This window comes from Canis aureus, chromosome 12 (genome assembly GCF_053574225.1).
Source record: "Canis aureus isolate CA01 chromosome 12, VMU_Caureus_v.1.0, whole genome shotgun sequence".
Taxonomy (NCBI): Eukaryota; Metazoa; Chordata; class Mammalia; order Carnivora; family Canidae; genus Canis; species Canis aureus.
In genome coordinates this window covers 56,438,610-56,582,788 of record NC_135622.1, presented here as the reverse complement: position 1 = coordinate 56,582,788, position 144,179 = coordinate 56,438,610, and the positions used below count along the sequence as shown (strand labels likewise).

At 45.1% G+C, this 144,179-nt stretch overlaps 2 long non-coding RNA genes across 5 annotated transcripts; one reads left to right on the top strand and one right to left on the bottom strand.

Annotated features, from left to right (window-relative positions):
* Positions 1–41,175: 41,175 nt before the first annotated feature.
* LOC144281232 (uncharacterized) lies at positions 41,176–124,637 on the top strand. 2 transcript variants are annotated; one of them, XR_013349752.1, is made up of 3 exons: positions 41,176–41,438; positions 48,977–49,146; positions 123,684–124,637. It is a non-coding gene; the product is annotated as an uncharacterized LOC144281232 (long non-coding RNA). The 2 variants fall into 2 exon arrangements; XR_013349751.1 differs by lacking the exon at positions 41,176–41,438 and adding an exon at positions 47,398–47,551.
* Positions 121,535–130,305, bottom strand: LOC144281231 (uncharacterized). 3 transcript variants are annotated; one of them, XR_013349750.1, is made up of 4 exons: positions 130,155–130,244; positions 129,927–130,017; positions 122,169–122,323; positions 121,535–121,878 (listed from the first exon to the last, which is right to left on the bottom strand). It is a non-coding gene; the product is annotated as an uncharacterized LOC144281231 (long non-coding RNA). The 3 variants fall into 3 exon arrangements; XR_013349749.1 differs by lacking the exon at positions 130,155–130,244 and adding an exon at positions 130,248–130,305 and having other exon boundaries at positions 121,536–121,878; XR_013349748.1 differs by having other exon boundaries at positions 121,537–121,878; positions 129,927–130,241.
* Positions 130,306–144,179: the final 13,874 nt, after the last annotated feature.

The window sequence follows — 144,179 nt, the reverse complement described above, 5'->3', positions numbered from 1 at the left end:
GTTGATAGGCTGAGACATCCTGTTGATTTACCTGCATCTGCCCAAGCGTTTGGGATAGATATTTAAAAGCACAGGCCCCTAAGTGCATAAAAGATAGCTACCCGGGGCCCCAGGCTGAGCTGCTCCCCAAGCCAGAGCCAAGCAGACCATCTGGGTGTCTTGGAGTTACTGCTTCTGTATCTTGAAAACAAAAACAAGCGCTCTCATGTAGTTGAATATCACAGATTTATTCCACCCCCGATTTCAGATTATAGACACTCTTATCTGTTGAATAAAAATCAGCCTGAACTGGAGTCTCTGGCTTGGAGATCCCACCTGCTGCCGCCCTCATCTCAGTGGTACCACTAGGCTATGCTGTTTCCATTCGGTGGTGCAGGCGGCTCTCACGCGGGTGCAGGAAAGCCAGCTGGGCAGCTTGAGTGTCCCCACTGTCTCAGCTGTACTCACCTGAATGTCTAAACTACTTTCTACCTTGGTCTTCGAAATTGGCACACCTGGCCGGACTCACTGGCCCTTGCGCTTGGACCCCAGGGAACAGGCACGGTGGGGCCACGGCGCCGGTGTTGGGCCTAAGAGTGCCTTTTCCTGCTGGAGGTAATGCCAGGCGGCCCTGGTGCAGCCCTGAGACGGGGCAACGGTCCTGGAGGGCGGTTAAGCCGGCCTCGGGCTCCTTAGAACTCAAATCCGAACTTCTTCGGAATCTGAATGTCCTAGTTGCAGCAGGAGCTATTCCAGGAGAGCTGTGTCATGTCACCCATCACTTGTCCCTCTTCCTCCTTGTGTTTGTACTTTGTCTTCCCACGAGGGGGGCTGAGTGGGAGCAGCACCGCCTGCTTCCACGGCCTGGGGCTGGTGGGAGGGCATCCCGTCTCTGCACCAAACGCAAGTGCTTTAAACGCCAGTAGCGCCTCCCTCCTCTTCTGACCCCCTTCCCACTCCTGTTTGTCACTGCTGAAGTAAGGGAGCATCCTGCTATGGCCCAAAGGAAACCTGAATATGACCCGATCCAGGCGGGCCCTGGAAACCAGCGGGCCCCAGCGGCCACCTGGGGGCACAATCAGTTTTGCTTTGGAGGCACAGCCTTTAAAAGACATTATCCGGGCTTGACAAGGCCCCTCCCATGGTGCTTGTCTTGGAGACCAGCCAGGTGTGTTGAGGGCTTGTGGGGAGGGGGAGGAGTGGCCCCCGGGGACTGTGTGGGTGCCAACGTGCCTCCAGTTGGCACGGCCCAAGGCCAGACATCACTAACCAGCTCAGAGGAGGGAGCGGTTTGTGGGTGATTGTTGTTCAGGTCTAAGAACCACTTCGGATCTGGGGTTCTCCAGAGCCTGCAGCTCCAGCACCAGGGCTTGTTAGGAATGCAAGTTCTTGGGCCCGAGCCCAGACCCACCGACTCAGACTAGGGGCGCGGGACCCCATAACCCATGCTAGTGAGTCCTCCCCAGGATGCTGATGCTGATGCATGCCCGGCTTCCTGATGACACAGCTGCGGCCCACATCTTGTTCCCAGGGGCTGCTTCTGCACTGAAGCAACCTGGTCTGGCTGCAGCGGGGGAGAGAGGACCTGCTGCAGGAGGGAGGCCCCTGGAAACCCTCTGAGTCACGAGGTGCCGTGGTAACCCTGTGATGCACAGCTGCCAGCCTCAGCCCCTTCCCGGCATCTCTGCGGGCTGCTGGCGGCCGGGAGGGGACCGGGCAGCTGGGTGCGTGTGAACAGCAGACCTGGGCTGTACCCAGATTTCCGATGGCTCCTTTCCTCCCCCAAATTGTGGGAGCCTGGAGGGGCTGTCCTGATGCCAGCTATCTTTTCACTGGTGCAGGAAGTCCATTCAGGCCTGCATTGCCTTTAATGAGTTTTGCAAGCAAGTGGCCTCTTCCGGTGACTCATTCTGCCTTTTGTGAGCTGCCGGAGATTGTGGTTTTAAGTTTCACTTTGGAAAGTAACCACTACTTCTGCTGCTTTCTCCGCTGCTGGAATCCGAACAAGTTACATTCATTTTGCAACAAAGAAATGTAAATGTCCTGAGCGCCAGTCATATTTCTGCTCTGATTGTAAAAACATCCTTTTCCGAGATGGATGACAGAGCCAAGCTAAGAAGAAATGGTTTATATGGTTTTCAAGTAACACGCTCGCTTGGGAACTTCGTAGTTTTCCTTCCAGAAGGGCTTGATAGTTTCGTTTTTGTTCTTTGTCTTCCTGATTCATATTTCAGGGATATCCTAAAAAATAATAGACGGCGCTTGCTGATTGAGCGAGGTCGTTAAGCTCTGATTTATTGCGAGAGACTTGGTTCTGGACAGAAGTTTGTGTTCCCGGTTTCATGCCGGCCACAAAGGATGATGATAATACAGTAAAGTCAGCCTCATCCGACTTTGCACAGAACTTTAGTTTATGGGATCTGAACAGATGTGTTTCTTAGGATTAGAGGGGGTACGAAGTGGACAAACCACACGCGGTATTTGTTTTCCTCCAAATAATATGGTCATCTTCCAAACGTTGCTTCGAACTAAACTCTTTCTATACAGTGTTGTGTAAGTGTGTACGCGCATAAAACCATGGCCCTTATACGATAATAAAACCAAAATGCGTTTAAAATTAAGTGCAGTTAACACTGTGACACTAATAAAATTCAAATGAACGTGAATGTTAATGTGATGGGAAATGGGAGCGGGTGAAATGATGCTGGATTTGGGTTTAGAACAGAGGTATTTGTGTTTTATATTGCATTTGTCAACTTGGTTCTTCCAACTGTTGAGCACGATAGATCACCCTTCAAAGCATTACTGACACTGACTTCCACGAAACACAGCAACTGGAAAGTTCTTATCACGTATTTCCGTCGACGCTGGCTGCTAATGAACTGTTGCAGATTCTTCACCAAGGGCGCAATATCTTCAATAAGCCATCTCACAGGACACGTGTGACTTGGAAATGGGGACACTTGAATTTAGCTGGGGACTGCACTACCCTGACTCCACTGTCTTCATTTTCTCTTTGAAGTGCCCTAAGGGCTCCGTGTGGACATTATCTGCCAACATTTTGCTTAAAGCATCAGCACGCTCGGGGATTGCGATTTGGGGTGCTTATCACACTTCTCTCCCCCAAGACTCTGATTGATGGAACTGAGTCAAATGGGCACGCTAGGGTCAACTTTACTGCCCAAAGTGATAGAAGTCACTGAAGTTGCCCGAAGCCAAATTGGGGCTTTTAAATATCTCTTTTCACCCCCAAAGTGGGAGAATGCCTCCCCTCTCTGGCTCCATGGAGGTGGGGGGCTTTCCAAGCAGTCTTTACCCTGGTGTAAATGCAGTCTCCATGCCTGAGTACCTTAGAAGGGGGGAGAGCCTGCCTCCTGCTTTCAAGTCCAGTCTTCCTGTACTCTGGTCACATGGGAAGAAGCTCTGGGACCCCACCAACCAGAGCTGCCTCTTTGTGGGGAGAAGAGGGTGCTGCTGAGCAGAGATCCTGGGGCAGCTGCTTGCAAACCCACACACGTGTGGTCACTCTAATAGTGCGGAGCGTCCTATGGTCTGAAAGTACATCTGCTAACACTGAGGAGGCCAGTGGGCAGTACGGCTCCTAGGGAGCCAAAACTATTTTGAAACTTTGAATTATGGTTTTGTTTACTTGGGCAGGAAGTTAGGATGGTCAGGTGAGAGGCTTTGCATAGAGTTAGGGGGACCCTGGGGAGGTGGCTTTCTCTGGGGACTGGGGAAACTGGCCTGGCATCTCTCTGCCCACAGATACCTCCTTTTGGAGGAGCTGTGGCAGGATGGCTGGGCCACCTCCAATGCCCCAGTGTCTGTTCCCATCCACTCAGCACCTGGAGAAAAGGTAGGGGGAGGGATCTTAACACTTTGAGATGAGTGGGACCTTGGGTCGCACCTTTCCCTGAGCTCCCACCCCTGTACCCCTGCAACAGCTGGCTGTTGAGAAAGCTCCAGACCTGAGTCCTCCTGAGGTACCCCTGGACATCCCCATGGAAGGGGAAGAGAGGACGATGGCTTCAACTGGGGCTTCAGAAGAGTCCCAGCTTTCGTCCCACAGCAGCAGCACCTGGCAATGAGCATTCTCTCACGGCAGCATCAAGTCCTCAGCCCATGTACAGGAGTGGAAATTCAGACACGAGGCGTAGTTTCAGGCTGTCAGTGTACAACGTATGAAAACACGAGCTCTGATAAGAGCAAACATTGAAAATGAGCATGTCCTATGTGTCCATGGAGTATCTCACCCAAGCATGTGAATAAAACATGGCTTTTGGGAGGCAGTTTACTTACAAAGGGCTGATATGCTTGTTCACGTGTTCAGTGAAGCAAGTCCTGTAAGAACGTCTCTCAACCGGCGGGTCCGAGGCCCGCGTCCACAGTAACGCACCTTCGAAGCGCATCATTCTGCTTTACCGACTGCTGCACGTTCTCAAGCACCTGTCGGGCCTGGCCTCCCCCTCCCCAGACCCTCTTCTAAGCTGGCCAGCGGGAAGCTCCCTGGATGGTGGCTGAACATCACATCACTCAATTCGCCCAAACTTGCTGAGCCTGCCCGGGCCGGGCCAGGGAATGGAGCTCGCCCATTTGCCATGCGTCAGTCCCGAGCACCATAGGAGGACGTGCTCTTATATTTCTTTTCAAAAGCAACTGGTGCAGTGTCTGGCACCTTCTACATTCCCGCAGAGGTTGATTTGAAGCAATCTGCACTGTCCCCTGTTCTGTTTGCAATCTCTCCCTGTGGCCACCAGCATCCTACCTGGGTGTCATTTTTTTTCATCAGTTAAGTGGGGATCATCATCTTTCCTGCTGGTTCTATTATTTGTCACAAAGCAAATAATGGCATACAACAGTGGAGTGTCTGTGCTTTGGAAAGCGTAAGATATGGCACAACTCTGAGTGTTTTGATCATTGCTATTTCAGATCACTTTTCCCCATCATTCCTATTTTATTGGGAAAATTGAAGTTCAGAGAGACGGTGATTTGTTGAAGGTCCTCTGACTAGTAAAAGGCAGAGCTGGAACTCCGGTCTCCACATCCAGCCTAATTTGAAGTGTGATAACTTGGTCCCACCGCCCCCACCAAGAGTGGTGGTCGTACGTGGCCCCTGGGACGATGGAGGTGAAATGCGCAAAGGTCAGGGCAGTCACCACACCGTGTGCCCAGCACACCAGCCAGCCTCCGGGACTCTACACGCAAGAGAGGCTCCGACACCCACTCGGGCTGAGCTGATAGAGACAAGAGGACAAGAGTGGGGAACAGGCCGTGGGGCAACTTCCACATTATTACTCAGGGTGGAATCATTGTGTGCATCACAATGCATTTGCTTTTTTTTAAAAAAGCTAACACATTTCATAAAATGGGGTAAACACTTCCTGTGTGGACCAGGAACAAATGCAAAACCAGACCCCTTTTCTCTCACCAAACAGAGCTTGACCTTTCAATTCAAAAATACCTTCAAGGGGACGCCTGGGTGGTTCAGCAGTTGAGTGTCTGCCTTCGGCTCAGGGCATGATCTCAGGGTCCCTGCAGAGAGTCTACGTCTCCCTCTGCCTATGTCTCTGCCTCTCTCTGTGTGTCTCTCATGAATAAATAAATAAAATCCTAGAAAAAAATACCTTCAAGAACCCGTTATGCTTGGATGAGGAGCTAGAACATATTAATGAAGCTCTTGCCAAATGCACCCTCTCCTGGCTGAGCTGCTGGGTTTGCTGGGGTGCCTGAAACCTACCAATTGGACCCATGGGCCTATAAGCCATGTGTTTGGCAGGGCGGGCGCAATGACTTGTATTCTGTTCTCTGTTTGCCACTGATGTTTGACAACAGCTTAACAGTAAAAAGGAATGACACTCATGTGCTTGCTGAATTCTTGGTGTTTGATATCCTGGTGGAAATGTTAATTGGTTTGGGGCTTCCTGTGAAAATGGTGCAGGACCATTGAGTCTGGAGACCCGGAGCCTTAAGAGTGAGGCAGAGGTGCTCAGCTGTCCTCCCCCAGAGTCCTGCTTTCCTGTGGAGTCATTGCTGAAAAGTGACTGCCTTCCAGGGACCGAATTTCCAGCTTCCACCCCTGCATCTAGATGGGGCCATGCCACCTCACCTTGGCGATGGGGAGCCCACTAGGATTGCCTCTGGGCCAAAGCAGTTAAAAAAATAGGTGTGCTTTCCCCCCATTCCCCTCTCCATCCATCAGCTGGAAGCAAAGGTCTCTAGGGCAGAGCCACAGGATCAAAGGCACCTGGGTCCCTGAATCACTGTGTGGCTGCCAGCCTGCCAAATACTAAAATGGATGCTGTAGGGTGAGAAATATGTTTCCATGGTGATGACCTCTGGGATTCAGAGGTTTATCTGTGACAGCAGCTAGCAGACCTAATGGATACAAGGAGTGAGAGAACAGACGAAGGAAGAGATTCACACGGGAGAGGGACGCGGGGGCAGAGCAGCCTTGGGGAGGGAAGCAGCCACCCAGACCTCCCGTGATGAAGAGGGTCAGGGTGCTTCGGAGAAGTGGCGCTTGAGCCTGAGTTTTATGCCCTATTTTTTTTTTCTGTTTTTAAAAAGAGGGAAAACAGGAGATGTATATTTGACAACATGCAAGATGCTTCTGGAAAGCCTTCTTCTCCTGTACCATGTTGTGGGGAGAGGGAAGTGTTAGCAATACTTTTCAAAGATGATGAACGATGAAAAAAAAAATGGAGCAACTATCAGGCCCAGGAGAAGTAAAAAGTTACAGAGATTGAAAATATCATGTGGTCAGACTAGGAGGTTGGGGGATGGAAAAAGAGGGCACATGGATGATAAAGTCTTCTACTCTAAGTCAGTAAGTAGTATCTAAATTTGATTAATCAAAATACAATGGCACATTCTTATCATTCAGAAATATATAAGCAAACACCCTAATAAATTGTGGAAAGGGCCAGTCCTGGGGGGGCTGGAGGGGGCTGTGGGCGGGGCTAGATTTTGTTCTGTGTCTTCTGGTTAATCCTCTTTGGCTTTTAGAACTATGGGGATATAAGATTTTGGTCTCAAAAACAGTGGAATGAAAATGATAAAGGGATGCCAACAAAGTATGTTGAAGAAAAAACAAAAGAACAACAGAAGGAGGAGACGGAGAGGAGGAGGAAAAGAAGGAGAAGTGGACCAACAGGAGGAACGGACGAAGATCTGGCCGCTCCTGTTGTCCACTCTTTAGTACTTTCCAAGGGACGAGTCTTCCTCACCAGTCAGACTCCCCAAGGACAATCCCTTTTATTCCGTCTAGTGGCCAGTTTTGAGAGTACCAATCCATGTACTCATAAGCTGCTTTATGGTGGAGCAGGTGCTTACAAACCAATCACCATTGTGGCCACAGGGTGTCCTCAGGCCTAGGACCTGAAAATGAAAACAGACATTTGAAGGGACAAAACACCTTGAAGGCCTACTGTGTGACCAATCAAGTGCCAAGTGTTGGATAAAGGGTCTGAGGAGCTCATGGCCAGCGAAGATGGACGTCTAAGGAAATTGTGGGCCTCAGTGGGACAGGTACAGTGGCAGAAATGTATCCTGCCTGGGAGGGCCAAGAGGGAGGGTGGAGTCCATCTGCGGGGGAGCCTGGAGTGATGACTGAACATTTTCCAGCCATGGGATGGGGGCAGTGGGGGTGGGGTGTACGGTGTGGTATGGTGCGTTGGGAGCAGCTGTGAGCAGCCTATGGTCAGAGGAGTGGCCCAGAGTGTCACTGGGGTGTGACTAGAGGGGTCAGGCCAGGGCAGGGAGGGGGAAGCGTGGACAGAGTATCAGGCCACCAGGGGGACTTTGTGTAGACCCTTGCAGGCAGTCACAGGGGTGAGGCTGAGGGCCCACAAGTAGGTAGTGACCCAGCACAAGGGAGCAGGACCAGAGGGGAGCCCAGGGGGGAATTAGCACCACTTCCCAGTGGCCATTACAGAATCTAGGTGCCCAGGCAAACAGGTGGTCAAGGACACAGACTGGGCAGATGTCGAGCCTGCTCGAGACATGAGGTTGACCCTTGAGGAACCCCCACCTGGTGGCGCGAAGCAGCCGGTGATGAGTCCAGCTTGGTTATAGTTGGTTGTCCCCAACAAGGTGGACAGGAGAGGTTCAGACCCAGGCCCTGCCAGAGCAGCTCTGTTCCGGTGAGCTCCAGAATGGCTCTTCTCTCAGAGTTGCTTCCTGCCCTTTCCCTCCACCACAGTGATGCCTGGCTGCCTTTTCACAGGAAGGGGAAGGGCAGATCTGCTTCCTGAGGCCTCCGCTGAGCCAGGACAAGTCTCACTTCTGGGTTGAGCAAGTGGCGGACTCTCTTGGAGCCCCCTGGGCCCCAGCTCTGAAGGCCTGTCTGGGGCCCTCTGCCTTCTGTTCTCTTCCCCTCTTAACTTCTCGGCCCAGGTCTGATGGATGGGCCCTGGCATCTTCATATCTGAGGAGAAATAGGCAGGGAGCCTCAGCTGGCTTCAGATCCAGGTGTGCTCTCCACCCCGGCTCTCCTTCTTCTTCTTTTTTTTTGAAGATTGATTGATTGATTGATTTATATTCATGAGAGACACAGAGAGAAAGGCAGAGACACAGGCAGAGAGAGAGGCAAGCTCCCTGCAGGAAGCCGGATGCAGCACTCGATCCTCAGACCCCAGGATCATGCCCTGAGCTGAAGGCAGACGCTCAACCACTGAGCAACCCAGGTGCCCGCCGGATTCTCCTTCTTTATTCTAGTTCTTCTGTGATTCCATTCCCAGCATCTACTTACTGTTGGTTCACCATGTTGATCCATATTATGATTGTGGAATGGAGGGGGCAATGATTGATACATTTTGGTGAGTTTTGGTCGGGCATCTTTGAGAATAAACCCTATGACTTATACATGAAGAGGAGATTCTTGGTGGGGAGGCCAAGTTTAACAGGTTCCCTCTGTGGGCCTTGAGTCATGTGCTCCCATCAGAACCCAGCTGTCACTGATGCTGGTGAGGATCAGGAGCTGAGAGCCTTCTAGGTCTCACTAGCAGGGATTCTCTACCTTGGCTGTACATGAACATTAACATGAGGGGGATTTTTTAAATCACTGATGTCTGAGTCCCATCCCAGCCCCACTGAATTTGAGTCTCTGAACCCCCACCCTTCAGTGGGGTCAGCCTGGCTCAGAAGTGCTTACATCATAAATTCTGATTATTGTAGGTTTGAAAGACCCAGACTGTGGGTTCAACCACAACAGCGTGACGGTGGGTTTTATCTATAAAAAGATAAAGACCTTTGTGAGCCAGGGGAAGGAGTTGTTTCATGAGAGATGTTCCATCTTCTTGGGTAATGCAGAGCAAAAAACCAAAATGGAATTATCAGGAAACAAGAAGCTAAAAATAAATGTGACGTGCTCTGCTGGCAGGAGGGAGGGGAGACAGATCGGATACTTGGTTCAGCATCAGGGTACCAGAGACATCTGGGGAAATAGAAACGAAGAGATTTTAAGAAGGAGAAGAGAGCCTCTAATAAGATATGGAGACTTCAAATTTCTCAAGTTTTCAGGAAGATAGAAGTGTCTCTAATGTCACTTTCTAGAGAGCAGTCAATTTGCAACTATCACCATGAAACTCCTCAAAGGTGAAGTTGTCCTACTGGATTTGTGTTTATAGAAAAATCATGTCAAACAACCGGCCAGACATACTGGTATTCGGATGAGGCTGAAACCAAGAATATGTAACTTTTTCATATATTTCCCATTTATTTTCCTCCTCCCAGGAATTTTCAAAGTCTCTGTTACAGTGCTTGGCTGATCTCTGATCTCTACGAGGGACTGGTCCCACCATCATAATTCTCCAGGGCTTGGAATTTGCTAGGGTTTCTAACTTTCGTGGGTGAGGGGGGCTGGTACTGAGATAATCTGGTGGCTCTTAATGGATGGGGGAAATGGGACATATGAAATGGGACATATGCCCAGATGGGCATTGGATTTCGGTCCCTTTACAGGTACTAAAAAAAAAATCACATCTTTTCCACTGCAAGGGGGTTGGTAAGTGGAAGCTTCAGAACAAACCCATCTGAAATCAATTCTATCAGGAACCTCTCTCTCCATCACTAAGCAGAATGAAAATTTTGTTTGAAAATGTTTTTAATTTTTAAAAATTTTAACTCCAATATAGTTACAGTCTTGTATTAGGTATACAAGAGAAATGAAAAACTTGAAAGAATTATTTTAGACTTCAATTTCTTTGGCTTTTTAATTTCCATGTTGAAATTTAAAAGTGGGAGTTAATTTACAGTGTCCATATTTGGGATAATGAAGAATGTGTGTGTGTGTGTGTGTGTGTGTGTGTGTGTTGCCAGACAGAAACTGGTTCTGAACTCCAGTTCGGCTGCTTGCTGCTCAAAAGCCAATACACGAGAAGCAACTGTTGGTGGGAAAGGAAAGGTGGCTTTATTCAGGAAGCCAGCAACCTGGGAAGATGACAGACTAATATCTCAAAGACCATGTCCCCATCCAGGTGAAGCAGGAGGCTTTTAAAGGGGAAGTCTCAGAAGATGGTGAGAAGGCTATGAGCTGGAGAACCTGGTGCTCAGTAGTTCATCATTTGTCCTTGCAATGCTTCCAGAATCCTCCACTATGTCAGTTATCAAGCCTCCAGGTGTCTCTCAGTGAAGGATGGCCATGCAGCCCAACAAGCTGTGTCCTGGCAAGGCAGTCACGTCTCCTTCCCCCGTACCAGGAATCAAAACTCCCAGGTACGTCTTACTGAGGACTCCATGGTCAGTGGTCACTGCTTTCAAATGTGGTCAGTTCTTATCTTCTGGAAAGTCTGGTCTTTTTTTCCCTCAAGCTCAGTGGTCTGCAGGATCTCAGGGGAAGTAGCTTAGTTCTGCTACAAAGTGTGGGGTTTAGGTCAGCAAGCAAGGAATGCGTAAGATTGAAGCAAGTTAACCCATAAGAATGGTTGGAATGTTGTTACGTGTGTGTATGTGCGTGTATACACTTCAATATATATTTGGGCTCACCACATAATCTCTCCAGGATTGTATTAGACCCGAGGGCCCAACTTATTTATCATGTGGAATAGAATGGAGGTGAATTTCAAAATAGAGGAAATGTGACCTTGGGGTTAATTAAATTAATTTAGTTACTATCCTGTTCTTTTCCATTTCAAAACCTTTGGTGATAAACATGGAATAGTAGGAGGAATTGAGGGAGTGGCTTCACAGCTTGGGGTGGTGTCCTTACAGGGGGACAGCTGCATGCATAGACACACTTGTACAGCTGATCCAGGTCCAGTGAATGAGTGCATCCCGGGTCTGGTGACATTAGCCACTCTACTGGTTTTGGTCTGCATTTGATCTCATGGAATAGCATGGGGTCTGTGGGTGCCACCATGAAACATTCAAATGCTTTCCAACAGCATACTCATGAACTAACCTTTCCGGGGTTCATGAAATGTCCCCCAAAGGTATCGAATTTTAGTAAATCATCTTTAACTGTTTTAGTTGTGCCACACTTCTGGTAGATTATGGATTTGAGGATTTGACACTCCCTTATCCCAGGCAAATAACCACTTTATGATCCAACTGAGTTATTTATTTATTTATTTTTAAAGATTTTATTTATTTATTTGAGAGACAGAAAGAGCACGAGCGAGGAAGAGCAGCAGGAGAGGGAGAAGCAGATTCCCTCCTGAGCAGGGAGCCCCACATGCGGCTCCATCCCCGGACCCTGGGATCATGACCCGAGCTAAGGCAGATGCTTAACCAACTAAGCCACCCAGGTACCCACCTGAGTTTTCTATTTATTCAGCCAAAGATGCAGACATGTCCTGGAACTGAGGTGGTCACACAGAGCAGAGAGGAGGAGGTACACTGTGATGCCTTATAGTTTCCCTTGGCCTTTCCATTTATCTGCAGGGCAGTAGCCAGGTAAGTAAGGTAGGCTCTTGCTGGGACCACAACATCCCAGAAAGCCCAGTTCTTTACAGTCCACCCCAGGGGGTTGGGGAGGGATAAAGGAATCAGTTTACACAGTTATGGGGTTTATAGGTCTGAGATGTGCAGCCAGCATGGCAGGCTGGAGACGCTGGGCAGAGTCAATGTTATGTGTCGAAGCTGCAGTCCAGGGGACCTCACTCTTTTTCCCTTAAGGTCGTCAATTGAGCAGATGAAGACCACTCACATGATGAAAGGCCATCTGCTTTGCCCAGATTCTCCTGATTTAAATGTTAATCCCATCTAAAAATACCTTCACGGCAACATCGGGATTGGTCTTTGACCAAACATCTGGGCACCATCGTCTAGCCAAATTGATGCATAAAATTAACCATCACAGGTGATAAGATTTAATTTCAGAGAAGTATTGAAAACTGTAGCTAGGACTGGAATTGCGAGCTGACTCCAGAATTTGTTCTGCTATCTCCTTAGTGTACATGTGTGTTGGGGGCGCGGGGGAGGTGGTTTGCATTGGGATCATTAGCTGACAGTCTGCTCATTACAGCAGCTACTCTTTCTCCCATCACCTTATAGGGGAAAAAAACCTATACTGTCTCTGGAACACTGTTCCCCAGGACCTGGCATTGGGGGAGGCAAGTATTCATGGATGGATGTAGGAAACTAAGCTCGGTCCAGTTCAGTTCAATCCAACCTGCCTTATTTAGCTTTGATTATGTGCCAGATTGCTCTGGGCCACAGTGTAGTTTAGGAAGAAAACACATGGAAACACATGGCTCATGCCCTTTGGATCTGGCGGAGTTAGAGGCAGGCAAGCACAGAAATTATTTGGAACAAAAAGGACTAGAATACATGCTATAGCAGGACTCCAGGGCTCTCACTGATGGCCTGCCATATTATTCAAGTCAAACATTACTGATTCAGTTCTTATTAGGCAATACTGAAAAACGCAATTTTAAAAAGATCAATTTAAATTTGTATTGCTTTTGTGTTTTGACTGAGCTCAGTTTGCCTTCGACAGAGAAGCTGATGATGAAGCAAGTGTGATCAGCAGTGATGTGTGCATGTGTGTATTTGTGTATAATTAATTGGAAAGAACCAACAGCCTTGGATTTGAATCCTAATTGGTGCTAAAATTGAAATAAGGTAAAATTATGACTCTCATGAAAATACATAATGAATACATGCCAAGGATTTTATTTAGCTCATTAATTAATGAGGAAACCAGTAAAATGTAGAAACAGATTCGGTGAAGAATTTGAGGAACACACACATATAGGCAGCCAGGAATCTGAAATGAATTTACAAGTAGATGCAAAGCAGTTCAATGTCCACAGGGCAATAATCAATTGTGTCTCCAAGGACCAAAATTCATTTGCATTTCCGTGGACAAGAATTATTTGCATTACTGTCAGTTTTCTACAAATTACGGAGTAGTAGACTAGCACAAAGATGTGCAGGAGGTGTAGTTATCTTGACAAGATGCTCTAGAAAGAATGCTCAATAATCCATTTTTTCCCCCATTTCATAGACTTTCAAAATGTTCTTGTGACCCTGGGGAATATTAGGATAGTAGCTTTGGGCGTGTTATTTACCTCTCTGAGTCTCAGCTTCCCTATCCATAAAATAAGGCTGATATTTCTTCATTGGGCTGTCTCGCATATTCAAACATGATAACATATAGAGCGTTTCTGACACAGACTACATTTGATCAATATTAGATTTTCTTCCATTGTGTGTGTGTGTTTGTGTGTGTGTGTGTTTTAAACTGATGTGTGGATTTGTTCCCAAGAAATCTCTTCATGCATCTGTCCGTTCAACATTTGCCAAAGGCCCGTCACACCGGGCGCGTCCCAAGCTTGCGCATAGCTAACAACCACACCAAGACCGGATCTTTGGCTTCGAGGAGCTTGTAGACTGGTGGCAGGGGTGGTTGCAGAGACAGACCAATAAATCAGTAATTATGATTTCATGTCACATGGATGGGGATAACTAGAATCCTGGGAGTGTGGTCCCGGGCCACATAAGTAGTGATTTAGAGCCATCACTCAGGAGCCAGACTCCCTGGGCTCTTTGTGCCTGGGGGCAAGTTACTTAACCTCCTTTTGCCTCAGCTCCTTTGAAATGGGGACGGTACCTATAGGTTGTGGCGTAGGTCAAATGAGTTCATGTTTGCAAACATTTGGAGCAGTACCTGGCTCCTGCTAAGCGAGCACCCTCTGGCTCTAGTTGTCTGTGATTCTCGCTCCGTGAAGAGGACAGATTGTACCTGTTACTGATGATGCCCAGGATGAGGATGGGTGGGACCGTGGGCTCACACACTGAGCGTGGATCTCAAATACGTGGCGATACACGTTCCTTTCAAGACATCACCTGTTATCACAGTTACTTGGCTTCCATTTGCTAAGTTATGGAAGCAGATGCTGGGAGGGGAGCCGTGGGAAGGTCCCGATGGCCTGCAGTGAATGTGTGAAGCACAGTGCTTGGTTGTCCCCGAAAGGCCCCCGACAAGGTTCCCCGTGGGCAGCACCTGGAGAGAGCGGCTGACAGCAGCTTTGTGCATCTCAGAGCAGATACTGTTCCTCCCCTGGTTCCTGACACAATTGGGCAAGTGTGGCCTGGCCTGGCGGGCCTCCAGCTGCAGCTGTGCCCAGCGCTCCCTGGAACAGTGCCCGCAGCCCGAGAAGGGGCGATCTGTTTCCATGGGAGGCATTCCCGGCTCCCGTTGACAGGTCTGTTGTTCACTCAAGGAAAGGTCTGCTTTCTGGGGCTGGCCTGGGACTGCGCCAGGACGCGGTTATCTCAGGGCCTAGCGTGCAGTAGGTGTGGTGCACATCAGCTGATGGCAGCTTGAGGCTTGTCGGGTCATTTTAAAAAATTGCTTCGAGGCTCAGTTGGAATCCCAGAGTCCATTCTGGGCAGCTCCTTATCTCCCCGGAGCCGTAGGAAGGGGCCTGCTGTATCAGACGCCTGCTCTCCCAAGCTCCTGTCTGATAGGAGAGCGGTCGAAGGAAATGACATTTTGCACATGGCACTGCTCCATGGTTTCACATCCATGACACTGCATTATGCTCACTGCAGGATTGCTGGGTAGGAGCAGTTTCTAATTTCTAGATGAAAAATCTGTGGTCCACAGAATGAATATCCTGACCAAAGTCGCACAAGAATAAAAGAGCTAGAGTCAAGATACTAAATTTGTTTTATTTATTTTATTTTATTTTATTTTATTTTATTTTATTTTATTTTATTATTTTATTTTCAAGACACTAAATTTACTTTCACTTGGCGAGTGCCTGCTATGAAGCCAATAATATACTCATTATATGATGGGTTTCTGTTTCTAATTATTCTGTTTCTCTACTTGTTTTACCTATGTTAATTTACCTACTTAATTATTCTCATTCACGCAGTAATGCTTCAGATAGGTATTGTTGTCCCCACTTCACAGATGAAGAAACTGAGGCCCAAGGGGGGTAAATGAACTTGCCCTCAGTTACAGGGCTAGAAGGTAGCCAGGCCTGAACTGCACCCCCACACGTATTTGGGTGAATGGACAACCTTACAGCCTGTTCTCAGCCGTATTCCTGTGGGGTCTAGAAGAGCCCTGCTCCCTGTCAGGGATTGTGGTGTCTGAATTTTCACCATTAGCAATTTTCAGGATTTTACTTACCTCAGCCTCTGGTCCCAAGAGATTAGTTTTCTCTGAGAGCGTGGATATTCCTGAACAGGAGAGCCATTAGGTACATCACACGCTGAGACGCTCAGGGAGGCCTTGATCCTATTACAAGCCCACATCGTGAGCCTGTAGTTCATCATGGAGGCTCTCCTTCAGATAGAGGCACCTCTAGGAGCGTAAGATCCATTGGCACTTGGGCCGGAGGTGGGCATCTCACCAGGGAGAATTTCAGAGAATGTGACAGAAGCTGATGGAGAGAACCTTCACTACATTTGGCTCATGAGGTGATATGGTCGCCATCTTGCATGAAGAAATGGGCTCACAGAATTTGGCGGGCGGGTTAGTTCAATGGAAGTCATTCATTCCGTGAGTCATTGACCAACAGCCAACTTATTCCGAGCATCTCCTCTGTGCCAAGGACTGTGCTTCCACAGTGGAAGACTGTGGGGACCGGGAGCTGCTGTCTGAGATCTGAGGTCTCATGTGGCTGCCAGCCTCAGGGGAGGTGAGGGGAGCAGCTGGGACAGCGGGAGGCCTTATGTCCTCGGAATAACGGACAATGATGCAAACGCTAAAGGAGGCATCATTCCAGCACGTGTCCCTCAGAAGCCCCAGAGCTTCAGACCAGAGCCCAGAGCAGGAGGAAGAGGTAGAGAGGTCTTCTCTTCTGGAACAAGTGAATTGTTTTTCGAGATGTCTTTAGAGGAAGGGCAAGGAGTAGAGTTATTTCAGAGACAGAAGGGAGCTGGGCCAGCTCGCCACAGGGTCCTACAGTGGCAGGTGGGGGAGGAAAAGTGGGGTGAACATAGACTGATGGGGTGCCAAATGTTGTGTGAACGTGATCTCATTTCATTGTCACGATGCAGGATCAGGATATTGCTCGAGGATGAAGGGAAGTCTTGGCTTGAGCTCGCCTTGTTAAAGTGTCAGAGGTGGGTTTTGAACTCTGGTCGGCTTGACTCCAAATCCATTCTCTTCCCCACCTCCCACCCCTGCGTGCTCCTTGCAGCGGCACCTGTCTCAGCTGTCCTGTGCCGCCCATTACCTCTACGTGCGCCCACACACAGCAAGTCATCCGCTGTTAACACACATTAGCTTTAGCGTTAGGATCTTACAACCATCTAGCGGGGTAAACTGATATCTATTGATCTTAGAGGCTTGATGTAAGAGACTCACAAGGGAAATATAAATTTAAAGGTGTAGTGCCAGCTTGGGAGAAGTGTTTGATTCTAGAGAAGTGGTGAAAAGCGAAGCAAGGCATCCAGGTCGGGGGGTGGGGTGGCATGGGTAAGCAAAGGCCTAAAGTGGGCTTGCAGGGTGTCCTGAGGCTTGTGGGCCATGAGCTGGTGGTGGGACAATGGCGCTGGATATGAGGGTGTGACATGCCTGTAGGTGATAAGGAGCAACCGAGGGAGTCAGGGAGGATAGTGAAACCAAGCAATGAAGAATATTCTTTGTCCTGTTTTTTGGGGGGCAGGAAGTGGAGATACCTGTGGAGGTGTAGGTCTTTGGTTGGGTGGGTCTTCCCCAAATGCTGAGAGGGAGACACTTATCTGGGAGCTGGCTGGAGATGTGCTGTTGGAGCATCTCAGATAGCTGCAGCCAGGACTGAAGTCCTCCTGAGACACCTGCTCTGAGCGGCCTCATGAGGCTGGAACATTCCTAGGGTTGAACAGGTGTATTTGTCCAAGATGGTGCTATGTGAGCACTTAGACCCTAAGGCTTCCATCCACATCTCCTCGCCATGTTTTTGCTCAGCTGTGGCTCCTTCAGCCATGCTCAAGTCAAATTCCCTGTCACTTGGCATTGCTGCCACAGTTGAAAGCAGAGTCACCCCAGGAGCAAGAGGAGGCTCTGAAGGAAGCTATCTGGCAGGGAGGCAGAATTATTTCAGGGGTGGATGGTGGGGAGGTGGGCTGCTCTGGCTAGGTGATCAGGGAAGGCCTGTGTTTAAGGTGAGCACTGAGGATGACAACAATTCATCCATGAGCTGAGCTGGGGAAAGGGCCTTCCAGACAGAAGGAATGGCAAGTGCAGAGACCAGGCCTGGAGGAGCCAGCTGTGTTCAGAGTAGTGAAGGATGGCCAGTGTGACAGCTGTGGAGGGGAGCCACATGTGACAGGAGGGAGGACAAGAGAGCAAGTGGCAGATCCCTGTGGACCTTCCTAAGCTGTGGTGGGGGGGGGGACGGGGCTGTCACTGAGGTATGTTCGGGACACGAAGATGGTGTGAGATGAATGAGTAACGAGGAGGCAGTGGTGGATGAAGGGATCAGCAGGATGGCCGTTGTTAAAGTCCAGAACAATGAGGACGGCGGTTCGCTCTAAGTAGGGGACAGTGGAGAGACAGGAGGCAATAAATAGGTAGATTTAGGAAATATTTTGGAGGTAGTTCCAGGGGGACTTTTTGGTTATTTAGATGTGTGAGTCTTAAAGGACAGGGAGAAATTAAGAGTGTCTCCTGTGTTTGTGATTCAACCAGCAGGGTGGTGGTGGCAGGTACACTGAATGAGGGAAGACTTAGGGTGGGGCCCATTGAACGTGTTTTGGACCTGTTAAATCTAAGATATACAGCAGGTGGTTGGATGTGAGGGTCCATCAGACCTGGTACCATGGGAGCCTTTAGAATACCCAACAAAAAGCATTTTCAGAGGAACAGAAGTGGGGCAGTGGGAGCAATGAACGTGGAAGACCCTTTTGAGGAGTTCAGCTGGCAAGAAGAGTAAATGCATGGGGAGTGGTCAACTCCCCAGTTTTTAAGCAACTTCAATCTTTATTGGAGTCTCTCACAAATATCAAAGAGGATCTAATCTGAAACCCTCAACAAATTTCTTTGCATTTTTTCATCCTTGGTTATTTCTACTTTGTATTTTGAAAAATTCAAAGTTACCAAGAAGTTGAAAGAACCATACAGCTAAGGCCCATGTGCCCTGTGCCTCTCCCCCCTTGCTGAAGATTGAAGACGGGACATATGTGGACCCTTGTGATCACTGGAGGCAGTGACCCTGGAGAAGGGGACAGAGTGATGGAGAGGTTTTTTGTTTTTTGTTTTTTTTCCTGGTGGCTTCCCCTGCTGGGAAGTTGGAGGTAGGACAAAAGGAGTTACACGGTGTCTCAGGGAGGAGAAAGAGGTGGCAGGACTGCAGGGCAATGGTGAGAACATGTTTAGAGATTTGTGGTCACGAACTTGGAATGAACAACAGGGGTCGTTGCATGGATTTTCTTCAGTAATATTCAGGAACTTGGCTGTAGGCCTCGAGGGTTGTTGTATTGATTGGTTGTGTTTCACAGGGGTTGGGGAGTATCTGGGAGAGAACAGTGGAGGGTGGACGTGGAATGGGCTGACTGCAATGAGGACCAGAGAAGCAAAGCTGGGTGGCAAGGGAAGAGGAGATGGCCTGTGGGAATGGGGCGTCATGGGATTGGCAGCCTCATCGCTGCAAGAAATGTGCTCCACTGGGAATGCTATAGAGCAGCGGGTTTGGGAGTGAAGAAGTGGTGGACAGTTCGGGGCTGCAGAAGTTGAGAGTTCACAGGGGGTGTGGTCCTTGTCAGGCACACAGCCCAGAAGGTGCTTGCCGCTGGACGGTTGAGGTTGATGGGGGCAAAGATGGTCCTCGTGAGGACACACACCAGCAAGGAGGGTACTGACTGGTCATCCCCTAGGGCGGCAGCAGAGGTGGACAGGGACAAGGCGAATGGTTGGGAGGTCAGGAGGTGCGGGCGGCCTGATGCAGGCTGGTGGGAGGAGAGTCTGTACCCCGTCCCTCTAAAGCACGCTCCCAGAGAAGGGGGACAGGAATAGGGCTGGCCTGGGAGGCTGGGACTTTCTGGAAGGGGAGGTGTGGGGTTCGTGTTCCTCGTGATCTCCGAGAGGAAGGAGTGCAGTCAGGCCGGGAGACTGTGCCGCGGATCTGACTTCAGCTCCTCACACCGAGAGCCCCCGTCATGCAGCTGAGGCGGGCGAGTGTGCAAGTCACCACCACTTAGCACTTAGGAGACGCGTCATCTCAGGCAAGTCATTTTACCTCTCCTCATCCATAAAGCCGGGCTGGTGAGGGTCGCTTTGAAATTTAAACAAGATAAGAGAATGCTCTATTAGCTATTATTGTTACAGTGGGAATCATATTTTCCTAACCGGAAGCCGTGCAATTTTCATGGCTGGTCATCCCCAGATCCGAGCCGCCTCCATGGCCGACAGGACGCCGGGTCCCACCGCAGGGAGCCTGGGCCTTCCTCCCTACAGGGCGGCCGCGAGCCCTGGGGAACTAGGAGGACGCGCCCAGTCGACATTTTCTCCAGCTGGAAGAGGTGGAGAGTCTGCCCCGCAAGACCCAGAGGCCCACGGCGGGGTGTGGGCGTGGCCTGGCGTGGGAAAGGCGGGTGTGTGGGCGTGGCGAAGCGTGGGAGTGGCCGGGTGTGGGCGGGGCCTGGCGTGGGAGCGTGGGCGTGGCCAAGCGTGGGCGGGGCCTGGCGTAGGAGCGTGGTGGGCGTGGCCGGGCGCGGGAATGGTGGGAGTGTAGTAGTGGCCGGTATGTGGGCGTGGCTGGGCGTGGGAGTGGCCGGGGCGTGGGCGTGGCCAGGAGTGGGCGTGGCCAGGCGTGGGAGCGTGGGCGTGGCCGAGCGTGGGCGGGCCGGGTGTGGGCGGGGGCCGAGGGCTGGCGGTGGGAGGTGGGGCAAGCAGGTGGTTGGAGCATCTTCCCGCCCTTCCTGGCCAAGTGAGCCGAGTGGCGGGTGTGCGGGTTGCGTCGGGAGGAGAGGGCAGCAGAGGCCTCGCTGTTGGAGCCCTGGGAGGAGCGTGCAGCCCAGGGCGGCTGGGTCAGCGTGGGGGCGGGAAGGCAGCGGCCACCGCGGGAGGAGTGTGGTCTGGGTGTGCCCACCCGGACCGGAACACACCCCGCACCACACACAGCCTTGTGACCCAGGGTTAGGAACTGTTTCCTGGTGAGCCAGGGTTCTGGACTGAGTCGCGTTTCCCCTAAATGCATATGCGGGAGGTGTAACCCGGGGTGCCCCAGCGGGTGACTGCATTTGGAGACGACGAGGCCTTTCAAGAGGTGATTTCGGTGAAAGGAAGCTTTAGGGGTGGACCCGAATCCAGTATGACTGGTGTCCCCATGAGAAGAGACAATCGGAACATGCAGGGACACGGGGTCTGCGCCCACAGAGAGGAGGCCCGGGGGAACGGCCCCCCCAGAGCCGAGGAGCAGGCCTCCAACACACCACACCTGCTGACATCTTGACCTTGAGCTTCAGCCTGCAGAACTGGGAGGGAATAAATGTCTATTGCTTCAGCCCTCCCGGTCCGGGGTGTGTCGCCACAGCAGCCTGAGCAGACCAAGGCGCTTGGCTAGTCATCACCCCAGCTGCGCTGGACCCCCTGCGCCTTTGACTCTGGCTTGAGGAACCACCTGCTCTGCTGGCTGTCGGGTGACCCCCCTGTGGGAAGCCGCCTCCATCTGTCCTCTCTCAGCAGTTCCTTAGGGGACAGGGAGGACAGCGTCCTCAGACCTCCCACAGCACTGCCTTCTCAATCCCCTTGTCCACTGCCTTGTCTCTTCTCTGTAGAGAATGTCCTCTTCTGCCGCCTGGGATTCACTCACTGGCTTTGTCTGGCTTCCTCCACTGGTACGTAGGCCGCATGCAGCCGGGCGACCCTGCCCGTTTCGCCCCCACTGCATCTCTGGGGGCTGGGACAGTGTCTGGGACCTGGTCATCACACAGTACATTTTTGTTAATAAAATGAATAGACGAGAAATAATGGTGCGGTGATCTCTGACCCTGCTGGGGCTTTTGCTCTCCGAGGGAAGGTCCTGCACCCCTTGTTCTCGCTGTCCGAATCAGACCTCAGGGTTTTTCCTTGCCTCTGTGTTCCAAAAATGAGGCAGGCTTTGGCTTATACGAGGAGTGTTTCTGTCGTGTTCCGTGACAATATAGGAAGGCCGAACAAGAGTTTGCTAGCCTGCAACTTCATTTCACATCCTGCAGAATATGATCTTGCTTCTCTGCCTTTGCCAAGTTTTAGTAGAAAGTGGTGGCATGCCGATTTACAACCCAGAGTTAGTGTTATATTCCCAAAGCCTGAGGAACTGTCTTCCCAGACAAGGTATGGGCAGCTCTGATGTGCCGTGGGTGGGACAGCCGGAGCCCCTGGTCTGCGAGCCTCACATCCATCGGCCGGCCCACACCTGGTCCACGGTGGGTAGGCGGTAGGCACGCTTGCTGAATGAAAATCAGGGGCTCTGGGGCTGCCTTCCTGTCTGCAGTTTCTGTCCCAGTAGACGGAGGCTTTTCTTCAACCCATTGTGGAGTTCACATCATTCCCAACTGGGGTAAAGACTTGCAAAGGGGTCATTTAGAGGACAAACACCAAAAGAAAGCAGCAGGCTCTGTTATGTGGTCTTCAGCCCCCTGTGTGCAGCAGGAGGTGCCATGTGGTGGGCAGGGGCGCTGAGGTCAACCCCCTGGGATGGAGACCTGCTGCCCCACTGATAAGCTGGGCACCCTTGGGGAGGTTTCTCTGCTTTTCTGAGCTTCTGTCCTCCAGAAAAGCATGGTGCCATCTACCTTGAAGGCACTTTGTGTAGGTCAAGTGGCCAGGGCACAACAGATGCTACTAAATGTTGACATCTTTTCTTGGAGGGACCATTGCAATCTAGGATGTAGGGTCTTAGGATAGGGATGAAGATCTCAGATCAGTGGATGTACCCGTTGGTTTTGATCATTTTTATCCTTTCATTTAAAAACCATTCATTTAGTAAACAGCTAAAATGCTGTTTCCTTAGCTTAGCCGCTCTGGGAGCCACCTTTGCCAGGTATATGTTAACCAAAATCAGGCTCTGAATGTCCAGAAATGAATGTCCAGTGCTGGACCAGCTTCGTACAGGAGCTGTGCTGGAGGCTGGGACTCTTGAGTCTCAGTCTTTGTGACCTGCTGCTGCCTGCAAAGACCATTTTTCTCTTTGACTAGCTGCACATTGTTCTTCCAAAAGTTAGGGGCTTCCCAATTCCCTTTCCCCCATAAACACAGTCATACCTGTTGAGAGGCTCTGGACCCAACCAAAAAGTTGAGGGCTGCTTGTGCCCAAATCTGGGATTGTTAGTGGCTGATGGCATGCAGCTTCCCTTTCAAGTCAGCTTCGACTCCTCTTCTCTTTCGAAGAGGGATTATAAGAGGCATGCGTAGATGAAGGCACAGCTTTATACGTTGTTGTAAAGTATGAAAAAAGTATCTCTGGGTATTCAGAGAAGGGAATGACTAAATAGTGAATGGGGTTGGGGGGAGCTTTCACAAGGCTGTAATATTGGAGATGGGTCTTGGAGGTTGAATAGGAGTTTGCCTGAGAAAGACAATCAATCCAGCCGGAGAGAATAAGAGGAATAAAAATATTGTGATGGACCCCAGCGTGTTGGAGGATGTTGAGGTTTACCGTGCTAGAGTCCACGACTGCTGCTGTTTTTGTCCATGTGGGGGAGTGTCTCTGTATTTGGGGGGAAGTGTGTGTTGGGTGTGGAAAGGTGGCTGGGAGGGGGTGGATGAAGGGATAGGTAGGGCCCAGCATGAAGAGACTTGAAATACCTGAATATCACTAGACCTTTGAGAGGAAGGAGGGTTTCTAGTCTGAATAGGAAACAAGGGGATGGCTTGAGCGAAGGTGTCACAATAGCAAATGGTTTTTCAGAACCTTCTGTGGTGGCCTGCCACCTGTCACCTTGGACCAGTTCTAGTCCCTGAAATCTGGCACCTGCCTGTACAGCCTGATGTCCTCAAGTCTTCCTTCTGTGGTCTCTCCAGGATGGCTCAGTGCGAGGGAGAGGTCAGAAAGCAGTACAAGGCATCCCAGGCTTCGAAGGAGTTTGTGGTCTTGGAGGGTGGTGAGGGAGGCAGCAAATGTCCTGGATGCTTCTGGAGCACCATCTACAGACCTAGCTGTCATCTTCAGCTTTGCATTTACTTTTTCCTATTCTGTTGGGTTCATACAAACAAATTTAAAAAAGAAGAGTTACTCAGGCCTTACTTGGTCGTTTGCTCGGCGAGCATTTACACTCCAGAAACTGTTCGGCCCTCAAGGGTTCACAATGAGCAATGATTCTTGGAGGACCACAAACGGGTCAATTTTAGTCCTTGATGAAATCAATCCCCTCTCTGAACCTCAGTTTGCCATCTGCGATTATCACCTAAAAGGAACATAACATTCAAAGGAGATGGAAGGTCTGTGGAAGCGTCTGGGTCATCATAGGTGGAAACATGTTTTTTGTTCCTCTGGGGTTCAGATACCTTCTCTCAGAAAGTGTTTTACTTGGTTAGACCTGGGAGGTGGCGTGGTTCCCCACACCACCAGCAGATGGCGCACGACAATGCCGAGTCTGGACTAAGGCCACCCCCCCCATGCCCCCCCAACCTCTGCACTGCAGCCTCTTTTCCTGTCTCCCCCCACCCCTTTCTCTGCGAGCCCTAGTCATTCCAGGTCCCAGGCAGAAAGTCACACAGAACACTTTGTGTCTGTCAGCAGATTCCTGGAAGGTCACGCTGAATGATGAATGCTCCTGGGTAGGATCGGAGAGTTCTTTTTTCTTATTTTCCTACCCCCCCACCCCCACCCTTCTTTCTTTTTTTGTCTCCCTTGAATTGCATCACTGGGCAGACTCTTGGCTTTATTCATCAGACTCCTGTGGTTTTTAGACCTTTCCCAATTGTTCTGAGTCTGCTTCCTTTCCAGGCCCCTTTTGGCCAAGGCAGGATATTCGGGGTTGGCTGTGGCCAGGGAGCTTTCCATCATCACCCGTCCACCCATCCTGCCCTCACTCCCAGAGCCAGAACAGATGTGGCCTGGGGACAGAGACCTGACATTGCTGTGACCCTTTTCGGCCCTGATTCCCACATAAGGGAGACTTGCCTGGCAAAGAAATGGAGCTCATCTTCCAAGTCTGATTTTCTCCAGGGTCAGGATCCTTGGAAACGCTGGCCTTTGGCATCTCCCTCCTTCTTCCAGACCACACATACACTGCTAACCGTATTTTTAACTTTGCTAGCTCTTTACAGAACTGCCCCCAAATTGGGCGTTCAGTTGTTTTTCAGGTATCCCGGGATGGTCCCAATTTAACATTTTGACCCATTGTCCCTGTATTAGGTATTAGGACCATATTCTTGATTCTTTGTTAGAGGAATATGAGTCAGACCATCCAGAGGCATAGTGTATATGGTATGAGAAAGCATTTTTTTCTGTTCTATTCACTGGGCAATGTGAGTTGTTATATGTACAAAGATCAATAAAAAATAGACCTTGCCCTCAGGGAGCCGTTGGGCAAGGAAGCATAGCCTCTGGAATGACTGAAGCTGTAGAACATAGGACACATGGGTCCAGGAGCTATGAGATGGAAGCAGGAGTAGCTCTGCTTACCGTTACACCTCATGTCCCACCTAAGGAATTTGTGCTTCCTGTCAACTCTGCAACTTGAAGCTCTGAGGGTCTAGAGGTCTTGGGTCTAACAGTGGAAATGTTACCACCAGGGAATACAGTAAGGGCCCACTGAACCTAAAGCTACAGCTGATGCTGGTCATTTTGGGCTTTCTGTGCCAATAATCATCAGGCAAAGAAAGGAGCTGCCATATTGGTAGTGGTAATTGGTTCTGGTCATCATAGAGAAGTGGGGCTGCTGCTTCATAATGAGGTTGGGAAGAAGTATGTTTAGCATTGAGGTGATCCTCTGGGCATTTCTGGGCATTGCCACGCTCAATTTTAATAGTAAATGGGCAAGTAAATAGGCTATGGTCCAATTAGGGCATGGTAACTAGGGTCTCAGACACTCTCAGGCAAAGTCTATGTCTCCTTGTCCTTCAGGACATCCACATAGATGAGTAACATAGATGAGTAGAGGTGCTAGCTAACAGAGAAACTCAGTGTGGGTTTGGAGAAGGGAAGTGATGAGTTTCAAATAGGATCTTGGCACCAATGCAATGGCTTCTCTCTTGTTTCTCCAGAAATTATGACCCATCAGAGCCCTGAAGAAGCTGTACATACATGGAGTGGACTTAATGTGAGTGGCAAAGGCATTTGAGTGGTGCAGAGTAGACCAAGGTAGGTGTTGCTGGAATCCATCTAGATTCCTTTGGCTGATGGTTCTTTCTTGACCATGGCTGTTCACTCCTCTTGAGAATTGCCTTGGATAGTGGGCACAGCCCTGGAAATGCTTGGAAGGTTAGACCCTCTCCCTGAGGATGTCTTCTAGCCAATGGTTGACTCAGATGGGGATACAGAAGACCAGAAAGACCTCTTGCCTCAAGGTGGGACAACACTGGTTTCAGTTATGTTCCACATAGACTTTAGCTGAGTCCAAATCTTCACTTAGCTTTGCCCATTGTCCTATTATGCTTCTCTCCACTCCCCCTCCTGAGAGCTCCTTCATAAATCAGGTGCACAGGCATCCCTGTCTTAGTTCTTACTTCTAGAGAACCTGGCCTAAGATAAAGAGCTATAAGAACACAAAGGAAGGAGATACTTTTGTCTGGGAGCTCAGAGGAATCCTCCTGGAGGTAGGTCTTGAAGTTGACTATAGGAAAAGATATTCTAAGTAAAAGAACAGCATAAGCAAGGTACAAGAGTAATGTACTCTGTCTTGAGAGTATTAAGCTATTTTATTTGGCTGGAGTGCTGGGGTGGGCTGTGAGTGGCAGGAGAAGTAGGTTGATACCAGTTTGTGCAAGCCCAAGCTTTACATCTGAAATAACCTGCTCACAGCTCTTCCTTTGCCCCACTACAATGGGCTCAGACATGACGGACAAACACTTTGGAATTAATTGCATTAATTGACATAAAAGGCACCCAATGCCATATGCCAAGTAAGTGCAAGAGTTAGCGTATAAAATTTAGGTTCCTAAATTCCAGCCCAAGGCTTTTTCTGTTGCTCATAATAATTAAATCCTTTGACTAGTAAAATAATATTTTTAACCCACTCCTAGGCTGTGAAGATGGATGTATCCTGATTCATCTGTTCTTCATGTTCTTAAATGCTTCTTTCCTCTTAACAGTTCCTAACAATTAATGGTAATTCAGACTCTTTGCATATTTATTTATCCTTACTATATATCATGTCCAGGAATTCATTTTATGCTTACAACTACCCAGTGTAGCCTGTGATATTATTCCCAATGTTGCAGATTGAAAAAATGGAGGTCTGGAGAGGTCAAATGCCCCCAGTGGAGAAAACCAGGATTTTTCCACTTTACTACTGGAGTACATTTCCCCCCTGTATCATTTCGTTTCTGTTGTATAACAACATTTTAATCTTAGTGGATTGAAATGACAACAATTTATCTGACAATTCTCTGGCTTGGCAGTTTGAGCTGGGCTCAGCTGGGTGGTTTTTCTGCTGATGCTGTCTGGGCTCACTCATGCATCTGGTCAGTGGCCAGTCGGCTAGAAAGTTCTGTTTCTGGAGTCTAGCTGGCATATGGCTGGGGCAATGCGGGGTACCTGGGCCATGTGTCTCTCATTACCGAACAGGCTAATTCAGGGTCTTTTATGGTACGGTCATTATCACATTCCAAGAGCAGCAATTAAGAAAGCTTCAGGGTGTAAGTGCCTTGCAAGCTCTGTTTGCAACACTGTGGCTCATATCCCTAGAGGGTCAAGTTATATGCTAAGCTCAGAATCAGTGGTAAGATATTACCCAAGCACAAGGATGCAGGGAGATAATTTGGGGCAAAATTTTCCATCTATCATATTCTGTTTCAAAAACCATTTTTATTATAAAAATGTCTATATGTATAATATATATTTTACATATTAAGTCAATACACATAAATTATTAAATATATAATATACAATACTATATATCATATAATGTTAGTTTGGAAAATTGGAGAAATACAGAAAAATCTAAAGAAGGAAAAAAAATCATTCATAATATACCTTTCAGAGATAATAATCATTGTCAGCATTTTAGTGTGTTTGCTCCTGTCTTATTAGCACATGAATGAACATAGGACTATATACATATATGTTTGTAAAATATTTTCCTTTAGGAGAATTTTACAAAGCTTTCCTTTGAACTGACATTATATTATGAATATTTCCCATGTTATCATATAATTCTTTCAATACTTTGTTGTAGCTCCCTGCCATATTTAATTTAACTTTACCCTTCCTTTAATTTATTTATTTTTGTTCTTTGGGTTGTCTCTATTTCTTTTTCTTATTTTTTTGTTTTTGGTATTGGTTATTATAAATAACCTTGACAATTCTGGGATACAAATCTTTACATTTTTGATGATTTTCCCAAGACAGATTCCCAGAAGTCAATTACTGGGTCAAAGACAATAACATTCACAGGGCTTTTGATACATATTGTTAAGTTGTTTTCCTGGAATTTACACAGCACTCTCTACAGTGAAAGGGACTGCATTATGGCACTCTCAAGAGCACTAAGTATTATCTTAAAAAGAGAAAAAGATCAATTAGGCGAAAAATGGTATCTTATTTTAATCTGTATTCCTGATTACCATTAAGGATAAACATTTTAGAAATTGTTACTGACCAGTTAGAGTTCTTCTGTGAATGTCCTTTTCCTTAAAAAAAGATAAAAGTACATTTTAAAGCAATTAGCATGAATTACTCTGTATTAATGTGATTGACACATTATCATCGAAGTTACGAATATGTTCCCCTCGAGGTTGTCATTTGCCTTTTAATTTTGTTTGGGGAATTTTTTTTGACATGTAAGGATGGAAAAATTTTCATTCTTCAATCTATTTTTCTTTCTTTCTTTTTTATAACACCCTTTGCTTTGATGCTTACAATGTCATTTCTGATCCATCTCTTAAAAAATGTAAGATGCAGTGGCTTTGTCACTTAGCAGCACCGTGTTCAGGAAGGCTGTCTGTCTTTGGAAGCAGAACTGACAGGTGGAGCTGATCTGTGTGCTGATTCCCCCTCCAGCTGAGCCCCTGTGAATTGCCCCCAAGGTCCCTGTTTAACTGACACAAGGATGATCAGCCAAAGCCTTTTGTAGCTTGGTGGTGTGGCTGTAAGCCCATCAGGAAAACTGCACCGCACATGAGCCCACTGCTCTGCTTGTCACCGTTGGCCCCAGCCCCCCACCCTCCTGACCAGGAAGTGAGGTCTTCTATATACAATCCCAGGGGGACCCGGCACCAGGCACTCCCAGGGCCCCCATGGCCTAGGACTTTGTGCCTTCCCTGTATGCGAATTTTAATCCCAGTGGCTGCGAGGCCAATGTGCGACTTATGAGTTGCTTAGCGGATTGACGAGCAGAGCCGTGGTGTTCAGCCCCTGTATTTCACTGGAGCCTCACGGTGCTACCTGCGAGGTAACAGTGCTGTTTCTTGATGAGCAGCACTATTTGGTTTATCCCTGAAAGAGAACAAACCAAGATCATACTCTAAGGACAGAAGGAAATGCAATGGGTATTGTGGGTTCTCTTTTGTGTTGATGGAAATCTGAGGTTGACTTCCTAGTGAAGCTAAGTGGTTGTAGTGGAAAAAGATAGGGGGGGATTTGGAGCCATTCAGAAGAGGGTGCACATTCCTTCTCTGCCACTTACTGTGTGGCTCTGACAAACCACCGACCTTGCTGAGCCTCTACGTCCTGTCATTAGTGGAAACCACAGTCATGCTGTGCCTTCCTCAGAGAACCGTTCTGAGTTGGGGATGACATAATGTAGATAATGTATGGAATCAGATAGTAAGAGAAGGGCTGGCACATAATACATTCTCAATAAATGGCAGTATTTTTATTCGGGAAAAGAAAAATGATCAGGAAATGATGGTGTAGAGATTTTTGCCAATTTGTGAAAATTCCAAGAATAATCATCAGGGATCTGTTACCGAGCTTTTGCAGGAGCATGAGGTGATAGGTTAGTGGTAGTGCAGAAACAGGGGGTAAGCACGGCACACCTTCCATGAGCATGGACTTTGCTGTTAAAATGCACAGTGCCGTGTGATGGACTGGGATGCAAAAACCACACGAACTAATAAGATGAAACCTCAGGTGTCAGAGAAACTGCGCATCATTGGGAGGTGTCTGTGGTCTCAGATGCACAGAGGGGTGAGCTCTGTCTTCTCAGCCACTAGGGCTACTTGAGTGGAAGTGCTTGGGAAGCTCTGGGGAATGTTGAGGAGCTTTCCAGAAGGGAGCAGAGCCTGGTGGGCTGCCATGCTGATGGTGCTCAGAGGGAGTAGCCCTCCTGGAAGAGAACCCCCCTCACCCAGGGAAGAGAGGTGGGTAGGATCGCTCCTCTCCTGGCCTGCGCCGAATCTTTACAGACTCTTTGTGGGAGTCACTCGAGAGGTCCATCATCTGTCTCTTGTTCTTTTGGGGGCACTGGGTAGGAGCACTCTTCCCTGGACTCTGGACATTAGGTGTGGCCATGGATGACACAGTGTGGGCAGAGGTGATGTGCATCATGTCTGAGCAGAAGCCTCAAGGACCAGCATTCACTTTGTCATTTTGCTTTGGCCAGTCTCCGTCATCCTGGAAACAGCGATGGAGCTTCTCTCAGCCTGGGTTTTGGACTTAGGATGACATACATTGGACTCTCCCAGTCGGGCATGGTGACAAGTAGCATAAACCTTTGCTGTTTTAAGTCTTGGGTATTTGGGATTATTTTTTCCTGTTATGGAAGCAGAACCGAGGTTATTTTGACTGATCTCCCATTTGAGGGCAGATACTGGAAAATAGATGGCATTATTTTTGCCCACATGGCCTCCACAGTGCTGTATTTGGAGCAGACACCAGATTTGCCTTATTTCAGACACTTACTGAGCAGGTTACATGCGTGGCCACAAAGATTCAGGTGTGAGAGTGGCTGGGCTGTAGCATTCACATGGACACCTGCCCCACTGGCACCACAGTCCCAGCACCGATTTGACTGACCCGGCTAACACGAAGGAAAGGCAAGGACAATCCTTTGTTCAATATCTACCATGTGGCAAGGACTCAAGGTGCTTTCTCTATATTTCTTCTATTTTTTTAATATATATATATTTTAATTTATTTATTCAGAGAGAGAGAGAGAGAGAGAGAGAGGCAGAGACACAGGCAGAGGGAGAAGCAGGCTCCATGCGGGGAGCCCAACGTGGGACTCGATCCTGGGTCTCCAGGATCACACCCCAGGCTGCAGGCAGGGCTAAACCACTGCGCCACCGGGGCTGCCCTCTATATTCCTTCTAATGATCACGGCTACCTACGACATCCTTATAATTCCCTCTTATAGATGAGCAGATGGTATCTCAAAGAAGTTACTTATCAAAGCCACCAAGCTAGTAAGGGTCCAAGCTCAGACACAACCACAAAATCTCAGGAAATGATCAGTGGAGATAGAATCGGTATCACTCCCATGTGTCACTCAACGTTTCTCCAAAGTGCTGAATCTCATCCGATTGGATCCAGGAAGCATTTTCGGACCACTCCGTCTACAAAGGAGCTTGTCTGCCACCTATGCATCACCTGTAGTAAGTGTTTTTCCTTCATAGTTCTTGTTTAATATCTGTCTCTCCCATTACGCTAAAATTCTAGCACAGAAAGGACCACACTCTCGTTAGCTCTTGGGTGCCCAGGACCTGCTCACTGCTCACACACGGGAGGCAGTTAGTAAATGGTTGCTATGTCAGTGAAGAAACACCTCTATGTGGCTGGAGGAACTCTCAAAGCTGAGTGGTGTGGAGATTAAAAAGTACAAACTCTAGAGCCGCATGCTCAGACCTGAATTTCAACTTTGCTACTCTGCAGCTGTGTGATCTTTGGGAAATTACTTAACACCCTCATGCCTCATTTTCTCATCTGTTGGATGAGGATAATATTAGTAACTTTCCTCATTTTTGTCATAAACATTGAAGAGGGTGGAAACAACCTGCAAGCACTTATGAACAGCAGATTCTTTTTTTTTTAATTTTTATTTATTTATGGTAGTCACAGAGAGAGAGAGAGAGAGAGAGAGGCAGAGACACAGGCAGAGGGAGAAGCAGGCTCCATGCACCAGGAGCCCGACGTGGGATTCGATCCCGGGTCTCCAGGATCGCGCCCTGGGCCAAAGGCAGGCGCCAAACCGCTGCGCCACTCAGGGATCCCTGAACAGCAGATTCTTGCCAGACTTTGAATCTGCTGGCATCTTGACCTTGGACTTCCAGCCTCTGGAAACATGAGAAACAAATTTTTGGTGATTATGAGGTACCCAGTCCCTGGGATTTTTGTTATAGGCAGCCTGAACAGGTAAAGACAGCAGGTGATTTGGGCAAGCACAGTACCCACTCTGAATTTGTTTTCCCCATCCACGTTAGCAAGCACATGGATCAACATGGCTGGAAGGGAGTGAAGATATGGAAAACAATGACAAAACCAGGAATGACATACAGACATGCCATCAGTATGTGGACGAGATGAGATCTGGTCTGTGAAAGTCTTCTGCGCAGTGCGGGCAGGGTGCCTGTGAGTATCTATAAATGCTGTCTGAATAAATGTGTGAGTGAAGACAGATTTTGCTCAAGAAATGGGGAGAAGAGATAGACATTGCCCATCCAGTTTAAGACTTAGCAAGCTCATACTGGGGTGAAGGTAGGAGAGATTATGGAGGTGACAAGGATTTCTTGGTGACTGGGTGAAATTCTGGTGTTGCGAATCACATTTTGATGACTTTGCCTCATCCATGGGGTTCGCTTTACCTCCCTTATGGGGCGTGCCTGTGCATGAACGACTCCTCGCTAACATGGGCCAGTCACAAGATCAAGTCTTTCACTTACCGTTGACTACGTTGGAACAAAGAAATTAAAACTACTGCTCCTAAAAGATTCCCTTAATAGCCGCAGTATTTTGGTTTACTGAACAAGGCTGAATTAATTCATGGTTCTCCTAGAATGGGAATTGAATCTATCGACCTATGGCTCTGTCATACTTGTTTTGGAATTGTGCCAATTGGTTAATATTCATTCCGGGAGGAAATAGTTGTGAGCCAGTCTTTTGCACCTCACCTGTGCAGTGAAACCTTGGGGGGTCTTTCTCTCCAGTTGAATAGATTAATCTGTTCTTTGCATATAGGGAATCATGAGCTGAAACGTTACATCAAACTGCTAGTCTGCACCCGACACCATGAAATCTTGGCTTTATTAGTTCCATTCTTCAAGACATTGTGAAATAATGAAAAGCATATTGTGTAACCAAGATAGGGCAGATTCCAATGCATACATTTCCAAATGACCTTCTTGCTTTTCTAACTAAGTGTAAATTAGTGGGTAACAATGGAGTTAACGAAACTATTATTCACTCAAAACAGCATTGCTATTATTCACTTAATATGAAGCCCACAAGATGCCTCTAGTATATAAAGTACATTATGGGTAATTATGCGATTGCTAAACTTCTCTGAAGCATTGTTTTGGAAATTCAGGCAATGGAAGCATCAGCAAATGTAGATTTTAACTAACCTCCATAGTGAGTGCAGTGAAACTCTTTTGGTAATTAAGAGGGGGAAAAGTTATTATTTGGAAAACGGGAGAGAAAAAACTTAAAAGGTTAATAAAGTTGTTAAATTATCTGCCAGCTGCTCCCTCATTACAATCTGCTCCCCACTTTAGAGAGACTCTGGGAGAATTTTGGATCAGAATCTTGTGAGTAAATGTGATGCTCCTTGAGAAGATGAAGAAAGTGGTTTGAGGTTGTCTGGACTAGAGAGTATGTTCCCTCTCCTGGTCAAGGTCATTGTAGTGCCATGGTGAACAAGGCGGAAGGTTGTTAAAAAAAAAAAACAAAACTCAAGTGTCTCCGGGATTTTGCCTAATGGGAACCTTATCTCTGGTGCCATCTGCAATTTGTAGACATCTTCTATTAGCTGCCAGGTAAGAGGAATGCAAATACTTAACTTGAGGGAAGATCGAGGAGGAAAACGAGGTGGAATATTCCTAGATTAATTTTAAAAATCCCTTCTATTATTTTTACCTTTTATTTCCTTTTTTCATAAAATGTTATAATATCACAATTAGAAGACACTTTATAAGTCATTGAATCCATCCTTGACATTGGATTTCCTCTAAAGCGTTGCTGCTCACTGGTCTTCCAAGCTTGACTTGAAGTTCAATGTTGGGGCTCTCAGTCATCTTTACAGAAACATTCCTTCTTAGTTCAGCTCTCTTTGACTGTTAATCTCTTCCTTTCTTATGTTAAAATTTAGCTAAAATTCATTTTCTTGTAGCATCCCTTTGTTCCTAATTCTTTTCTTGGTCCCTCACCCATTCTCGATCTCACACCGTATCTAGTTCTTCCACGGAACAACCATGTCTGACGTTTCCATTTGTCCCCCCAGACTTGCCTTCACCTTCTCCACTCTGCCCTCTGCCCTGGGGGACTGACCTGGAGCATCATCCTTGGGATCCTGTATGCTCTGATTTCTGGTTGGATTTAGCCACAGAGGTGTCCTAGGAGGACATTGACAGGAGAGAGAAGAATGAGTTTTAGTATCTATATTCCCTAGGCTCTTACTTGTGAGGTTCCCTTGGCCTGGCTTTGTCCTTATTGTCCAACTGATTGTCACCATTTCTTTTAGGGACACCCTCTCTCTGCATGACTTTCTTCAGGTTTCAATGACTACTTCCTCTCGACATCCTCTGCGTCTAAGCAAAATCGCTTCTCTGCTACCAGCCTTATCCTTTTGGTTCCTCTATGTCTGTACCTTTTCAAATAGTTCCCCTGTAAACAAATCTTCCTCTGATTAACCTAATTCGCTATAGTCATCTGTTTCCAGTCGGGACTTTGGCTGATACAATAGCCCCTGAGATAACTCTGAAACAACACTAGGTACCCACTATGTCTTCCCTTTTCTATGAGAGTGACCCAAGATGCTTCAATTGTCCCTAATATTACTTGGCTTTAAAAATTCTCACCATCCTCTGGAACATTCCAATTGAGCAATTTTCCTTATGAAATGTGGGACACAGAACTGCAAGCTGTGGTCCTGAGGTGGTCAACACAGAACACAGCAGGGCTCTCCTCCATTGCCTCTAAAGACTATGTTTGCCAGGAGCATCACAGAGTGCATGTGTGTGGAGCTCCTTTGGACACTACATCAGCTCACCGAGCTTGTGCTTGTGGTTGTGTGATATGAGGCTTGCTGTCAGTCAGACCTTGCTTTGAATCCTGGCTCCACCAACTTACTAGATGTGTGGTCATCTCTGAGTCCATAAAGGTGGGCTAAAAAGCCCATCCCCGCCTCCCAGCTTTGTTCTGAGGGCTAACGGAGCCAACTACTCTGTAAACCGCAAAGCGCTATGCAGATATTATTATTATGGTTATTATTCTGCTCCTCTTTCCCCTTCTGTCCCTACCCATCCTCCCTACTTTCCTTTCCTCTCGTCTTCAGCAGCAGTAGGGGTGTCATCTGTTTCCTTTGACAAGAATGTGTCTCAGACATTCTTCACCTCCAGATCCACCCACATCCTGGGCATTCCACAGAGACCAGCACATGACTGCAGCCTTTCCAGCACTTTCTCGGATCAACCCAGGGAGAACCACTCTCCTCATTTCTGCTAGAACATTTGTTTTTCTCCTGGAACATTTTGCTATTCTTTCTTAACTCTTAGAAAGCTAGAGGTAGAAGGAATCTTAGTTATGATCTGGTTCTACTTTTTTGTTTTGTTTTGTTTTGTTTTAATAGATGAGTAAGTTTAAGCAGGAAGCCACTTGTCCAAATGTATGGAGTACATCAGGGATGCTGAAGACCAAAACCCAGGGCTCAGGTTTCCCAGCCTGGAGCTGCCCAATACACTCCTGCACTTCTGAGGACTGCCTGTCCACCCTCTCGTGGAGAGTATGTCCTTTCGTTATTCCCTTGTGAATTCTTAGTTCTCACCTGTAGGACATTCTTCTAGGGCCTGGCACCAGCTATCCATGGCACAATGGACAGCTGAAGAGAGCAGAATAAAACTGAGAAACCGGGGTTGTTTTGAGTTGAATGCTCACTGTAGACTTATCTCCTCTGCCTCCTTCCTCCCCCCAACCCCAATGATATACCCAGACACTTTTTAAAGATATCTAAGGCCAAGATGAGATGATAATTTTCCCCATTAATTTTAAGCGAACATTTTAGAGATTCCTGTGTATAACTGGTGAGTTTTGCTGAATAGGGGTTTTGGAACACTGTCTTAAATTAAAAAGACTTAGGAGTACATGAAAAGTGGAAAATTCGGTTGCTAGTAAGCGACTTCCTTGGCTTATTGCAGTGAGAAAAGTTAGCTGACAAGAGTGAATCTTCAAAGAATTAATTTACAAAACTACATGTTTAACATTGCAGCCTCAGCTGAAAGAGCCAGAGAGTTGGAAAAATTGCTGAGCGTGGGGAAAGTTACGGATGGCCTTCGCACCTTTCAAGGAAGGCAAGCCAAGTCAGCATCCCCAGAGAGGGAAATGTGACATCAAGGGGGATGAATCTTTCGAATGAGCTACATTCTGCAAGGTAGCATCTTGCTTCCTGAGGTTCTGTGGGTAGGGCTTTCGGATGGCATGCTACTGTGTCCCAGAGCCACCTTTTGGAGTCACAGTGAACAGATTCTTACCATGCCATCAAGTTCTTTAGTTTCTCAAGGAGTGCGATAACCACTGAAGTAATGCTTGTTGTGGTAGCTACGTGCAGGAGAGCACAGTTTTTGAAGAACCACGAGAGCAGGGACTCTTCCAAGACCTGCCCCTCTACTTACTAATGTGGTCTGTTCTGCACTCAGGTGCAAGGTTGGCACGGCAGCATGCAGGAGGAATTAGAGAGAGGATGGGGCATCCTAAAGATGGCACCAAGCTTGGAATCAGTCCGAACTGGGCTTGAGTCTGAGCTCTGTCACTTACTTGCTTGATGACCTTTTGTAAATAATTTGTCTCTTTGAGGCTCAGTTTTCTCAACTGTGAAATGCTGACAAAAATCCTTACCTTGGCAGCCGTGTGTTTAATGGCAATTGATAACTGTGATTATAGCTTATACTAGTCCCCAGCATATAATAGATGCCGCTACTGATAATGATGATAGCAGTAGTGGTCATCATGGTGGTGTGGTAGTGGTGATCCTGGTGGTGTATGTTGTCATCACGGTGAAGGTGATCATGGTTGTGGTCATCATGGTGGTGATTGGGGTGGCAGCAGCAGTAGCTGAGCATCAGTGTTTTTTTTTTTCCCATTCAATGTTTTGAGGTACATGATACATCATGATAATTAGGAAGTAGTCCCCAAACAAAGCAGAATTATGGGCTTCCCTGGCTGGAAGGGATCATAAAGACTTTATTCCCCAACCTCTCACATATGATGCCTAAACCCATTTAAATTGGTTTTCCTGATGGGGCATTCAGTAACTCACTGCCCTTGATGTTGATCAGACTGTTTCTTTCTGAGTAATAGTTTCCCAATCTGGAATAAGGGGGTTGATGATGCCCAGGTATGAAAATTGTTGTAGGGATGAGAAGTCATACTTGTCAAAGATCAAGACAGGAGAGCTCAACAAGTTTTTCCTCCTTTCCTTCGCTTTCTCTTCCCTGGAAGCTGCTTATTTCATCTTTGGATGGTTTTACTCTTTAGTGAGCCCTGACTCCCAGGCCTTTTATTAGTAGCTTCAGTTTTCCTCTTTGTGATTGAACTGAGTTGGTCTTTCCTAAGACAGCACCACAGACATCACTCTTGTCCCCCAGTGCCTTCTTATTTCCATCCCCTGGTTCTTTGGCCATTCATGTCATCAAATTGTTCCTAGTCCTCTTTCCCTAGTTGTTCTTCTCTGAGTGTGTGCCTACCTCCTACTCAATCTGTGGTGCCTATGAGGGTCAGAGGTGAAAGAGAATTTATATAGTAACTCACCTTTAGTTTCATACCTGGAAAAACTGTGGCCCAGTGTGAGGAATATGAATAGAACAAATTCTTTCTTGGTCATGGACATACCCCCAATAAGTGTATTCTAATTCATGTAGGTTACAGCTATGATGTCCTTGGGTAAGTAACTTTTATGCTTTCATTGTTATGTTTCCCTACTCTTTCTAGAAAAGGATTCAGATATAGCACAAAGAGTTTCTTCGTGGTAAGAGCATCTGGATTCTTTAAGAACATTCTTGTCTTTAACATTTTATATCCCACGCCAGTTGGTGTTCCTTAGTACAACTGCTTGAAATTTGGATGAGAATCCACTCTTTGAACTCCATGCAGCTGTGATGTAGAAGTATGGAGCTGGTTATTTTTACTCCACGTGGCAACAGAGATGGTGAAGAAGAAGGCAGGATTGCTGGGCAGCCCGGTGGCTCAGCGGTTTAGTGCTGCCTTCAGCCCAGGGCCTGATCCTGGAGACCTGGGATCGAGTCCCATGTCAGGCTTCCTGTGTGGAGTCTGCTTCTCCCTCTGCCTGTGTCTCTGCCTCTCTCTCTCTCTCTCTCTGTGTCTCTCATGAATAAATAAATAAATAAAATCTTAAAAAAAAAAGGCAGGTTGCCCCATGTGCTTGAGCTAAAGTACCTCCTCTGGTAACATTTAGGGATACAGCTGTGCATACATGAACACATCTCCCTAAGGCTTGGTTTCCTCTTCTCAAAATGAGGGCATGGCCTCTGCATTGCCTAATAACAAAGAGTGGTGAGAAGATTATGTAAAAATAATACATCAAAGGACTTTTTGAACCATAAAGCATGACACACAAGCACATTTTCTTGTTGTCTAGACTGAATTAATTTCCTACTGCCCAGTTATCTTCTGTGGGTTCATAGCCATCTTGATCATGTGAGGCAGGTCGACAAGTTTGGAGTATACTCAAGTCCACCATATTGGTTGTCTTTCTTCAAGTTCAAGTTCAGGGGTTCAGTTTCCCTAAAATGTCTTCTTTGACTACCCTAGTCCATGGTGAATTTTCTGTCATGTTAGTTTAGTCCTACCTGTTGTATTTTTTTATTGCAGGGTGCAGCTATGTTATTCCACCTTGAGGTCTTACCAGGCTCTCCCAATCAAAATTTCCCTTTTGTGTCTCTCAAATGCATAAAAATAGAGACTATGAAGCAAGAGATTGAAGCTGAGAACATGTGAAGAGTTTCCTTTAATTTATAATGCTTTGATTATAGTGAAGGTAAGTGTTTTTCTTGTTTTTGGCCATGGGTATCTCTCTTTCTCTCTCTCTTTGGTGACTTTCCCATTGGTATCTTTCTCTACTGCTTTTGGTGTTTATTTTTCTAATTGATTTTCATAGACTTGAATTTGTCAGATTTTACATTATGGTCTTGAATTTATTTGGTGAAATACTTCAAAAGCCTTATAGATGAAGATTATATAAATATTTATTAACTTTTTCTAGATATTTTTATAATTTAAAATTTTTAAAATTAATCTATAACTGAAGTTATAAAGTATAAGTCAAGGTTCTAGCATGGTATTTTTCCCCTTTTGCTTAGCTAGGAGTTTCATTGCCATTGCAAGGTAGAGTCCTTTCCTCTCATAGCTGAAATGCCTTCTGAAGAATTAACAAAATTATACCATTCCCTTGATTTGCTGCTTAGATTAGCAATGGGCTACCATTGTTTTTGTTATTTTATAACAAACTCAGTTTAATATCTTTTATTTGCTGGCTGTGTCTCTGGTTTTAATTTCTCCTATTCCCCACTTCCTTCCTGGTAATGTCCCATTTCATTTTATAGATTTGTTCTTATAGATAAACTTTAGGACATTAAATCTCCTAAGATGTTTCATTGCATTTTGACTGAAATTCCATTCAGTTATTGGGATAAAGCAGCTGCCAGAAAATAATGCAAAGCCACTCATAATAGCAGAATTCAAATTCCAAGTCATGCAGAAATAATGGTAGAGCACCAAATCATGAGTGAAGCTTGAATGGAGAAAAAGAATGACAAAGATACAAGATGATGAAAACAACATTCAGAATCGTATGGAATAAAATGTTTCCGTAAGTCATTTGTGAACCTGTCACGAGAATCTTATCAGGAAGAGTTAAGTAAGTCTGACAAACATACTGACATGGTCTGTGAAAATATTGAATTCCATGGATAATAAAAGAATAGTAAAAAAACTTCAGATGAAAAAAAAAAAAAACAACAAAACCACACATATGCACACACACCCCAAACAAGTACACTGGAAAAAAAATTCAAGGATCCCTCAGACTTCTTTCTACAATGTTGGGTAAAGGCAGTCAATGGAACAACATTTATAGTCTGTGATTAAAAAATTCTATACCCAGCCAAACTGTCATTAGTAATTTTAATAATTATCATGCATTTTCCTATTACCCAAGAAAAATGGTTTCTTGTAGGAAAAAAATGCGATTAAAATTTAAAACATCTTAAAAACTTAAAACCACATGGAATTCATTTTTTTTTAAAATTCTAATTTCTCCACTGCTTCCTTTTTCCTGTAGCTGCACACAGTGAGGTTTTGGGACTTTGTGGCTGTGACTTATTTGTGCTCATTCTGCTCCTCAGCCCTTGCAGTGATGACTGGAATTTGGCTCTGTGTTTGTGCAACCCACCAGGCAGAAACATTTGATTTTGGTTTTGGTTAAAGTGGAATTGAGAAACAAGTTAGGAATGAATGCGTAGCATTGCAATGAATGGATTCATGTGCCTGTAGATTCAAGATTCAAGAGTCTCTCCAAGCTTTGGGTGAAAAACAGGCAAACCCAAATGGTTTACAAATGGGATAAACTCTCAGTCACTCAGAGTTTAGTAAGCCAGAGTTGTCAAGGAGTTCATTTGAAACAAATGCCACCGCCTGGGCAGAATTTGGTAGACACAAGTTCCTATGTGCAGTTTTTTATGTAATTTGTGTGACCTTGGCTTTTTAGGTCACAGAACCTTTTTTTTTTCTTTAAAAGCACATATAAAATGATGATAATTATGTCCATCTTATATAGTTGTTGTGAGAATTCAGCAGAATGGTGAGTATAAGATCCCCAGCACAGCAAGGCGCTGGATATTAACTCATTAGTAAGTGGTGGCTGTTTGTTAAAATAATGATTTAGTAAACACAATAATGTTAGCCTCATTTCAAAGCTGTATAAAATCAGTGGATGTTTGAAACAAACAGCTCAAGAAATTTAGCATTCCTTCAACATCTGGTGCAAGTAATTAATTCTCATATTCATAAGCTTTGGTGATCCATTATCGGGTAACGTAGGCCTCTTGTGAATTATAACTTTTTAATTAATTCACCTCACGGGTACTGATTAGTACTAATTTATAGCTTAGTTTGCATATATTTGAAAGAGGTAAAACCACGTGTTTTCTGCATACATATACATAGGTACTCTGATTTTGCTCTAAACTAGCCCATGTCCTTCTTGGTCTGTCTTGCTCCTTATGCATATGATTTTCCTGCAGTTTCTAATGATCCTGGCCAAATAGGCAGGTTGTATAGTAATCTGTTCTGTTAGCAGGCCCTTGCAGAGAGCCCTTCTCCTCACTCCGCCTCTCCATCAGCTCCATCTTTTGCTACCGGTTGTCCTCGTGGGATCGGAGCCAAATGCCATCAATGTGGCTTAGCGGAAAGATCTTCAGGTTGGTGCCAGAAAGCTTGGGTTTAAGTCCTGGCACTGTTAGCTATTTGCCATTTATGTCATAGGAGGCTAGTATTTATTCTCATTGCTGATTCTGTTTCCTCTTGGGGGAAGATGGGTTGCAGAATATCTACTTTACCAGGTTGCTACAAGAATTGGAAAGATAACATATGTTAAAGTGAATCGCTGTGTTTGTGACTATTTCAAAGGGATGGGTGTTGCAATGTCAGAAACAATGAAATCATTTCTTTGAACCTCAGGAGAAGAGATAAGTTCCTTTCCTTCCTGACTTCTTCTAATCAAGGAAGAAGAACTGTGCTCAGAGAAGCAGCAAGGACGCCAGGCAGGAGGTGGGTGTTCTGGCTCTGTCACCCCACCCTGCATGTGATGGGTGCTGGCCAGCCTGGAGAGGGTGTAGATGATTCTGACCTTGTTTTACCCTGAGAAGTGGTGAGTGGGGTTGGTGACACACCCTGTGTGTGTGTGTCGGGGGGGGGGGGTGTTGAGGGCATGGGTCTGAGGCCCTCCATTGTATTTGCTGTGTGAGCTTGGGAAATCCACATCACCTTTCTGAGCCTCATTTTCCAAGCTATAGAGTTGAGGGTGATGATAATAGTACCTCTCTTATAAAATAGCTGCAGAGATTAGATAAGAAAGTGATTTATCAAGTGTAAAGTGCTGCGCAGATGGTAGTTATTATTGTGGATGATCTCAGTTATCCCTTTCAGTCCTAAAGATTTGTGATTCTAAATGCAGCAGTGTGAGCAAGAGGCTTATTTTTTCTCAAGCAGCTATGGATATTTCCTCCAAATTTCTTGTTCTTCATGCACAATCAAGGCACTGCCTCCTTGGAAGGAAGTGTCCTTCCTTGGGGGCTGTGCCTGCTGCAGGGATATCGGAGTGACCTGGGGGAATGAGTTGAACCCCTCCCTTGATCTGGGGTTGGTAGAGTTGCAAAACGTAATCGGACCTTTTGAGGTTTAAATCCAGTTTTCTTTAGTCAGATTTTTTCAAATACCACCCCCCCCCCTTCTTTTCAGCTCAAAAACTTCCCCGAGAGCTAAGATGCCCTTCCTGGACATGAGCTCATCCTTATGGGGAGGGGGATGGGGCCATTTTGATGAGCAAAGTGTAAATGAATCTAAATCGTATGGATTTGATTTTCCCCATGATAAGCATGTTTAAGTGTTGAGCAGAAAAAGGCTGGGGAATGTGGATTTGGTGTTTCCCGCCTAAACACTTATAAATAGATCAAGATGCACCCTTCCTGTGGTTAAATATCAGGCTTGGAGGGGCACAGCCAGAACTGGAGCTGTCAGGTATCCCGAGGAGCCCCTTCAACTCTCATGTTCCTATGCCTTTTGGACAAGCCACTCTTATCTGCACGATGCAACACTCTGACGTCTGCTTCTGTAGTCACAACTCAGATGGGCCCGGTGCAAGGGGAAGACACAGGTGTTCAAAAGTGAAGAATTTCAAGTTGGTGGTGGTAGAGACCCTTAAAGCAAGCAGGGTCCCTGTGTGACCGCAGAGGTGACATGTCCAGGCAGCTGACTCTGCTTATCTGCCTAGCACATAATTCGTCTCCTTCCTCTATGTCACTCCCAAGCTCAGATCCACTGCTTCCATCTCACAGAGCCTTCCCCGACTCTCCAGGAGAGGGAGGCACCTCCACCAGGCTCCTAAAGCGTCTTTCTCACCTCCGGTAGTGCCACCTATGAACTGTAATGGACTGTTTATGTATTCATTTATTCACTCAGCACACCCTGATGCATTGGGCCCTGTGCCAAGTGCTGGCAGGGACGTTCTGGGGGCCGGGATGAGGGGAATGTCGCTCAGCCTGGGAGAGTCTAGAAAACTTTCCTTTAGGGGCACCTGGGTGGCTCAGTGGTTGAGCATCTGTCTTTGGCTCAGGTCATGATCCCGGGATCCTGGGATTGGGTCCCAGATCTGGGTCCCTGCAGGGAGCTGCTTCTCCCTCTGCCTATGTCTCTACCTCTCTCCGTGTCTCTCATGAATAAATAAATGAAATCTTAAAAAAAAAAAAACTTTTCTTTAGGAGATGGTGCTTGAATTGAATCTTGAAGGACAAGTAACTGAAAGAAGAGGATTGGAAGGATCAGAGTCAATAGGAGCAAAAGCCACGGGAGCAAGGAAGAGCTGGGGATGTGCAGTGTTGATGGTGCATGAAGCTTGAGGCAGAGTCTGAAGTTAAATGGGGCAGGAGAGGCTGGGCAGGCATGAGATTACTGAAAGCCTTGTAAGCCACGCATCACACTCTGTCTCATCTAGGAAGTTGCTGAGAGGTAATAAGTAGGGAAAAATAGATTTTCCACTGCTGATTGAATTGTCTGGTTGCAGTGGGAATAACAGATCAGCTCACGTGGAAGCAGGTGGATAGATGAAGAGGTGATTACAGGAGAGAAGTCATGGTCACCTCAAATAAAAGAACAAACACAGAGAATGAAGAAAAATGTATGGATTCGAGAGATAGTAAGGGTGCAAGACTGGCAAGACTGGTGGGATACGGGTAACCGAAGGAGGGGTATGTAATCGACGATGAACCCTGGGTCACTAACTTGGTGACATGCTCCATGTTGCATTGCAACCTGAGATAGAGTAGCACAAGGCTCTGGGGGTAGGGGAGGAGGGTAGAGCATGGGCAGGCAGTGGCATTGAGTTTTGTTTCAGACAATTTGAGTTTGAGGCTTCTCTTGGGTGCCTATGTGGAATCGTGCTACTGGCTGTGGATGTGTGGTTTGAAGCTACAGGGGGAGGTCTGGCTTGGAGATGTAGATTTCAGGATGTGAGTATGGAGATGGCAGGCAGCCCCTGCCCTTCCAAGCAACTCCTCGAACATTCTCAGCCTGGAGGGTTCCCACTGCATTGGCAATAAATTATTCTAACCAATAAATTATAAAACCCATGTCAGTAGGGAGGGGATGGGAAGCAGTAGGTTGAAGACTAAATGGGGGTTGAAGATGTCTAAGGAAGGGGATCAGAAAACTAATTTTAAAATTTTTGATAAGAAGGAAAGGAGAGTTTTGGCTGGTGGCCTAAGGAGGGATATAGACTGAGGGAGATTATTTTTAATATGCATGTTTGTTGCCTATGGCTGCTGTATCAAATTATTACAGATTAAGGGGTTTAGAACAATATAGATACATGCTTGTGAAGTGATAGAGATGAGAAGTCCTAAGGGCATCAGTAGGGTTCTGTTCCTTCTGGAAGCTTTCAGGGGGAGGATCTGTTTCCTTACCCTTCTGGCTTCTTGAGGTCATCTGCACTTCTTAGCTCATGGTTCTCTCCTCGCAACACCCTGACCTCTGCTTCTGTAGTCACACCTCTGACTCCAGCCCTCTTGCCTTCTTGTTAGGACCCCTGTGAATACACTGGGGCCCCCTGGAATCCAGGCAGAGTTTCCCACCTCGAGGTTCTTGATTTAATCAATGTGAAGTCCCTTTTGCTGTGTAAGGTAGCATATTCTGGGCTCTGGGGACTAGGACATAGACATCTTTGGGTGGAGGCATTATTTCACCATCACATGGTGGGAGAGAATTAAGCTGTTTGAAGTTTGAGGGAAAGGAAGCAGCAAGACGGAGGGGAAGAGAGAGGGAGAGAGGAGGGAAGAAGAGGGGAAGAAGAGAGAGGAAGGGAGAGAGAGGAGGAAGAGAGAGAGAGAGAAGGAAGGAGGAGGGGGAAAGAGAGAAAGTGATAGTAATAAAGAGTGGGTAGAGAAGTTTGGGGAATTGAGAGAAATGAAACTATGACAGGTAAGAGTGGGTGTGTTTGGATTTACAGTCAGGGAAGCATGAGGCGGCAGGGCCATGGGAAAGGTCTAAGTAGGGGTGTTGAGAGGGCCAGCACATGTGTGAAATCACTGAATAGGAGGTTAGAGGAAGTGAGGAGTTGAGAGGAGGTGATGAAGATTCAGCTGGCCATGGAGAGACAAGTCTGTGGTTGTTCAGAGTCCAAGGTATGCACTTTTCCCCAAGAGCACTGAGCCACTTGGGTGTAGAAATGTAGAAGATGTTGGATCTTAGCAGGAATCACAGAAGCCCTCCCTATGGTCCAAATGATCAACCCCGGAGTCTGTGCTAGTTAATCTCATGTGTCAATTTGACCAGGCCAGGGGGTTGCCCAGAGATTTGGTCACTCTTCTGGGTGTGTCTGTGAGGGGGTCTCTGGATGAGGCTGACATTTGAATTGGAAGACTGAGTAAAGCAGATGGCCCTCCCAATGTGGGCTTCATCCAATCAAAGACCTGAATAGAACAGAAAGGCAGACCAAGAGGGAACATTGCCTCCCTGAGGGCTTGAGCTGTGACATGGGTCTCCTGCCCTTGGGCTGGAGCTTAAACCGCTGGCTCTCCTGAGTCTCCACTTTGCCGACTGCAGATCTTGGGACTGCATCTATAATCACATGAACCGAGTCCTTACAATAAATTTCTTTGTATGTCCTGCCGGTTCTGTTTCTCTGAAGAACCCAGACTAATACAGACTTCAGGCTGTGCCAGAAAGGAGGAGGGAGAAGGAGGGTATGGGGAAAATGAAGGGGACCTGGAGGTCTCTTCAAGTTTGAATGGAAGGAGAATGAAGGCAGGAAATTTATGGAAGAATCGGGGGTGGAGTCAGAAGATTGGGTAATGGCATTTAATATTTGTGAAATAAATATTTCCAGAGTTCCTCGTTAGGCAGGGCTGGGCTGCACTCAAGCATGTTTCACAGGTGATTGCACAGGCCCCCAGGACTGAGAACCTCCATAAAAGGAGTTACTGGTAACTAGTATGGCCAGCGATGGGAGGACCGACCCCTCTGCCCATCATCTGAGAATATCACACCGGTTACTGTGGCGTGGCGGGCATCTTCCTGCACAGGACACCTGTGTTGGTGTCCGAGCCTGCACCTGCTCCATTATGCACCTGCATTTCCTTCAGTGCACCCATTCCCACTGTGTCTCTGAGCAGGGTAGCTCCCTTCCTCGCCCTACAGAAATGCTGGCTGCCGGCTCTCCTTGTGAATGCAGGCATGGTTCCCTTTCTGTTCTTAGCTTCCCACCTCTTCTCTCCCAGTGTTGAATTCCACCACTCCGTGGAGGAAGGAGGGACGTTGTGAACGCCTTTTGGTAGCAAGACTCCCTTCCTTGTTGGTGGATGAGCTGAAAACAGATTCTGCCGTCAGGTAGAAACATAGACACCATGACTTTTTACAAGATCACACTATTAAAAAGAAGTCCTGGCAGCAATAGTCAGAGGTGAGGAGGGGTGATGCTCCTGAACTGGTTCATGCCACATATCACATGGGCTGCAGCCCGCACCCTACTGGATACTGTATGTTGTAGAGCGATGAGTGTTCGATGGGCCCTCAATAAATAGCTCTGCTCCCCCAATCAGGTGGATAATAAGAACAAAAGTCTTGAAAGACCTATTGAGCTCACCTGAGAAAAGCATGAAAAAAAATGACGAACCTTTTCTTTCAACAGCCCTGATATGTCATTATTACCTGCGTCTTAGAAATCACGGAACAGAAGCCGAAGAAATGATCTGGGCTCTTGAGATTTTAGACAACACGCTCATACCCTCTGATTGTCCTAAGAACCATAGCATTAGAGGTAATAGTCACGGCTGTGGGCTTTCATTAGAACTTATTGCTCCCTTTGTTAATTTGGACTTGATTTTTCTGTATGTGGTACTTTGGGTTGTCCTTTCATAGGCAACATGGGATTAGCACCCTCTTGCCGCATCTCTCTCTCTTCTTTGTTAACTGTTTGTACTCTGGCTAGGACAAATTCTACATTCAAATAAGATTCCTGGCTCAGGTGTTTTTTGTTGTTGTTATTTGTTTGCTTTTAATCTTATTTCATTTAGGAAAACTTGAGAGGAAAGAGAGCATATTTTTACAGTCTGGAGCCACCAGATCCAGAACCTCAGTCTCATAACATCCTTTTTTTTTTTTCCTTAAAGATTTTATTTATTTATTCATGAGAGACACACAGAAAGAGGCAGAGACGTAGGCAGAGGGAGAAGTAGGCTCCCTGTGGGCAGCCTGATGCAGGACTCGATCCCAGGACCCCGGGCTCATGCCTGAGCCAAAGGCCGATACTCAACCACTGAGCCACCCAAGTCCCCCTCTGATAACATTCTTAACACTTTGGAATAGAGAATGTTCTCTATTCCAGAAATGACACTATTGTGTGACATCACGTTCAAAATTTAAAGCTTAGCTGCCCCCCCAACCTCTATTACTCAAAGATATTAGTTTTTTCTTTGTAAAACATTAGATATTCTAGACCACCGAGGAGAAGCCACTTTTCTAAACAACAGGAATTTATCCTGAATCAGGAAGGGTTAAGCTTTTTATCCTGGCATCTATCTGAATAAACAGTGTGATTCTGTGGCATCGGAATTTTGCATTCAGATCAGCGTTCTTAAGAAAGCAAGATGACCTGATTTTTATTTTCCCTTGTAAGCATGTTGTGATGAATCCACAGAAATAATTATGCCTTTCCCTATGTCTGGTGGATAGCTTGTGTGGTGGTGTTATTTCCAACAAGGCAGTAGTTTATGAGGAAATATGGGAGGTTCAGGAAGGGAAGAGATAGAATCAGAGAAAGCTTTAGGAGAAAAAAAAAATAGTGAGATTTAGAAGTAGCTGGTTGGGGATGAGCCCAGAACCTGTAAGTCCATACCCACTCCCCACTCAGCTCCTCATCCTAAAAGAAGTGCAGGAGGAGTGCTCAGGACAGGAAAAAAAATAAAAGGATATTTCCAGTATCTCCAAGACAGGACATTTGTGCGTGGTACGAATGTATTGGCTGGAAGAAAGGCCATTGAATTGGATTTCTGGCAGGACATGGTGTGTTGCAGAAGTTGGGGAGGCTGGTTCACAAGAGTTAGGGAGAAGGCTAACATTGACTTGGTGTGGGAGAGAGGGGATGGGGCTGCAACCTGGCCCTTGGGAGGCAGAAGGCGATAGGTTTGAGAATCCAAGGTACAGCTTGCTACAGTGGTGCAGTGTCACATTAGGGCAAGAGGATAGGTATATTTGGAGATCAGGACCCTGGCCTCAAGTTGTTTTATCTCTATGAGCCTCAGTTTTCAAATATGTGAAATGGGCTCAACCAGGATTTGGAGAATTAAATGAAGTGATGTACAGGGCATAAAGGGATAATACAGAGCCAGGGACGGGGGACAGAGCAGGGGGCATGTGCACTCTGCTACTGTCCTCTCCCCCTTCATGGAGGAGGGGTTAACTTTGAAGCAAAAGAATGGAGGAAGGGGAGCTCACAGAGGAGAGGAAAGAAATCAGAGGAGCTTCCTTCAGTGGTTCCCAACTGAAGCCCATTCGGATCTTTAATGCGAATGCTTTAATGCTAATGTTTGCATTTATAAATTAGCTCAGCACTTAAGAGTGGGGAGAAATGTCAAGTTCATCTGACCAGCACTCTGCCTCCATCCAGGCAAGGGAGCTAAGCTGTATTCCATAGTATAACAGAGGCCCGGAGAGGTTGGGGCTTGTCTGAGATCTCACAGACAGTGAGAAGAGACAATGAGGTGAGAATAGTATGGGTAGACTCCCAACTCTTCCAACCAGCTCCTCTGGTTGGGACAAGACACCCCTGGCTGGCTGGACCCCACTGTACCTGGCGTGGATCATAGCCTCCCAGTGAGGGAGCCTGGTGAACCCATGATGGGATTCGGAGCCTCCCCATCCATCCTCCTCCAGGATTTCTACTGTGAAATTTCTCCTTAAATCCAGTTAAGAGTCCAGACCATTTCAGGGAAGGATGAATCACTAAGCCTGAATCTGAGCAGATGAACGAGTGCATTTAAGTCATCAGGTGAGCGGATGGAAGCCCTGGATGCTATTTCCTCCTCTTCCTCATCCAGGCTGGGACAGAGTGGTCCTCAGGAAGGTGAGGACACTGACAGATGAAGCTCCCTGTCCTCAGGTGACAGCATCCCCGGGCCACGTGGGCCTCCAGCTTCTGTTCCCATCTGACACAGACAGCTTTACACTGGATCACAAAATACTTTGTATCATCCAGCAAAAGCCACAGGTAAGTGAGTTCTACTTATTTATTTCTTAAAAAAGTCTTGTTATAAAGAGAAATCTGCTCTTACACAGAGCCCGTTTCCCATCAGCTGTGCTGCAAGCAGAAATCAGTGCCCTCAGTGGGTGATCTGGAGGCCTGGCGTCTAGTTCTGGCTGGACTCTGACTCCCGGGTGACCCCAGTGGCTTCCGCCCCCATGCCTTGGGTTTTCCTATTTGTAAGACCAGAGATTTGTCTACATCTCCGAGGCCCTTTCCAGTCCTAGGTCTCACCACAGTCCGGGGAGACCACCAACTCCTGCTTCCTAAGTGGGAAAATCTTCATGCTGCTGCTCGCCTTCTTTCCTCCACCCTAAACAATGTTCATGCCCCTCCTTCTCGATCTGGAACTCTCTCTTTCCTTACCACCTGGCTCAGGCATGCTGCTCTCACAAGCCCTCTGCAGTCCCGGATAGAGCTGGGCCCTGCAGTGGTTTGTAGGGCTGCTGTGACAAAGGCCACATGCTGGGGGGTTCCAACCACAGAAATTTGTCACCTCACAGTTCTGGAGGCTGGAAGTCCAAGCTCAGGGTGTCAGCGGGCTGGGTTCTTTCTGTTCCATGCTGGTACTTCTGCTGGTTCACTGGCATTCTTTGCACTCCATGGTTTGAAGAAGAAGCACCCTGCTCAGTCTTCATGTTCACGTCGCCTTTCTACGAGGACACCAGTCATACTGCATGAGGGGGCTACCCTGCTCTGGTGTGACCTTACCTTAAGCAATTACATGTGATCTTTAAATAAGATCACATTTAGAAAATATGGGGATTTGGACTTCAATACACAAATTTTGGTGGGGGCTGGAGGACACAATTCAACACGTAATAGGTCCCCCTGGGTGTGTTACTGGACTCCCTTCCTTGCTGTGGACCCATCTCCCCCAAGGGTGGCCTAGCAGTGGAAGTGATTCAGCCAGAACCCCACGTGTGGACTGAGGGTCCAAGAAACGGTGGCCAATGGGAATGAATATTGGCAAAGCTCACACCTGCAATGCATGGATTAGGAGACCAGGGAGAGAACACCTGGGGCAGTGTTTGGGGTGGGGTATCAGCTTGGAGCTGGGTAGAGCTACAGAGGAGGGATGCGAGGCCAGGGAGGGGGGGACCAACCAGGAGAGGGCAGTGCTGCCCAGGTTAGTGCTACATAGTAAAGATGATAATTCCTTCTATTTTGGAGTCCTTTGCAGTTTACACACCCCCTCAATTTGACAGTTTCTTTTGATATGCAGACCCAAGGTGGGCAGGGGATGTCTTTTACCTGGCTGGCACCTTTCCACATTTGTATCAATGGACCCACAGCAGCTGACACAGGGCTCACCTGTTGGGATTCCTGTCCATTCCCTCCTTACCTTTGGGTATCTAATTTCAGGCAGGCTCCAGCCCTCCCCTGAGCAGGCCTTGCTGTCCTTCCTCTGCATTGTTACCTCTTTACCTCCTTTGATTCCCTTTCAGAAACTCCCAATTGCAAAGCCTAATGGCTGGGAGGTTTTGGGGGGCAGCCCCAGTGGTTGCCTCAAGTATAAAATTTCTTTGAAGCCTCATGTTTCATTCTAAAAATCCATGTGAGTGTCGAATTCAATTCCATTTGCTAATGTAAAAGTATTGTTGGAAACTACTTTGCTTTGATCTTGCAAGGAGATGGGGCACATTTATCCTGCAGTTTGCTGCACACGCATCTACCCGTGATGGGCCAAGGTTGAGAAGCGGAGCCTGTGTGTGCCGCTCCTGCGTTCTGCAGCTCATGAGTCTGCGTGTTCTCTTCCCACTTCTTATCTGGCTGAGTACCCTCCTAGGGGATGCCTTTCCTAACTTTCGGACCCAGGCTCCTGGCTGTGCTTCACCTTGGTGGTTCCTGAGACCAGCCCCTTGCCTTACCTGTTCTGTCTCCCTGGGCAGGGCAGGGAGCACCTGTTGGATGCCCCATCTTTAGTCCTGGACAGAGTGTAACCCTAGTTCCAGCCGTTCCCTGCCGAGCCCCTGTGTTGGATCCCTGGATGCTCCCCTCTCTGTCTTGGGGAGCTGTGAGTCACCTTTAAGCTGCTGCCCTGAGGCTCTCCTAGTGCCCAAGACCTTTCCAAGGACCTTTCCAAGGACCTTTCCAAAGACCTTTCCAAGACATTCTGCAAATGTCTCCAACCCAGGCCTCTCCCCTTTCTAGCCAAGGAGAGGAGACAGCAGAGGAAGCTGCTTATCACGGGCCTCCCAGCAGTGTCTGCCCCACTTGGGATCCTGTTCCAGCTCTGCGATGCAGAGTGTGAGCTTTGGTGTCTGAAGGCCTTGGGTTCAAATCTTTCCTCTACTTACAAGGTATAGGATCTTGGGCAAATCTCTCAACTGCTAAAAGGTCAGTTTTCTTTTTTGTAAAATGGGAGTATTATTTCAGCTCCAGTTGAGAGAATTAAGTAAGATAATGGGTGACAAGTGCATGACACAGTGCTTGGCATATGGCAGGTGCTCAGTGCATTCTTTCCTCGTCTCCTTTCTACCCCATTCTGTCTGTCTCTACCGTCAGGCCAGCTGGCCTCTCTGGAGATGGTCCTTGGTCCCTGCATGACCTCTCTCAAAGCTCCTCCCAATGGAGGTGTGGTGGGAGTGGGGCTGGCAAGGGCCATTGGTGGCTTCTGTTGCAGATAAGGAATCTGGGTCCAGAGAGATGCCTCTTCCGTTGCCAGCCTGGAGACACTAGGCTCCCCCCGCACCGCCCCCCCCCCCCGCCGTCTTCCTTTTTGGCCTGGCTGGGCCATGGCCACATTTGGGAAGCGTGTAGTGATGGGGGGATGACCAGATCTTAAATTAGTTCCCATTGTCTTTGCCAAACTGACATCTGAGCTGTGAGTCTTCCCAGCCTTGCTCCTATCCCACAGGGTACCTACCTTCCTTCCCACTGTGTTTTCTTCTAGCTGCATGCACGAGCCTGACTAGCAGACTCTTTTAGCCATTTGTAACTTGTTCCATAAAATACTAGTTTGCTTATTTGTATCTTACAGGAATCCCTCTTTGCTTCCTGTTTATGCCTGAAAACTTGCTTATGAGCTCCTTGGAGGCAGGGACCACATCTTCTGCTTTCTCTTGCATTTCTTTTCTTAGTGTCTAGCACATTGCTGAGCTCATGATCGGCCCTGGAAATACTTCGTGTCTGCTTTGCACTTGACAAAAGCGGTCATAGCTAACATCTGTAAATTAGGTGGTTTATCTAGCCAGCTCTATTGTTTCCTCTGCTCTTCTCACCTACCACGGGAAGTAGTTAGTGACATGGTAATAGGAAAACTGAAGCTCAGAGACACTCAGTGACTGCCCACGGTGGCACAGCTACTGATTTTGAAGCAGGATAGTCGGGCCTGCGGGACATGGTTTGAGCAAGTGTTCAGTTGCATGGCCTAGTCAAGCATGTGCGTGGGCTCTGCGGAATTTCACCTCGCTGCTTAGAAAACTCACGGCTTAACCCTGTCCTAGTCAAGGGACGTGTCTGAAGTGATGAACTGATCTGTATCCTTCAGATGGCTGGGTCCATCTCTCGTCTCAGACTGAAAGGCTCTTTAGGAAATCATTTCCTTATGTTAGTTTTTTTTCATTGAAGTTTTTGGACTAAACACATATTTTCCATTTTTTTTTATTGCATGAGCACAGTATTTATCTCATCGCGAATTATGATAAACCCCCTGCATGTTTCATGTTTTTCATGATTCATATGGAAAAAATCAAAACTAAATTTCCATGGTACAAATTGCACCAGAGAATGGCTCAAAGACCCTTCCTTCCCCCTGTTCCCTCCGACTTCATGTCTGCCTTGCATTTCACCACCTATGAAAGAGACCTGGGTGAAGAGGACCCCACAAGACACCTGCCCCTCCTGCCAAGCAGAGTGCACATCTGCAGCCTTTGTTTGATAAGCCACCATGTCCTAGTCAGGGAGAAGGTGTCATTTAAAATACTTTTTTTTATTTGTAGTCCAACACGATTGGGCAATTTTTCTTACTTTGTTCAGTTTTCAATGGACTTTGTCAGTCAATTCTGTAAGGACTTTAAAAAAGAAAAGTATTAGCCACCAACATCTGAACTTTCAATAGATCCACTCTGCTGGAACATGTTTCCAAACGCTTTAGACGCCACTGAGTCTGCTGGTTTCTAGGATTTGGATTGTCGCTGTCACACTCAGCTCTGCGTCAGCATGTCTGTTTACGGGGCTAAGATGTGGTTGGGATGTGGATTTAAGTCCACATCTGCTGGACTCAAAGGAACTGTCCTCTTGCCATTCCACCATCACTTCTCAGTGAAGTTAAGCCATAAAACCAACATCAGTGAGTTATTGTGAAGAATAGATATATACGTGAAAACACCCAGTATACTTTGGTGAGAAGCTGTGATATCGGGGCAGTGAACCTGCTGCCGTGGCTCCGAGAAATCCAGTGGGAGTGGGATCAGAGCTGGCAATGTGCATGCTTCTCCACGTCCCTTGTGTAACCCAACGCCAAAGCATACACAGAAGGGTGAGAAGTGGCTCTGGACTTCTCCAAAGGGTCAGTGGGCAGCATTAGAGCTGAGATGCCCGGCCTCCGCGTCTGTGGAGAAAACAGTTGAAGTCTCAGGGCTGGCTATTCAGATGCGGAGAGTGAATGGGATCTCCTCTCTGGGACCTTTCCTGGCTCCAGGGGGCTATAGAGAGCAAAGATGGTGGAGAGGCAATGGCAAGAAGTGCCCTTCAGGTCTGTGTCCATCCATCCATCCATCCATCCATCCATCCATCCATCCTCCTTTGAACATTTATTGAAGCCTATTCTGTATTAGGCTTTGGGTTTAGGGCTGAGGATACAGACATGAATCTCAAAGGTCACTGTCCTCTGAGACCACTCTCAAGCTCTCTGCATCCAGTAATTCTGGTTCTCTGTTTTTTGTAGAATTTTTCATTATCTGAAATTATATGATTTTTTTTTTTTTGCATGTTTCCTCCACTGAAGCATTAATTCCATCAGAGTAGAGACCTTGTTTGTCTTACAGGTGTGTTCTCATCCCTACCATGGTGTCTGGCATATGGAGATAAAACAAGCCAGCTTCAGAGAGAATAATGGTGCTGACCAAGGGCAAGGAGTTCAGGAACCATAAGATAAAAGGGACCGAGGGAGTTTTACCGTGGCAGGAGGGTGGAGTGTTCTGGTAATTGTGCTGGTGGCAGCTACCGGGGTTGGAATTGTGATAGATTGTTTTACCCTTCCCTACCCACATCCTATTCCTGCAACTGTAGAGAACCCTCCCACCTGGCTCTGGCTTGGCCCTGTGACTTGCTTTAGCCCATGGGAAGTTAGCAAACGGGATGTAGACAGGGGCTTTAAAAGCCCCCGCTCAGCTGGGCCAGCTGCTCTTGCCCTCCGTCATCACGGCGAGAATATGCCTGGGCGAGTCAGCTAAGGGATGACAGACAAGCAGAGCAGAGTGGAGTTCCCACCGAGGCCATCCTGGATCAGTGGTGAGCTGGCCAACCCCGGTTGTGTGAGCTCAGCCCAAATCCCTGCATCTCACAGAGGACACACTAGACATTTGTCGCTGCATGCCACTGAAGTTTTGTGGGTATTGGTTACACAGCATTATTGTGGCAAGAGATAACTGCTGTGGGGATTTTATAGGGGAATATATATGCACACCTTCCAGTGGTAATACTAGCGACAGTAATGCTAATCATTAATCACTGTTTATCGAATACTGACAACGTGGGCCAGGCACCGTTCTAGGAACTTCCCCTGTTTCATTTCTAATTCTCACAATAAGTTTGCAAGGTCAGCAAAATGGCAAGGCCACCACTTCTGGTGCTTAGTGAGCCGTGTCTACCAGTGGTGGTGGCCACAGGTACCGGACTCAGATGGCCTGGTTCAGCTTCCAGCTTGACTTGCCTTCTAGTCTGGTGACCTTGGGCATCCCTCCAGGAGGTTATGCTTAACCTCTCTGTGCTTTAGTTTCCAAACATACAAAATGAGGATAATGGTCGCATCTATCTCCTGGAGTTGTTGCCAGGATTGAATGACAAGAGGCGTACAGGCTTCAAGTCTGCCCTGCGCACACTGCTCTGTACGTCGCCATGGGCGCTACTATTAGATGAGCCCTGGACTGGGCATTTTTAATATGTGCTCTCACTTCATTCTCCTCAAATCCTGGAGAAAAGTCTGATTACCTCCATTTTCTTGGAAAGGAAATTGAGGGTAGAGGGCTTGTACTCCAGCTAAAAGAGGGTGAGTAAAGCAGAATCGAATCCAGAGGCCATGCTCAAAGCCCAGGCCACCATCTCTCTTTGGTTCCAGCTGGCTTTCACTCCCTCTGCTGGGGAAGGACAGCCGAGTTGGCCCACACTGCTGTGGACACCCCCCAAGGCCTTGCACGGAGGCTGCTTGCTCACAGATGGGCAGTCCCTCTCCCTAGGGGTTGCCAGCCAAGAGTCCTGGGGGACATGCTCTGGCACATGGTGTGAACTCCTGTCTGTCCCTGGAGGAAAGGGCTTTGCAAGATGCTGCTGTGCCGCTGACTCATCGTGGACCCTGAGCTCTCCCGCTTCTGTCTGTGGGTATTTCCTACTACTTTACCCTGAGCACTGCATCCTCCATCACCGCCTCCCCTGCTGCTGTCCGGGCAGACCCGGGGCTCCAAACATGGCACATGAGTTGGGGCTTGTGGGGCTCCAAGTCCCTGTCTCGTCTTCTGGCTCCTGCGGGGCCCTGAGCCCACTTGCAGATGAGTTCTGCTCCTTCAGGGCACCATCCAGACCTGGGAGCAGGGCATGGAGGGAACCCTAGAGTGGCTCTGGGAGCCTAGTCCTGTGTCCACATTCTTGTTCACCTGCTTGGGGTATGTCTCTCCCTGCAGTGTGCAGCCTCTCCCGCAGCAGCCCTAAGGCTCACCTGCTCGTCCCTGTGGCTCCTGTCACCTGGAAATGCTGCTGTGCACATGATTCCAGATATGCAGCTGTGCAGCATGCAAAGTGTGCTTCTAGGAGTTTCTGTTTTGTTCGTAGGTTGGGTGACCAAATTTTTTTCAATGAATATATGTTAACACTTTAACATTGAGGATGGGGAACCTTTTGAAGTTTTACTCTATAGTTTTATTTTCTAGTCATTTGTCTCCCCTATAGGATGAAAGAGCCTGGAAGCTAAGGAATAAATGCACTGACTGTCTGGGTCCTCAAATGACCCTGGGGTAGAGAAGTGCTCAGGAAGTGTTTGCTGAGTGAATATGTGAATGAGAGAATTTGGCCTTTATTGTCTGTGACTCAGGTCCTCTTGTATTTCATGTCCAGTGGCTGAGTCTCTGCAGTTGTCCCATGGGCTTGATTCTCTAAGTAAGTTGTCTGGCATGCCAGCATCTCAACCTGAACTCTACCTTCTGCCTGCTGGATGCCCTAGCACTTGGCCTTGCTGAAGGGTGCTCTCTGGTGGGGCACAGTAGGGCCGATACACCCCTCCTAGGAAGAGGGTCACAGAGGCAAAATGTAAGGGTTTGCCCCATGGCCTTCCATACCAAACCTGCAGGAGATGTTGGGGGTTGGGTCATGACTAATGGCAAACAATATCACCACTTGGACATGTGGATGAGCCTTGGATGGTGGCGGTCAGTGCAGATACTCTTGAGTACAAAAGATGGAGACATGGGTGGATAGTCCTGCTCTTCTCCAATGAGGAAGACTTCAGAGAGGAGGATACCTGGTGGCACTCTGCAATGGAGGGAAATGGGTAATTTTTGTCTGGTGCTTTGCAGACTTCTAATATACCTGGAAGTGCCTAAAAGAGCCACAATTGCCCAATGAATTAATGTACTTCTTAGACCTGGAGAATGGTGGATTTCCTCTCTCAGTGTTGGTTTAGAGCAGAGACTTTCTCTAAAAGAATTCACCAAATTGCATCAATAAGCCTTTGTTTTCATGACCACTGAAAAACTACTCTGCGTGGTCTGGTTTTGTCTAGCCTCGGGTTTTAAAACTTTTGGGAGGCACCTGGGTGGCTCAGTGGTTGAGCGTTTGCCTTTGGCTCAGGTCATGATCCCCGGGTCCTGGGATTGAGCACTGGGCTTGCCACAGGAAGCCTGTTTCTCTCTCTGCCTGTATCTCTGTGTCTCTCATGAATAAGCAAACAAAATCTTAAAAAAAAAAAACAACTTTTGAAAGGACAGGTTCTTTGTAATTTGAAAAAGGAAGGACAGAAAGAGCCTCAGATGATTTTATGCAAGTGAACAAAATTTGCACTAATGTATAGTCAGTTGGAGGAAACATTTGAAATTGACATTTGGGGGTTCTGCATCCCAGATGCATAACCACAGGATGGGTTTGGGAAGCCAGCCATGAGCAAAGGCTCTAGTGATCAATCGCCTGATCTCCGTAAGCTCCTACTCTGGCAGGAGGACCATGGTGACCTTTGGGTCTCTTGGAATTTGTGTCAATTCAGTCAGTCTAGCAATCCCTGAAAAGTCTGATTACTTCCTTTCTTGCATTGCACAGTGACCCCGTAAAAGCTAAGGGTCTCTCTGGGAAGGCTGGGTAGAAATGCCTACATTTTTGGTGGTGTAGCAGGGTCCTTCCTCCAGGGAACTGGCCTCCTCTCCCATCAAGGGGTCTACAAACTGGCTCAAGTCTGGGAATTGATTGAAGGACTGGGATTCTCCAATTTTCATGACTCGAGCCAGTTTTCTGTTCATTTAGCTTAGAAATCTCCCATGTATACAGATAAAGTAAGAATTTAGTAGCTGGTTAATTTATTTCTCTTCTTAGGATGTCATGATCAATTGGCTAATGCCATAGGTCTCTGCAAGGCAGACTATTCCCACTCCTGCTTTGGCTGTGATGTTCATGAAGATAATCACAGCCACCTCGCCTTTGGTGGTGAAGTGCTGCCACTCGGCCCCTGCCACCCTGGGATCCAATTATCCCCATTACATCTAGAGGTCCCAGTTCCATGGCTGCACTGTCCATGGTAGGATATGACCTACAGAGAGGAGCCACCACAGGAGTCTTCAAGTTTTCTGGGACCCCTCACAAATCTGTCACAGTTGTGGTGAAGGTGTGTGCCCTGGACCTTTCTTGGATGGATGAGTAGGTCTCATGGGACAAGGACTCCCTCATTCCAATCTTCCTATACCTTTGCCTATCTTCCTCTGTAGGTTACGAGTAGAGTCTACTTGGCATTTCAACTTCACTTAGTAGAGGCCACCTCTGGTCCATGTTTTGGACAAATTGTTAGAGCCCTTTTGAACCCCCCAAGCTACAACATTAAACCCAGAATCTCTGCTTAGAGATTCTCTATCCTGATTTGACCTGATACAACTTTATGTTCTTTCCACCAACATCCCACTCTCTTCCCATGCATTCCCACACATGATTCCTAGATTCTGTTTGGATGAAGTGAAAAAAGTTATCAGTGTTCATGTAGTAGATTGAGAATGATAGATATCAGGGCTCTAAGCCTTCTTACCTTTCTTTATTTCCTTATTTTGGTCACAGGAAACAAATTTAGTAAACTGTAGCTAGAGCCGCAGTAGAGTTTGTGGTATAGCTGGTGTTTATTGTGTTTGGAAGAAAGCACTGATTTCGAGTGGGGGTTAGGTAACCATTTGGAGATAAGATACTGGAACTCACTTCAGAGATAGTGTCTTCATGCAAATTTAGTTTAAAAAATGACAATTTCATAGACATGCCTAAAACTGAACTTGCTTCTCAAAAGAGGAAACCATGTATGGTAGTGTTAAAGCGTGAGTTTCCACAGCAAGCCCATGTTCCAATGCTAGAATTAGCTGTATAAACTCAGGCCATTTTCTCATCTGAAAAAATTGTGATTTTTATAATATACCTATGTACTAGTTGTCATTAGCGGTCAGACAAAATTTCACAGGTGGGGTGGCTTCAACAACAGAAATTTCTTTTCTCACAACTCTGGAGGGTAGGAGTCAAGATCAAGGTGCTGGCGGGGTTGGTTTCCTCTGAGGCCTCCCCTTGGCCTGAAGATGGCCACCATCTTACTGCCTCTTCACACAATTGTCCCTCCATGCACACTCATCTCTGGTATCTCTCTACGTGTTGTAATCTTTTCTGATAAAGACGCTAGTCAGACCGGACAAGGCCCACCCTAAAGCCCTCATTTTAACTTAATCACTTCTTTAAAGACCCTGCCTCCAAATGCTGCCACATTCTGATTACTAGAGGTTAGGGCTTCAACATGGGAATTTGGGGGGAATTGCAGTTTCCATAACAACCTACACCCAGGATCATTGTGAGGATTAGTTATAGGAAAAGGAACCATATAGAAATTTCTTAAAAGATAAGTGACAGACGTTTTTATTCTTCTCAATAAAAATCCCACAGGACCCTATTAAGTTAGGGAAGATATGAACACAGTTTGGAAAATTCAGTTTAGGTGGTTTAGACGACTAGTGTGAGAAGTTCCCAATATTCCTTTTGTTCTAGTTGTGCTCTTCAAGGTTTTCCAGAATAGACACCCCTCAGTTGTTCTAGCTATGTATGTACTGACTGCACTTGGAGTTGTGATGATATATCCTGGCCCAGCTCTTCCAAAGAGACCTATTAAGAAAAAATATTCTACCGTGAGGAGGGGACAGATGATATCTAAAGAGTGTCAGTTTCCTGAAGAAACAATGGGTGTTCATATAGAAAACCAGAAATGCAAATGCAGGTCCAAGGACTTGCTTTGTACTTTGAGGAATGAAGAAATCTAAGAATTCACTCTTGGCAACAAGGTGTTTAGAGATGCTGTTCTCCATATGGTCACTATCTGGGTGGTAATAAGAGAGGGATCCCGGTAGGGGCTACCTCTCGAGGGTGAGATAGCTGTAATGTAAACCAGTGGATCTAGAAAATTCATGCAATTGTCTGTTTATGCTCTTATGTGCACTTTCAGCTTTGGACATGCATAATGCCGGTGTTCTGGTCTGTTTTCTTGGTATTATGAGATGGATCAGCATCAGCCTCAGTTTCCTTCCCTGTCCCTCTGGCCTGCCTTGTGGAGGAGGGTAGACTGGGACACCAGTTCTGTTCCTCAGCCAGGGCCTGGGGCCACCCATTCTAGCTCACCTCGCTCCTTCCCTGGGACCTCCTGGGCTCAGGCCTTCAGTGGGGACTGCATCCTCCCCAGGGCACCGGTAGCTCTGGACAGCTCAGGTCCGTTTGCCTTCTTTGCCCAGGCTCTGCAGTCCCCACAAAAACCCCTTGAAAGCTTACAAGGGTACTTAGATTTCATCAAGGATGGGGAAAATGTGACAGAAGTTGGTTGAGTGACTGACTCTTGATTTCCACTTGGGTCATGATCTCAGGGTCTTGGGTCAAGCCCCCCAGCAGGCTCTGCGGTCAGCGGGGCATCTGCTAAACGATTCTTTCTCTCCTTCTCCCTCTGCCCCACCCTCTGCTCTCTCTCTCTCTCTTTCTAAAAAATTTTAAAAAAGAAAGAAAAATGTAACAGAGGAGTTGAAAAGACTTTAGGCTGTATACTGGATCTGAGCTCTTCTCACTAGAGCTTTGGGGGATTGGCTACCTAGAGACAGTGTGTTTGGGAGAAGGCTAGGGATTAACACATTTAGGGCTCTCCCTGGGCCCTAGTCATATTCATGAAAACTTACAAGGGGTGTAGTCTTGCTCCCATTTTACAGGTGAGAAAATTAGGGTTCAGAGTGTTCTGTGGCTTGCTTAAAGTCCAGCTCTGGTTAGTCGCTGAGCAGGGCCCTAGAGTGTGGTCTGTGTGATTCCACATCCTGGACTCTTGCCAGGGCTTTGTGCATGGTCTATGACGGCCAGGCCCATCCCTCTTCCCATCCAGCCACCTTTGCTCCCTGTTCTGTTCCCCTGCTGTGGCAGGCACCTGCCCTCGTCCTGAGGAACCCACACTGCAGTTGGCATGTGGGGGCATGAGCTCAGCCATGGGGGTGGACTTTCTCAGGCTGGCTGCACGCTCAGCACTTTGGAGTGGTTTTGTGAGCTTTCATGAGAGCCCATCATAAAAATTGCAGCAACACCTTCTCTTGTAACATATGTTATCGGGATGTCAGGATGATCACACGTCTCACACTTGCTATATTTTCAAAAAAAAAAGGAGTCTTTTTAAAATAAATATTCATCCATTTTGAATAAACAAGTTTCACATCCCTTGCTTCCCTTCCAGCCTCACCTCCTCTGCCCCAGCTCAGCCCGGTCCTCTCCCTCCTGCTTTATGTTCATAGTCTCCTTCTGGGTCTCTGCGTGGTCCCAGCTCCATCCTGTGCATGGGCCAGAATGAACTTTTCAGAACATAGATCCAGCCAGCCACATGGCCTTTTTACTCGAAAAGGGATACAATTCCCTCTTGTCCCCAAAGACAGTCCTGAGCTCCCTCACGTGGTCTCCAAGGGTTCAAGCTTCTCCACTGAACTGTTAGGCGCCCCTTCTCCACAAAGGTTGCACATTCTAGCCTCACTAAGCTGTGAGCTGTCCACCCAATATCATGACCTTTTGGGATGCTTTCCTGTGCCTGCACACATGGCTATTCCTTTGGCTTGCTGATTCTCTGCTCTTGCTCCATCCCCTGTTCAAATTTTTCTTTTCTATATGAATTGGTACAAATATCGTGTTTTCTGCTGAAGCTTTTTTGATCTATTATATATTGTTAATTGCTCCTTTGCATAATTTTTGTGCATCTGTGCATTAGGGACTACTCTATTTTACTATTTACATGTCTGTCTCCTTGAAGGCAGGGACCTCGTTATATGCCTATGGTGTCAGAGTTTATATTTTGATGAACTAGTCTTTTTTTTTTTTTGAGTTTTTGTTTTAATTCCAGTTAGTTAACATACAGCGTTATATTAGTTTCAGGTGTACAGTATAGTGACTCAACACTTCAGTGCATCACCTGGTGCTCATCATGACAAGTGCACTCCTTCATCCCCGTCCTCTATTTTTTAAAATATTTTATTTATTTATTAATGAGAGACACAGTGAGAGAGGCAGAGACATAGGCAGAAGGATTAGCAGGCAGGGAGCCCAATGTGGGACTCAATCCCGGGACTCCAATATCATGCCCTGAGCCAAAGGCAGACGCTCAACCGCTAGGCCATCCAGGCGTCCCGTCATCCTCTATTTAACCCATCCCACCTGCCTCCCCTTTGGTAACCATCAGTTTGCTCTCTGTAGTTAAGCGTCTGTTTCTTGGTTTACCCCTCTCTCTTTTTCCACTTTGCCCATTTGTTTTTTTTTTTTAATTTTTATTTATTTATGATAGTCACAGAGAGAGAGAGAGAGGCAGAGACACAGGCAGAGGGAGAAGCAGGCTCCATGCACCGGGAGCCTGATGTGGGATTCGATCCCGGGTCTCCAGGATCGCGCCCCGGGCCAAAGGCAGGCGCCAAACCGCTGCGCCACCCAGGGATCCCCATTTGTTTTATCTCTTAAATTCTACAGGACTGAAATCATATGGTATTTGTCTTTCTCTGACTTGTTTTACCTAGTATTATAGTCTCTAGCTCCATCCATGTCATTGCAAATGGTAATATTTCATTCTTTTTTTATGGCTGAATAATATTCCAGTGTGTATATGTGGTGTGTGTGTGTGTGTGTGTGTGTGTGTGTATCTCACATCTTTATCCATTCATCAATTGATGGACACTTAGGCTGCTTCCATATCTTGACTATTGTTAACTCATCTGACTCATATTTATTGTATTTGGGCCATTTATAGCAGTACAAACAATGCTATCCAGTAGAACTTTCTGAGTTGATGGAAAACGTATTCTGTATTTATGCTGTCCAATATGGTAGTGGCTAGCTACATTTAAATGTGCTTATTTATTTATTTTTTTAAAAAGATTTTATTTATTTATTCATGAGAGACAGAGAGAGAGAGAGAGACAGACAGACAGAGAGGCAGAGACATGGGCAGAGGGAGAAGCAATGCGGGACTCGATCCTGGGGCTCCAGCATCACATCCTGATCTGAAGGCAGGTGCTAAACCGCTGAGCCACCCAGGCATCCCCAAATGTGCCTATTTAAATGTGATTTTTAATGAATTGAAATTTAATAAAATTGAAAATCTAATTCCTTAGCTGCACAAGTGATCACTAGCCACGTGTTGCTAATGGCTACCATAATGCATAACGCATCGGGTATACTAAGGGCTGAGTAAGGGAATGGGAGATGCTGTAAGGGCTTCACAGTCTTCCCGTTCATTTGATTAACAAATGCTTTATTTGCAAACACTGCAATGGGGGAGGGAACTAGATTTTAATTTTTTCTTGCTCTCATTTTTGTAATGAAGTACATAATTCCTGCACATGAATTAATGTGGTTTTAGAATGCTTGGGTTTGAAGCAGGAATCTTTAAAATTATTAAGTAAATATACATTCCTAGAGGCAGAAGAATGAATTTCAGCATGAGTAGGAATCTTATAAAAGTCTGTACTCAGTGAAATCACCCAATTTCCAGAGTTTAGCTTTCAAGGCATGTTTATGGCTCACTAGTTCCACGAAAAACATCGTTCTGAAAAAAAAAATGTATTTACATGGAGACACTCTTCCAACAAACACAACCAATCAACAAGCTTTGCATGCAGCTTGGCTGTCATTTTTAGCTTGGGCTTCTTGATGCCTTCTTTTATTTGTGTAATATTTAGTAAATCTTGAATATACACGTTGGGCTGCACATCATTTTATGTCCAAATGTAAATCTTAGGTTTAAAAAAAAATAAAGCTTAGGTTTTATTACCTTTTTACTATAGTTTCTGTTGAACATCACAATTGAATTAGTCCATGATGCTTTGATTTTCACTGTCATTAATATTTCACTCATCTTCCACTGGAAGTACATTTATTTATTTAAAACATCTACTGAGAGCCTTTATCTTTTGGTGAATGTTAGGAAGAAAGGTGAATCACATATCAACTGGGTTCTTCAGAGTCTGCAGTCTGGAGGGACAGACAGATAAACAGAGGCCACATGGTGTAGCTTCCATGTGACCGAATTTCTGGGGGAGCATGGAGGAGGAAGTGATTCCCTCCTTGGAAAGCTGGAAAAGTGTCATAAGGAAAATAGCACTTGAGAAGGTACTGCAAAGGTGGAAGTTCACCTGCAGGGATAGTGCATTGAAAGTGAGGGGCCAGCATGAAAGTCATGTGGAGACTGGGAAATGTATGGTGTGTGGAGCAAGGGTGAGGGAGCCTGGTGAGCCTGACCAGCTGGTGCAAGAGCATTAGGAATGGTTGGTGGAAAACAAGGAGGAAAGAGTTGATGAGTCAAGTCTGAGGATTACTATTAGGTCTTGAAAAATATCTTGACACTTGGGAAAGAAACCCCTGACATTAATTTTTGTTTAAATTTTTTAAAAATATTTTATTTATTCATTAGAGAGAGAGAGAGAGAGAACACACAAGCAGGGGGAGGGGCAGTGGGAGAGAGAAACAGACTCCCCAGTGAGCAGGGAGCCTGATGCAGGACTATCCTTTGGTGAGTGTTAGAAAGAAAGATGAATCACATATCAACTGGGTTCTTCAGAGTCTGCAGTCTGGAGGGACAGACAGATAAACAGAGGCCACATGGTGTAGCTTCCATGTGACCAAATTTCTAGGACCCCAAGATCATGACCTGAGCCAAAGGCAGACGCTTAACCAACTGAGCTGCCCCAGGCACCCCAGCCCTGACATGAATTTTAAGGATATGTTATTTAAATGGGGTAACCAGAGGACTCCAGACTTCAGAGTTAGAGATACCTGGGGTTAAATCTGTACTGAGCTGTTAGATTACCCACAATTTTGCTAGTGGCCTCACCTCTGCAAGCTTCCACATCCTCATGAGGAAACTGCAGCTGAACCTTCTATGGAGAATGCTCTTTCCACATGGTCAATGCCTACACCTCTTTAAATATTACTGCTATCATCTGAGTGTTTGTGGCCCCCCACCAAATTCATATGTTAAAATCATCCCAAAGATGATACTACGAGGAGATGGGCCCTTTGGGATGTGCTTAGGACATGAGGGTGGAGCCCTCATGAATGAAATTAATAAGAGACTCCAGGGAGATCTAGTCTCTTCCATCATAGGGGGTCACAAGGTGCTCCTGTGAGGCAGGAAGCAGGCCCTCATGGGAATGTGACCATGCAGGCGCCTTCATCTTGGCCTTCCAGCCTCCAGAACTGAGGAAAACGGAATTCTGTTTTCCAAGTCCCCTAGTCGATAGTATTTGGTGACAGCAGCCCAGCAGACTGAGACAATTACTTTCTCAGGAAGGGTTGTCCTGATTCCCTATTAAAATCACAATCTGCCCGTATCAATCATTTCCGACATCTGTAATTCTGCTCTGCTTTTTTCTCTTTATTCCTCATTACATGTTTGAGCACCTTTTAACCTACTCTACATTGGTTTGTCACATTCACGGGTTACCATCTTTCCCTCCGCAGTTAGTTTCTGCTCCTTATTTTTTGTACATGGAGCATGAGCTACAGACCTACTTTTATCAGTACTGTTTACTGAATATCCATACCTTTCCTGCCACTTGTATGTCATCTGTCAAGCTCCTAGACACAGGCCTGTCCATTTCCTTTGTCCCTTTGTTCCAAAGCCACTCAACTTAATTGCTAGAGTTTTGTAACCGGCGATAAGCTGGTAAAGGTAATTTGCACTAGCCCTACCTTGGTTTTCTTCACAGTGGGTTCAGCTATTCCTAATGCTTTGCTCTTTGTATTGGGGGGGGGGTCTCCAAGACTTCAGGGTTGATGACCTGCCAGAAGGATTTGAAGTCCTCAGAATGTTATACTCACAATTTATTGCAGCAAAAGGCTACAGATCAAAAGCAGCAACAGGAAAGCTACCTGGGACAAAGTCAAGGAGAAACCAGGTATCAGCTTCTAGCTATCCCTTCCAGTGGTGCTGCAAGGGGACCCATAGTTCTCCCAGCGTCAAGGTGGGACAATGCACGTGAGCTGTCACAACCAGGAAGTACAGCTGAACTTGTGCAGGGTTACTTACACAGACATGCGGCAGCCTGCAGAACCCACCTCAGCACCTGAGATTTCACACCCTTCTCTGAGCACCCCAACCCCACTCTGAGCAAAACCAGGCATTCACCATAAATCACACTGTCAGGACAAACTTATCTGGCCAAAGTAATACAGCATGGCTGGAGGCCCCAAGTAGACAAATACAGTCTTATCAAGCCAACTATTCCAAGGACCTGGAGGGCAAATCCCAGAAGCTGGCTACCCTGAGGACAAGCCTTTCTTTGGAATGCGAAGGATTTGAGGAACCCAGGCCTGCTGAGTTAACCCTTTTCCTGCCCACTGTCTTTGGGATTTCAGGATCATTTTATGGAGTTCTGTAAGAAATCTTGAGATTCATGCATTCATTAGATAGATCAATTTGGGGGAAAAATGCCTCCTTTATGATGATGATCTTCCTAATCAGCATGGCATATTTCTCTGCTTATAAAGGTCTTCTTTCATATCATTAAAAATGTTTTTTATAATTTTCTTATAAAGGTCTTTATATCTTTTGCTGGATTTTTCTCAGCTCTTTTACAGATCTGTTACTTTTGTACATGCCTCCCACTCATAAGGAGCCCTGTGAATACACTGGGTCCATGTAGATAATTCAGGATAATGTCTGTATCTCAGAATCCTTTAATTAATGACACTGACAGAGTCTTTTTGGCCATGAAAAGTCGTATTCACAGGTTCTAGGGATTGTTAGGACACGGACATCTTGGGGGGGGCGTGATTTTTCAGCTAACCCCAGACAATCACATTGTCCATAAATACAATTTACAGACTTTTTTTTCCTCTTTTTATTTTCGATTCTTATACCTTTATTTTTTCTTGCCTGTTGGTTACCTGGGACTTCTACCACTACGTTGAATGGAAGCAGCGATAGCAGGCATCTGCTCCTGCTGACAGCAGCGCCGCCGACATCTCACCATTTGTACGTGTGCTGTGAGCGTTTGGAAGACACTGTCAGGTTGCGAAGGTTCTTTATGGCTGGTTCACGATGAGCTGTTGGGTGTCCTATGGCTCTATTTCCCTGATTTGCTGCCAGCCTTCCCGATGAGAAGTACAACGGGGCAGTTATCTGTTGCTGCGTGACAACCCCTTTCAAGCCCAGTAGCTTTGAATAACAATTATTTATTTTTCTCATGTGCAATTCGGCCTTGGCTGGCCAGTTCGGTCTGGGGCCACTCGTGTCATTTGGCTGCGCTACTGGCAAGAGATGATTCAAGGTGACCTCACTCCCCTTCCAGGCGGTTGGCTTAGGGCTGGCAGCCAAGGCGTCTCCTGGATCATTCCTTCTCGGTGCAGCCTCTCCAGGAGGACGCCTGGGGGTGCGCATCACAGCAGCTGCACTCCAATGCGGGGCCCCTGGGGAGCGCATTAGGCCTCCTTGCTAGGGCACGTTTGCTGTCACCCTAGTGGCCTAAGCGGGTCACAGGACCAGTGCTGGAGCAATGTGGGGGGGGGGGGCGGGCTGGATTGTGCATCCCTGGCGGGGGGCGGGGGGCGTTCATCTGGGGCATCGGGACAACAGAAGAGCAGGTGCAGGTTTCTCCGCGGCCTGTGGCGGGGCCCCATGCACCTCGTCACCTCTGCGTGCAGGAGCCGCTGCATCAGGCCCATTCCCCTGTAGCCTCTCCCATGCCTCATGGCTGTCAGACACCCAGCAGCTCGGCCACCCAGGGAAGGAAAATGTTGTATAATGAACTTTCTAACTTTCTAACTTAGCAGCGGGTGGAGACCCCAAGACCCTGATTTCCTCTCCGCCCAACCCCACCTCCTGTTCCAAACACCACGTGTGCAGCCTTTAGCACGCTGGGCCTGGTGGGGACTCCTTGCTGCTGAGGGCAGAGTTTTAGGGACCTCCCCTGACCTGGCCCCCTCTCCCCTCCTCCCCGATGCCTGTCTCTTGGGCCTGGGCTCTCATGAGGTTTTCTAAAGCGACAGTGTGTCAAAGCAGCCCCTGATCACCCACCCACCGCCCTCCTCCTCCTTGGTTCTAACCTCCAGCTCTGCCCTTTGTAATTTTTAGCATTCTTATTATAGATAAAGGTTATAAAGTGGAATGCTTAAACATCCTTCATTCCCCAGTGTGGTTGGGTTTATGTGCTGTTCAGGAAGCCCTGGGTACTCCAGTGATGAACAGAACAGAGGACACTTATGAGCAACCGCGGGGTAGTTAAAATGACGGATGGAGAAATATGGGGTGGTGTTTCCACCTCCGGTCAGGTCACAGAGGAGAAAGGAGGGAGTGATTACGCTGGCTGGGTAATGCTTCTTGCAGAGGAAAGTCTCTGCAGGCTGTGAGCAAGTCTGGAGGCGGCCGGGGGGGGGGGGGGGGGGGGGGGGGGGTGGGGGGGGGTGGGGGGGGGTGGGGGGGTCGGGAGAGTCAGGAAAGGAGTGAGGTGCTTGAGGGGAGAGCTCATTAACATGTGCATGAAGGGAGGGGTGAGGCACCAGGACTAGTGCTGCCCCTGAGAAGTTTCCAGCATTGAGGCCTTAATTTGCAACCCCTGCGCTCCAATATCAAGACGGAACTTGAATCTGAGAGTCCCTCTTGTTCCCTCCTGTTGACTGATGACATTTCCTTTGTCACGGTTGTGCTAATTGAGAAGGGAAAATGAATGTTGGCTCAATGCAATTCTGTCTCAGATTAACCTTTGATAAATGACTCTGACTGGAATTAGATTTTCCTTCCCCAAAGTTTCAAGCTAAGCCAACACCCCTTCTCCCCTCCGGAGGTCCTCTGTCCTTGTCTCAGTAGACTGCTCGTGACACAAAGGAAGAGACAGAAGCTGGGATGAGCAGAAATTGGATGGCCCATGACCATCCTCTGCCTCAGCTTCCCAAATCTCCCGCTGCCTAGACTGAAGTGTGGGAGGGAATGGGGTGGAGGATGGGTGGGCGGTGAGCAATCCCTTCTCCCTGGTGTATTAACTAGCCATGGCCTTTCCAACAAAATAGCCCCCATTTCTGAGCCATGCAGCGTCTGGCTTAGAATCACGTGGGGTGTGTTGTTGAAAGTCCTTTTCTGGGCCCTGGCCTATACTTTCTGAGCAAAATATTCCATTGGAGCTTTGGAGTTCTGCATTTTTTTTTTTTTTTGTTTAATTTTTAAACAAGATATGGCAGTGATACCTTTGCATGCCCTGCTCTGGAGCACACCTTGTCACTGAATCTTCCCTCTCACTCCTTTTCCTTCTTCTCACTCCATCTGCCACAGATCCTCTGAGCAGCTTTGTGACACCACGGAGCACAGCTCCCAAAGTCAGATCTTCTCCGTGAACAGTCTGGATTCCCTACCTTCTCTCCTACCATGGTGGGTTCCTTGCTCTCATACACGGCCTTCCTTGTGAGAGTCAGGGTTCCAGCCATCAATACCTGACTGCTTGCGGTAATAGGGCTGAGGACTCTGGGAGTGTTTTAGCCCCGTGGGTCAGGCATCAGACCTGCCTGGTGCCTGTAGGTGAGGTAATCACATGAGGTGGTCATGACCATGGAGCTCATGGAGACACATGAGCAGCCCACTTGCACCTGCACTGAGAACCTCCCTGGGTCTCCTGACAAATCCCCTGCCCCACTGGATGGCTTGGTTTTTGACAACAGAGAGGTGTTTGCTGGTGTATTAATTAGGCTTCTCCAACAATTTTTTAAAAGATTTTATTTATTCGTTTCAGAGAGAGCATGAGCAGGAACAGGGGCAGAGGGAGAGAGAAAAGCAGACTCCCCCCCCCCGCTCCCCGAGCAGGGAGCTCGATTCGAGGCTTGATATCAGGACCCTGAGATCATGGCCTGAGCTGAAGGCAGATGCTTAATGGACTGAGCCACCCAGGTGCCCTTATATGTCAAGATTTTAATGAATTCATTCATGTATCAATTGTGGGAGCTGGCAACCCCAAATCTGTAGGACAAGCAGTACATTGGAGATTCAGGTTAGAAGTCATGTTGTAGTCTTGGGTCTGAAGGCCAGAAACCAGGATGAATTTCTGTATTGCAGTTTGGAGGGAGAATTCCTTCTTTGAGAAACCAGTGTTTGCTCTAAAGGTCTTCAACTGATTGGACAAGGCCCACCCACACTGTGGGTGATCTACTTTACTCAAAGTTTACTGACTTAATGACTTAAATGTTAGCCTCACTCAAAAAGCACTTTCTACTGCAACATCTAGACTCCTGTTTGACCAAACAACTGGACACAATAATCTAGCCAAGTTGATGTATAAAATTAATCATCTCAGCTGGGGAGCTTTTTTATCATTTTTAAAATCCCTGGGGCCTTCCAATTCCTGGGTAGAACAACAACAACAAAAAAGCTAATATATAGGAAAGCATTTAAAATGAAACCCCACACAAATCTTAAGATGATTTTTTCCAACTCTCTGAAGAAAGTCCATGGTATTTTGATTGCATTAAATGTGTAAATTGCCCTGGGTAACATTGACATTTTCACAATATTAATTCTGCCAATCCATGAGCATGGAATATTTTTCCATCTCTTTGTGTCTTCCTCAATTGCTTTCAGAAGTGTTCTGTAGTTTTTAGTGTATAGATCCTTTACCTCTTCGGTTAGGTTTATTCCTAAGTATCTTATGCTTTTGGGTGCAATTGTAAATGGGATTGACTCCTTAATTTCTCTTTCTTCAGTTTCATTGTTAGTGTATAGAAATGCCACTGATTTCTGGGCATTGATTTTGTATCCTGCCACACTGCTGAATTGCTGTATGAGTTCTAGCAGCCTTGGGGTGGAGTCTTTTGGGTTTTCTATGCACAGTATCATGTCATCTGCAATGCCGGATTTCAAGTTGTACTACAAAGCTGTGATCATCAAGACAGTGTGGTACTGGCACAAAAACAGACACAGAGATCAATGGAATAGAATAGAGAACCCAGAAATGGGCCCTCAACTCTATGGTCAACCAATATTTGACAAAGCAGGGAAGAAAAGGACAGTCTCTTCAATAAATAGTGCTGGGAAAATTGGACATCCACATGCAGAAGAATGAAACCAGACCATTCTCTTACACCATACACAAAGATAAACTCAAAATGGATGACAGATCTAAATGTGAAACGATAATCCATCAAAATCCTAGAGGATAACACAGGCAGCACCCTTTTGGAACGTGGCCACAGCAACTGCTTGCAAGATACATCCATGAAGGCAAGGGAAACAAAAGCAAACATGAATTATTGGGATTTCATCAAGATAAAAAGCTGCACAGCAAAAGAAACGGTCAACAAAACTAAAAGACAACCTAAAGAATGGAAGAAAATATTTGCAAATGACATATCAGATAAAGGGCTAGTATGCAAGATCTATAAAGAACTTTTTAAACTCAACAGCAAAGAAACAAACAATCCAATCATGAAATGGGAAAAAGACATGAACAGAAATTTCACCAAAGAAGACATGCACATGGCCAACAAGCACATGAGAAAATGCTCTGCATCACTTGCCATCAGGGAAATACAAATCAAAACCACAATGAGATCCCACCTCACCCCAGTGAGAATGGCGAAAATTAATAAGACAGGAAACCACAAATGTTGGAGAGGATGTGGAGAAAGGGGAACCCTCCTGCACTGTTGGTGGGAATGTGACCTGGTGCAGCCACTCTGGAAAACTGTGTGGAGGTTCCTCAAAGAGTTAAAAATAGATCTGCCCTACGACCCAGCAACTGCACTGCTGGGGATTTACCCCAAAGATACAGATGCAGTGAAACCCTGGGACACCTGCACCCCGATGTTTCTAGCAGCAATGTCCACAGTAGCCAACTGTGGAAGGAGCCTCAGTGTCCCTGGGAAGATGATGGATAAAGAAGATGTGGTCTATGTATACAATGGAATATTCCTCAGCCATTAGAAATGACAAATACCCACCATTTGCTTCGACGTGGATGGAACTGGAGGGTATTATGCTGAGTGAAATAAGTCAATCGGAGAAGGACAAACATTATATGGTCTCATTCATTTGGGGAATATAAAAAATAGTGAAAGGGAATAAAGGGGAAAGCAGAGAAAATGAGTGAAAATATCAGTGAGGGAGACAGAACATGAGAGACACCTAACTCTGGGAAACGAACAAGGGGTGGTGGAAGGGGATGTGGGGGGGATGGGGGTGGGGTCACTGGGTGACGGGCACTGCGGGGGGGGGCACCTGATGGGATGAGCACTGGGTGTTGTGCTATATGTTGGCAGATCGAACTCCAATAAAAAAATATACAAAAAAAAAAAAAATGAAACCCCAAAGTGAAATCAATCTGCTGCCGAAACTCTGGTCAGAGTAGAAGGAAAGAGCCACTCGAAGGCCGGTTGCCATGACTCCGCAGGGAGCACGTTATTGCTGCTGTCTGGCTCTGCAAGAGAGCTGGAGAGTCTCTGCCTCGTTCTGCTCCAGAGCAAGCCGTGTTCTGTCCTTTGGTGCCAGAAGTGCTGATGAGAACAGCTCTCCTGGTGAGGAAGGGAAAGGTTGATCTTCTGGTTGTTTCGAGGATCTGCAGCTCTTAGCCCTCGTAGCTATTTTTTCCTCAGTGCTTTGAGAGATTAGCACTTGTCTTTTCTGAGAGTGGAGTGCAATTTCTGTGATTCCAATCAAGGTACATACATATTTTTGTATGTAAGCTGCACAGAATCGCACTTAGCAATTTGTCACCTCTTCCCATTAGACTCTGTCTCTTGGCGGGAGGGTGGTGGCTGGAAGCTGCTCTTAGGATCGTGGGCAGAAGCTCTGTGGCGTTTCTGCTCTGAAATCGGGTCCTGTTGCCTGAGTTGCAGTCTGGATGTGAAAGAAATCTGACTATCTGAAAAACTTTATTTTTTTCTTGCTAGGTGATAGCTGCGTATTTAGGGCAAAATTGAGGTTTTTAACGAAAACATAAATGCGTGGTTTCATGCTGTGGCAGATGGGAAACGTGTGTGCTACAGCTGTTCTGAAGTCTCTGGGGCTATTTGTGAGACCATGAGCTTCTCATTGATCATTAATGCCTTTTCTGTGGGCTGGCATTTCTTTGGACCTTGCCTTTCCTTCCTAAGGCAGCGGAGTGAGCAAAAGGGGCAAAGAAGAACTAATATCTGTTACTAGAGCGCTATCAAGCACTTCAAATTTGCTGTCCCTTTCACTTCTCACCACCGTGACGTGATTACCAATGTGTACTAGGGTCCCCATTTTATAGATGTGAAAACTGAGGAGAAATGGCCCCCTCAAGACTCACCTATTTGACATCATGCTTCTTGGAGGTTAGAGCCGCATTCCAGTTTCATTAGGAAAAAAACTGCACAACTCAAGATAAAGCTTTTGACTCTGTTGACCATGACCATGACTATTGGTTGGCCTGTAGCATGGTTTCCTTCTTCCGGCGCGGCTCTCAGGGCGCTTCCCACCTCAGTGGGTCGTGTCAGGACAAAGAAAGGACTGTTCTCTGGCTTTTGTAGCTCCTGACACTATTCAGTGAACAAAATGTGAAACCAAATAACAAGAATTATTTAGTCCTGCGTGCAAAGAGGAAGCCTAACAGTGTTGTTCAGGTAGGCTCCTCAGCTAATGGCCACACTTGCTCAGAGGCTGTTCTCCTGGGAACATGAGCTTTCCAAACATGATGTTCTTTTCCTTCATTGCATTACAGAAAATTTGGAAAGTACAGATAAAAAATAACATTGCCCGTAATTACATCATCTAAACTATGTCAACATCTTGAGGTTATTGCCAACGGTGCTGAAGCTAGCTGGTACCCGTGTGCGAAAGCCAAATGGATGCACTCATGCCCCCTTTCAAGACATTGTGACATCACACTTGCTGCTTGGGATCAGTCATGGTGGGAGTAATTTCATCACAATAATTGGTACATGCTATAAACTGTTTTTTTGTTGTTGTTTTTGTTTTTGTTTTTTTGCTTGTTACATACTTATCAGTACTCACCTCGTTATTGCCTTCCGGTCTTCCTTTCTATGTTTTAAAGATAGCATAACTAATTTTTTAAAAAGATTTTATTTATTTATTCATGAGAGAGGCAGAGACATAGGCAGAGGGAGAAACAGGCTCCCGGGGATCATGACCTGAGCTGAAGGCAGATGCTCAACCACTGAGCCACCCAGGTGCCCTGGCATAAGTATTTTTTAAAATTTAACATAGCACCAGAAGCATTTCCTCCTGGTATATATTAAAAAAAAAAAAACCCACACAGCACCATTTTTTTTAAGAGTTTATTTATTCATCAGAAAGAGAGAGAGAGGGAGAGAGAGAGAGAGAGAGAGAAGCAGAGACACAGGCAGAGGGAGAAGCAGGCTCCATGCAGGAAGGCCGACGTGGGACTCGATCTTGGGACTCCAGGATCACACCCTGGACCGAAGGTGGCGCTAAACTGCTGAGCCACCCGGGCTGCCCCACCATTTTTTAAGTAGAAGCAAAAGTCATTATTACTTAGTGGTTCAAATTATTGGGCATATGTATTGCTTTTGATTATTAAAAGTTGTGCTTCAGTGAACACATTTATGTATTCAGTGTCCTGCTCTGGAAGTGGACGGTGGATAAACTGGCACGACAGTCTTTGCTGATGAGCAGTGCCTCGTGGTTCCCCGAAGTGGAGAGCTTAGCCCTCGAGTTGCCCTCTTCCCCACTGCCTCTTGAGTTCCCTGAAGTCCGTGACCTGTATTTTGTTCCTTAACTTAGTATTCAGGGCAGTGCTGGGCTTATGGGAAGTGGTGCTGGGCTCACAAGAGTTATTAGTCAAAGGACTGCCTCACTTATGCCTAAAAGAGGTGTATCCGCTTTCAGTCCTGCCTGCATTTTCACCAAATTCTACAGGACACTGAGAAGATCAATAAAGTCAACAATAAGAGGCAACTTACCCTAGCTGGTGAAAAATGTTATCTTGTTGCTGTGCTTGTTTGCAAAAAAAGGAAGGACTCTAAGTGGAACGCAGGAGAAGGTAAGAGAGGCCCGGTGCCCTCGTGAATGCTTGGAGGAAGGTGGAGGTCTTGTAATAGTGAAGAGAGTGAGCGGGGAAGCAACCCACTCCCTCCAGGAAGTCCCCCCTGATTTCTTCAGCACTCACTGACTACTTCACTGATACTTCACTATCTTTCCCACCCAGCTCTCATAGCTTTAAAACTGTCTGCCCCGTGCAGGTAACATGCCCAATGGCCAGGAAAGACACAACCGAGACACTGGAGGGCTACAGGACAGCTGCCACCTTCTGGTTTCTCTTCCACCCTTGCTTGGGGTCAATTAGTTTTTTTCCTCAAACTTGACCCTTGACCTTTGCCTCCTAGTTTCCTCTCTTTATGGTCTCTGAGATTTTCCGCATACGAGCCTCATTGTTCTCTATCATGACAGAGAGGATCCAACAGATCTGAGTTCGAATCCTGATGTTGTCATTTACTGGTTGTTTGACCTTTGTCAAGGGATTCAACTCGTGGGGTCTTAGTTTTATGACCTGTAAAATAGTTTCATGATTTTGAGAAAACCAAGTGAGTCCTCAGCATGTACCAGGCTGTTCCTTCAATGAAAGAAAGTGTTACTATTATTATTGTCTAAGGAACTGGGGTCAGACTCCCCTGATGTTGTTCAATGCTGGCTACCTTGAGTAGAAACTCCCACCCTAGCTTCACCTCCAAATCCAAACTTGCCTTCCTCCCTCCTGGCTCCCCATCCAGCTTGCTCTCCTATCCTGCAGCTTGTACCTTTGGCTACTAGTGCTTTCATCCATGTGAGTTTAGCTTTGCAGTAATCACGGAAGCATCTGAGAGCAGGGACTGCGTTTTGCTTCTGCTCCTGACGAGTTAGACGTTGTCCATGAGAGCCCAGGACACACGCACTCACTAACTGGATTGATTTGTTTTCTTAAATGAAGGCATAACACTCTCTTCTATTAAAATGATTTATATTAACAATCTGATTACATTTCCCGATCCCTCTGAACTCAGAATGAAGTTCGGGACCAAGCCGCCTGTGCGGATTAAGCTCAGTCGGCTGGAACCAGGGGTTCCCTTTACGTTCTCTTTGCCTTCACCAATGCTGCATTGTGGTCCTGCTTATGAGCACTTACTTGGTCTCCTGTTTCTTGGCAGAGATCTGATCTTTCATGCTGTTTCGCTCGGTCTTCTCAATTGCCTGGTGGATTATTCCTATTTTACAGACGATGAACCTGACATTCAAAGCAGCTGAGTAGGTTGTCCGAGGTCGCTCAGAAAGAAGGAGGGCTGGAGTCAAATCCTGTCTTTATGACTTCACAGCTTGTTCTGTGTCCACCGTGGGCCTTCTCTGAATCCCAGTTTCATTATTTACATGAAAACAAAAATACTGTGTATCACATTGGATAGTTTAGCCTTTAGGCTCCTGCCCTATCTCTTTATGGTTTGGCTGACTGCTGGGTTTTTGCAAAGGCCAGGATAGTTGTGAAGACCTAACAGGAGGCATCCATGAGGCGAGGAAGACGAGGTGCCTTTGGTTCCGGCTCTGGACAGAGTTGGGTCAGAGCGGTTGTGAGGCCAAGCCTCCAGAACAGCCGACGCTTGCTGGTGGCGACTCAAGACATCGTATCTGCGACTCGGGTAGTCAGTGTCTGTACTGATCTCGGCAGAAGGCAGGGCCACCAGGGTGGAGACCGGGTCGGGAGTGACTGAGTGCTCGTCCACAGGACTGGGGATGACACACTGGCCAGGTGAGGCAGGCCTCACCTGAATACGGGCCACGGTCTGAGAGACCCCGATGTCCATTCCTGAGCGGTGGCTGCAGGTGATACACGAAACCTTGTCTGCAGCCAAGCCAAAATGACCTCTTGAGTCAATTTAACCAAGAGAAGTGGACAGACTGCTGTCCACCAATTATTGACCTCGTTAACTTAGGACAAGTTTAAACCTGTTTTCACAACTGATAAAAAAGGGCTGCTTGTGATGATGTGTGAGGCATCCAGCATGACCTACGGCTGCGTCTCAGGAGTAGTGCCTAGTGGGCATTCTTAATGCAGTGGCATCCCGGGCCAAGAATGGACTTTCCAGAGCTTGTCAAGGAGCAGAGTGGAAGCCATCTGGATGGAGATGCCCATCTTGTTGCGATGTTGAGGCTTCCAGGGTGGGGGGCAGTCTAGCTGCACTCTTTCCAGAAGGGAGGCTGAACCAAGCTTACTTTTCTTGGGGGCACAGACCAGGGTGAGGTGCCCACTACAGAAACACTCTGAAAGTGGCAAGCCACCGAAGTTCCACGCAATCTAGAAGTCCTCACCTCTTAGTTCCACTAGTGAAGGGGTATGCCTGAGGAACTGTGTGTCCCCAGTGTAAAATCTTTTTTTTTTTTTAAGATTTTATTTATTCATGAGAGACACACACAGAGAGAGAGAGAGAGAGAGAGAGAGAGGCAGAGACATAAGCAGAGGGAGAAGCAGGCCCCACGCAGGGAGCCCGACGCGGGACTCGACCCCAGGACTCCAGGATCACGCCCTGGGCCGAAGGCAGCGCTAAACCGCTGAGCCACCCGGGCTGCCCCCCATGTAAAATCTATTAGCCTTTGGGCTCCTGCCCGGCCTCTTTATGGTTTGGCTGACTGCTGGGTTTTTGCAAAGGGCAGAAGCATTTGCAGTCCGAGCCCCCTGCTTTCCTGAAACGTGCACTGCGGGGTCCTCCGGGCAGGGGTGAGCGTGTCCCCGTGCCGCTGGCTGGGCTGCCCTGCTCCTTCTGTCAAGGGCAGTGGGAACAGCGTTTTGGGTGGGATTCCTGCCCGAACAGCCCATGACATCACCGAAGCCTCCGTGCTCTGCCACAGTTGGGCTGCACGACTGGTAAGCATATTGGAGCCACGGGCACGTGATGCTTTGGGAGTGGAGAGGGAAATCGCTCCAGGAAGACACAGTTCTGCTCTCTCCCACTCGGGGTATGAAATCCACAGGCTGTGCCTGGGCCTGTTGCAAAACAGAGAAGGGCAAGTGCAGAGGCTTCTGGGCCGGGAATCCACAGGGCTGCCCGTGCCCTCTGCGGGCGGAGGGGTAACCCAGACGGCCTGTCCCCAAACTCTCCGTGACCGTGCGGGGGACAATCCGTGCTGAAACACGAGTAGAGGTCCTGCTGTGGTGTGGTGATGTTTCCCCTCCTGTTTCTGGCTGCAGGGTGGGAAGGGGTGGGGGACACAGCATGCTGAAGGGACAGGCAAGGACCCCTTCTCATTTCTGCACCCTTGGTGGCAGGCAGATGGGGGGACGAGTCTCTTGTGTGCTGTCACTCCTCCACGGTGGACACCAGGCTTTGCCATCTGAGTTTCCCAATGCAGGGCACGTGGCAGTTCCTTCTGAAGGCAACGTCTGCCCACGTGGGCCCTGGGAGTGCGTCCTCCTGAACTCCGGGTGGAGAATGAGCAAGCAGCTGCTGACTGGGGGGAGCAGGAGAGCTCGGGCACCCCAGACACTGACTTAGGGTTGAGATGTCATAAGCTGCTCCTTCTCTCAGACTAGGTCTCTTCTCTGCGCAGACAGGAGAAATCAAGTCCATGGCTTTTTGGAGTTGTACTAAAGAGGAGACGAGAAGGTGTCTGTCAGGGTCCTGTGTAACAGGAAATGGAAATCAGATTGTTAATATAAATTATTTTAAGAGAGGGGAGTGTTATGCCTTCTTTTAAGAAGACCAATCAACCCAGTTAGTGAGTGCTTGCGTCCTGGGCTCTCACGGACAACGTCTAACTCGTCAGGAGCAGAAGCAAAACGCAGTCCCTGCTCTCAGATGCTTCTGTGATTACTGCAAAGCTAAACTCACATGGATGAAAGCGCTAGAAGCCAAAGGTACGAGCTGCAGGATAGGAGAGCAAGCTGGATGGAGAGGTAGGAGGGAGGAAATTAAGTTTGGATTTGGAGGTGAAGCTAGGGTGGGAGTTTCTACTCAAGGTAGCCAACATTGAACAACATCAGGGGAGTCTGACCCCAATTCCTTAGACAGTAATAACAGCCTGACACATAAGTAGGAACCCAGCAAAGGTTAGCGTATGTTCTCTCTCCTGCCTCAATTCTCCCTGTTTTCATTTCCAGGTTTTCCAGACTTTCTAATTGTTCTATCTTGGGAGGAGTGAACACAGCACTGGGCTTTGAAGCTCAGTGCCTGGATCTTCCTGCAGGATTTGCTTCCTTGCCTTTGCCTCCTAAGAGGCAGCACAGAGGTCTCCTCCAGGGCAGGGGCCCTGGCACCTCACTGTCTGTATTTTAAATCTGCTCTCCGCTGATTAGCTGGGCAGATCACCGGGCCTCTCTCTGTCTTTGTCCTTATCTGTAAAATGAGGATAATAACATTCCTGCCTCCTCGAGTTGTTATGGGGATCAGAAGAGATTAATACCTGTGAAATGCTTAGGGGGTGCCACATAAGCGTTGAGCTATTATTTCCTCATCTGCCAACTAAAATGAGAATCATACTCCAACCTTGGTCACCCTGGTGGCACAAGCAGTGTAAAGAGTGTGAAAGCACCATTGAAATGTGCAGAGTTCTACACACACTTGAGTCATTGTGACATCATCCTCTGAGCCGTTGTGGTGGCCTCTCCTTCACCATCTGCTCCTCCGGTGGAAATGACAACTCTGCTTTGTGTTCCCACGAAGTTCTATGATAGCATCTGTACCTCTGAGATCTGACCCCTCACTAGATTGTACGATCCTTCTGCTAAGGGAATGCATCCAATCCATTTCTGCACCTCCAGTACCTAGCTGAGAGTGTGCAATAAATATTTGTGGAATGGATCTTGAACTTCGAAGGAACCGGAGGTTGACCAGAAAGCGCTTGCCCATGACTCTGGACCTTTAAAACTTTCTGATATTTCTGTTTTTTTTTTTCTGGTAAGAATGGAAATCTGATCAGATCTCTAACATCTTAGTCTGGTTGTGGGTACAAAGCTATTGTATAAGCATCTAGCCTTGGCCTTGCTGGAGCACGAGCAGAGGGCCTGCTCTCTTATAGTAGGTTTCCTCTCCCGTTACCTGCTTTGAGGTGGGATGGGCTCTGCTGTGGTTGGTTTGTGCTTGAAATAATGGAGGTGGTTGGGGGTACAGGTTCTGGGTTGGTTGGTTTGCAGTTGAAAGTCAAGCTCACTGGAGAGCTGTTGACTCTCTCTAGAATCTACTAGCCCTAAGTGGGGCACCTCTTCCAGGATCAGCAAGACCTCGTGATGCCAGAGCATGAGAATGTAGAGGTTAAAGGACATGGTTGCCAGAAGCCTGGGGTAGAAAACACCTCATGAGGAAATGCTTGATGAGTGACATATGGAAACCAAGTGTCTATAGTCAAAAGGCATTTGCTGTCTAGCTTTTGAGACCTGGTGTGGCCAGATCAGGGCAGTCCCTATGGTAAAGTGGTAAGTACATTTGGGTATTTTTCAGATATGATGTGGTGCCTTGGGAACCCTCACTAGCATCTGGGAGGGTGAGGGATGGGTATGCAGAACTGTGTGTCCAGGCTGCTTTAGGTCTAGGTTGTGGGTTATTAGAGGAGAAGAAGAGAAAGAATGTTTCCCTGTGTATAGAACTCTCAGGGCATGGCCCTCCTTGGCTCCGTAAACGTGCAGACCCCTCCTCAAGAGGGAGAGGAAGAGAGGGAGGTGTGAGGAGGTGCCATCTGGGTTGTGGCACTGCCTGCCCGCCTTCCTTCCTCCCTTCCTCCCTTCCTCCCTCCCTCCCTCCCTCCCTCCTTTCCTTCCTTCCTTCCTTCCTTCCTTCCTTCCTTCCTTCCTTCCTTCTTTCCTTCCTTCCTCCCTTCCAATATGTGAGTGCTAGCTGAGTCAGCAGGTGCTGGGATACAGATGTGAGCAAGGTACACCTCAAAGGGCTCTCCAGCTAATTGGCAACAGGAACAGGTAAATGGATCTGCTGGTCAGGGTGATGGGTGAACCAGAGGTTGTGGGGATGTTGACTGTTGCTGAAGCTCTGGGACTCTCCTGGCCCCATTGTATGTGGCTTTTTGATTCCATCACCCATAGATCTCTGTGGACCCCAAGCTCAATACTGATGGAATGATGACTGGCTGGTTTGATGTCAGGGACGAGGTCTGCTCACCCAGGGCCCCTTCACAGTCAGAGCTGGGATCTGACCTGTGTTCCAGACTCTGTCCTGAGCATGTTTCCCTTCCACATGTGTGTGGCAAGGTCTGTGTGCTTCCATGAGCATGAACACACTTGTGTGTCTCGGGTCTCTGTGCCGGGTCAGCTGGAGGCTGGAAGAGCTTCTCTGGAGACTGGGCACTGGCTGAGAGCCACAGGCACGGCAGGGCTGCCTCCTGATGGGGTCTCAGTCCACTCAGCTGGCTCTCTACCACCCTCTTCAAACCCATTTGCTTTATTCACCTACCTTCCAACAACTTTGGGCCACCTCAAAGCCACTCAGGCCAAAATGACCACCATAAAAATCTTAGTCTTAGTCACAGGGCATCTGGGTGGCCCAGTCGGTTAGGTGTCTGCCTTGGGCTCAGGTCATGATCCCAGGGTTCTGGGATTGAGTCCTGCATTGGCAGAAGGGGGGGGGGCTTGCTCTGTGGGGAGCCTACTTCTCCCTCTCCCTCTGCCTGCCCTCCCCTTGCTTGTGCTCTCTCTCTCTCAAATTAATAAATAAGATCTTTAAAAAAATCATAGTCACAAAGGGCTAGGTTAATAATCACTATACTGATGTTAATATTACTTGAATAACCCTTTACTATCTCCAAACCATATTTATAGCCAGGATATCTCCTGCACCTCACCACAAAAACCTATGAGGTACCTATTTATTGTTACTTCCCCTTCTGCGAACTGGGCGATCAGAATGTTTCATGGCTTGTCCAAGGCCACAGAGCCAGTGATGGAAGATCATGTTTTCCTGACGTTATTTTGTTTTATTTTTTAAAAGATTATTTATTTATTTGTTTGTTTGTTTATTTATTTATTTATTTATTTATTTATTTATTTATGAGAGAGAGAGAGAGAGAGAGAGAGAGGTGGAGACACAGGAGGAGGGAGAGGCAGGCTCCATGCCGGGAGCCCGATGTGGGACTTGATCCCGGGACTCCAGGATCACGCCCTGGGCCAAAGGCAGGCACTAAACTGCTGAGCCACCCAGGGATCCCTCCTGACGTTATTTTAGATTGATGCCCTAAGTCAGGGGTTTCCAAAGAAGCTCTGTCTGAGGAATATTTCTTGATGGAAAAACAGAACAGGGTTTCATGATCAGATCTTTTTGGGAAACACTGTTACACATAATGAAATGATCTCCTTTACTGTGGGATCTTTAGAGCCTTTCCGTGTTGATTTGCATCCTGACCCCTCGGGAGAGACATGTGACATGCCACGGCCTCCCATGCCCCCACCCCCTTTTCCCTCCTATTTAAACCACAGGGCTGTTTTACTAAGAACATTTTGAAGAGCGTTTTAGGGAACACACTTTGGGAACTGCTGTCTCACACTGTTAGGATATTTGGGTTTTAACAGAGAATCTGGAAACAAACAGTTTCTAGGGCCAAGTTTAAGGGTTTCTAATGGTGGGTGTTCTGGCATCAGCTCTGACTGGTAGCCGGGTGCTGTGCACAGAAAGCAAGAAAGCGCTGAAAGCAGCCACAGATCTGAGAACAGATCTGAGAACCTACTCCCCTCTTTCTTTGTCGGTCTTAGTGAGAAGGAGAACATGGGAGAGGAAAAAAGATGTCATCGCCCATTTGGTCTATTCTTCCTTTTGGAGTGGCCGGTCACAGCTGGGTGGGTGCTGAGTGGGTGTTGAGGAAGGCGCCCCCCAAATTGTAGCTTAAGCCCCTGGTCACAGGGAGTGAAAGCCCCCCCTGAGGGTTTTGCAAGCCTTTCCATCCTCAAGCTGCCCACGCCACCCGGGGGATCCAAGCTGGCAGGAGATTATCAAAGGTTGCCTGGAAGCTGAGAAGAATTGTGCAGAAGATTCCAAGCACAGAATTGAACCCCAGAGGGAAAAGGAACTGGGTCATTACCACATGAAGGCCAAATCCAGCTTGCTCGTCTGCGTCCAGCGCTCTGGCTGACTGCTGAGGAGCCAGAGCAGGGGGCTCAGGCCGAGGTGGCCTGGCCCGGGCGCACCTCCTCCCTGGCGGCTCCCCAGCTGCCGGCAGTGCCCGAGATGCTGCGACCTGGCTCTTCTCTCTCACTCAGTTACATACATATTTCATGTGGCCACCAGCTTTCTGAGAACTGTGGGGACAATCCCTGTGGTCCTATGTTAGATGAGGGAGGCCCAGGGAAGTTGGTGGTGGCCAAGAGTAACAAAAAAGAAAAAGGAAGTGAGTTTGCGGAGGACTGCTTCTCAAGGTGCTTCTGTTTCTATAAGGCCTCAGGAAGGTTACGAGGGGGGTGTGCCAAAACTAAAAGGGAAAGGGGGTCTGTCTTCTATGATGGATTCTTGAATAATTTCCAGCAAATATCATCACTGATTTTGGGGCGGGGTGGGGGGTTTGCTGGTGGTGCAAGGCCCATGGTGGAGACCCTACATCTTGGTGGATCTCAGAAATGAGGGCAGGTGCAGTTGATCTGTCACCACAGTGGTGGTGGGTTGTTCCGGGGGTGGCTACTTGGTCTCCTTAGCCGGTTGGGGCCTTCCTTAGAGCTGCCGTGTTCTACCTTGTTCATTCCTCAGCTTCCTGTGGTTCAGGCTGCTTATCCCTTTTAGTAGTTAATCACCTTTTCCTCAATCAGCAATTCTTTTTTTTTTTTTTTTTTTTTAAGACTTACATTTATTTTGCATAGAGAGAGAGTAAGCGAGAGCCCACAAGCAGGGGGAGGGGCAGAGGGAGGGAGAGAATCTCAAGCAGACTCCGCACTGAGTGAGCAGCCTAATGTGGGCTCAATCTCATGACCCTGAGATCATGACCTGAGCTGAAGCCAAAGTTGGACGCTTAACCGATGGAACCATCCACGTGCCCCTCAATCAGCAATTCCTTACATTAAAATTTCCCGGCTCCATTTTCTGGTGTGGTGTCTCACTCTTGTATGAATCCTGACCGTGACAGGTCATCATGAACTTGGAACTTGTGTATTTCCCTGGTGGACTCTCTTGTCACAGCGATGAAATCGCCCTCCTTTGCCCTGGGGGTGCTTGTTTGCCTTAGAGCCTGAGTTTGTTTTAGGGTCACATCGTGGGTCATCTTTCTTGTGCTTGTGTCTACATGAATTTGTTTCCTTTCATCTTACCACCTTTCTGTATCCTTATTTTTAAGGCATGATTTTTGTAACTAGCATATGGTGGGTTTTGTTCATTTTTGTCCCTTTCCGGGGTTCTGTCGGGAAGCCGGGTGTTCCGAGGGCCCTTCTCTTTGAGATGCCTGAAATCTCTGGCTGGCTTTCAGCTTTCTAATCGTGAACATAAAGGTGCCAACTGCTGGAATCACCTCTTTTGGCTTCCTTTCCCTTCATGCTGTTGGCCCCTGAAATCCTTGATCCCTTAGTGGCCTGCCAGTATGTTCAAATAGATGTTTTTTAAAAAAAAAAACAATTTGTCAAGCTTTTGTAGTTGTCTTGGAGGGAGGATTGTGTTGAAGCAAGTTAATCTGCCGTTGCTGCGAGTGGGAATCTGGAGATACTCAGGCAGGAAAATAAATTGGTCTTTTTAAGAAACTGGCAGACCTAAACAGGCACCCCAAAGGAGAGGAAGCAAGGAAGAGGCATACATCATGCACACCGAGCTCTCACAACCCACGCTAGGAGCACCTCGCTCAGGAAGTGAAGAAATGTCATGCTTATTAAGAAAGGATAAAGAATGAGAGCCTCAGGTTTGCAAAGTGGTGAATGCTTGGTTGAAATGAAGAGGGACATGGGTGGAGGTGGTGGGGTCCCATGGAAGGACACTGAGCTATGTCTCTTGCCACTACTGTGTCAAGGTGTGAAGAAACTGGTGGAATCACCAGAGCCAGGAGCTCTCTGATGCTGGGATAAACATATAGCAATCTCTGCTAAGGTAAACCCACATTAAATTCAATCAATCAATCAATCAATCAATATTTATTTATTTATTTATTAAATTCAATCAATATTTAATTAAAAAAATTGAACAGATAGTTGTATCTTGGTGGTTGTATTTCTTTGCATGTCAATCTGTATCATATTTTTTATTTAAGGGTGGGGATAAATTGTTAGTTATTCTGCAACAGGGCCTGGCACATAGAAAACCTTAGGGGCGCTAGCCTGATAGCAGTTGCCCCGTCGCCCCAAATTCAGTGGTTTAAGCAGGAGCAGACTAGACCGTTGGGTCTCTTATGTTTAGTAAGCATTGTCTTTCCATGGAAGGTGCTGGAAACGTAGATGTAGTATTGTAGGATGAGGTAATCAGCTCTTTGGGACTGGCCTTGCCATGGACAGCAGACTGGGTGATGATGAACCAAAGGGAGTGATGGGAAGAGATCAGCTTTGGAGTCAGGCGAGCTGGGTTAGAATCCCACTCAGCCACTCACCGGCTGTGACACTTGGAAGGTTATTTAAACACCCTGTGCCTCAGTTTCCTTACCTGACTTCCACCCTTACAGGTCCACGGTGAGAAATAGATGAGGTAATATGTATAAATTGCCTCCTTAGCGTATGTTCTTAAAAAATGTGAATTCCCCATCTTGGCCCCTTTCCCACGGAAAAGGTAAATCTGGCTAATCTGGTTGGAGTTCAGGAGTGTGTTGTTTTCCCCTGATGAACACGAGACTGACAGAGCTACTTTTTAACAGGCCCCTCAAAAAAATCAATTCCAAATTCAAGCATGGGGGCAGCCCCAGTGGCCCAGCGGTTTAGTGCCACCTTCAGCCCAGGGCATGATCCTGGAGACCCAGAATCGAGTCCCACATCGGGCTCCCTGCATGGAGCCTGCTTCTCCCTCTGCTTGTGTCTCTGCCTCTTTCTCTCTTTCTGTGTCTCTCATGAATAAATAAATAAAATTAAAAAAAAACCCCAACAAATTCTAGCATGGGCCAATCACCCAACCCAACGATAAGTGAAGAACAGAGGATAACACTAGAGGCCATTCTGCTCCTGCGGTCCCATTGGGAACAACACTGACCTTAGGAGCAGGTGGGAAGGGACCCATGGCAGGGTCTTCTCTGGTCCCTTGTGGCATCCCAGTTCTTGCTAAACCGTCTCAAAACAGCTTCTAAGCTATGGCCCCGAAATGCACTATAAGGGAGGGATGGATGATCTTGGAGAAACTTCACGCGTTTCCCAACTTTTATTTCATTTGCTTGTATAATCACACTAATAACTACCACGTCCCGGGTTCTTTCTGTGTCAGGCAGTGTTTTACATATATTAACTACTTGCCCCCAGTCACACGGCTTTTAAGCGTCAGAATTAAGATTCATAGCCAGGCAGTCTGGCTGGCTCCAGCCTCTGCTCTTGTACTCGTGGCCTCTTTGTATGCAAATTTGCTTTGTCTTTGCTGGTGGTTCCCCTCTTGAACTTGCCCTAAACTGAACCCCTCCTCTTGCTTCCCAGACCTGTCCCTGCTGCATTTAGGATTTCGGGCTATGCCACTACCAAACCACATGGAAACGCAAAAGTTGTCCTTGGCCTCTGCTGGTCACTTCACACCTCAGATTTAGACAATCGTCAATTTGTAGCAGTCAGATCCCTCAGGTCGGCCCAAAAGCTTAATCCATGTCCTCCATTCACTCATTCCTTCTTCTCTTCCTCCCTGGACTCCTGTGGGAGTTCCCAGCCTGCCAGTAGGCTCTCTGGCTCCAGCTCTCCTGGCCTCCACCTGTTCTCCTTGGCTGGTCCCTTCATGTCAATCTCCTGTTTCAAACATCTCTGATGGCCCCCTCTGACTCATGGAAGGTGCTAGAACCTAAAGAGTATTGGCTCCAGAGCTAGCCAGGTTGTGAATCTCATCATCGGTATTTAACACAAATTTCTCAGCCTCTTGAATCTTTGGCTTTTCCACATGAAAATTGAGGGTGGCTGGAACATTGACCGTATGGGTCTTGTGAAGCTTCCTGGAAATAATGTGTGTAAGGCACTTCACCTCATGCAGAGTAAGAACCCAGCAAATGCCTGTTTTTGTTATCATTGCTCTAAAGTTCAAAATCCTGAACTTGCCTTCAAGGTTCCTTTAACTGCATTATATTTTCAATACAATTTCTTGCATATTCTTTAAATTTTCCATGTTTTAGCCACTCTAAACCTCATTAGGGCAGGATTCATCAGTATTTGGACTCAGGGTCTGCTTGTTGTTTGTTTTTAAAAAGCTGTCCTTTCCCCCATTCCATGCCTGGCTAAACCATACTGAAAAAAGCAATGAAGAAGTGATAAACAAGGATCCAGGAGTCATGAAGAATTCTAAGGTGTCTAAAAACCTTCCAGGTGTGCTAGCATTTTTACTTGAAAGTGGCATGAGATTGGGGTCTGAGAATGCACACCTCTTCTTTTTAGTCCTTTGACTCTCCTAGCACATGCCTGGAGCTGAGTGGGGATCACTGCTGGTGTGGACTGGGGAAGAAATGAATACGACTAGACGCAGGTGAATATAATAGAGAAAAAAGAAGCTCTTCAGCAGCTCTGGAAAATAATAGTAGCCAACATTGATTGCTTATTCTATGCCAGGCACTGTGTTAAACACTTGACACACATTACCTATCTCTTTTAATCTTCAAGACAAACCTGTGAGATCTCCATTTTATAAATGAGGAGACTGGGATTTAGGGGCATAAGTGACTTGCCAGGATTTGAACCCAAGCTGTCTGATGCTGAAATCTATTATTTATTATCTTTGCAATATTAGTTCTTCAAAAATCTTCTGGAAACTCTTTTTTCTTCTGGAAAAAGAGGGTTCCTTAGATGAGTGGTCTTCAAACATTTTTACCTCAATCCACAGTAAGAAATACATTTTATATTGTGACCATGACACAGGCCACACTCACAGCTTCCCCATACAGACTCACACACATGCGTGCACACACACACACACACACACACACCCTGATATGCTTAGACATTTATTAACATGTCCACATCTAAAAATGTAGAACACAGAAGTTTCACAAAATAATAATTGCTCTTCTTATGTGTTTTCTATTAAATTTGTAGTTCTTTTTTTTAAGATTTTATTTATTTATTCATGAGAATACACAGAGAGGAGAGAGAGAGAGGCAGAGACACAGGCAGAGGGAGAAGCAGGCTCCATGCAAGGGAGCCCGATGTGGGACTCGATCCTGGGTCTCCAGGATCAGGCTCTGGGCTGAAGGCGGCGCTAAACCACTGAGCCACCCGGGCTGCCCTAAATTTATATTTCATTGTAAAAAATGCTGATTTGTAACCCACTGAATTTGTAGGTGGTGACCTTCACTTTGAAAACCAGTAAATTGGAAGATTTTTAGCTCCTTTTCAGATCGTTGGATCCTTATGTGTCTTTATTTCTTGGAAGCCCTGTGGTTTATCCTGTCCGTTAATCATTCCAGGAAATACCTTCTCATCCTGTGAGATGTAAACATTTAACATCACATGGTTATAATATCTTAGGGTATTGTGTTGTAGAAATTGTTAAAAATGCATTTTGTAAAGTTGTGTGTGTTTTGTAACAGGAGAATTTGCTTTTATTTCTCTTACTTACCAGAAGAAATTGTATTACACTGATCATTTCCATATGTACTTTTAAAGTTGCTTGGCTGGCTTAAAATTTTTTTCTTTAAGTTACAAGGGCATTGTATTCAAATAAAAGGAACAACCATAATAGTATTAATTAGAAGAGCAATAAGGCTTTGGTTTCCATGCAAATGAGCATAATTGAAGTAGAATTGCATTTTTGCAAATGGATTTTGAAACTTTAGTGGAAAAACTTGGATAAATATTCTCAAAGCTAAAGCAACTGCAATCTGTATATGTAAATGAGATCAATTAATTTTAGCAAGCAAATGAGAAAATCAATGATTTTCAAAATCTAGTAATTTGGTAACCATTAGTTTCATTAGTCTTTCTGTTTTAAACTTAATTATTCAAATATAGAACCAGATTGAATATAATTTATGGAGAACTCATCCTTAAGTTAATTACATGCAAGCCTTTCCTCCTACAAATGGAAGAATTGAGGATGAAATTGTAAATGATTAGTGCAGGGCGTGGAATCTTCCTGTCATGGCTTGTTTGGGTTCCACTTGGGAGACAGTGTAGGATGAGAGCATGCTGGCTTTGACCCAGACCAGGGTTTAGAGCTCAGCGTTGACTCAGTCTAACCAGGGGCTCTTAGGCAGCTTTCTCAGATTTAAAGAACCTCAGATTAGGAAATTATACCTGTACTGCATGCAGAGCAGTCGTGAGGAGAAATGAGTAAATGTGCACATAAACCTTTAGTACGGTCCCGGGCACACAGAAGGCACTCATCCCAAGTAGCATGCACTCCTCCTCGCTCCCATCCTCCCCCCATCTTTCTTTTTGGATAGAGGAGAGCTTGTGTTTAGAAGATGCTGTTTCAGGGACGCCTGGGTGGGTCAGTGGTTAGGCGTCCGCCTTGGGGTCAGGGTGTGATCCCGGGATCTGGGATTGAGTTCCACATCGGGCTCCTTACACGGAGCCTGCCTCTCCCTCTGCCTCTGTCTCTGCCTCTCTCTGTGTCTCTCATGAAAAAATAAATCTTAAAAAAAAAAGAAGATGCTGTTTCAGAGTGCTTGGGTGACTCAGTCGGTTAAGCATCTGACCAGCTCTGGTTGTGATCTCAGGGTCCTGGAATGGAGCCCCGAGTCATGGCTCTGCACTCCGAGAGGAGTCTGCTGGAGAGTCTCTCTGTCCCTCTGCCCCTCCCCCTGCTTGTGCTCCCTCTCTCAAATAAATAAATAAATAAATAAATAAATAAATAAATAAATAAGATCTTTAAAAAAAGAAGAGAAAATGCTGTGTTTCTGGAATTCTTTTTAAGGAGGAGACTATGGTCTGGTTGGTATTTTCCCTTTAGCTGGTAGTAATTTGACCTGAAAGTATTCTGTGGATCTCTTGCAGTATCTTTTCTATCAACAAACGGATGAGTTTGTTTCCAGCAACCCTGTTACTGGAATTATTGAAAAGGCCGGAAGAGCACATGAATTAGGGAAGAGTTCATATGGTTGGTTTTCTGTTTTTGTTTCTCATTGCAATGGCTGGTTCTTCTGCTCTCACCAGATGGTCTTGTTACGTAGATCTCAATAGCTCATACTTGTGTGATATCTACTCAGCGACTCTGTGAGAAAACCAAGGCACATTTTATTGTCAATATTAGATAAATGAGAGAATCCAGGGCTCGGACGGGTTGAGTCGACTGCCTTGAGTCTGAGTCTCAGAACTGGAAAGAAATGGAGGTTCAAACCCAAGTCTCTCTGGTTCTAAGTTTTGAGCTTTATATTTCTGAATCAAGGCTTTTATATCACATGGATGCAGCCTATGATCCAGAGTGAGCTTTGCTTGCAAGTGTGCAAACCCTATTTAATTCTGGAAGAGTGGCAGATGTGAATTGGTTTGTAGTGGTTGGAATTTCTTTCTCAGAGTCTAGAAGGCTGGCCAGCAAGTGGAAGATCATAAAGCTGCAGGGAATCATCTGACCCCAAGGAGGGAAAAATCTTCGGGGGTGCAAGGACTCAGGAAAGTCATGCGCCTTTCCCAACTTCCTACAGAACATCTCCCCTGAGATGTCACCCTGACCTGAGCCTTTGTGTGCCCCTGGCATAGCACTCTCTAGGCTCTCTTCCCTGCCTTCCCCTCTCCCTGCAATCAATCGCTCTTTCTCTTGGGTGCCCCCCCCATTTCTGCCCTCCTCTCATCCTCTAGGCTGAACCTCTTTGAGAGTTCTCTTCACCTTTTCCATCTCTGTGGACCACCGTCCCTGCTCTCAACACACCCCTCCCCACCTGCTGCCTTACACACATCCGCACTCTCTGGTTTTCCATCCTGGTGTCACTGTCCCAGTTCAGACCCCTGACAGCTTTTCTGTGAGCTCTTCCTCTAGCATCCATGGACTTCTGCCTCCTGTCTATTTATTTGAGACAGCTGCTCAGCCTATTAGACAACCCAAGGAAAGGCTCTGTTCCTAGGCTCTGATCCTGGCTCTCCTTTTACAAAATTCTCAGTCTCCTCCTTGCTCATTGGTCAAAGGATATGGCAATCTGTTACTAAGTTTTTTTTCTAAGCCATTCTCCATGGCTCTTCTTTACAAACCCTGTAGCTTATTCTCCTTCCTGAGGATACACACATGTAGGTAGCAGCCCCTTCTGATGGCTGGGAGCTCTGAGGACACACTCAAGTCTTGCTGTCTCTCCTGTTCAGAAAACACTTGTTAGGTAGATCACCAGTAAGCCCATGGATGCAGCCTATGATCCAGAGTGAGCTAGCCTAGCTATGCATCAGATTTTTCATGGTGGTTAAGACTTTTTTCGATTTATTATTTTTTTTAGAGGGGAATTTTAGTTTTTGTGAAATATATGGTATCTACTAAAGAGTATAAAAACGTACATGAAGATTAGTTAAGGGTAATAAATCAGAGACCATGTACCAACCACCTAGGTTAAGAGACAGGACACGACTAGAACTTTGGAAATACTCTGTCTGGGGCACCTGGGGGGCTCAGTGGTTGAGTGTCTGCCTTGGGCTCAGGTCATGATCCTAGGGTCCTGGGATTGAGTCCTGCATCGGGCTCCCTGCAGGAAGCCTGCTTCTTCCTCTGCTTATGTCTTTGCCTCTCTCTGTGTCTCTCATGGATAAATAAATAAAATATTAAAAAAAAAGAAATCCTCCATCTGCTTTATCTGGATAAGCTGTTTCTTTTGCTCACTTTCAGTTTTGCCCACCCCCCCTCCAAGGAAGTCACCATACTGAATCTTGCAATAATCACCCTCTCATTTTAATTTGTAGTAGCTCACCATTGTAAATAAGCCTAGATAAGAAACAGTTGTTTTGCTTTGCCTATTTTTGAACTTTAAGTGATTTGAATAATTCTGATTACGTTAGGACCCTAGCCTACCTTTTGCATGCAACATTATTATTTAGATTGATAGCTTGAATATATAGCTTCATTCATGTTGGTGACTGTAGCTATGGTTCATTCATTTTCCCTGCTCTGTAATAACCCATTTCATTCTATTTATGTATCTGTTCTAATGTTCTGGTATTGCTTGATACTATTCTAGTACAGCATTTGAGCTATTGCCAGTTTTGTGATATAGTGAATAATGCTTCTATAAATATACTTACAGAAACAAGTAGGCAAGAGTTTCTCTGCAGTAGGTAACTAGAAATGGAAGTATTGAGTTGTAGCTTACAAGTATGTTTGACTATTTTAGGTAATACCAAACTCCTTTCTAAAGTTGGAGCACCAATTCTTCCATCAGCGGTTCATGAGGGTTCCCATTTCCTACCTTCTCTGACTTTTACTTGTTTGCCAATCTTATAGGTGGGAAATGGCATCTTACTGTGATTTAAATATGCATTTCCCTAATTACTAGAGATTGGGAATCTCTTAATATATTTATTGGTCATTAATGTTCCTTCCTCTGTGAAATATATCTTTTGCCCATTACAGTTTTTAAAAATGCCTTTCACTCATTTTTCTCTGTTGGCTTACATGTCTTTAAAAAATTAATTTCAAGTGTTCTGTATGTATTCTCAGTAGTAATTGTTTCTTGGTTATGTGTATTGCAAATACCATCTCCAAATCTGTAGGCTATCATTTTTTTCTCTCCTTTTAGTATCTTTTAATTTAAACAGTTAAATATTAATTTAAAAGTTTTCAAACATACACAAAATATTGAAAGGCTAGTTCAATGAGACCCTTTTAGTTCTCAATCATCTTCCCAAACTATTAATTTTCTGCCATTATTGATTTTCATAGTTCTTGACTAGCATATTTTTATGTTAGAAAATATATATTTTTAGGTTTTTATGTCACTTATTTGAGATAGAGAGAAAGTAAGAGAGAGATCATGAGTGGAAGTGTGTTGGGGGGGCAACAGAGAGAGAAGGAGAAGCAGATTCCCTTCAGATCAGGGAGCCTGATGCAGGACTCAATCCTAGGATCCTGAGATTGTGACCTGAGCCAAAGGCAGATGCTTAATCAATTGAGCTCCCTTTTATGTTAGAATATTAAAGAAATCTCAAATGTATCATTTTATGTATTGTGTATTTTTATAAATAAAGTTTTAATGTAATAAAAATTTCAATTTTATTCCTTTATGGATTATACTTTTTGTGTCCAGTTTAAAAAGTCCTTTGCAACTAACTCTGAGGTATATGAAGGATCAGTTTTTTTTTTCTTCAGTCTGCTATGGGCTACTATTTCTGTGATACATAATAAAAATAAATTACCAGAATGATGCAATTTTAAAAAGCATACAAAAAATAGAAGCCTCAATTTTTTATTATAAGATTCGACAAAAACAAAATTATTTTGTCAAATTGCTAGAAACTTTTGTAGTATATACTCTCAATTTTTGTACCAAATAGATCAAAGATCAATTTAAAAGTCTGTGGTCTGATACTAGTCTGAGAGTGCATTTTGAAAAGCTCTGTTCTATTACATTGTTTTCTAATGATTTTGTAGTTTTTTACATTTCGGCCTTTTTCTTTAAGATTTTATTTATTTATTCATGAGAGACACAGAGAGAAAGGCAGAGGTAGAAGCAGGCTCCCTGTGAGGAGTCTGATACAGGACTCAATCACAGGACCCTGGGGCCACACCCTGAGCTCAACCACTGAGCCACCCAGGCATCCCTAGTCTTTATTTTTTAAGATTTTATTTATTTATTTGATAGAGTGTGTGCATGAGTAGGGGAGCAGTAGAGGGAGAGAGAGAGAAACTGACTCCCCACTGAGCACAGAACTTGATGTGGGCTGGATCCCAGAACCCTGAGATCATGACCTGAGCTGAAGTCAGATGCGCAACCAACTGAGCCACCCAGGCGCCCCTACATTTCATTCTCTAGTTGACCTGGAACTGATTTAATATAGTTATGTTTTAATATAGTTATGTGAGGTCAAAATTCTTATTTCATTTTTCCTACATAAATACTTAATTGTCCTAGTGCCATTTATTAAAAAGGCTGTCTATTTATTATGATCTTTTATTATAAATCAAGTGTCTATATATGTGTGGGTTTGTTCCTGGGCTACTGTTCTTCTCATTTGCTTATTTGAAAATGGAATAATGGACTTCAAAATAAATCCTAGATTAAAGAGAAGAAATGATAAGAGAAATTAGGAAAGATTTAGTCAACTGATAATGAAAACAGCATATCAAAATCTGTAGGATATAACTAAAGCACTGCTTAAAGGAGAATTTGTAGTTTTCCTTGTATCAGAAAAGAAAAATTTAAAATTAATGGTGTATCTTAAAAAGCTAGTTAAAGGTACAAATTAAAAAAAAAGTTGGAGGAAAGAAGTAATATGAATCAAAGGAGAAGTCAATGAAATAGATATCATGGAAGCACTAGAGAAAATTAAGAAAGCCAAAATTTTGTTATTTGAAAAGATATATTGATAAATATATATTTATATATATAAATATATATATAAATATATATATATATTGAAAAGATATTGATAAATCTTTAGTAAAACTAGTCAAGAAAAAAATAGAAAACACACACTATCAATATCAGGAATGGAAGAGAAGAAATCACAACAGATCCTAAGGACATTTAAAAAGAATAATAAGAGACTATTATGAACAATTTTAAGGGAATAAGTTTAATAACTTTGAGAAAATATACAGATTCCATGGAAACCACAACTTACCAAAAAGACTTAAGAAGAAATAAAATATTTGAATAGTCATATCTATCTATCTCATAGTTAAAAGTCTTCCCATAAATACTGAAATCAGACAAAGACATCACAAGAAAACTACCCACCAATATCTCTCATGAATATAAATGCTGAAATTTTCAACAAAATATTAGCAAATTGAAACTAACAATGGATAAAAAGGAATTATCCATCATAAGTGGATCCATGATGTAAGTATAGTCAACTGATCTTTGCAGAGGAGCAAAGGCAGCACAGTAATACAAAGATAGTTTTCAGCAATAGGTGCTGGAACAATGTTTCATCCACAGGCAAAAAGGTGAATCTAGACACAGACCTGACACCTTTCACAAAAACTAACTCAAAATGTATCATAGACTTAAATATAAAACACAAAACTCCTAGAAGACAACATAGGAGAAAATTTATAGGACACAGGGTTTGGTGATGGCTTCTGATATATAACACAGAGGCACAATCTGTATGAGAGGCAAAAGTGAGAAGCTGGATTTTGTCAAACTTCACGTAAGCTCTATGGAAGGAACTTTCAGCAGAATAAAAACACAAGCCACAGACTGAGAGAAAATATTTGCAAGAGACATATCTGGTGAAATAGTGTTATCCAAAATATGCAAAGAACTCTTAAAACTTAACAATAAGAAAACAACTTGATTGAAAAATGGGCCAAAGACCTTAATAGACACCTCAGCAAAGAATATATACAGATGATAAGCCTATGAAAAGATGCTCTATATCATATATCATTATGGAAATGCAAATTAAAACAACCATGACATACCACCACACACTTATCTAGAATGACCAAAGTCCAGAACACTGGTATCACCACATTCTGGTGATGCTGTAGGGCAACAGGAACACTCCTTCACTGCTGGTAGGAACACAGAACAGTGCAGCCACTTTTGAAGACGATTTGGTGGTTTCTTACAAAACTGAACATACTCTTCCCGTACAGTCCAGCAATTGCACTCCTTGATATTCACACAAAGTAGTTGAAAACTTAGGTCAACATGATATCCAGCACATGGATATTTGTAACATTGTTATTCATAATTGCCCAAACTGGGGAGGCAACCAAGATGTTCTTCATTGGGAATGGATGATTAAACCATGGCGCCCTCAGATACTGGAGTATATTTAGTGCTAAAAAGAAAGGAACCATTAAACCGTGAAAAGACATGGAGGAGACATAAGGGCAGATTACTAAGTGAAAGCAGCCAATAGGAAAAATGTATATAATGTATGATTTCAATTATGTGAGTTTCAGGAAAAGGCAAAGCTACAGAGACAATAAAAAGGTCAGTGATTATTGGAGGGGGAGGGAGAGATGAAGAGTTGGAGCATAAAGCATCTTTAGGTCGGTGAAAACACTCTGTGTGATACTATGATGGTGTGCACATGTAGTAATTACACATCTGTCCAGACCCATGGGATATACAACATCAAGAATGAACCCTAACATAAACTTTGCGCTGAGTGGTTGCTTACCTGTGAAATTTATCAAAGCTCTCAAACTATCCATGCAAAATATGTGAAATTTATTGCACGAGTTATACTTTAATAAAAACATTAAAAATGGAAACAATCAAAGAACCATCAGCAGAGTGTAAAGACAAACTATAAATCTATACTTTCAACATGTATAATGGTTTAATATCTAAAGACCTACAAAGATCAAAAAGAAGACAAACCTACCAGGTAAAATCTTGGGCAAGAGATAGAAACGAGCATTTCAGAGAAAAGGATGTGTGAAATGTCCCATATGCAAAGATGCTTTATCTCTTTAGAAATCAGTGAAATACAGATTAAATGAGAAGTAGATACCATTTTGCCCCTAAAAGATTGGCAAAATATAAGTACTGAAGAAGAGTAGTGAAAACAGAACTTCACAACATTCTAGGGGAGTGTGAAATGTGTATGAATATGGTGGGAAAAAAAACTGACATTATCTTTTCAGGTGAATCTGTGTAGTACATCTGACTTAGTGATCCCTTGTAGGCACACGCGGCTGATAGATACACCCTTGTTTGTGTGCACCAGAACTGCACAGCTATGTTCTTATGGCCTTGCATTGCAATAGCAACAAGCTGGAAGCAGCCCCCATGTTCACCGAGAGGAGAATGCGTAAATAAATTGTGGTTATTTGTCTGATGGAATACTATACTCTGGCAAAATGAATTCACCATAGCTTCGTGCACTGACAGCGGTGAATCTTAAAAATATATATACATTAAGTTGAATGGTAAAAGCAAGTTTCTAAAGAAGGTAGAGTGAGATGCTATTTGTACAGAGTCCTCAAGAATACAAAACTCTACAGCTGTTTAGAGAAAGAGATTAGTTATGTGAAAACAAGGCACTAATAAACACAAAGTTCAGAGTCATGTTTTTCTGTGGGATCAGGGAAAGGGGAGGGGAACCTGAGATGAATCATAAGAATCTATTTCTTTCATCGGATCATGGGTACGATGGTGCTTGTGTTGTAATTCTGTACACTTTGTCCATTTATTTCCTGTATTTTTTGGTATATATCATCTTTTCTAGATGAACTATTTTGAAGGCTTTTTAAACAGTCTTAAAAATATCTCTAGCACTTGACCTAGCATCCTCAGTGCGGCAGTGCAAACACACGGCAAGTTAAATGAAGAATTTGCCTGTGTTGAAAGAAGAGAAATGAGCTGGATCATTCAGCAGGAGATAGGGAGCCCTTCGTTTTCCAGGCCTGGACTGCCCGGAGGTGTCTGAAGGATGTGGGTGCTGAGTGCTGGGCCCGAGCAGCTTTAGCTCAAGCTCCTGAGTGGAAGCGGCATCTGGGAAGGTGCTGCCTGGGGAGTGTTAGAGGCTGGGAAGGGTCCCCCAGACCTTCCACAGAGCAATAGCTCTGCTGACCAAGACTCAGGCCTTGCCTGAGTCTTCCTGGTTTGCACCAAACCTGCCACAGGAAGAGGGACCACATGAAATCACTGCAAATGGCTTTCTTGTTGGCCCTGGCAAATGAAGGGCTTCAATTAGGCTTTAGACGATGTGGTATTTCATGTGCCTTGAGAAGAATGGATTCTTAACCCTACCCAACACCAGAAAGGTGAATTATCAGCAGTACAATGATTTTGTAACAGGACATTCATGATTTATTACATCACAAGTGGGGATATTTATGTTTAAATCTATAAGTCTGAGTGTATATAATAATATATGCATACTTCTATCTCACACATCATATATATGTATACATTATGTAGGTAAACATCATGTATTAATATACAAATACAAAATATGTAGGATGTAAGTGTAAATATATACTGACAACATAAATTAATATACTATGAAAATTATTATATAATTATATAACTATATGGCTATTATATTAAGTATATACAAATATGTTTATAAATATTTAAATGTTGATCTACTTTCTGATATTATAGATATTATTGCTGTGAACGTCCTGTTATATCTAGTTGAATGGTCACAGATGTTATTTGTAAAGTGGTGAGACTGTAGATAATTTTTGATCTTGTACTTCTGACTTTTCCACAGGGTCTACAAGAACATGGGTTACTTATTAAAAATTAAGTATCTGGTGATTGATTTTTTTTAAAGGTTTTATTTATTTATTCATGAGAGACACAGAGAGAGAGAGAGAGAGGCAGAGACACAGGCAGAGGGAGAGGCAGGCTCCATGCAGGGAGCCCGACATGGGACTCGATCCTGGGTTCCCAGGATCACACCCTGGGCCGAAGGTGGCGCTAAACCGCTCCCCACATGCTGTGTAGCTTCTGGCCCCTGGCTGGCCATTGGGTGTTCGGGGTCCTTATTGCAAGCTTCAGCAACTAACCTTAAAAAAATGGCTAGAGCATAATTCCTGCAATTTTGGCAGAAACACAGAAATCAAAGGGAAGATATCAGACCAAATTTCAAAGTATCTTCATTGAAGGATGGATGACGTGAGCTTTCACATGGTGAATAGAAATGTTGACAACAAATAGAAAGCACAGTGTTGCCGGGAGGCTGCCAATCGCTGGGATGGCCGGAGCCTTTGATGTGAGGCTGTCGGGCTTTCTCTTCTTTTGATCCCCTTGGTTGGGGTCATTTTGAAGTGCTAAAGGTGAAGAAGTTGTTTCTTGAGGATGTCTTCTTACATTCCAGGAGGTCAGATCGTTATTGCCTCAAGTGAGTCTCACTCCATGAGAGACGTGGCAGGGCTGTTGGCCCAGTCCCCTGAAGCAGGATATGCAGGCCAGAGGCCAGAGGGTGCGGTCCCATGGGAGGGTGTGCTCAGGCCGTGGGTGGGAGCAGGGGGTAGAAGGAAAGGGATTGCAGGCAAGAAGCCTGGAGACAAGGTCTGGTGGAAAAATACAGAAAAACCAAAGACCTCTGCTTATGGAGTGCTTGCCCTATGCTAGGCCCTTGCTGGGGTGCTTCCTCTGTAGGGCTTCACTGAATCCTTACCCACTAACCTATTTGAGGTGGGTGCCAGTATTATCCTCCACAGACAAGTTGGGTAACCTTATCCAGGTAACACAGCTTTCCAGGGGCATGGCTCCGTGACACTGGACCCAGGCCGCCTGGCTCTCAAGCCTGAACACTCGGTTACCCTGCTGTCTAGCCAAGGTCTAGCATCATTCTTACCTTGTGCTAAAATCAAAGGTTTCAGTCTATTTTTACCATCTGGATAGAAGCAAATGTAAGTATGATTGACTTAGGGCTTCTCATTTCTTTTCTTTTCTTTTCTTTTTTTTTTTTTTTTAAAGATTTTACCTATTCATTCATGAGAGACACACAGAGAGAGACAGAGACACAGGCAGAGGGAGAAGCAGACTCCCCACGAGGAGCCTGATGCAGGACTCGATCCTGGAACTCCAGGATCACGCGCTGGGCCGGAGGCAGCCACTAAACTGCTGAGCCACCCAGGCATCCCTGGGGCTTCTCATTTCTAATGGGCTGGATGATTTTTTCATCAGCATCTCTATTATCAAAAGAGCAAGCCTTTATACAAACGCATGGAAAGCGGAAATGGATCTCCATAATGCCACTATCAGAAAGAGCGCACCTTCTGCTGCTGCTGCTCACATAGGCTGGTGTGTACACCAGTGTATACATACAGCTGGAACCATGCCATTGACAGGATTTTCTCTCTTTCTTTTTTAAAAGATTTTATTTATTTATTCAAGAGAGACACAGAGAGAGAGGCAGAGACATAGGCAGAGGGAGAAGCAGCCTCCCTGCATGGGACTCGATCCCAAGATCCCAGGATCATTACCTGAGCCAAAGGCAGACGCTAAACCACTGAGCCACCCCGGCCTCCCAACACAATTTTCTAATAAACTTGCAATAATGACCTAGCCAAAGCCACAAGGTGAAAGATATGAAAACTGTCTTGTACGTAGAGCGAATCAATAGAAAAGTTAATATTGATGGAGAAGCTTAAGGTTAGAGGGGCCAACAACGATAAAGAATTCCTAGTCCCAAGCTAAAACTCAGGCCAATAAAGAAACAACACAGATTTTCTATCGTGCAATTAAAATCCAACTTACCTCTGGGTGATTTTCAACTCAGTAAGGTTGGAAGAGAAACTCTGGACCTCATGCTGTTTATTTCCTTGCTTGGAGAGGATAACTCAGGTCTTGCTCCACTGCCCACTAGCTGTGGGACCTTGGTCAGGAACTGAACGCCTCCAGGCCACAGTATCTTCATTTGTAAAATGGGGATTTTCATCTTTATCTCACAAGAGCACCATGATTCTAGGGAGGGGGTGTGCAAAACACCTGCAGGTGGGCTGCCAGGCAGAGCAGAAGGGGGCTTCTCCTTTGGGGAAGGAGTTCTATTTAGGGCTGGCTTAGAAAGCCAATCTCTTGGGGTGCCTGGGTGGCTCAGTTAAGCATATGACACTTGATCTTGGCTCAGATCATGATTTCAGGGTTGTAAGATTGATCCCCCTGTTGGGATCCACACTGTTTAAGATTCTCTTTCTCCCTCTGCCTCTGTGTAGCCCCCTCTTCGGGCACTCTTGCAGTCTCTCAAGAAAAAAAAAAAAGAAAAAGAAAAGAAAAAAAACAGAAAAAAGAAGCTGATTTCTCCGATTGGGAGGGCTCTCTCTGAGGACTTGATTTTTGTGATCCTGTTGATCAATTTCTCCCAAGTTCTGTGTGCCCTAGACTTTTTAGGATGGTTGTTATTCTTCTTTTAACTTTTAAAGAAACCTAGGGATGGAATTTTAAGGAAATGCACACCGAGTGCTCTTGCAAAAAGGGAGGCCACCCATTGGGATAAGAATATTGAAAACAATATAAAAAGCACCAGCTCATGAGTTGGCCCTGGTTTCATATTCCCATGACCTTAAGTTGGTTATGTAACCTTCCTGAGCATCAGTTTCGCTGTCTGCAATGTGTTTGTTCAGCCAGTACTTGTTAAGCACCTATGCCACGTGTCAGCCCTGGAGTCAGAGCAGGGAGCAAGAGGATGAGGAGATAGTGTGACTGTCCGATGATTAGGGGAGTGGAAGGAGAGTGAGGCAGGGCCATGGATCCTGGTCTGGGGTCAACGGGCCTCCTGCATAAAGTGGTGTTTCTGGTGACACCGGAGGGGTGGGTGGGAGATAATACAAAACCCTGTCCTCAAAGGGTCTATGGTGAGGATGAAATGAGATCACATACACATAAATACTGAGTGTCACCTGGTACCTGGTAAGTGACCCACATGTATTACTATGATCAGAAGAACAGCTTGATGTGCTGCAGAATGAAAACGACCCTTTATTGGTCACCTAGTCCTTTCTGGCTTTCTAATCTAGTAATTGATATGGAGCTGTTGGCCCAGGAGCTGGGGACCTTGTTGAAAACCCATATACCTGGGTTTCATTCCCTGAGGATACCAATTCAGTAGGGGAAATGAATCCAGATTGTTAAAGACTCATTTGAGGTGGTTCTTATCTAGTTTAGCTGTTTCTCCAAACCCTGTACTAGAGAAGGGTTCAGATGGGTGAGGGGGTTCTCCAAGGCCACGCAGCTGGTAGAGTGTGTTGTCAAGGAGTTCAGAGGATCAGATGGAGAGAGTGCAGAGCAAAGCATCCTGGGAGCCTAGCTCTTAGGGTATGTTCTGGATGAGCACTCCAGTATTCCCAGCACCTGCATTTCTTCCAAGCATCTTGGGTGTTGGCAAGGGAGTTGATGTGAACCCATCCTGGTGTTGTTGGTTGTCGAGGCAGGAGCTGGGGCTGGGCTGCAGCGTGTGGTTGCTGAGCTGCCAAAATGACTCTGGGATTGGTTCTCCTGTGGCTGACAGAGGGATTGGAAAGCTGGGCTGGGATATATCCATGGGATCTCTTCCTTGAATTCAGTTCTGCCCTGATATCCAGGAAGTCCAATCACTGTGGAGAGGAGGTGACAACATGGCCACTGTGTCTGTGCCACAGTCTGTTGTCTTCAGATGCATGTGGAGACTGGTAATTGGGTTGACATCCCTTAAGTCTCCCTCCCCAGGCAGGTCCATGAGCTACTGGTACATGTTGTAATGAAGTTTCCTACTGTGCCTTCCTGCCTGCTGTCCCAAGGATGTGTGTGGCCCTGGCATTGCTCAAAACCTTGATCGCCACGGCCACATTTATGCAATACCCAATCAACTGGACGTGCTCTCCTTTTGATGCCCCTGCTCACATGTGGCCTGTGAAAGGTGGGACAAGAATGTGCTGATTAATTTAAAATGACAAAATCTTCTGGACAAGTGCTGTGATCGGCGGAGAAGGCCACCAGCACAGTCTCCATGCCTTTCTGCGCAGGCCGTGCGTCTAGCGCCCCGTACTGACCCGGACTGACATTTAAGCAGCCGATTCTTTCTTGCTTGCTGAATTAATTGAAGTGGGATAGAGCAAACGTGGGAAGAGTTTCAACTGCTCCTTGTTCTAGCAAGATTGGAAATAAAGGACTTAAGGGTAAAAGTCCAGCATGACTTTTAGTAAATTTGATTTGCAACACAATTATGTCCTTCGTTCTGATTCCGGACAATACCAACTCCAGATCCAGCCCCATCGTGTTTATCTCTGATGGACCATCAAAACATTTTTCTTGCAAAAGCAGATTTGGAATTTCTAGAATCACTTGAAATGGAGGTGATAGGCTAGGGCGGGATTTTCTTTGAAAATCAGTATATTAAAGATGTATTTTTGTGTTGTAAACAGCCAGAGTTCTGCTAGTATTTCATTCTCTCTCTCTCTATTTTTTTCCACAATGGCCACAAATAAAATCATCTGGGGAAAAGTGATGTGATATTTAGACAACACTTTTAGGTGGGAGGGAGAAATGACAATGGTGATATTAATCCCTTATATAATAAGTCTTCTTTATGAGATCTTCCCTTTACGAATGTGCTCGGCATGTAACTCACCTTATATAATTCCATCCTCTCAATAGCACTCTCAGGTAGGTGGTATTTCCAGTTCACAAAGAAAGAAGATCAAGTTTGGGAAGGTAAATAACTTTCCCAAGATCAAAGATCCACAAAATATCAGAATTGATACCGAACTCAGACCTGTCTTCCAATTCATGTTCTTCTAAAAACATGATAATAAAGGCGTTGTGGAGACATTTCTGTTTTCAAGATTTTCTCCCCATTCCTCAATAGTTGAAGCAAAATTTTTTCCTATTACTTTTCCTTCATGCCTCATTTCCTTGATTGGAAAGTCACTGTCAGTTTAATAACGACTTTTTTTCAGGGGAAAATAAAAATAAGCATTTCTACTTCATTGTCTGTACTTATTGACTATAAGACAGCCCACCTTCAAAAATATTGAATTGCTGCTGTTAATACTATGCTTGTCATCTTGTTATTTACAGTGTCCTTTCACATTAAAGGAATATGGTCAATGCTGCAGGTGTACCTCTGTGGAGTGAAGGACCCAAATGCTTGTGTATACAGCTACCTGAGAGCGATGGCAAGCAGTAAAGGGTTTCTGGTGTGCGAGTGCCAGGCTCTGAGTGGTGATTTCCTCAAGGATTATTGGGGCAGCACAGAGGAAGGCCCAGGGTTGGGAACTGGAGGCAGGGAGGCTGGTTAGGTGAGGTCCACAACGTGTGACAGAGGTAAGCCCTGACTTGGGCTATGGTACTGAGCTGGAGAGGATGGGATGGGTTGGCTATAAGATGGTGGGAAGGAAGTGGAGCAGGCTGGATGAGGCAATGGATGGAACATTCTGGTGCAGGAGAGGGAGGTGTGTTGGGCTGACTACTCTGTCTCTGGCTGCGAGACTGTGGATAGGATCCTTGGGGAGGACTCACGTGGGACAGGGGAGGGAACAGAGCAAGGCAAGGCTGGGACTCTTCCAAGGTGGTGTCAACCTCTGGCTGCAAGCTTCTTGTCTGCCATTCTTTCTACTAGCCATTCTCCCCACAGGAGGAGTGAGGTCTTGGAGGCTTTTAGAAGGTTGGGCAAATTCCTTTAACTTTGACAAGAGAGGTGATAGGGAGCAGACTTCCAGGAACTATTATGTACAGGTGAATCTTGATTCGATAAGGAACAGAAAATTATCAATGGCATTTTTCTCCGCCATCCCTTTGGCTCCCCAGCCCATTCTGATTCTCTGACCCCATACTTAACTTAAATGAATGTAAATACCGTTTTATTAATGCAGCACCATTGCTTTGGTATATGGCAGCTCGGTGCTCACAGAAAACTGCAGAAAGTAGTCTCATGTCTCATATAGGTAAACTGATGAAGCTATAGCTGAAAATTGTGTGTATGTATGGTGACGTCATTTTGCTAAAAATACCTTTCTGTATTTATGACCGATAATCATTTTGTACTCATTATATGTGTCTTTGTTAAGGAGCATGGTCTGCCGATATCGTTTTCTTGGTGACCCTTTACTTCTCTATGTGATGGGGCCAGGGAAAGAAAAACAGACCACCAATACCCTAGGGAATGGCTCCCCAAATTTTGAGAATAAGATTCCCCATCATGTTAGAGGTTCATATGCCCCCTTAGGAGCCAGTTGGAAGCTGTAGCACAAATACATCTTCAGTGTGAGTTTCCCAGAAGAGAATCGAAACGTGGTGAGTCTTGGTGGCAGCATGGCTTCTGGAAACACACAAGGTTCAAAGTTGAAAAGATTAGTGGGTTTGAGTCCTGGCTTAGATCCTTACATGCTGGGCAGCTTGCCCTGGGCCAGCTTTTTTCTTCTCTATTTCCTTATTTGGGATTTGAGGGAGAGTTATACTTTCCTCATCTGGTGGTGAGGATCAATGATGTTTCATGCAAAAGAATTTTGTAAAATGCAAAGGGCTCTAAAATGTTGATTCCTTTTGCATTTATTAAATTTATACCAAATGATTTTTTTTCTGACAATCACTTCCCACTTTAGGCTGTGCTCCTTTCTCCCCCTCTATTCTCTCACACTCCACAAGCTGTAACCTCATCATTCGTTGATTCCTTCAACAAACAGGCTTTTAGCATCCACTAGGTACCAGACACTGTGTGGAGCATTGCCCCCTGTAGTAAAATTAACCATGCATTTTTTGAAGGCACTATTTGCTTTTTGAAGGCAGGGATTTGTGTTTCCTATTCTTGAAGGAAAGGAGTATCTACTTGTTTCTCGAAGTCAGGGAAATTGGTGTCCTTTCTCTTAGAGTACCTGACATAGAGTATGTGTTTATGGTGAACTGAGGCCTGAAGCTCTCCTGAGCCTACATCTGATCTAAATATGTAATATAGCAGTAAAGGGGCAGGAAGAGGAGTTAAGAAACTAACTGATCATTCTCTTCCAAGACATGCTTATATGACGAACAATAACAATGTTAGAATACTTTAGTTTTAATTATTTTATTTTTTGAAGATTTTATCTATTTATTTGAGAGAGAGAGGGAGAGTGAGAGAGAGTGAGGAAGGACCAGCAGGGGAGAGGCAGAGGGAGAAACAGGCTTCCTGCCAAGCAGGGAGCCCAATGCGGGGCCGGAATCATGGCCTGAGCCTAAAGCAGATGCTTAACCAACTGAGCCACCTGGGCATCCTGAATACTTTAATTTTTCAATTAAAGTTTAATTCCTCCATTTTAGCAGAATTAGCATCTTGACCTATTTGGACCTCATGGCTTGCTAATCTTTGCCCAACCTGCAGTTTTGTGTTTGCCCAGCTTCACACACATTCATGAGTTATTCTCTTTTATCTTGAAACTTGTCTATCCACGCTGAGGCCATCCCTCTGTGGATGCACCACTTGGAACAAGTCTGTTCCACAGGATGGCAGAGCCTCTGAGCCTGTGTTATCCCACAGGCTATCCTTCCTTACATGGCCTGAGCCCATGGGCCATTCAGGATACACCACTCCCATAGAGAAAGAATAGCCACCTACTTCAAAAGTGGAAGCTCACTCAGATAGAAGCATTATCCCCCCCTCCCCAGCACAACTTTACATTTGCTCTTTACCTATGTGCATTACTAAAGATCCCCAGAGTTTGTCTACAGATATATTTTGAGTCTTGGAGTGTGTGTCAGTCCCTGTCTATATGAAGTGAGGGACAAAAAGAAGTATGAGATTTGCAACTTGCCATCAAAGCTTGTGATCTTATTGGAGAAATGTGACACAAGTCCAGAAAGGTGCATTCAAACTCCCCAAAGAGGTGGTGTGATGTCATAGGAAGAACATGGACCCAGAGCACTCTGAGCTCTTGTCTGAGTCTATTATCAACTCCCCATTTGTTAAGGGGGCTGATATCCTCTTGGATCATAGTCACATTTTTATCTGCTTTTATAGTGAGTTTCTTGATGATGTCATTTCAGTGAAGGTTTCTGCTGATAAAAAAATCAGGTGAAAGGCACCCAATTTCTAAGGTCCTTCTGGTTTGAGTAGTTTACTTTTCTAAGAGAAGTCATAAGAGAACAAGATTCATTCAGTCTTATCTTGACCACAACCATGAGCTGTCATAAGTAAAACCCTTAGGACACAGGCAAACATTTACTCTAAGTGTTAAACAATCAGTAGCTTGTTTCTTTCCTCCTTTTTTCTTACTGACGCATTTTTACTGTTTCTCTCCTGTTTCTTCGTGCCTTCCTTTGCTAGTATGGCAAAGCTAATCTTGATCTCTCGGTCTCAACTTAAAATCCAATAAATTCTACCCTCGAGCTGTAGTTACTGGCTCTAGGAAAAGACAAATAAGATTAACCACAACACCCAAAGCTTGGCCAAATAGAATTCTTTGGCTCTCCCAGGATCCAGAAAGCTTCTGTCTCCACTTGCTGCTGAAGGTCCTGGTGAATAGACTGGCAAAACACATCTTGGGGGTAAACTCGATCTCTTGGGTGTTTTGGCTTTGGAGGCTGGTGGTCCTGAGTTGGCTTCTCTAGGACTGGCATCTTTACCCTGCTACTTTGATGCTCTCTTCTGGGCTATTTGGAAAGGAGCGGCTACTCTGATTTCTCCCCAAAAATGTGGCTTGCTGTTATAAGCTAGTTATTCAGTCAGCCCTTTGAATATTGCACAAATGTTTTCCATCAGTTATTATAGTGAAATACTGGCCATTGGAGAGGTAATAAAATCTCTGACCCAAGGAAAGAATGTTTCACACATACCTAGCAACCAGAGAGAACTCATAAGAAGTTCATTAGAAGGTAACACCATGGGTCCCCACGACTATTGCTGCAAAACTACTCTAAAGCAGATGTCCCTTCTTTATGGATTTATAGGGATGAAACTCACAGAACTGTTCAATTAAAATACATGTGGGTTAAAGATTCTCTTTCCTGTTCCTAACCTTCCATTTTTCCACCTCCACTAGACCTTTTCTCCTTCCTCTTTATCCCTTCTTCATTCTAATCTGGTTGGAAGGAAGAACAGCTGAAAGGAGGCCAGTTGCATCCAGCAGAGGCGAAAGCAGAGGAGCTGTGGAGCTCTAGATCACGTGAGAGTTGAGGAGCTGTGAAATGTGTTACACCGAACATTGAAGGAGTACACTGAAGCTTTGAAATTTAGTGTCCTTGACGTAGCAAATATAAGCTGAGCTCAGTAATGAAGGAAGAATCACCTAGAATGTGTGCATCACCTTTTAAAGTCTCTCTTGCCACCTTGAAGACGACACACTCATGCATACATCTTTTTCCCACTTTACTATAAAACTGAGAGTCAACTTCCTCTTAGTAGGAAAGAGGTCAAGGATAATCGTTGCATATAATGTCTGGCCTGAATGAGATACAGGTCATTGGACAAGGTTTTGAAAAGTCTCTTCAAAGGAAATGCCTTTTTGGAGAAATGCAGCAGTGGTGTGTTCAGTTGGTATTTCATGTGAGGAGTTTCAAAGAATTCCAGGAGGAAATAATACCGCAAAATTTCATTGTAAAAATGTAATTGCTAGTTTATTGTTTTCCTAGGTAAATATTTCTCCTCTGCATGGCTTTCTGAATTTTGCCTTTTTGCAATACAATTGTGTGCCTTTTCTTTTTAAGCCTGTTAATGCAGTTGTTCACACTGGTTCATTTTTGAATATAGAATAAACTTTGCATTCATGACATAAATTCCACTTGATCATGGTGTATTCTTCTTCTTATATATTCCAAGATTTGGTTTGCTAACATTTTGTTAAGGATTTTTGAGTCTATTTTCCAAAGGATTATTGGTCACTAATTTCCTTTTTAAATACTGTCTTCATCTGGTTTTAGTATCAGGGTAATGCTTGTCTCAGAAGATGAGTTGTGAATATTCCCTCTTTTATTTTCTGGAAGAGATTGTGTAGAATGGGTATTGTTTCTTCTTTAAATGTTTTCTGAAATTTATGAGACATCTTCTGGGCCTGGACTTTTCTTTCATGGAAGGTTTTAAACTACAAATTTGATTAATTTAATATTTATATGACTATTTAGTTTCCCTAAATAGTCATATAAGTTTTGGGTAATTTGTGACTTCCAAGTAATTGGTCCATTTCACAGAGATTGTTGAATTTATGTTCATATTACTGTTCATAGTGTTGTCTTATTATCCTTTTTTTAAGATTGGAAAGGTATGTATTAAAATTCCCCATTTTATTCCTGTTATCAGTAATCTGTGTCTTTGTGTGTGTGTGTGTGTGTGTGAGAGAGAGAGAGAGAGAGAGAGAGTTGCTACAGGTTTATCATTTTTATCAATCTTTTAAAAAAACCAAGTTTATCAATTTTCTCTACTTTCTGCTTTCAGTTTCACTGATTTTTGATGTTATCTTTTTTACTTCCTTCCTTCTGTTAAGTTTATTTTGTTTTTTTTAGCTTTTTAAAAGTATAAACTTCAGTTACTGATTTGGGAACTTCTTTTTCTAAATGTAAACATTTAATGCTATAACTTTCCTTCCAAGCATTGTTTTAACTGCATCCCACACATTATAATATGGTGTATTTTAATGTTTGTGCAGTTAAAAATATTTTCTAATTTCTCTGCGACTTCCCCTTTAACCCATATTTCTAAGTGCATTTTTAGTTTTCAAGTGTTTGGGGATTTTTCTGTTATCTTTTTGTTGTGATCTCTGACTTAATTTCATTAAGTCATTAATTTCATTAATTTCATAATTGAAATCATTCATGATTTCAATGCAGTTAAATTTATTGTGGTTTGTTTGATGACATTTGGTAAGGTCTATCACGGTGAATGTTCCATACATATTTGAATACAATATGTATTCCCCTACTGTGTAGTGGAGTGCTCTATAAATGTCAGTTGGATCCAGTTTGTTGAAGGTGTTATTCAGTTATTCTATATCCTTGCTCTTTGTCTGCCAACTTGTTTCATCTATTATTGAACCAAGTGTTGAAATTGCCAATTATAATTATGGATTTGTGTATTTTTATATTGGGTTCTGTCAGTTTTTGCCAGTTGGATCATTTCTTTTCCATATATTCAGGAAATATCTGTCTTTTAATTGGTATGTTTAGACCCTTTATATTTAATGTAATTATCAATATTAGGATATATGCCTTTCCTTTTGCTATTTGTTTTGTTTGTTCTATTTTTTGTTCCTCATTTCCCTTTTTCTTGCCTTCTTTTGGGTTATTTGTACAATTTTTAGTATTTAATTTATCTGTAGTGACCTTTAGTATATCTCTTTATGTAATTTTTAAAAGTGTTTGTTCTTGGGCAGGGGTTGGCCAATTTTTTTTTTTTTTTTTTGTAAAGGACCAGACAGTAACTATTTTAGGCTTTGCGTGCCATATGGCTTTTTTTTTGCAAACTACTCAACTATGCCATTATAGTGTGAATGCAGCCTCAGACAGTATGTGAGTGAATGATCATAGCTGTATTCCAATAAAACTTCACTTACAAAAATAGATGGTTTGCTGGATTTGGCCTGTGGACCATAGTTTACTAATACTTGCTTTAGATATTATAATATTCACACTTATTTTTTCACAGTATACTCTTAATCAGTATTTTATCACTTCAAGCAAAATGTAGAAATTATGTCACTATACATAACCTTTCCCCTTTATGTTATAATAGTCTTAAATATTATATCAATATTCTTTACAAACTTATCAATCCTATAATTTCTGCTTTCAACTGTCAAATGTATTTTAAAGAACTTTAGGAGAGAAGAATGATCTCTTACACTTACTCAGATATTCAGATATTACTTTCTCTGTTGTTTTTCCTTTTGCTCTCATTTCTTTTCTGTCTGAAGAACTTTTTAAACAATTCTTCTAGAGTTGGTCTGCTGCCAATGAATGCTCTGAGTTTTCTATCATCTGAGAATGATTGTATTTTATCTTCATTTCTGAGGGTTTTTTTTTTTTTTCTGGAGGTAGGATTTCATTCAACAATGTTATTTATTTATTTATTTATTTATTTATTTATTTATTTTTCTGTTACTTAGAATTTTATTACCAGAAGTGTTTATTAATTTCCACTTAATTTGAACATGGATAGTAATTATTCATTATTGCAACCCTTGGATATTGAAATATTGTGAAGAATTATTTAAAGGCCAAGCATATTTATATGCTCCAATTCTTTTTTTGTGTATCTTTTTTTATTGGAGTTTGGTTTGCCAACATATAGTATAATACCAAGTGCTCATCCAGTCTGGTGGCCTCCTTAGTGCCCGTCACCCAGTCACCCCATCCCCTGCCCACCTCCCCTTCCACTACCCCTTGCTCATGACAATTCTTTTTATTCAGCACTTAAAGAAAAAGATTTTATTTATTTATTCATGAGAGTACAGAGAGAGAGAGAGAGAGAGAGAGGTGGAGACACAGGCAGAGGGAGAAGCAGGCTCCATGCAGGGAGCCTGATGTGGGACTCAATCCCAGGACTCCAGGATTGCGCCCTGGGCGGAATGCGGCACTAAACCGCTGAGCCACCCAGGGATCCCTATTCAGCACTTTAAAAATGTTCTTTTACTTGATTTGGCTTCCATGGTTTCTGATGAAAAATTCACAATCATTTGAATCATTTTCTCTCTAGGTAATGCATTTTTTTTTCCCAACTGCCTTTAAGATCTTTCTTTGTGTTTAGTTTTCAATAATTTGATTATGATGTGTCTGGGTATGGATTTCTTCGAGTTTATTCTACTTAGGATTCAATTAGCTTCTCAAATATGTAGATGCATGTCAGATTTTGGGTATTTTTCAGCTATCTCACTTTAAACATTTTTTAGCAACGCACTCTTTCTTTCTGGGACTCTAATGACACACATGTTAGATGCTTACTATCTCAAAGATTCCTGAGGTTCTGGTCATTTTTTTTAAGTTTTTTTTCTCTCCATTATTCAGATTAGATGAATTTCATTTCATTTTATTTATATATACATTTTTAAAGATCTTATTTATTTATTTATGAGAGACAAAGAGAGAGAGGCAGAGACATAGACAGAGGGAGAAGTCAGATGTGGGATTGGATCCCCAGACTGGGATCATGCCCTGAGCTGAAGGCAGACACTCAACCACTGAGCCACTCAGGCATCCCCAGATAAATTTTATTCATCTAGTTTATTAACTCCTTCCTATGTCATCTTTGTTTTGCTAGTTAGCTGATTCAGTGTATTTCTATTTTCTCACTTTATTTTTCTATGCTTCTCAGTTCTTCTTTATACCTTCTACAACTTTCCTGAGACGTTCTATTTTTCCACTGGGTTCAAGAGAGTTATGACTGCTTGCTGGTACACTTTTGTAGCAGCCACTTTAAAGTCTTTACAGATAATTCCAACACCTATATGATCTTGACATTGGACTCTGTTGATTTTGGGTTGAAAATCTCACGTGAGTTGAGATTTTCCTGGTTCTTCATTTGCAGAGTAATTTTGAACTATATCCAGACATGTTGAGTACCATGTTATTCGACACTGGATCTTGTTTAAATCTTGTGGAGAATATTTATTCTTTTGTTTTAGCAGGCTTTCAACCTGGCTAGATTTAGTCTGTAAGTTCCAAACCACTTTCTGTGGGCTGTGGTTATAAGCGAATTTAGTTTTCAGATCCTTTGTAGGAGAATTTGGATCTGTGCTGTGCATGTGCCCCACCCAGTGGTCTTTCTGGGGTCTGGGTGATGGTGTCTCTTTTAGTTCAGTTCTCAAATTTTTTGGTATGCTGTTTAGGATAAGATCATTACCCGTGCAGCTCAGGGGTGAGGCGCAGAGTTTAGAAACAACAGGGGAGTTGCTTTCCCAAGTTCCTCTCTCTTGTCTCTCTGGTATTTTCTGTTTCTTTGGGTCTCCTGGTTTTGTTCTCTGGGTAGAAAGTTTGTGTTTTAGTTATCCTGTTATGTCATACGACTCTGTAATTGTTCCCACATTCAGGATCAAGTGGTAAGAGAACCAGAGAGAGAGAAAAAAAAGACATCGGGGTCTTCTTACCTGTTTGGAATAAAATCTTTACCCTTGGAGTCTGCTATTGCTACTGTCTCTGCAGCCATGGGATTGCTTGGAGGCTGAGGCAGCAAATCCAGGGATTTCGATACTCTCTTCAAGTGTTAGGAGTTCCCTTTCCTGTTCCTCAAGCCAGAACTAGAGGATTTCTTTTGGACCTTTTTCGATTTGTGCCCTGTTCCCCACTTCTGGGTTATGGACACATAACCAGGCCAGGGGATGCTACTCCTTACTCTTTACTTCACAGTCTCACATAGATGTACCATGAGTTCTAGCTACTTTCCATGGGTGTCTTCAGTTGTGTACTTGCTCCACCTGACTTTGAACTAGAACAGAAAAACTTATTAGGAACTGAACTAAAAATTAACGTTGTTTAGTTTTCGGATCATTTGCAATGCTAAACTCCAGTGACTACAAAGTCAGTGAAGAGATGGTGTTTTCCCTCTACTCACTCTGATGGTGGTAGAAGCAGTGGTGGTGATGGGGGATAATAGACAGAGTTCATTGTGAATTATATGCTTCCATGTAGATGCAAACAGGATATTTATGGGTAGGTAGAGTGGAGAACACTAGACCATGTAGGCAAAGATCCAGGGAGGCCCACATATGACTGACCTACATCTTGAAAAATGAATGGGATTTTAGTAAGGAAAAGGGCAAGAGGACATTAAAGACAAGTAGAAAGACAAAACAGTAGATTTGTTTCCAGAACCATGTGCAGCTTGGTGTGGCTGGGGCCAAGAATAGATACATAGAAAGGGTGAGAGAGGTAGGAGGTAAACATGTGGATTGTATGTGTTAAATTAAGACATTTTGACTTTATATTGAAAGCTATTTGATGATAGCAAAATTTTGTGAGTGGGTGATACAAAATTCTCTGTACTGAGCAAGACCTTGGCTTACAAAATGTGACATCTAGTCCCTGAAGAGTAACTGCTTCTGTTTGGAGGGATGTGACAGAAATATTATAGAACTCCTGATGTCCCCAAATAATTACTCTCATGTGAAAACTCTAGCTGGCCTCCTGGACTCAGATGGTACTGTCAGACATTTCTGCTCATTGCTTTGTGCAAGCTTTAGCAGCTTCCGGTGTCCTGGCAAGGGCCTCCTTGCATACTACGTCTTTCCTGTTCTTTCCTCATTACATCTCTGAAAGAAATCTAGCTCTTCAAGGTTCTTATGAGCACACATATACAAGCAACAAAACAAACATTTGGAAAGAAATATACATGGAAGTTGGTGGGGTATCCCCATGGAGGCTAGCCGGCATCGCTCTTGGGTGGACATCACTTAGCACTCTTGTTGGCTGGATTTCAGGACAACATCTTTCTTTTTCTTTTACTTTTTCTTTTTCGTCCATTTTCCTTCTCTTCTCTTCTCTTCTCTCTCTTCTCTTCTCTCTCTCTCTCTTCTCTTCTCTTCTCTTCTCTTCTCTTCTCTTCTCTTCTCTTCTCTTCTCTTCTCTTCTCCTCTCCTCTCCTCTTCTCTTCTTTCTTTCTCTTCCTCTCCTCTCCTCTCCTCTCCTCTCTTCCCCTCCCCTCCCCTCCCCTCCTCTTCTCTTCTCTTCTCTTCTTTCTTTCTTTCTTTCTTTCTTTCTTTCTTTCTTTCTTTCCTTCCTTCCTTCCTTCCTTCCTTCCTTCCTTTCTTCCTTTTTTAGGACAATACTCTTCTTCATGGCCTGGTGATCCTCAGTAGCACTTATTTTCCTTGAAACATTTCATAAAGTGGCTCAAAAAACTGAAAACTACCCCAGAACATGTATATAGTTCTGATTTACTGGTTAAGGCCTCAGACAGGCCTAATATCAATTCCTGGTTTGTCCAGTTACTCAGTTAGTTATTTTGTTAAGTTAGTTGCCCTTTCTAAGCCTGTTCCCTCATCTTTAAATGGGGCTAATGAGGGTACCTATCTCCTTGGGTCCTTGTGCAGATTAAGTGAGAAGAAGTCTGTAAGGCTCTTGTAGGGTACTTGCCCATGATAACAGCACAAGAGTTAGGGGCCTCCCTCAGTGATTCTGGTGCATTTGTTGCTCTTCAGCTTGTCACCTCTTGAAACTTCTATTTGTGTTCTTCAGAGAACTTTTGCAGGATTTAAAGGTGAGGAGGGAAGGCACTGGACTCATTCTTTGTCCTTTATTATCAAGAATAGAGACGTGAACATTTTTACCTTAAGATGAGATAAAAATCCACCGTTGAGTAACAACTATCTGTCAGTTCTAATTCTTCTCCTTCAGGTTTCATACAGCACGATGGATCTTTTGTCCACATGATGGGCCTTCTGGATGCTTTAAGAAAGTAATTTCACTCCTAATTACATCCTTCTTTACTAAACAAGCACTTTGCCTTTCATAATGTAGTAAAATTATACTAAGATTCATCTCTTGGCACATAGGTTTTATGTTTTTAGACTGAAATATCCATGTCTGCAGCCTCTGGATTATCTATAGAAAGACAAAATCATAGCCACAAATCAATCTGCATGAATGCACACTGAGTGTCATTATATGTGAGGCAACTGGAGAAGAGAATTAGCCACACACTTTATAACATCAAACTGAATCCTTGGGGATTGACAGTGAAGGGTGAATCTGCCTGCATGTGTGAGAAGTGGAGGGGGCTCTGGATTGGAGGCTGAGATCAGCCCTAAGAGTTTACACTACTGGAGGGAAGATGCTCCTTTCCCTTAGAATCCTTCACCGATTGTGGCTGCTAAGGCCACCAATCAAGGCTGCGTCAGGGCTGCTGCCTATTCTTTAATCTTTGTTTCAGACTAAATGTTTGGTCCATTCTATACAGACCCAAGGACAAGCCTCAAAGAATAGAAAGAAGCTCTATCTTCCTATACACTATTTCTTGCTCAATGATCTACCTTTTCTCAAGATGACGGGATTTTTCTTTTCCTTCAGTGGATCCTGTCTTACCCACAGTGATGTGGGCTCTCCCTACACTCTGAGAAGGTCCAAAATATTAGAGTACAAGAGCCCAGCATCCCAACAAGGACTTGCAAAGGACGCCTTTTGGCTTGTTTTGGTCATATGCCTCCTTTGTCTACTAGTCTCTGTTGCTATAGGGCTGGGGTTCTATGGCAAGTCTTAAGTCACATGCTCAGTTTCCGGGTTAAGAGATAGGATTTGTTATTTGAAGAAAGAATCAAAAAGTGACCATGATTTCCAACTTACATATCCCCTGCTCTTTACATTTGCTGCTTTCCTTTTGAACTATTCCCTGATTTGAAGCACAACTGTATTCTGACCAAGGCACAAAATCACCACCACCATTGCCACCACCATCATCAAAATAGCTTTTTAAACACCTACTATTTTCCAGGTACTACATGAAATCTATGTCATTTACTATTCCTAGCAACCCTTTGAATAGTTGTGGGTGGAATGAATATTGCCTCCTGAAAGCTAAATTATAAAGTCAACACCAGGAGATCAGAACAAGGCAATGCAAAGTTGTCTCCAACAGAAAAATGTTTCTGGGTCTAAAAGATTTGAAGAAACTCATTTGAACATGTTAACATTTCCAAGAAAGAGAATGAAGTCATTGGAAAGGGCTTTGGAAAGCTGAAGAGTGTAGAGGCAAACCTTACAGTGCCCAAAAACGTGGTGTCTAGGGAGAGGAGTTGTGAATATTTCTGTACCAATGCCCACGCTGTCCCTGATGCCTTGTAACAGGTGTTTCATCTAATTCTTGTTCTGGTTTCATGTCCATCCATTGACCTCTTGATTATAATTTGGCTTCCTCTGTGCTTTCCCATGGGGCGATAAGCAGCGGTCATGCTGATGTGATCTTGAGGTTTCTATTACAATTAGAGTCCTCTTATTATTTAAAAAAAGTTGGCATTCTGGTCACTCCAGTGAGCTTGGTAAGTGTGATTCCATCCTGAGAGATAGGTGGGCTTTTGGTGTGGGCTGTAAAATCATGTAATTGTCGTAAAACTGATGGCCAGACCTTGGATCATTGTAAATTTCCAATGTCAATATTGCCTTATGTCTGTCATTCTCTCTTTTAGACACATTTGTCACACTGTATGCTCTAGCTAGGAGCAACCCTTTTCCTTCCTATTTTAAACCTCTCTAGGTATCATTAGCCTCATATGCAGAGGGGGAAATAGAAGCTTAGGGACATTGAATGATTCCTTAAAAAATCACAGTGCTGTGGTGAAGCAGATTTAGAATCCAGATCTTTCTGACATCAACCCCCAGGCTGTTTCTCCCTCATAACTAACACTCATCTTCTTTGCACCCAATATTTCTTTTACAGCAGCCTAGCATTGCATGACACGTTCAGTGGTGAGAATATTGCCTTCAGATGTTTTTGCGATGGACAAAAGCTCGCAGCCTTTACAAAAAAATGCTTCTGTAAAGATCAATTACCATCTTTGTGACCATGTATAAGACTCAGTCACAAAACATGAGAATGTAATGTCCAGGATTCCATAACTGAAGGCATTTTCAGATACGTATGTTAAGTGCAAGTCTTGGAACAAAGAAGAAATTCTGTCTGGCGGTTCTTTTCCTTCTGGAGACAGAGAGGTGCAGGAAGATAAAAGAATACAAGTCAAGGGCTCCTGCAGAGGTGAAAAGCAGAGGGGTTAGTTGCTGCATTAAAGATGCTTGGGAAGTTCTTCCCAATCATCCACCTCCATCCACATAGACTGTTTGTTCCCTTGAGTGGAGAGGGCCAGACCAGACAGATAGGGAAGCAGCAATCTGTGAAAACCATCTGTAAGCGCTGACGGGACTTTGGCAGGGAGGCCGACTGGGATCTGTTCCTACTGATCTGTAAATCCAGCTTTCAAAACTGTTCCCCACAGGATGCCTGGGGATGGCTTAGAATATTTCGTGGGTCAATTTCAGTAACAACTGAGAGTGTTGTAGCAGGACAGGAGGAAGTGCCAGCTGGATCCACTGCAGAGGACATTCCTCAGGTCTCATCTTGGATGTCACCTCTGCGGGACAGTCCTTCCTACTAGGTGCCCTGACCTGAATTATATTTCCCTATTTATGTATTTCAGAGATCAACTATCTGAATCTTATTCATTTAACTTTTCCCAGTTGGGATGTAAGCTTCATGAGGGTAGAGACTTCATTTGTCTTTTCTCATCTTTATATGAGTAGAGAGTCTGGCATATGGGGGATGCTCTATAAATACTTGTTGATTGATTGATTACATGAATAAGTGAAGAAGCAACTGAACTAATGTGTGGGCAAAAAAGATGGCAAGGGATGGTGAGGAACCATGGTGAGTGGAAGGGGCTCAGCATTTGGAAGGATACCCATCTGATCCCAATCCTGATCCTAAAGTAACTGATACATGACCTTCGAAAGTTTGGTTCTTCATCTATAAAAATCTGTTTTATGGAATTATTATCAATACTGAATGACAGAACAATGCAGGTCCATTACCATTTTGCAAGGTCACTGGCACAATAGCTGACATACAAGATTATGATTAGACATTAGGGTCAGTCTTCCCTCCAAGTACATAAGCGCAACCATACATCTACCTTGTGATAAGCAAGGTTCAAATCAACATGTACTTCTAGTCCCCCCGCACTAAGCACTTGGGATCTGGAGATAAGTAAGTTTCAAACCCTGCCCTCGAAATGCCCATTTATTTAGAGACATTCAAATCAAGTTTGGAGCACAGGGCAGGGGCTCACATTTTCCTCATTACTTAATTATATAAGCACCTATTTTATATCTCACACAATTATTCTATTGAATTTTGTTTCCCAATCAAACTTAAGAGGTAGATACTATTATCCTAATTTTGCAGATGAAGATGTTGAGGCTTAGAGAAGTGAAGTATCTTGTTCAGGATCACACCCTGCACCGGCAGATGCTAAGAGCTCCATACCAGTTCCATCACTGTCTATGCTCTGTTCACTATGTATCACGCCTGCGCATTCCTTACAACTCCATTGGTGACTTCAGAGAAAATGTCTATTCTTTGCTTATCTATTTGCATAGGCGACGTGTATTCTCCTGATTCTAATTGAATCTTTCTTCTTGGAGTCCACGGAGGTTTTGATATATGCCTGCTTTTATTTAAGCTGTTGGCTGCGACAGCTTGGTTTATTTCATTTATTATAAAGGATGTGCACATATTATGTATTATGCTCTAGGGAAACTTAGTGAATCATCCTGTGATTCAAAATATCAAACTAGTGGTTTTTTGAACTGCAGCCATCATTTGGTGCAATCACAGTTTAGCCGTTTGGAAGTCTTCCCTGATAGCCATTTTGTTTTACAGTGACAACCCACAAACAGAACTGAAAAATAATAATAAAATATATTGAGGATAAACTACACCTACATATAATACCATCTCACAAATTAAATGCCAAGCCAAAGAAGCTAGGCACAAACGATTCCGTACTGTATGATTCCACCTCCATAGAGTTCAAAAACAGGCAAAGCGAACCTATGGTGAGAGAAGTCAAGATGTTGGCTCCCTTGGGGGGTGGGCAGCATCCAGAGGAGGTGTGAAGAAGACTTCTGGGTGCTGGTAATATTCTATTTTTTGATCTGGATGCTGGTCACACAGATACATTCACTTTGATATACATGCAATCATTTTGGTATCACTGAGCTGTACACTTAAAAGTTGAGCACTTTTCATATATGTAGTATAATTTAATAAAAGTTAATTAAAAATTTGTGAATTCTACTGTGAACCAAGTACTATAATAGGTGTCTGATATGAGTTGTCTATAATCTGCACAACTTAATAAATTTACCACGATAATCTTCACAGACTTTCAAGGTTGGTTATTTTTTATACCTATTTAACAGATATAGAGACTGAGGCTTGGAGAATAAATTCACTTGAGATATCATAATGAATAAATGATGATAGAGCTGAGCTTTCACATCCAGAAAAACTGATTCTACAGCAGCCCACTTTTCTTTTTATGGCATTTGAATTTAAGTTTTATCATGAAATTGTTTAGTTAGTGTACCAGTCCTTTTGAGAAACTTGTCACTAAGATTGGTGACAAGTGCAAAATTCTTGGCAGAGTAATTTTTAAAAAGTGAGTTTGAGTTGGTAAATAGGAGGCTTTATAAGGGCTTGCTCACAAGGAAAGCAACTTAAATTGGTATAGAAATTGAAATGGCCATGACTTGGGAATCTTGCTGGCAGAAGAAATGAGGTGATGGACCGACCTAGTCCAGGTGAGCTCAAACTGAGCAGCGCATGGCTTCTCATGATGGGAGACCTATGGGGGAGTTTGCAGATCCTTTCCAACAGGACAGACATTTCTGCTGTTACAGCCCCAACAGATGGTCATTTTTAAAAAGTATTTTATTTATTTATTCATCAGAGACACACAGAAAGAGGCAGAGACATAGGCAGAGGAAGAAGCAGACTCCTTGTAGAGAACCTGATGTGGGACTTGATTCCAGGACCCCAGGATCACGACCTGAGCCAAAGGCAGACACTCAACCACTGGGCCACCCAGGTGCCACAGGTGGCCATTTTTATCCAGCTCTTACTTGAACACCCAATCCCTTCTTCCCTTAGTACGATCCTTTACAGATAATGCAATACCCACCCACCCCCAGTCCCTATGTCCCATGTCAAATAACCTTGTCAGAGACAGATGGAGGATCATTGCATCAATTCTGTAGATGAGGAGACAGCATTAGAGAAGTCGAGTGACTTGTTTCAGATGATACAGCTAGTAAGTGGGAGCAATTAATTGATTGCAATGATTAATTACTTAATTCCTCTGAAAGAAATTTGAATTAATTCCCATGTTCTTTTCCCTACGCCACACTGCCTCTTTCCGAGTGGACGCTCACTGTGTAGAAGGCAGCCTTTTCAGGTGCCACTAGTTGTTTATTTTTTAAGAATTTTCTTCTTCTAATTAACTGAGAAAAATATCTGCTGGAAGGCCTCACCTCTCACTTTTCTCCAGATCATGGGCTACTTTCTATCTTTGACCATGAAGTGGTCCCTCTGTCAGTGCTGATTTCTGACCACCATTCAAGCAGACCCTCTTGATATTTGCTCACCTTGTGCATTCAGCTACTGTGCTTCCATCTGAAACATAATTCTGCTTTGTTCTCTCGGTTCACACCCGGTGAGCCCCCAGATCAGATCCATGGCTCTTTCTTGAGATGCCAGGTTTGTACCCTGTGCACTTCTGTTTTTCCCTCAACTCTACCAGGGGTTAGGCCAGAGGTCTACAAAGAGGAAGGCCCTGAGAAAATTCAAATAAAACATCAAAATAGATAAGTGGGGAGAAAAACACTTGCTTCAGCATGTGTGGTATTGTTTTGGTGAATGGAAATCCCAGGGTGAGAGATCTCAGCTCAAAGGAAGAATTTTTTCACACCATGAGAGACTAAGTGCCAAGGAAGGAGTGAGCTTCGGAGTTTCCATGTTGGCTCAAAGGTAGTCAATCACTTGGATGACTACTAAACAGATGGGACAGTCAAGATGGTCAGGTGATGGGCTGATCTGCTCTGCAGCTTCCACGCTTCTTTGAACGTGGAAGACACTAAACAGTGTCCTTTAGATCACAGCTGTCTTAATCTGCTCAGCCTGTCACAATAAAATGCCACAACTGGGGGGGGACTTACATAACAGAAATTTATGATGTCACAGTTTGGGAGGCTGGGAAGTCCAGGATCAAGGTGCCAGCAGGGTTGGTTTTTGGTGTGAGCTCTCTTCTTGGCTTGTAAACAGCTGCCTTCCCTCTGTGTCCTCACGTGATAGGGAGAGAGCAAGCCAACTCTCTGGTGTCTCTTCTCATAAGACACTAATGCCATTGGGTCAGGGCACCACCCTTTTGACCTCATTTAACCTTAATTATCTCCTAAAGGTCACATCTCTAAATAAAGCCCACACTGAGGGTTAGGGCTTCCACAGGTGAATTCTGGGTGGAGATTTGGTGGGACACCCTCAGTCTATAGCAATGATCCAGGTCTTTCTCTCTATTTACATGACAATTGAAGCAAATGTTTCACAAATATACTTGTTTTGTTCAGTTATGCTTTATTTTATACTCTTTTATTAAAAATTTTCTGACTTTGGCCATGAAATTGAGTTCACATTTACCTTGAAAACCACCTTGTTACAACATTTTGTCTGGAATAGGTGTTGGATCTCAACTTCCAGTTTTTATTTGGGTAAAGAGGGTGGTATCATTTAATATCTCCAAATCAGTACTTTTTTGTTTAAAAAGTGAGCAGTACTCATATCTGTTCTGTGAAAATTCCAACTATAAATGAGAAAATAAAATATAGAAAATTAAAACAAACAAACAAACCACCATGTTAGTAGGTGATGATGATGATGATGATGAAGATTATGATGATGGCAACAGTCATGTAGTGCTAACAGTTAATAGCAGCTAGGGACATTTTTTTGTAGAAGCTAAGAATTTTAGAACAAATGCATCACTTGTGAACAACAGCCTGTTTGGATCTTAGGGACACCACTAATTTTGCAAATGACCTGGTTTCTCTCTTTGTCTTGGTCACTAGAAAGTTCAGAGCAAAAATCACTCACCTCTGGTCCAAGATCATATGGAATAGAGTTTTATGGACTCGTCTTTCCCCTGCCTTTTCTCTTCTTATTCCTGGTTTCTCCCCTTTATTGTTGATTTACTTTCCCTGTTGTACCATGTTGATATATGTTTAACACTCTTTGTGGTGTGGAACCAACTGTGGTTAAAAAAAAGAAACAAATAACCAAACATCACTTAGTGTAATTGTTACAGCAGGCTATGCTGTATTATTACTCTCATTCATGTATAAAACAATGACTTTCAAAGAGGTTAGGTAACTTTCTATAGTTGTACAGCTTGTACATGGGAAATCTTGGTCTCAAAAACAATGAGTGTTTCTTTGGAACCTTCCAAGGCACCCACTTCCTCCTTGGAAATGTCTTCTAGTTTTAAGAGTGTTGTATTCTTGGTCTACCTTTAGAGGGTTGGTGGCAGCAGACACCCTGGATCTGTGTCCATGTTCATAGTCATCACTAAGCCTCCTCCAATCAGCCCATCCACGTGCCATCTGTTCCCTCCCCTTGTACACAGGGACCCTGGGGCTTGTGCGTTTCCTTCAAGAGCAACCACAGGTCTTTTCAGGCTAAAAAAGTGTGGCAGCAACATGCCCACAGGTTAGGGTAGGGGCTCACATCTGTGCTGTCACATGGTCTTGAGTTACTTGGATCAAAACAGAATCTTCTCTACTTCCATTGTTCCTGGAGTAGACTGTGGGCAGCTCCAGGGCAGGAAGGTTTCTCCACCTCTGGGATCTAGCAAAGATCTGGGGCAAGTCAGATCGCTGACTCTCTTCAGGGAGACCATCAGTAAGCAAACAGAGACACTTCTTGTGATAATAATGGTAATAAAAACAATAATAGTGACAGCTAATTTCATTGTATAGTTGCCAAATGCCAGCTACTTTTTAGAAAAGATTTTATTTATTTGAGAGAAAGAGAGAGAGAAAGAGAGAGAGAAAGAATGAGCAGGAGAGAGGGGCAGAGGAAGAGGAAGAAGCAGGCTCCTCACTGAGCAGGGAGCCTGACACGTGACTCAATCCCAGGACCCCGAGATCATGACCTGAGCCAAAGGCAGATGCTTAACTGACTGAGTCACCCAGGTGCCCCTTGAAAAGTTTCCTGAATTTCTTTCATGAAATCTTCACATTGACATGATGATGCAGGTACTATTTTGCTCCGTTTTAGAAATGGGAGTCCTCACTCACAGAGGGAGGAGGGAGCCTATGTGATCCCAGCCACACAGCTAACAAGGAGCACCCCAGAAGGTAGATGCTGGTGCCCTCGCTCCAGAACCCGAGATCTTCACCACCATGGACCCAGCTGCATCATTCCCCCACAGGCTCCCATCCTAGGTCCTGGGACCGGGCTCAGGGGGTCTCGGCTGAGTGTCTAGTAGAGTTTACATTGACCTCTCTCACACCCCAGCATTCCTCCCTGGGTATTGTATAGATTGGATTCAGTTCTGAGAGACTCTCAATGCTCTGATTACATTGTTGGTTTATGCTGGTTTCATTTCAGGTCATGAGGCAAGAAGGAAACAGTCTCGAACGCCTGCCAAGCTGTTCTGCCCAGCGAGCCTCTTTCCACAAGCGCGGTGCTCTGGGGCGCGCCTGAAGCTCCAGCCAGCCAAGGCTCTTTCCTGCCTTCAAAGGCCCACCTCGAGTCAATGCCAGAACCCGGCAACAGATCCTGGTCCAACTCATGCAAACCGCAGAACTGCAGGGCGGTTGAGGCCACTGAATCCTGAGTTGAGATCAAGTGGTTTAATACCAAAGGAAAACATCTTCAAAGTTTTGTTAGAGAGAAAGTCAAACAGTGATAATATTGAACTCTCCGGCCTGCTAAGTCATTTCTATTTGGTCAGCTCTTGATAGGATGTGAGGTCTGAGGGCCCCCGCCCACCGGTTTATTGTTAACGCAGTGAACGTGTTTATGTGGATCAAGCAGACGCCAGAAGGCGGACTTGGCCCGGCTCAGTATGGACAGAGGAATGTTTCCACGCCAGGTCTGGGGGGTCCTCGACTCTGCATAGTTTCTCTAGTTAACCCCCAACTGCTCTATATATTCCAACATTTTGGGCCATGTTTTATGGGTTTGGGAAATGGAGTTTGCAGCAGAAGGAAGAAAAATAATATTTTACTGAGGGTAGAAAGTAGAAGGGCTGGGGCTCCAAACACATCTTGATTCCAAGACGGGTGCTTTGGAACCATGTCTCAGGGCCAAACACACTCCCCCTCCCCTTAATTAACTAATTAATATATTTTATTTTTAATTCTTTTAAAAAAAGATTTTAGTTATTCATGAGAGACACACAGAGAGAGGCAGAGACATAGGCAGAAGGAGAAGCAGGCTCCCTGCAGGGAACCCGATATGGGACTCGATCCCAGGGCCCTGGGACCATGACCTGAGCCAAAGGCAGATCATGCTCAACCATTGAGCCACACAGGTCCCCCGATTAATATATATATATATATATATATATATATATATATATATATATATATTTTTTTTTTTTTTTTTTTTTTTTAGAATGAGAAAGAGAGAGAGAGAGCACGAGCAGGAGAGGGGCAGAGGGAGAGGAAGAGAGAATCCCAAGCAGGCTCCACGCTCAGTGCGGAGCTGAGCGCGGGGCTTGACCTCACCACCCTGAGAGCATGACCTGAGCCAAAATCAAGACACTTAACTGACTGAGCCATCCAGGTGACTCAAACGCATCCCGCCTTTACTGTCAGAGGCTTGCACTCCCCCACCTTCCGTGCTCCCCACTGGGCTGAAGCCTTGGGTTGGGCCGAGCATGCCCACTGTGGGCGCCACCAGAGCTGACGAGCACCGTGCTGTCTGGCCCCTGGTGCACACGGCAGGACCACACTCTCCAGGCTCTTTTGTCACCAGGCTGTGTTTGTGCCCATGCAGTGTGAGCAGAAGTGATGTATGTGTGTGCAGTTCAGTCTGAAGTAGAGATCAGTGCGGGGGAAGTCTGTTCATGCATCTTCCTGAGATTAAGGGCAATTAAAAAAAATAAAAAATAAAAAGAGCTGTTGAAGGGAACGGCAGAAGCAGGGCTGGCAGATGGGGATTCGGCTGCATTAGGCCACAGAGATTTGGGATTTGTGGCTGACAGCCTAGCTCCCCTTACTACGGGCAGGAAGACGAAGGTATTGAGGGAACGCTGGGGAGGAGTCGGGGTGCAGAGATTGCGGGTGAGGGGGATGCATAACTGTAGCCGTAAGAAGCAGCACAGGTTCCCTGGTCCTCCCTTGTCCACAGATGACCTGTAGTGAGGACCAGCAGAGGGTCCGTTCAGTGGAGAAGATGGAGGGAGGAGGGAGCTCTGAGGTTGGACTGCTTTGCTCAGCCCCATGTCTTGCTGGCTGGGTCATCATGGACCAGTGTCGGAATGCTCTGTGGCTCTGGCTGAGGGGAGAGGGCTCCCCGCGCAGGGCAGGGGTGTCCTGGAGGCTCTACGTTGACCATCACCAGCTTCCCCAGGCAGGACCAAAGCCATAGCATCTTCATCCTTGGGGAGGGGGTCGAGAAACTTCTCTGGTGTGTCATAGAGACCCTCCTAGGCCCTGCTGCACTAAGTTGCTTGGTGAAGGCTTAGCCAAAGCTTTTCCCTTGTTAATTTTCTGAGTCCCAGATTCCAAAGAGAAGTAGGAGGCAGGAATCCAAACAGGTCACTTTCCAGAAACAGCTTGTCATCCCATGTGCCTGCAGCACTGGCTACTTGGCGTGGGCTGGTGGGAGACGGAGGTGGGCACACACACCTCGGGTTTCTAAATGCCTCGCCAGTGGGTTTGGGCTTTAGTGTCGGGCTAGCCTGCGCTGTCCCGGAGCCAGGAAAGCGGTGGTGGGGAACAGAGCAAATGTATAGAGGGTGCTGGTCCAAGGTGGAGACCATGAGGACATCAGGCAAAGGGCAGGAGAGCTGCAGCTGTGCTGATGGGCCTGGGGGTGCCGCAGGTGAGGGATGGTCGGGAATGAGCAGCTGATTCCAGGGCTGGGAGGGGGTGCAGTGAAGACACGCCAGCAGGGAGCGGGAGTCCAGGGTGGAAATTTCTGTAGCATCCTCTGTGCCTCCCTCAGGACAGGCTGGGCCTCTCCGGGCTCTGCGTGGGCAGCACATGCCCATCAGCAAGCTGCAGGAAGGTCACGCAGCGTCTCTTGCTTTCCACGACCGCTCCTGGAGCAGGTCAGGTCTTCCAGCCTTCCCAAGCTTCGGGATCTGGGTGTGCCCACCTGAGGTTCCTGGAATTCGGGCAAGGACTCCAAACGCCACAGACCCCTTGGCTTCTGTCCAAGGGCAGTGCTCAGTGGCCTGGACGGATGCCCCTTTCACGGGTAGGCTGTGCCGTGGCACACAGAGGGGACCGTCCAGGGCTACCTGTTGGGGCTCCAGCCCGGGTTGAGGGTGGCCAGATGTAGCAAATAAAAATACAGGCCACCCAGTTACATCTGTATTTCAGATACAAAAGGAATACACTTTTTGTATAAATACATGCGGGAGAGTGCACGGGACATACTTATTTGTCATTTATCTGAGTTTCAGGCCTAACTGGATGTGCTAAGTTTTCCTGGTATGCCTGCCTGGGTTCCCCCTGGCCTGGATGCACACCCTCTGCATGGACAGAGGGGACTTCCCTAGCCAGGCGTCTCCTCCCAGTACCCAGGGAGAGTGCTACCGACTGCGTGACAGGGGCCAGCGGACCTCCACCCTGGCCAACCCCGTCCTCCTTGCTGCCAGCAGCTCCCTCACGTGCACTTGCATTCAGGACACTCAGCACCAGGCGCCGGCAGCTGGGAGGGCAGCGGGGCCGTCATCCATCACACTGCCACCAAGGCGTGCTAACAGACCACGGCGGTTCCAGCACATTGATGATGGTTAGGATCTTAATGAAGATTTGTGGTGCTGCTGGAAGACGCTTTGGGTCCATTGTTGTCTCCGGCAGATGGGACGAGGCCCTGGGGAGCGGCTTATGGGAAGGGAGGTTCTGGAGGTGGGAGGGGTGGGAAGGGTGCGTGACCAGCAGGAGGAGGTGGAAGCTGCAGGGAGGTGGCTGAGGAGAGCTGGGAGGCGGTGGTTCTGAGGCCTCCAAGCAAAGCATAGGGAACAGGGCAAGAGGTGGTGAAGATGGAAAAGTTAGCAGTTAAGGGATTATTGGTTTCCTCTGGCTGCTGTGACAAATTGCCACCAACTCGGTGGCTTCGAAGGACAGACATGTGTTCTCTCGTGGTTCTGGAGCCCAGGAGCCTGGAATCGGTCTCACTGGGCCAATACTGAAATCAAGATGCATACAGGACCAGGCTCCACCTGGGGATTCTGTGGGGGAGAATCCATTCCTCGCGACTTCCAGCTTCTGGTGGTTCCACATTCCTTGGCTTACGGCCCCAGCACTCTGATCTCTGCCTCCGGTGTCAGATGGCCTCCTCTCTTCTGTCTCAAAACTCCCTCTGCTTCTGCCTCACAAGGGTATGCATGTGCATTTAGGACCCACCATGATAACACTGGATGAGCTCCTCGGCTCAAGATCTTAAACTTCATCATATCTTCTGCTGTATCAAGCCGCACTCGCACTTTTGCCGTATAACGTGTCATGCACTCGTCCGGGAGTTGGGAGTCACTGTTCAGCTCACTGCCTGGTGCGAGGAGGAGCCAGCATCATGCCTGGTGGGGAAGGTTCCTTCAAGGAGTCACCTGGAAGCCCTGCCCAAGCTTTCATTGTCTTCCCTGTTACGTTAACACCTTGAAGCCAATGCAGGGCAGTTCACACCCTCCATGGAGCCATAGAGGGAGGCATGCACTCTGGGGAGAAGGTGCCAGGCTGGGAGTTCCAGCTTTGCCTTTGACCTAGTAGGTGACCCTGTTCAGGTCATGGCTCCTCCTTGGGACTAGTCTCACTCATCTGGATGCAGATGTTGGATTGCATAGCCTCTAAGGGCCCCTCGAACCCAGAGACCCGTTGGTGAAGTCCAATCTCATTTTCCGCCAGGGAAACTGAGCTCCCTGGAAATGGAGCTGCAGGTCTTTTCAGCTTAATTGAAGCATAGAGCCCAACCTTGGCTGTAGTCCAAGGTGAAATTTCAGTCCGGGCTCCCGGCTTGCTTTGAGCAGCTCTTTACAACTCAGAACTGAGGTCATAATTCAACCCACGATTGACATTATGGCTAAGAATGTTTTACTGAAGCCACGTCCTGACTTTGTGGCACAGCACAAACCCGGATCCACAGAGAAGCAGCTGGAGAGTGCAATGAAATTAGACAAGGGCAGCTCTGTGTGACCTTGGGCCTGTCGTTGAACTTCTCCAAATCTCAATTTTGCATTTTAAAAAAATGGTATTGTGAGGGTTGTCCATTTGTGAGAATGAATCATCAATAAATGCAAAATGCTCAGGAGAATGTTTGGTTTGTGTGAGGGGCTGAGCAAGGGGTAACTCTGGCCCAAGGCCTTCCTCTAAAGGCTTCTCCTGTTTCCCCCACCCCACCCCAAACTCCCAGTTCTCGCCCTCTGGCCACATTGCTGCTCCTGGACCACGCTCACCCGGTGTGGTGTGCTGTCCTATCTCAGGGCCTTGCCCTGGTGTTCTCTCAGCCAGGTGTTCAAATACTCCCAGATGTGTGCACAGCTCACGCCTCACTCCCTGAAGGTGTTCACAGCCACGTCATCTTCTCCGGCCTCACTGTCCCCCCTCTCTAACATGTCACCCTCTTCCCCACTTTCTTTTCTTCCTGGGACGTGTCTTGATGCAACTTCCTGTATGTTTTGTGTATTTTTCTAGTTGCCCGGTTACTTCTCCTTAGTTAAAATGTAAGCTTTATGAGGTGAGGCTTCTGGCTTATTTTTATCACTAAGGAATTCCCACTTAAAACAGGCACTGCTTTAAGAAATATTTGTTGAGTGAATGAGTGAATGAATGAGTGAGGCCAGGGAAATGCTCTTGAAGCTGCCATGCAGAAGACAGAGCATTGGGAGTGATGAGTACCTGGTAAGAGGCCATCACAGTCATGCCAGAGCTGCTGGTGGTGGCTCAGAGCAGGGAGGTAGCAGTGGGGGCGCTGGGGGTGTGAGTGGCTTCCTGGAGGTAGAGATGAGAGAACGTGCTGATGTATCCGTTGTAGGGGTGACAGAGAGGGAGGTGCCACGGAGGACTCCAGTCGCCTGTAGCTTGTGGGTAAATGCAAGTCCTGTTTCCTGAGCTGGAGATCACTGGCAAAGAGCAGGTTTGCAATGCCCACATCCAGGGGCCTTTGCAACAAGGGATACATGGAGGAAAATGAACTGTACCACCATCAGGGGAGCTGGGTCCCGGCTTCCGCCTTCAAGATGAGTTCACTATTTGACCTGAAGTGATGTATTTCACCTCCCTGGGCTGGAGGTAGTTCCACCATAAAGGGAGGGAGAAGCTGGGGTAGAGCCCATCTGAGGTCCTCGGGTGTGCAATATGGGACACTGGGTCCTTGGGTGTGCAATATGGGACTCTGGGTAAGGCGAGGCTTTGGAGTTAGACACGTTTGGGGTCAAAGCTAACCCTTGTCATTTACTAGTTAAATTTCACTCAACTCCATTGCCTCATCTCTAAAATGGGACAGTAGTTCTGCCCTCACAAAGATGTTGTGAAGTTCAAGTGATATAATACCTGTAAGTGCCGAACGCTGTGCCTGGCACACAATGTAGAACAAACAATTTGCTCAGGTCTTTCCTCCAACTCCTTGCTTCCCACAGTACACCCAGATCCTGACTCCCGGTCCCCACTAGCCACTCACCTCTCTGCAGATGGAGCTGCATGGTATGAAGTTTATAAGGCTCTTGATCTCTTCATATCTAAGGAATTTACTATTTCAATGCAAACATACCCTGTGGATTATTGCAAAAGGCCATTAAATATGTATCAAATAAAAATGTTAAGAGGAAGAGCTATGGCTTCGCTCAGTGTTGCTTGACTATATTATATAGAAAGAATACGAATTATAATCTTCTTTCTCTGCCATCACCTTTCTGTTAGATTTTCTCACACCAGGTGTTCAATTCCCAGTGAGAAAACTTCTTCTTCCCAGTCTGACATTTTCAAATGTGTTGATACGTACCCAATGGAGTGATTCTACAGAAGATGGTGCCACTCAAAGCTCCAACCTGAATGAAGTAGCTCCCCGAATTCTATTTATGTCATAATGAATATATTCAACTTAATAGCGTCAAAGACTTTGCAGGCACACCTGCAGCAAAGAACGCAGTATGGGTCTGGAGTGATTCGAATTTTCCTTCCACAAAAATAATTCTGGCAGCTTGGGATCAATATCTTCCTCCCATATGTTTCATATTCTCTTCAAAGTATAATTGAAGACACTCTTCTCAACAGTACTTTTCGGTGTGAACGCATTCAGAAATTCTAAAAAGGTAATTTGAAAAGGAAGGAAACTAACATTTGGCTCGCGTCTCCCATGTATCGAGGCTGTGTTATGCACCTTGCATATGTTATCTCATTTAATCTGCACAACTGTGTGGCAAAGATAATATCAGGCTTACTTTTGGAGAACGGGAGTCTGAGGCTCGGAGAGGTGGAGTTACCTGCCTAAGATCACACAGTCTTTCGTGGTGCGATCAGGATCTGAAGCCAGTGTTGACTGACTCCAAAACTTGCTCTCTTGAGTGTGGTCCTGTACTCTTGACACTGCATTCCTAATTCTTCACCCTTCCCACCTTCGGGCCCCTTTTCATTGAGAACAGAAACTAAATCCACAGAGAAACCCAAAACTCTGAGACGAGATTTTGAGAGAACTTTCTTGGCCCGAACTTAACATGTGGACTACATCTATTTCAACTCTAGTTGGACAGCATGGGTGTCCTTATTTCCTTGTGTGGAAACGGAAGCAAAGTTGGACAGAGGTGTCTATGACCTTGGACTGAAAGAGATTTGAATCTATTCTAGGAAATGCATCTCTTTCTCCAGGAGGTGAGAGGGAAGTGGTCCCTGCCAGGGGAGACGGATTCTTTCCACTGTTGCTCTGACAGCCATCTTGGCAGCCCTCCCAGCCAAACTCGCTGGGCTGCTTCGTGCTCCACTGCATGATTCCTGGTGGGGTAGGATTTGGCTCTGTGTCTCCCTCCTCCCATTAATCTTCATTTGAGTGTGTTGCTATGAAGATACATCTTGAAACATTCAAGAAGTGAAGGAGGAGTTCATCCGTGTCACAGACAGCATGCTTCAAGGATTGCTATTTTGTCAACCTGGCCAACTTGGATGTCAAAGAATATGCTCTGGGAGGAAATGGCCTTGGAAAATTTCCTTGCTTTTCACTCTGTCCCTGTCTCCACCTCTAAATTTATCCAGAGCAGCAATAACCCCTTTTGTTATTGTGTCCGTGACCAAGAGGACAGGAATGCCTTCTGTGGCCCTGGGAGCTGGGTGATCCTTTGACCCTATGGTATTCCCAGTTAGCAGGGTCCCCAGAGAACGTGCCTGCAGTGAGGCCACTGTGTGATGTCCTTTTCCTGGAGCCCGTGGATTTCTGTCAGTGACCGGGGGATTTCTGCTTGACCCAACGAGCTCATTGGCAATGGCCTCGGTGTCCACGTGGTTACGTTAACCTCTTTAGTGCCAGGACCCGTGCTACTTCTGACTCTTGCACATTTGTTAAACCAATAAGCATCACTGGTTGTGAATCTGTTCCCCTCATATTTCCTATGTTTTTGTTTTGAGGAATTCCACATAAAGGAAAGGTTCTGACAACTGGAAACTTAGTTGAATGAATAAGCACTTCTTAGGAAGTGCATTTATGCCTCAGAAGAATGAGAGCCCTGGTGCAGTGTGTTCCCTATTTTTGGCTTCCAGGAAAATGTCTTCGTGAGGGCCAGAAGAACAGGGGATTAACATTAATTCAGTTCTTACAGTCGAATTCCTACGTTTGTGGCCTTTGCTACTGACTTTATTTACACAATCTTCCTTAAGTTCTGACAAGCATATTCCTATTTTATAGGAAAGGAAATCTATGCTCAAGGAAGGCAAGTAGGTGATAGCGTTGAACGTCCAAGTGGTAGTATATATGGAAAGACCGTGCAAAGCTCATTGTCAGTCTGCTAAGATGTTTCATGATGTGAATATGGAGGTTAATTTTCCATTGTTTAAGAGATGGCCTTTAATTTCCTTTCAATTCACCAAGATTGGGACAGACTCACATGAACCAAACTCATAAGGCTGATGTAAAAACCAGATGTACTGCCAAAGCATTAAATTAAAACGGGAAGCATAGCTACCACACTGGCCAAAATAGTTGCAATGGTCCAAATGACCCCTTCTCTTTTTGTGGGCAAGTTACATGGGAAAATAGATTATAATTGGAAATTTCCTTGGTGCAAATGTACTCAGCATATTATCAGAGAGTGATGCAATTTAAGTGTCCCATGGCCTTAGGCTCTGGAAGCTTCTTCTATCCATTTCATAATAGAGCTAGATTTGCTACAGAGACTGGACCAGCTGAATCCTTAGACCTGGATCCCTTCTTCCCTGGTTATTGCTGGTATGGGCACTGCTCTGTGACTCTCCCTTCCTCTACTTCCTGGAATGACCAAGTAACCCCTGCTTAATTTTATCAGTATCTCCAGTTATAATAGCTTGGCTTAAAAGCCATTCTGGGTTTTTTTTTTTTTTCAGTTAAATTTTAATATCCCAGATCAGATCTGGTGTCTGTGGTGCTATTATTAACTCTCTGTTATTAACTTGATTTTTCTAATTTCCAAGTTGTTGGCAACCCCCATAGCTGTTCCCTTGCAGAGATAATATCGGTGCTGCAGGATTTGGGGAAGGCTAAATTAGACAACGTATGGGAAAAGAGTCCAGCATGAGGCAGCTGGTTCATTAATTCCATTCCTTTTTTTGTAAGAGGGTTAAACTGAGCAAAAACAGCTACCCAGATCTCCATCTCTCTCACTGACCTCAGAAGACAATGTTAAATCATTATTTCTACTTGTCACTCATCCCAAACTGTGGAGCAGAGGCAAGTTTTTTTTTTTTTTAAGACTTTTTCCTAATAACGATGGTCTATCTTTCCACATATGTGACTTTGATTACATTTTAGAGGATCTTTGAGCTGGAAATCACCTTTCTAAAACCTGCCACCTGTCAGCAAAGTTGGCCACAATGTCATCAGAAGAACAGAAGCAACATTGCTCAGGAAGGAGAATTTGGTATTTCCTTTTGCACACACACAGTAGTTGTAAGAAAATCTTTACTGCTGTCAGACTTCAATCTCCCTGGTATAACTCAAGGTTGCCTTCATTGTGGGGTAATAACAAGACAGATGTCATCCAATCACCCATAACAAGGCATCTTGGCATTGGCCAAAATAGACACCCAAGTTTTCTGTGCATTCTAGACTATATTTGTCTTTTTAAAGAGAGAGACAATGATTTCCTGATTAATAACCAACATTTCAAAGTGTTTTATATTTGATCATAGCATTTGACCCCTGATGAGGGAGTTATTAATTTTAATCCCATTTCACAAATTAAAAAAACTGACAGCAGATAAATCATTTAGCCTATCATTTGACATACTGTATGTCTCTATTGACTTCCAATTCAAGACTATTAGCCAGATTCTATGTTTCTTCCTAGTTTATATGCTTGAGTTCACCTCCAGCCTTTAGAATGAGTTCAGTACCATGATTAGGAATTAAAAAAAAATGTGTTCCTGTGAAGGTTAACTGTACGTGTCAACTTGGCTAGGCTAGAGTACTTAAATTTGATGAACTACTATTCTGGAGGTTCCTGTGAAGATTTTTTTTAGATAAGACTAACACTTAAATCAATAGACTTTGAGTAAAGCAGATTACTCTTCCTAAGATGGTGGGCCTCATCCAATCAGTTGAAGGGCTTAATAGAAAGATACTGACCTCCTTCTCAGAAGAGGGACTCCCTGCCAGCAGACCACATTTTAACTCAAGTGGCAACTCTTTTTTGGGGGATGGGGTCACCAGCTTGTCAGCATACCCTGCAGATTTTGGACCTGCCAAGGTTGCATATGAGCCAATTCCTTAAACTAAATCTCTATATTTATGTGCATCTTGTTGGTTCTGTTTCTCTGGAGAACTCTAACTAATATGGAGTGAGATGCTGTTAATAAATACCTAAAACTATGCAAGTGGCTTTGGAACTGGGTGATGGTAAAGCTGGAAAAATTCTTGGTGTGCCTGTCAAGAAAAGCCAAGATTACCTTGAAGAGACTGTTGATAGACGTAAGAATGTCAGAGGTGCTTCTGGCGAGGTCTCGGATGGGACTGAGGAACATCTTATTGGAAACTGGAGGAAAGGTGGTCCTATTATAAAGGGATTAAGAACTTGGCTGAACTGGGTCCAGTGGTTTGTGGAAGGCAGATCCTGTAGGTGATTGACTTGGATGTTTAGCTGAGGAGATTCCTAAGCAAAGTGTTGCAAGTGCAGCCTGGCTTCTCCTTGCTGCTTATGGCAAAAGGTGACAGAGGAGACATATGTTGAAGAAGGAATTGTTAGGCAAAAGGGAATCAGAACTTGAAGATTTGGAAATGTCCAGCCTACCCATATTGCCAAAAACAAGAATGTTTGGTCTGGAGAGAACACCAGGCATGTGGCTGGACAATCATTTGGCTTTAAAGGGATTACAGGTGTGACTCATGGATCCAATTAGCTGTCTCAGCAGAGATGCTGCCGGCTTGGACTGAAGGGGACAGGGACAGGACACAAAGGAATGCTGTGGGGCTTCTAAGATTTTGCAGGATGAGTCAGTGGGGCTATCTGGCTGTGAACATGTGTTATCCTTCAAGAAAACAGAAGAATGGCTCTAAGGGCAGCTCAGAGGTCAGCAGGACTGCCAAGGCCACCATAGGTCTAAAGGGCACAGGCTTGGGGGTGAGGGGTGTAGCTGCTGCCTTTTTGATTCTATATTGTAGAATGGCTGCCCAGAACCTTGGGGCAGGGTGGCCTCCCCGTGGGCCAGAGGACAGAGACTGAAGCCAAAGAGGGTTATTATGAAGCCTTAAGACCTCATAGAATTTGCCTTGCTAGGTTTCAGACTTGCTTGGTATCTATCACTCCTTTCTTCTTCTCGACTTTTCTCTTTTGTGTGTGTGTGTTTAAATTTTTTTTTTATTTATTAGAGAGAGAGAGAAAGAGAGAGAGAGAGAGAGAGAGAGAGAGAATGAGTGGGGGGAGGAGCAGAAGGAGAGGGAGAAGCAGACTCTCTGCTGAACAGGGAGCCCAACATGGGGCTTGATCCCAGGACCCCAGGATCATGACCTGAGCTGAAGCAGATGCTTAGCTGACTGAATCCCCCAGGCATCCTTGACTTTTCCCTTTCAAATAGTGATGTCTGTTCTGTGCCTGCCCCACCATTGTATTTTGGAGATGGATGACTTGTCTGGTTTCATAGATTCACAGCAGAGAAGGATTTTGCCTCAGGACACATCATACCCTGAATCTCACCATATCTCATGTAGATGGTATTTTGATGAGATTGTGAGCTTAGAGTTGGTGCTGGAGCAGGTTAAGACTTTGGGGCTGTTGGGAGGAGGAGAGTGTATTTTGCCTGTGAGAAGGATGTACATTTTGTGGGACTAGAGGGTGATGAGTTGTGGGCTGTGTTGTGTCCTCCCAAATTCAGATGTAGAAGTCCTAACCCCTAGTTGCCTCAGAATGTGACTACATTTGGAGTTGAGGCCTTTACGAAGGTGATCAGGTAAAATGAGGTTGTATGGTGGATCCAGTCCAATAGGACTAGAGTCCTCCTAAGAGGAGGAGATTAGAATACAGACACGTAGACCAAGGGGCAGCCACACAAGGACACAGGGAGAAGGTGGCTGTCTGCAAGCCAAGGAGAGAGGCCTCAGAAGAAACCAAACTTGCCAACATCTTTTTTTTTTTTTAATATAAATTTATTTTTTATTGGTGTTCAATTTGCCTACATATAGAATAACACCCAGTGCTCATCCCATCAAGTGCCCCCCTCAATGCCCATCACCCAGTCACCCTCACCCCCCGCCCACCTCCCCTTCCTCCACCCCTAGTTTGTTTCCCCAAACTTGCCAATGTCTTGATCTTGAACCTCCAGCCTCTAGAACTATGAGAAAATAAACTTCTGTTGTTGAAGTACCTCAGTCTGTGGTGTTTTGTTATGGCAGCCCTAGTAGACTAAAATGGTCACTGGCATCAATTCGATGATTTAGTAGGGGGTTGGAGGGAAGTTAGCCACACCATGTTGTTGGTATTAAGAAGATAAATCTTGGCTATTTGAATGATTTTGTTATTTCAAAGTTGATACTGTATAGACCCAACTTTAATTACATGTTCCTTCATCTCTGACTTTTTTTTTCATGTAAAATCACTTTCTCTCCAGTCTATTGCCTTAATAGCCTGAGGGAAATATTTGCTCCTGAGGATCATGTATCAAATCTGTTTCATTTTGGTCAGAATATCCTTCTTTCCTTGTAAACAAAATTACACTGTGATTTTAAGTGCAGAAAATCTTGGAAGGAAAAGTCTGCTTTGAATTCCAAGAAAGATTCCTCTTATTACATTTCCTCTTTGTTGTAGACTTTAGGACTCCTGCTTTGCTTTCCAACGCTACCTGGAATGAAGCTCTCTGAAACCAGTGTCTTCCACCAAAAAGAACTGCAGGACCAAGGAATATCCCTTTTGAAGAATTCTGCCCTTCCTACCACTCCCCAGGGACTCTCTAAACTTGACTCTAACACTTGACAGTGGGATCTTTTTTTTTTTTTTTCCAATTCTGAATTTTATATGCCCAGATTCCAACATCTCAGCACACATACATGAAAAATAACTGACAATTCCTAATTGATGTCTCATTTTCTGGCTGTGGTTATCAGCACTGAAGAAGAAAAGTAACAGTGAAAAGGTGAAAGAGAATTGTGCCAACATTTGTTGACAGATGCAGACATCATTTCTGTGTGGTGTTGTTCATGAACAACATTTCTTGTTAATTTACTTTTCTGGTTACCAGAAAAATCTTTCTTGTTTTACCTTTTTAAAAAATTATAAATCTTTAAAAAAAATCCACAAGCTAATAGAACTCTGTGCTGAACTAAATTCATGTATTTATTTTTTATGATTGAGTCTCCTGACTTTAGCCTCTATTAGAACAATCAAAGATTTTTCGGAAGAGTGTATGAGATCAGAATGCCTGTGCACCAAATACAGAAATTTCCATAGATCTAGAATATTATTTTTTCTATCTTTAAAGGAGAGGGTTCCCCAAAACACCTCTTTCCTCCCCCCAAAACATAAATAAACAAAACCAGACCATTGTAGATCCTGATTAATTGGGTTCCGGGAGATTTTGAGCTTGCAGATCTTTTGTGGGTCATTATAGTTCTGGTTGATGGGTACGTTTGATGGGTAACATGCTGGGGAATCGAAGGAGCCTGAGCCTGTCACATACTCATTGTGTATGCTTAGCCAAGGCATTCAAACTCTGAGCCTTGATAAGGGAACAATAATATCTGCCTCACAAATTTTCATGTGCATCAAATGAGATAATGGATGTGAATTTACTCTTTAAACCATAACTGGGCTATGCAGATGTTAGTCATTATTTTCAAACAGCATCTGCGACCTAGTTTTGATTGTGGTTTACTTTTGGAAAGAAGAGAATTATAAATGCAGCTTGGCTCATCTGGAACAAAACTAATTCAGTAACTTGAACTACCAATGATCACATTAAAGGCAAGTACCCTGCTGCAGAAGTAGACAGACTCTACGAATGATTCTTATTTGCTAATTAATTACCAGAAGCATTTCCATCAGCATACTGAATTTTGAAAATCCATTTAAGGAAAAATCATACTTGTATATAGTGCATCACCTCCAGATTCTCTCACCGTGTTCAGTTAGAGAGGGAAAATGCTTATTGGAACTTTTCCATATTCTAATATTTCCACTGTTTGTAAGGAACTTGCTTTTGTCACTTACACATCATTGCTTGAACAAATTTTTTTGATAGTTCTTTCATTATGTATATTTTCCCATAGATAGCTTTATATAATGGACTACTTTTTATTGCTTAATTGCCATATGGAAGAGATTAATCATTAAAAACAGAAACAAGAATTAACCTCTGGCTCACAATATTGCCCGTCAGATGTAGTTCTTCAGGATTCCCTCATTTTTTTTTCCCACTTGAAACTGTCCATTAAGTTTTTTTTTTTTTTTTTAAACCAGGCAATCTCTATCCTCATCCATTTTTTTTTTTTTTTTACTGCAGACCATTCACAGAGTTTTATTCAGGGTAACTGTAACTTCCTGACAGGGAGCATTGGGCAGACAGACAATGTACCAGGTGGTACCCAGCCATTCTTTGTCCCATCCAGACCTTAATCCCCAGCTTTTATGGAGCAGGGGGTATAGTGGTCTGTGCACCAGTCAGCTCTACCAGTTACCAAAAGTGAAGCTTTCTGTGTGCCACCTTAGGAAGATCAAAACAAACCTTCCCTCATTCTGATCAGGGCATACGTTTCCTAGTCCAGGGAGTATTTTGATCGAATTCAGAGAAAGAGACTGCCTGAAAGACCTCTCTAGCTTGTCGATCTAGTTGACTTTGGCTTCCTGCACATCTTTAATTCTGACACATTTTATCTGTCACGTTAGCCACGTTCCTCTCTTCTCTTTTTATATATATGCCCTTAGATGATGTTCGAAAATGTATTGTCATGTCATTTTTGCTGCAGTCTCAAAATATTATCCTACAAATTAGCAGCACTTTTTCTTCTCCTGGCCAACGGGTCTAGGTGAACCTTCATGAAGCAATCCTTCCCTCGGGGTAGCTGTCTGCTTGAAGAGAAAGAGATGGGGCTGGAGGTGGCTCAGTTGGTTAAGCATCGGCCTTCAGCTCAGGTCATGATCCTGAGGGTCCTGGGATTGAGCCCCATATGGGGCTTCCTGCTTAGTGGGGAGTCTGCTGCTCCACCTGCTTGTGCTCTCACTTTCTCTCTCTCTGTGTGTCAAATAAATAAATAAATTTTAAAAAATGGAGAGAGAGAAAGACGGAGAGAGAGAGAGAGAGAGAGAGAGAGAAGAGAGAGAGAGAGAAGAGAGAGAAAGGAATGGAGCTGGGCTTCAGAGTACCTGAGTTCTGGTTGTGTTCCTGCCTTTGATTAGCTCCAGAGTGTTGCCAATGTCACTAGCATGCTCTGGGCCTTTGTTTATTCATCTGAGAAATAAACTATTCAGAGGAGCTGTCCTCCAAGATCTTTTTTCAAATTTAGGTTTTTGATGGACTTCAGAGTCCAGCAGACCTGAGCCCCCTATGACTTTGACAAAAGTTATTAAAATTCGTTAAGCCTCAGTATTCTTGTCTGTAAAACAGGGATGATCATGCTCATCTAAAAATCATAGGCATTAAATGTCTGTAAAATCCTTAGGCATAGAAAATACTATGACACATAAAAGAGATAAATATTATTTCGCTTCTCCTTCTCCCATTATCTCCTAAAAATTAAAGAAGACCCATACGTGGAAATGGAATAAGCAGCTGTTGGCATATTTTTCTGTGGGGAAGGAAAGCTGCTGGAGGACTGGCTCATTCCCCCTTGCACGCTCTTGGAGAGTGAAGGGCCAGGATGAGACTCACCAAGCCTTCTGGTTCACTTCCTGCTCTGGACTCACTGACACTCCATGAGATTCTTCATGGAACAGCATCAGAACCTTTTCTCATAATCTTCACAGAAGACACTGGGGATGAATGTTATAACAGAGAACCTGAGGATGTGGATAGTGTGAAGACAGCCTGAGAGACGTGGCAAATGTGGACAGTCAGGATGCGACTTCTGTGACATTTTGGTGACTCTTGCAGACCATGGAGCAGACAAAGTATTAGAAACTGAGGCTATTCCAGGAATGTGCAGATGCAGCTATCACACCTCGGTGGCTTGTTTCCCTACAGTAGAAACAGTGGTTACATTCACTACACTCCAGGGTAGCGTGGAAATGTCAGAAATGACAGTGGCTTTGAAAATCTGGCCTCACCAAAATTCCGAGTCTTATTTCCTCCCACATTTCCTGATGGTGCAGTGCAGAGTCAGTATGCCTTCCTTCTTCACGAGGGGAAGCCAGGACACAGTAGTTCAGTGGTGATGGCTGGAGCACAAGTCAGGGGATGAAATGAATGTAGCAGTGAGAAATGCAAACATCTATATTTAAATAAAATGAAAAATTAGTCATTGTACCAGGGCATCTGGGCAGACATGGAGCTTAGCAAAGAGTAGTTATTTAAATGTCTCTGAGCTTGGAGGTGACTATGCGCTCTCTATAAACCAACCACGTGATATAAGTACTAGAAGAGTAAACTCAAGAGTAAAATGCATTATTAGAGGAATTGTGACTTTTTTTTAAAGCAAGATGCTCTTTCTCATGGTCAGAGCTCTAACTAGAGTGTTGTTTTCAATGTTGAGGCTATAGATTAAAAGGGCTGCCTGGGTGGCTCAGTAGGTTGAGTGTCTGCCTTCAGCTCAGGTCATGACCCCAGGGTCCACCAGGCTTCCTGCTCAGTGGTGAGTCTGCTTCTCTTTCTCCCTCTGCCCCCTCCCCCCATTTACACTCTCTTTCAAATAAATAAACTTAAAAAAATAAAAAGGAAATGGGTCATATTAACCCAGATGGGTCACTGGGGTTTTGCCTATGCTGGTCACTCTGGAATACATTTCCCAGTTTGCTCAGGAAAGTGTTCCTTCTTCAAGAAACCTCGAGGACATCTAGACACTTTTTATGTTGTGTTCTAGCCTTTGCTGTGTATCGATCCATAGTAGTGATTCACAGCCCGTCCCTGTGCAAACTAGGGCTCTGTGGGCAGACGGTTTTTCATTAACCTTGCAGCCCTGTTGTCTGTAAAGGAATATCATTAGAGCTCTCTACCTGTTTGTTGAATAAACAGACTAATGAGAAGATTTTCATAAGCATTTAATGATTCATCTATTTGTTTGACAGTATTTATTGAGCTTCTAGTAGATTCCTTATGTGACTGTGCCAAAGTAGATGCACAGACCCTGTGTCAGGGCATCCTCAGTTTAGCTGAGACCTGTCATATGAAGAGTGGCTGGAGGAGCTGGGGATGTTTAACTAAGGTACAAAGGTTTAGAAAGAGCTGGGCAGTATTTCCAATAGGTAAAGAGCTGGACTAAGGAGCATACTCAGGTTGCGGAACTCCAGAGGGTAAAAACTGGTGGGATTTTGGGAAAGGGTGATTCCTAATAATAATAAGAGTAGCCCCCGAGATGCATGGAATGGTTTACCTTGGAAGATGGCATTGTGTGCCTAGTGGCAGTGTGTGTGGCTGATGCCTGCAATGCCCACCTGGCCAGAGGGGACTTCTGCTAGGAAAGAAGATGGACAGCCAAGCTCTGAGGTCTCCTCTGGTTCCAGGGAGGAGCTGTTGTTTTCTCTGGAAGAGTGGTTTCACGGTTTGGTCCCAAGCTCCTACTCTTTCTTTCTTTCTTTCTTTCTTTCTTTCTTTCTTTCTTTCTTTCTTTCTTTCTTTCTTTCTTTCTTTCTTTCTTTCTTTCTTTCTTTCTTTCTTTCTTTCTTTCTTTCTTTCTTTCTTTCTTTCTTTCTTTCTTTCTTTCTTTCTTTCTTTCTTTCTTTCTTTCTTTCTTTCTTTCTTTCTTTCTTTCTAGAAAGCCAAGGCAAAGGCAAAATGCAGAATTAGGTCTCCATGTTGAGAGACATTTCTAGGAGCCACCTTACTAAGACCCAAGAAAGAGTTCAGTGACCTGCTTGAGACAGAGTCATGGCGTCACTTTGCTTGGTTCTGCTTCTCTGGTGGATGTTGGTGTAATGGGTGTGAAGCTTTATATATGGACAGAGCATCCTAAACAGGACATGCTTGGCCACAGGGACCATCTTGCTGTGTGAACTAGGGTGAGTTTGTCACCTCTTGGGCTTTGACAAAACAGTCCTCAGGGGCCCTTCTAGGTCTCCATGCCAGGCATTTTGTTTTATTCCAAAATGCTTTTCTACTGACAGGTAAGCCGCTGATTGAGTCAAATCATGCACTCATTTGTATATATTCACTAAGATAAATGCAATCCCTTGCTCCCACATGTAAATCGTGCTCCAGAAATAAATGGGTAAGACAGTTTTGATGGCTATTATAAGCTGGCACCTGAAGAATTATGGAGAGTTTTACATGTGTTGGAAGGTAGAAAGGTCGTTATTTTACTCTCTCTCAATAGCCAGATCTTTGAATTTTTTTTTTAATTTTTACTTGCTGGATTATTTTTCTGGCTTTTTCCAACACCAGGAAACACATAAAATATGTTATTTGAGAAATTTTGCAGGCATGTTTCAAAATTGGGTGGAAACAATGTCGAAAAAGATATCTTTGTTTATTTGGAAAAAGAAGTGGAACTTGGAAAAGCCTAAGTTATTTTGGATTTTAGGGTTTGAATGACATTCCTGCACAGCAAACCAGCGAGTTCTTTTCTATTTTCCAAATTTTTTTTTGGCAAAGGTTGGGATTTTGAGCATGTACACTTTGAATACAAAAGTCGTCTCTTATTTTTGCCCCAGTTCAAATCATTGACTCTGATGGGCCCAGAAAAGATGGAATTGATAAAAATAGCAGATTGCTGTTGTTTTTACATCTCAAAAAGAACAACATCTATGACTTCTGACAACTGTTTCCTAGAAGGAGTTGGAACGGCCCAACGCAGCCTTGCAAATAGTTACACAAGCACTGTCAGTTTAACTGAGGCCAGTTCACAGACTTCGGAACACTAGTCGGTCTGATTTCTGTGGCACCCAATAGAAATTGTAAGCATCTTGCTAGCAATGCTAAACACATTCACAACCACCATCTATTTTTCATTATCAAAGTGGCACCTATTGATATTGCATCAAGTTTGGAAGATACATTTAACATGATGACCATGATAAGACTACATAGAGGGACCCCTGGGTGGCTCAGTTGGTTCCACATTCAACTCTTGGTTTTGGCTCAGGTCCTGATCTCACAGTTGTGGAATCAAGCCCTGGGTCGGGCTCCGTGCTCAGTGTGGAGTCTGCTTCAGTTTCTCTCTCTCCTCCTCCCCCCACCCCCACACTCTCTCTCTCTCTCCCTCAAATAAATAAATAAATAAAAAATAAATAAATAAAATCTAAAAATAATAATAATAATAAAAGACCATGTAGCACAGACTCTGGAAACAACACCCATATCAGACTACTTTATGCTTATCTCTTGGGGACTTTGAGACCAAGCTAATACCCTGGTGGGGGGAAAGAGATTTGTCACTGATTGAATGTTCCAGTCCTAATTATCCTTGGATGATATAAATCTTGGAGTAGGAAAGGAGGGACCAGGAGATGGGTCTTGCTCATGTTTTACAAATTAGTTCTTCTAGAATAAACTCCTGGGGCCAGAGGTCAGTCTAGCCTAGTCTGTGGGACACAGAGAAGCATGGTGTGGTTTCAGCGTGAGTGACCTGCCATTGTCCACTAGGATCAGTTTGGAAGTCAGGCACCTAGGATCTGGCCTGGGAAGTATTGCTCAGGTGGGTGTAGACCTGGGGCAGAAGTTACAAATGATTCTGTCCACACCATTTCCCCTCCATTGTCCCTAATGCTCTGTATCTCATTGCATACAGCAATCTGGGTTTGGAGGGCTAGTCATAGATGAGGTGGAAAATTGTGGTGACAACAATAAAACTCTTACATGGCCCTTGTTACATCCCAGGCACTATTCCCTATACTTGCGGTGAACTCATTTTGACCCAACAACATTAGGAATTAGGTACTAGTGTTTTCCCAATTTTGCAGATCAGGGAACAAAGGCACAGGCAAGCCCCAGCAGAGGGTCCCAGGGCTGGGAGGTAGTGGAGTGGAGATGGGAGCCCTAGTATTGCAGAGGCTCTGTGGGGAACAGAGTCTGAGCCTGTGTCTTGGGGAGGGGTAGTGTGCAGCAGAACTGGGGGGGCTGAGGGATGCACTTCCCATGCAGCAGAGAGAGGTGCTAGAAGCAGTGCCCAGGGAAGAGCATG